Here is a 126,335-nt window from a genome sequence, read left to right as displayed (position 1 = left end):
TACCCACAAAGGATGGAAGTTGATCCTCACAATCATTGTAGTATCCCTAAAGGATGCCTTACAGGTGACTTTTCCCACTTTATATGTAAACCGATACTCCTGAATTTATAATACAGGTAGTATAAGGATGGATTCAGCAAAATTGGGTCCACAAGCAACACATGAGCGATCTTCAGGTAGAAGCCTGTTCTGCACGGTCATCCATGACTCTTGCACTAATTGAATTTTTCTAGAATACCTAAAGGAAGATGAAAGTAGAAAACAAGCTGGTAATGGACAAGCATATTTTTAATAAGCCCACTAATATGGCACAGTAAGGTTCTTAATGATTGTTATGAATTACATTTGCCTGAATAATTCTAATTCTATACTACAGAAGAACTTTCACAGTTGTGCAAAGATAGAAATACAAGAATATTCATTCATTGTAGTGTGGCTTCCAGTAGTGAAAAATTGGAAACAGCTTAAATATTCGTCATCAAGGGAAAGGTGAAATTTATTACAATATAGTCAAACAATAGAAAAGTGTGTTACTATTACCTGAATATGTCAGATGTCCAAGAACATTTGATGAAGTTGGAAAATATGCATAGTAAAATCCCACTTAAAATAGTTAAGAGTGTGTAGGGTGCCTGGCTGGTGCAATCGGCACGTGACGCTTGATCTTGAGGTTGTGAGTTGGAGCTCATGTTGGGTGTAGAGATGACTTAAAAAATAAAATATTTTTTAAAAATTGTGTGTGTGTATACATGCATAGACTAAAAGGTTCTGAAAGAATGCACAGCAACTCAAAAATAGTTACATCTGTAAAATGGGATTGCATCGGGGAGAGAGTTTCTACTTTTTCCTTTATGCATTTCTGCCTTTTTTATGTTTGGGTTTTGAAATAAGTATGTGTTTTTAAGCATGCATTATCTTAAAAGATTTTTTTAAAGACAGAAGTAGTATCTAAAAATATGTTTTGTTCTCCTACTGCTATTTACACACAGATAACCATTCTTCTTGGAAACCTCTGATCTTCCTTCTGTAAAATCTTTCCCTCACTCCTCACTGCTTTCCATTTGCTCTATCCAGTGATCTAGTCAGGACACAGAGCCTTATTAGGCATTATTTCTAATTTAAAAAACTGATTTATAAGGCATATGTGGAACGTACTACCAGAATATCCATTTAGTAACCCATTTTTTCCCCACAATTTATTCCCTCACTAGTTCCAGAGAGGACATTGACTATTTATAATAAAAATAAATTTAGACAGATAGGTACAGATATCTCATAGACAGAATACAATTAAGCAATTAGAGACTGATCAAGAGGCTCTGTTGGTGTGATGAACAGAAACAAATGGGATGAAATCACAGAGAGGTAAAATAGAAAATGAAAATCAGGACCAAGGAAAGAGGAATAAAAATATGCTGGACATCATTCAACAACTATTTGCTGATGGTAATTATAGGGATGGAAAACCCATCAGGCCTATGGAGCTAAAATTAATCAGCAAGTATTCACAGAGAGCCTCCTGCTTCTATTACTGGTTCTGGCTTCCTGCCTGCCCAGTGCCCAGGCTGGAGACATTTGCATGACATTCAGCTTGTCAAGACAGAAGTAGCAAAATAAGCAGGCAGAGGCTCACAACAGCCTTCTCTACCCCATCATGTTCCTTAGAATCATAGTCATGCAAGACAGTTCCTTCTGTGAAAGACAATGAAACTAGTTTAAAAGTTGTAGACATCACTGTATCATCTGAAAAGGGCCCAATTAAGTAGAAGTACTATTTCTGCAAAGCAGCAGTCAATCCATGTGTGTACTATTTAAAAATTTTAAAGTATAAATCCACGTTCTTTTTCTATTAAAGTCAGGAAGGGAAATCGGTAAGACCTCTAACAGCTATGCTTAATTTTCAGGGATCTTTCCATTGCTGACAAACATTTTAGGTCACGACTAATTCTCTCTCTTTTTTTTTTTTTTTTAATTTTTATTTATTTATGATAGTCACACAGAGAGAGAGAGAGAGAGAGAGGCAGAGACACAGGCAGAGGGAGAAGCAGGCTCCATGCACCGGGAGCCCGACGTGGGATTCGATCCTGGGTTCCCAGGATCGCGCCCTGGGCCAAAGGCAGGCACTAAATAACTGCACCACCCAGGGATCCCTGACTAATTCTCTTAAAATGTAAAATACAATGTTTATACATCAGTGGTAATATTTTGATAATAGCTATGGTAGTGAGCCTGTCATTCTCTCTCACTCTCTCTCCCTCCCTCTCTCTCTCTCTCTCTCTCTCTCTCATTTTACTCCACTCTTAGATGTCAATGGTGAGAACTACACCTAGGCTTTGCCTATCACACTATACACCCCTTACATCTTTGGCCATAGTCATCAGTTCGGGCTGGAGCATGTGGCCTAACTACAGCAATGAAGCCCCTCCCAGGGTCATGCACTAAAATTAGTAGAAAAGAAGAACTCTGCTGAAGTTACTAAGCCAATAGGATGTTTTAAATCCAGGTGCTGTAGGCCACAAAGTGGAGATAGCCTTCTCAGGAGAAAAGCCAAAACAAAGGAGAGTAAAGCTAAGAGATAGTCCAAACTCTTTAGACATCATTGAGCCTCTGAATCCAGACATGCCTGAAACTAACATCCTCTGGATTTTAAGTAAATCATAAACTTTCTTTTTGCATTAACAGTGGGCTTTCTTTTAAATGCATCAGAAACTCATCCTGCTAGAATATGAATTACAAGCTTTCTTTTTAAGTATTGCTTCCATTAGAAATAACCAAAAAACCTGGAGGTGGCCCTTTATAATTCAAATCAATCATGCTAAAAGCACTCCCTGATTATTATCATCTCCACATCCACACCTACCTTGCTACCTTTAAACATCCAGATGACTTCTTTTTTTAAAAAAATTTTTTATAAATTCAATTTGCCAACATCAGTATAACACCCAGTGCTCATCCCATCAAGTGCCCTCCTCAGTGCCCGTCACCCAGTTACCCCATTCCCCCACACACCTCCCCTTCAGCAACCCTTTGTTTCCCAGAGTTAGGAGTCTCTCGTGGTTTGCTTTCCTTTCTAATTTTTCCCCACTCAGTTTCATTCCTTTCCCTTAGAACCCCTTTCACTATTTCTTATATTCCATGTATGACTGAAATCACATGATGATTGTGCTTCTCTGATTGACTTATTTCACTCAGCATAATACCCTCCAATTCTATCCACGTTGAAGCAAATGGTGGGTATTCATCCTTTCTGATGGCTGAGTAATATTCCATTGTATATAGAGACCACATCTTCTTTATCGATTCATCTGTCCAAGGACATTGTGGCTCCTTCCACAGTTTGGCTATTGTGGACATTGCTGCTATGAACTTTGGGGTGCAAGTATACCGGTGTTTCACTACATCACTATCTTTGGGCACCCAGATGATTTCTTGATGCATATGTAGTATCCTATGCATCTATCACGTAGTTCCACATTGTTCACACGAGTCTGCATTGTTCGATAATGACTTATTACTGTATCTGTCTCTATTGCCTCCAAAGTAGGTATTGTATCTTAATCATTTTTATATCCCTACTGCCTTATAGGGGGGCCTACCATGTATTAGTTGCTATTTTGTAGAAGGAATTGCATTTTGCTGAAGAAATGAATGAATAGGAGAGAAAATTATTTCAGAAAGTCTCTTCTATTAGTAATGATTCCATGATTAGTTGAAACCATCAATAAAATAGCTAATATCAGAAGAGCCAAAGTAAACCAAACTGCTGTACCCAAAACAAATCCTCAAAGTATCAATCATTGATAGCTGTTTCTTTGGGAATGTTTTATTTTTCCAGTCAGTAGAGTTGATGAATGGAGAGACGTGGTCCTTTCTTTTGCAAAACATTTACTATTTTAAAAATTCCATAAAATGTAATAACCTCTATTGTAAAAACTTACAGATATGTGATATGACATAAAACCCAAACGGTATGTAATATGATGTAAAACCAAAACATACAACCTTGTCATGTGGAGTATAGGTCGTAGGTTGCAAGGGAGGAAGCAGGGAGAGCAGTGGTACACCAGAAACTTATATGTGTTGCCTCATAGGCTATACAGTTGGGTAGTTTATGGTGTTGTCCTTGTTTATGACCTAGCAAAGAAAAACTGGGAACAGGTCATGAGAAGCATAAGAAAGGCAGCACTATCTGTGTAGCATAGGAAAAGTGCTTGAGAGTTCTGTCATTAAAATGGACAAACGCTAAAAATATCCACCAGACATGGCAATAGATCAAGGCATTGATCTATTGATGACCAAATAATCCTTCTATATAGACAAAAATCTTAATTTCTAGATGAGTAAGAAAACTTCTGACTATGTGAGTTCCAGTTATGACACATTACTGGTAATTGGGGTTTCCCCCTCCCCACTCCCACTGTAAGGCAATCAAGCCTAACTTTCTCTGTGTGCTTCAGAGATATTGACTTAAACTCTACAACTGCCTCTCTTTCCTTTCCTCTTCTACGTGCGGCTCCTGACTCCTTTTCTCAGGTCCAGCTTCCCATGCCCTCACTTTCTGCAACCACTGAGCCTTCTTAGTTTTTCCCGCATGGTCTTCCTTTAGCATAGAGTTTCATGGCTTCCCTAGAGCCATTGAATGGCTGGTTTGCCTGCCTTCGGCCTCCAAAATGCTCCCCCTGTCCAATCATAGCTCCCCACCACCACTGCCACTACCCAGTACAAATATCCATCTTTTTCTGGACTTATGTGCCTGCCTCCTCACTCTCTCCCGTCTTCCTCTCTTAGTTCCTACCACCTAGGTTTCACATTACAGGTGGAATGATCTTTTCAAATTGTAAATTCAGCTATGTCCATTAGCATGTTGATAAATGTTTAACAACCGCTGTCCAGGGAAGGAGGGAGGGAGTATCCATGTGTCTATAACATATTTTGCTGATATAAAAGATGTGTAGCACACGTAAAAAAAAGTAACACTCTAAAGTAAATTTTGTACAGCCCATTGATTTTCACAGACTGGTTCCAGCAAACTTGTAGCCATTGTCAACCTACAGTTGGAATTTAACCATAAGTGGCAAAAGCAGACTCTGACAAAATATTTTATCAGAATTCAGTTCAGAAAAAAAAACCCGGTTCAGCAAAGAAGTCGCTCATGCCATTGAAATTTAGACATGAATGCTGGTTGATGTTTTTTACATTAACAAGCAAGACGAAAGTGAAACAACAAAGATGTATATTAGGACAATATTCATTTGTCAGTGATGCGAGCAACTTCTTTGCTGATCAGATAATAGTTTTCAACGATGAGAAAAAATTTCAATTTTTTGCATTATTCATGAACTACACAGCTTTAGATTTAAACTTCATTATTTAAGTATAGACAATCAACAAAATAAACCATGCTCTGATTTGTAGTTTTCCAGTTTCTGTAGTGTAAATACTCTACCACGGTTGATTTCATACTACCAAAATAGCATTTCTGAATACAGAGTTGGAAGAGATATGCTGTATCATATTACTATATAGTACATGCATTATAAAGAACAGATGGACAGAACTTTAAATCATAGTTAGCAGTAAAATGTAGTAAAATAATTATGAAGTGAAGTTTTGAGCATTTATTACCTTCATTTTTAGAATATTTAATTGTAATTTCGTAAATAGTTGTTTTTAGTATTGGCTGTGATTAACAAGTGACAGACAAAATTCCTGAAAATTTACCGGTCATCTCTTGCAAGCTGTACAGCTGGCTCCAACTCTCTACTGAATTGTCACTCCTCTACTTAAACTTTAAAGCTGCTCATTGTACAGATTATCTGGGGGAAGGAGCAAAGAGAGGCCATGCCAATTTTCAATGAAATTAGTAATCACTTTTGCTCTGGTGAATTGATGATGCAAAAATTCTATGAGTCCATCCCTGTTTTCTTAACTCCTTTTGCATGGATCATCCCATTTGAACCTTACAGATTTCCTAGGAGATGACAGGTTGGGTAGATATCATTATCCTTCCTTTACAAATAGAAAAACAAGCTATGAAAGGGTGAATAACTGGCCTCAGCTCATTCAGTTAGATGGCACAACAGTATTTCAAAACCAGGGCTTATATTGAAAAGTAAACAGGAGGTTAGAGAAAATTTAACTAATACTGATACCAAATTGTTTTAAATGTGACAAATATCTTTTATAACACTCCAGGGTCTGATATCAAGAATATTCATATCTTGTGAAGGGATCCTTATACAAAGGATGTTTTGATCTTTTAAACTCCACTGTTTCTGACTGAGCTTAAAAATGAAATACAACCCAGTGTGACCTAATAAATAAAGTGTAAGCACCAAAATGGAAACGTAGGTTTTCAAAAATTCGCTGACGGATTCCACCTAGAAATGGAGCAGATTGAAACAATCTCTACCAAAGGAACATGGGACAGAAAAAAAGGAGATTAAATCAGAAGAGGAAGAAAGCTAATGACATAATGGCCAGCCACAAATGCCACAAATGCAAAACAAAGTACATAATATTTGTTACAATTATTCAGTGTACTTGCTCTAATGTCTCCTAACTCTAAAAACATGAAGTTCCTGCTTATTTCAACATCTCCCTCATTTATTTGTTTATATTTACTTTATCCTTGAATCGGTACTGCTTAAACTAAGTTCTGCTAGCGTAAAGAATATAGATTTAACGGGATACCCGTAGAGCATTTCATGCCTATGAGCTCAAATTGTGATATTTTAGGTTGCATATGATGAAATCATTGAAAGCACTATGAGAAGCAACAAAACACCAGGGATGCTGGTAACAATTTAGCATTTCCCAGTTCATGTGGGAACGTTAATTCCAATTACAAAGAGAGGTACCAAAGTGGAATTCATTATAATTAAGAACTTGCTGTACTAAGTGTGAATTGTTTATAACAGGCATGTCTGCTGTCAAATGCAAATATTGAGGCAGAAAAAGATGGGACATTTAAAGCTTAGCTGGGTTCTCTTGAAACTTTTACCTTACAAAGTTAAACAAGAATAGTACTGTTTCCCAAAGTCAAGTTATTATTGTGAAGAGGCATCTAATAGCTATGATAACTGCAGAAATAATTTTTAAGTAAGTTCTGATGAACCACAGAAGCTGTTTGAGTTGGCTTACTATATCATTAGCATATGCAATGAACCATAATATTCAAAATTATTATTATGTATATGTATATATACATGGTATTTATTTGATTCCAATTTACATTTACTGTCATAGATTTAAAGTGTGTGTGTTCGGGATAGGGGTGAGGTAATAGAACACCTGTAAGATAGAGCTGTGACAATTATGGGCTATAGGAAACTAAGTCACAAAGAGGTATTCTTTTGTAATAGGAAATATATGTGATAAACAATGGTAGAGGGGGGAATGGATGTTATATCTACTGTGCTCTTTCTTCAGCAGGACGGATTCCTCTTAAATGACACTACTCAATGCATTTACCTCAACTATTTCAAGTTTTCCATCCTCCCTGGAAAACGAAACCGACTGATGCTTAGGGAATGCTGAACACTGGGGCCAAGATTAATTCTTGTACTCCACATATTTCTGCTCCCACCAATTGAGCTATATGTTTACCAAAGTTCCTTAGATTTTTCTCATCAAGAAACATGTTCATTCCATTTGTGCTTGTTATTGTAATTACTTAAATAATTAAACGATGAAATAGGATTTATTATTTATTTAAGATTATTTATTTATTCATGATAGTCACAGAGAGAGGAGAGAGAGGCAGAGACACAGGCAGAGGGAGAAGCAGGCTCCACGCCGGGAGCCGAACGTGGGACTCGATCCCGTGACTCCGGGATCATGCCCTGGGCCAAAGGCAGGCGCTAAACCGCTGAGCCACCCAGGGATCCCTGAAATAGGATTTAAAAAAAGGAATAGCTTTTCTATAAAATCTAAATGGAAAGATGCCATATAAACAATCACTGTCAAATCAGGTGGATGCAGGACAATTTTAACAGATGGGGGCAAGGTCAGTAGGTATAAATCAAACAAATTTAGAAACTTACACTCCTATGTAAGTGCTTTTAATTTTTTGCTCCAATTAAAAAACGGGGGAAGCACCAATACTACACATTAATAATAATTGGTGCTGCTGACTAAACACTTAATATGTCCCAGAAATTAGTCTAACCACTTCACATATATGGAACTCACTTAATCTTTCTAGTAACTTGGGTTAATACAGATATTATCCCCATTATACAGATGATGGAAACTGGGGCACAAAGAATTAGGTCACTCAAGGTTGTAGTCTTCAGAGTGGTAGAAGTCAGCCAGCCAGTCTGGCTCTTAACTGCTGTGATGTACTGATGCAATACGGGTACAATTTGTACACAAATGAAGACATGAATTCATCAGTGGGCTCACAAAAACTTTCTCCAAAGAAGCAGGACATAAATGTTTGGTTTTAGGTTTAAAGCTTCACATTTCTAAGTGTGATTAAAAAAAAAAAAATTATTCATGAAAGACACACACAGAGAGGCAGAGGCAGAGGCATAGGCAGAGGGACAAGCAGGCTCCCCACATAGAGCCTGATTGGGACTTGATCCCTGGACCTAGGATCATGCCTTGAACTAAAGGCAGACGCCCAACCGCTGAGCCATTCAGCCGTCCAGTCCAAGTGTGATTTTTTTTTTTTTTAATTCTTTGCTTTAACTGACTTTTTAGTTTAATGAAATACTAGTCCGATTGCATCAGTAAAAAGGCTTTGCCTTCAAGAAATGGGCAAGTGAGAGATGATGGTCTTAAATGACAGAATGGGAGTTGGGATCTCTCTACAATGGAAGGGAATTATTGTAGGTACTTGAGTACAACACAATTTAATTGATGTTTTGGAGGAATCATCTGGCAATGAGCTTTGGATTATCGGAATAGGAATGATAAAACGGACCAACAGAATGGTCAATAAATGTTGGCCATGGGATGTAACAATTCTCTGAAAAAGACACTGGGTTAATCTGCAGTCTATTCATGCTTTCAGATGAACGTGACAGACTGAAGAGATTTTTTTTTTCCTATCAAATTAAAAAATGAACAGGCATATGTAAACCACTGAAAATTTCACACATTTGCCCAATTGAAAATGTTTTCCTTTATTTATTTATTTTTTTTTTTTTTGCGTGTTTTCAATAGCGATTTTTAATTGAAAACAATGGGAGTCTTTTTGCACCAGGCGATCTGCTGGACTTGCAGACAAAATGAGCGGCAAGAAAGCTACGCGGAACTCCTGTAAAATCCGGTATTACTTTAAAACGCAATAGGCAACCCAAATTTAAAGAAGTAATTGATGAGGTGGGTCCTTTCCTTATGGCCGAGGTTCAATTAAGGGACTAGGTTTATGGTATGAGGAGCAGGATTCTATTTGGTGACTGTTACTGTCCCTTTACATCTTACACAAATTTTACGTTTTTATAAGGTATTCCTACGTATAGTGATTCCTAGGATAACTTTTGAGCAGACATGGAAGGATGACCACACTGGCTTGCGTTATTTAAGGCACTTTTCGAAGATGCACACCATATTAAATTTGGGTCTTGATTCTTTTCCCCCCCTCCCCATGAGCGACCCAACGGAGCGAGGCATCTGGTTTTAGCGACTGAGGCGTCTACGCGGGAAAAACTGGCGGGGGCGAAGCAGCGTTCCTGAGGCGGGTCCTACGGCAAGGGCCTCCGTCCAGTTGGCTTGGGCCAAGGGAGAGAGGAAGGGGTCGTCTTAACAACTGGGCTGCCCAGCGCCCTTCGTGAAAATTCCACGGGCCGAGGGTTCGACGCTGGCAACGGTTTGGGTTCCCTTTTCTTTCCCGAGGCCGAGAGCGGGTCTTCCTTTGCCAAGATGGCGGCCCTCGACCCGTCTGGAGGCGGCCCGAGTAGATCGTCCCCGAGCAGGTCGGTAACTAACTAAGACGCTTAGTTCCCTCCTCCCACATCCGACGGCGCGCGGGGGCAGCGTCCACCCGCCAGCTCCCGGCGAGGGCTCCTCCGCGGGCCGCCACGGAGAACCTCTGGCAAGATGGTGGCCGCGAGGCTGGGCCGGCGTCAGCGTCCTTTACCAAGATGGCGGCGGGCGACTTCCGGCACGCGCCTCCCCAATCCTCTTGGAGATGTCAGAGCAGGGGCGGCCGCCGCCAGCGTCCGAACGCCGCCCGAGGAGCGAGTGGCTGAGGCGCAGCGCCGGGCGAGGACTAGGGTGGAGCTGCGGCAGCCTCCGCCCCCGTCCCCGTCCCCGTCCCCGTCAGGAGCTGGCAAGCGCTGTCACCTGTGGGGGCGCAAAAGTTACCGCCCCAAACCCTAAAGCAACACAGCACCACCTTTCCCCGAGTCACAAAAATCATACTAAGTGTCGCACAAGGTAGGAGGCTCGGTCCCGGCAAAGCCCCCAGCGCCCCCGGACGCGGCCGGCTGGGGACGGGGGCTGGGGCGGGCGTCTCCCGCGCGGACTCCCCTCGCCCCACGCCCCTCTCCTTGGGGACCGGCCACGTGTTTCCCTCGGACTGAGGGGGAGGCGCGTAACGGGAACAGCTGGAGGGAGTTAAATGCTGACATTTTAAAGCTGCGCGTGTTTTGTTTCGTCTGGAGGGGCAGGGGTCCGGTGCACGCCGAGGGGTGGGCGACGCGCTGCGCCGGGTGCGGCAAATGTCACGATCCGGGTGCGGGGCCCCCGCGGGAACTTGGACGCGGGCCCTGGAGGGGGCGGGGGAGAGGTCAGGAGTTTGCGGGGGAGGCAGGGCGGACTTTGCAGGCGACTTACTGTTTCGCCTGCAACTTGCTTGTAGGCCTGCCACCACCCCCACCCCGCCGCTTTCCTTGAAAATTAATAATAAAAAAGTGCAAAGAGATTCAGCTCGCCGGAGGTTTTTGCATTTGGCGTGCAACTTCCTTCAAGTGTGAGCGCCCTAGCAGGGAGGGAGGGAGGGAGGGAGGGTGGGGGTTGAACTTGGCAGGCGGCGCCTCCTTCTGCCGCCGCCGCCGCCGCCTCGCAGACTCGGGGAAAGGGTGGGGGCCGGTCGCAGCGCGGGGGGGCGGGGGGCTCTGCTCTGTAACTTCTCTCCCGGTGGGAGAGCGCGGCGGCGGCGGCCGTGGGGACCCGCCCCCCGGCGACTGCCCCCCGGGCCTAGAGTCTGTGTGCGCCGACCCCCTTCGCTGCCCCCCAGAGGGCGTGTCTGGCGGGCCGGCCCCGCAAGCGGCCGACACGCTGCGGCACCGTTTCCGTGCAACCCCAGTAGCCCCGCGCTAAGTGACACTTCGTGCAACTCGGGCCCGGGGCGGCGGCGCGGACCCCCTCGCGGCGCTGCCGCGGCTGCGGGCCGCGCCCCGGCCCCCGGCCCCCGCCCCCGCCCCGCACCCCGCCCCGCACCCCGGGCGGCGCGCTGTCACCGCAGGGGCGCCGCCGGCCGTGGCCGCCCAAGGACCGGGCCGGCTCCGGAGTGGGTCGGGAGTCGCGGAGCTGGGCGGGGGCGGGAACGAGGCAGCGAGAAGACAAACTAGAGAAACTCGGCTTCCCTCCCAAGCCCGCCCCGGAGAGACCAGGTCGGCCCCCGCCGCCGCTGCCTCTCCTGCTCGCGGGGGGTGGCGGGGCGGGCGCGCAGAAGCCCCGCGCGCTCTGGGGCGGCGGCCGGCAGCCCAGTCCCGGGCGATGCCGGGGGCGTGCGGGCGCCGTCGGGGCCGGGGTGGCGGGGCCCCCGCGGAGGGCGTGGGGCGGGGGCGGGGGCTGGGCCGCCCCTGCAGTTGCCGAGCGTCGCCAACAGGTTGCACCGTTCCCCGCCGCCGCGCGGCCCCTCGGGCGGGGAGCGGCCGGGGGTGGAGTGGGAGCGCGTGTGAGCGAGTGTGTGCGCGCCGTGGCGCCGCCTCCGCCCGCCCCCCGGTCGGTCCCGCTCGCTCGCCGCGGCCGGGCGGCCCTTTCGCGTGTCCGCGCTCCCTCCCCTCCTCCTCCTCCTCCTCCTCCTCCTCCTCCTCTTCCTCCTCCTCCATTTTGCGAGCTCGAGTCTGTGACTGGAGCCCGAGGCACCACCCGCCCGTCGGGGACGGATTCTAGTGGGTGGAAGGAGACGCCGCACCCGGAGCGGCCGAAGCGGCGGGCGCCGGGACGGAGGACGCGCGCCGGAGAGCCCGGGCTCGCGGGGATCGGCGCGGGGCAAGGGGCGCGGGGCGCGGGGCGGGGGGCTGGCTTGTCAGCCGGGAAATGGAAGACTTTCTCAAATAGGGGCTCTCCCCTCCTCCCCCCCCCTCCATGGAGAAGGGGGCGGCTGTTTACTTCCTTTTTTTAGAAGAAAAAAAAAATCTCTCCCTCCTGCTCCTCCTGCTTTCACACGTTAAGTTGTTTATCTCGGCTGCGGTGGGAGCTGCGGACGGTGGCGGGTGAGCGGCGCCCCTGCCCGAGGTAAGACGTGGGGAGGGCCGGGGCCGCGCGGGTGCTCGCTGCCCCGAGGTGCGGGCCGGGGCCGCCAGGCCGGCTCGGGGGCCGCGGCGGGAGCCTGCAAACTTTTATTAGCCTCGGGGACTGGGGGTGGGGGCTGGCGAGGGGCCGGGTGATGGTGACGAAAGGGCCGCGCGCGGGTGACAGCGCTGGTCGGCCGGCGTCCCCGGGTCGGGCCGAGGGGGAGGAACCCGAGCTCCCTGCGAGTGGAGCCTCCTGGAGCTGCCCCGGGGCTTTGGCTCCTCTGGCTCCCTGGCGAGGCACTCTGGCCTCTGCGCCCCCAGGCCCCCCGTCCCTGTGCTCGCAGGGGGCCGCCCAGACACCCGTTTTACGGTGAACGCCGAGCCGCGTTTGAATTCTAGCCGGCCGAGTATTTCCACTCCGCCCTAGTGCGCCCGGGCGCGAGCAGGGTTCCTGTCGGGGCTCCAGCGCGTCTCCTTTCTGGCGGGCGCGCGGGGTGCGCGTGTGCGTGCGTGCGTGTGTGTGTGTGTGTGTGTGTACACACGCAGGGGGCTGACAGCCTGCAACTTGGAGACCTCGGCCAGGGCTGGCGTTATCTGGTAGAAGTGGGCGTGTCGGAGAAAGAACTCAACAGGTCTGGACACGTTTCTCTTTTTACCCCTGCACTTTTTTCCTCCCCGGGGAGAGGGTTTGTTCTTGAGCGCTTGGCACCATTGCGCGCCTGACGCGCAGAAGTGGCCCCTCGTAGAAAGAGACCTTCCCCCGCCGGAATAGTTTCCTGGTGCGATTTTTGCCCGGCGCTGGTTTTGACGTGTGGGTCTGCGGGCCGGGCCACCGCCGCCTTGGGGAAAAAAAAAAAAAAAAAAAAAAAAAAAAAACGCTTCTGACCCCCTGGCGTGGTCCCTGGAGGCTCATTAATGTGACAGCTATTTGCAGTTTAAACTGGGGGCTAAAGTCGTTGCAGGGCTCCTTCGGGGGAAGTATTGTTTTGGTTTCGGGTTTGAGGGCAGCTGTCAAAGCGGCGTGGAAATTCATTTGGGCTCCATTTGATACCTTGTGTTTAGAGATCGTTATCAGATCAACGCCGCGGAGGGGCGGGGCGGGGAGGTGAGCGGTCTCCCCTCCCGAGGTGCAGAAGCAGGCCCCCCAGCCCTCCCTCCACCTGGATCCCACGCCGCTCCCCGGGAGGGCAGGTGAAGTTTATGTCCGGGATGGTCTCCGTAGAGCAAAAGTTTCTTTTCATTAGGTAGGATCGGACTATGATGTCCTGGATGTGCTTCTCCGAGTCTTCACCTGTCCTCTTAGAACATCCTGATGATAAACAATATACTACGGACCTAATACTCCTGAGCACAGCCTCCGAATGGGGATTGGTGAAGGTTTAGAATACAGAGAAAAGGATTCTGAGCATTTTATTGGCTGTCGTTTTACCTGGGGTTATATGAACGTGATTTTACAGTTGTGGGTTTTTTCTTTTTAACGCTTCGTTATTTGGAAACGGGGAGAAAAAAAAAAAAAAAACAATTTAGAGGTAGAATACCGTCACATCCTGAGGGTCTTAAGCGACTTAAAAAATAAATGTCGCTTTAGATTCTATTATGTTGTAAGGGTTGAGAGAGCTGTGTATTTGTTGTATTTACGCTAAAATTGTAGGGAGAAGCTACTGCACGTTGTATATTCCTTTATAAAATCCAAATTATAGTCGGCCTATATACAACATAATCCATTTGTTCTGTTCAAAATTTGAAGGCAGGCATTTGAAACAGACCCGTTCAATAAGAAATATGGGTTAAAAATAAGAGCGTTTCTTAGTGTATTGGAAGATCATCATTGTTTATTTTTCAAATAAAATGTGCATGGTTTACCAGTAGATTGTACCAAAGGTTTGGATGTGTGACTAGCAGGTAGGAGGGCAGTTTGTGAGCAGTTTGAAAGAGAATTCTATCATAGTATTTATCAAATTTTATGTGTTTTGGTTCTCAGAAAAGCAAACAGCCTTGACTGATTGAAAGGAAGTAGGAATTTTAATGATAATACTCTTTTTTTATGAAATACTTTGACATCAATTTGAACCTTTAGAATAATCAGATGTAATGAATTATAATGTCTGTGATTAACAAAGTTACAGTTCTGTGAGTGGCAGGATGAATAGCCAAGCTTAGTTTGATACAATTTTGCCCTCAGCTGTGCAATTGAACTGCATTGTTCTTTTAAATGTGGCACGCTGAATAGGAGAAGGGGACGTGGCTTTTTTTTTATTCCGGAAGACAGAAACTACTCTTTTGATAACAAGGAATTAGATTCAGAGTTAACTAAAAGGTTCATTTAACAGGCTGTTACTAATCAGATCACTGAGATAATGTGACTTTATAGCTTATTCTGTTCCCCCTCTTTTCTTTCCCTTTTTTTTTTTTTTTTTTTTTTTTTTTGCCTGGTAGCTGATGATAATCACTGATGGACTCCAAGGAATCATTAAGTCCCCCCAGTAAAGAAGAAATCTCTAGCAGTGTGCTTGGTCGGGAGAGGGGAAATGTGATGGACTTCTATAAAACCCTGAGGGGAGGAGCTACTGTGAAGGTTTCTGCGTCTTCACCCTCACTGGCTGCTGCTTCTCAGTCAGACTCCAAGCAGCAAAGACTTTTGGTTGATTTTCCAAAAGGCTCAGGAAGCCATGCACAGCAGCCAGATCTGTCCAAGGCAGTTTCACTCTCAATGGGATTGTATATGGGCGAGACAGAAACCAAAGTGATGGGAAATGACCTGGGATTCCCACAACAGGGCCAAATCAGCCTTTCCTCTGGGGAAACAGACTTTCGGCTTCTGGAAGAAAGCATCGCAAACCTCAATAGGTCAACCAGTGTTCCAGAGAACCCCAAGAGCTCAGTGTCTGCTGTTTCTGCTGCCCCCACAGAGAAGGAGTTTGCACAAACTCTTTCTGATGTGTCTTCAGAACAGCAACATTTAAAAGGCCAGACGGGCACCAATGGGGGCAACGTGAAGTTGTATACCACAGACCAAAGCACCTTTGACGTTTGGAGGAAAAAACTCCAGGATTTGGACTTTACTTCTGGGTCCCCAGAGAAAGAGGCGAGTGAGAGCCCTTGGAGATCAGACCTCTTGATAGATGAAAACTGTTTGCTCTCTCCTTTGGCAGGAGAGGACGATCCATTCCTTCTGGAAGGAAACTCGAACGAGGACTGTAAACCTCTCGTTTTGCCGGACACAAAACCTAAAATTAAGGATAATGGAGACCTGATCTTAGCCAGCCCCAACAGTGTGCCACTGCCCCAAGTGAAAACAGAAAAAGAAGATTTCATTGAACTCTGCACCCCTGGGGTAATTAAGCAGGAGAAACTGGGCCCAGTTTACTGTCAGGCAAGCTTTTCTGGGGCAAATATAATTGGTAATAAAATGTCTGCCATTTCTGTTCATGGTGTGAGTACCTCTGGGGGACAGATGTACCACTATGACATGAATACAGCATCCCTTTCTCAACAGCAGGATCAGAAGCCTATTTTTAATGTCATTCCACCAATTCCTGTTGGTTCAGAAAATTGGAATAGGTGCCAAGGATCTGGCGATGATAACTTGGCTTCCTTGGGGACTTTGAACTTCCCTGGTCGGTCGGTGTTTTCTAATGGCTATTCAAGGTAAGATGAATGCTTTCTATTTCTTAAGAATGGATTTAAAATGGATTGATAGACTTAAATATTGAGTGATTTGTGTGTTTTCCAAAGACTCCTTTGATTTCTCATGTGACTGAGTTTAAGTGGTCCTTTGAAAGTAGGTACGGCTGAAAGACAGCCTAAGTGGTTTATCTGTACGTTAAGCATTTCTCTGAAATAACGACATTTGGTAGTTGAACACTTTATTTAAAAATTCAAAATAATGTTGCTCATTAAGTTATCTTGAGTAAAAAATTACATAAATTCAAGGGGGGTTGATACCTAATATTTTGATTGTGTTCATTGATGTGTTCTTAAAATACGCTTTTACTTTAGAGTGAAAAGTAAAAAGCTGTGTGCTCTATTCATTCACTTGTAAAATATTAGCTTGAGGAGGTCAAAGGGTTAAAAATCAGAAGGTCTAACAATGAGCCTTTTCTTCAAACTGAACCTTCTGTGGAAGAATTTGAATTTTGAGATTGCTAAAGCAACGCAGTGAGCAGTGTACCTGACCGTAGGCTTAGACGTGGGACTTGCCCAGTGGCGACTATGCTAAACTGACCTAAAAGTACACAGTTGTGTCTGCTGTTCAGTCTTGTTAAGAAAGGAATTGGTGACAACATGGTACAAAACAAAATCTGATTTTGAAAAGTTCCTACAAGTTCTCAGATAGATATGTGTTGGCCAACATTGTGAAGCTTCAATTCTCAGCTGTCATTTATTTGATTTGTTTCTCTGTATTCTTTTTTTCTCGGTCATTTCCGTTTGACCTCAAAAAGGTCTGTTAAAATGGAATTACCAGGAAAAGGTGCTAAATTTAGATAAATCTTTTGATTGGGGTTAAGTTCTCTACCCTGTACACCTGTTCCTAATTCAGATAAAATACTGAGTTGTGTATCACATTTTAGGTGTGAAGGAAATACAAAAATGTGATTGTAGAGACACAGGATTGATTAATAAGTGGGGTTTGTTTTTTGGGGTTTTTTTTTTTTTTTTTTTGAAAGGCATAGTAGTAGACAGTGATTTAATCTGTAGGTGAGCTTCTCAAGGTTTTTTTGTTGTTGTTGTTAGTGTTATTCATTGTTTCAGCAATTAGTCAATGAAGATTTTCTTTAAAACTCTCTAAGATGCTTTTTCTTTTAAACATATCGGAACACTCACTTGTTTCTTATATTGTCTTTAAGGAGGAAGGTTTTCTTGTTGGGAGAAAAACTTTGAACTTAGATTTAGGCTATGTTCTATTCCTTTTAAAAGGCCTGTTTCTTATCAAAAGACTTTGGTTCTTGTGTAACTAGTAATCTATTATTTAATAATAATCTTTTATTTAGAATACTACAACTTTTTATTGTTGACATTCTGAATGAAATGTTTTCAGTAAGGAGAGTTGAGATGTTATTTTATAAATTGCTGTGTTTAAATGTTAAAAGACATGCTGTGTTTTAAATTTTTCAATCTCAAAATTTTGTTAGTGGAATTAATGATTCAGTTGCTTGGTTTTCTTAATGAGTATAGTTGAGGACATTCCGGGTGGCTCAGTGGTTTAGCGCCGCCTTCAGCCCAGGGCGTGATCCTGGAGACCCTGGATCGAGTCCCACATCCGGCTCCCTGCATGGAACCTGCTTCTCCCTCTGCCTGTGTTTCTGACACTCTCTCTCTCTCTCTCTGTCTCTCATGAATAAATAAATAAAATCTTAAAAAAAAGTGTAGTTGACTCGCCTAAGCTATCTGTAGGAAACTCACACTAATTTATAAAACATGCAATGGTACAAAGAAACATACCTCCTAGGAAACTTTTAGGAGATTATTAATGCATTTTCTTCTAATAATCACTATGGTACTGTTTTTATTTTTATTTTTTTTACTGTAAAAAAAGTATAGAACAGGACTTAACCATTTTTCATTCACAGTGAACTTTCATTAAGCCTTGTAAAATCTGGAATCTGGAGCATGAGTCTTAGATGAACATAATACCTTTAAATCATTAAAGATGATTTTAATGCTTTCCATAGGAACTTAAGGCATATAAAGTGTCTTCACTTTTAATTTGAGCCTCATAACAACCACATGGTGATAGGCAAAGCAGTGATGTGGCTCTTTCGAGAGTATTTAATATCCAATGAAATGATGATTTTAATACTGATGTGTGATTTGTAATTATAATCAGTTTGTGTCCTAATGAAAAGGTGTAATATCTTACACAGGATAATTTGCTCATGTTTGAAAATTTCATACCTTATGGCATTAACTTAACATGGAGAACTGTGATTACCCAGAACAAAGCTTCTTCCAAGTAAATTGAAACAATGTTCCTTTTCTAACCAGCATTGAATTAGTCTATTGTTTCCACACAACAGCCCTGATATAACTAAAATTGGTTGCTTTCTCTTCTGTATATGTTACATGGTTGTAGCTGAACAATAGCTGTTAGCAGTGACCCAAATGATCAACATGTTGAGACCACAACTATGGTGAATACTGACTTTCTGATTTTACATGTAAAAATATTATATACCATAATAACTTAACTTGCATTCCTTTTTTAATTAAAAAATAAATTGTAATTTGATTTTTTAAGCTGCCACCTAAAGTTGCTTTTTCTCAAAATGCTTAAAAAACAACACTTTGTTTTGATAGGAAAGGCACCTCCTACTGCTGTGTCAACATAGGTTAACATTCAGTTCATTTTTATTTGTAAAATTATGACTGTCATAATTGAGTATAGTCAAAAACCTTGTTTTTAAGGATTAGGTTAATTGACAGTAAAAGAAGAGAAAAATTAGTGATATCATACATTTTTTAAATAAAGCAAACTAGCCATACTAACTTTTTAAGTTATGCTTTTTAAGTACTGAAATTCAACAAATTTGACATAAACTTATAACATTGATGAAAACACATTTTTGCACTTAAGCATTAATGGTGAAGCTGCTGAAAAGAGGCAGAGGAGTAAGTGGTTTTAGGTAGAATTAGAGCTTTTATTGGGATTATGTTGAAACTTGAGTGTTAAAAGGTTGACCATTTTGTGAAGGGTAAGGTTATTGAAGAAAAGGAATGATGCAAGATGACTTTGTAAACTCAATCTTAGGAGAGTTTAGGGCTTTGATGTATAAAGCCCTGAAAATTTATGTACATTTTAAACATCTCTCAGTATTAATTGCATCCATGTCCAATTTTATTAACATAATGAAATTGAAGACCTGTGTGGTACAAACACAGGGTGAGGGAAGCAAATTCTTTTTCTTTCTTTTCTTTTCTTTCTTTTCTTCTTTTTTTTTCCTGTTAACACTGTGCTGAATGTTTTCTCTGAAAAAGAGGCATAAGGAAGAGATTTTGTTTTGGTCATGTTTACCCTCGTTTTTTAAAGGATACTATGGTTTATTTCCTACCTTTTGTTTTTCATCTCCTCCCAAAGATTCTGAGAGTGAGTGTTTCATTGTCTTTTTTGGGTTTAATATTTCTGATACTTAAAGAATTTATGTTAAAGGAGATTTGCTTTAGGTTATTTACATATTTTTAGCTTTATGATGTCTTTTTCATTTTTAACACTTGTATTTTATTAAGGCTGTCTTAGTAAAAGAAAAAAAGATAAAATACACTGTGTATTCAGGTGTGTCAATTTAGTGTGGAATGACTCCAATATAGAAATATGTGATTAGCATGGGTCCTATTTTATTAAAATTACTTCTTGAAATGTTTCTTTGGCTGTTCCATGATATTTGTATAATTGTGATGCTGTTTTGGTTTTGTCTCTTGGTGTTCCAGATACTTTAGTTGGATCATTTTAAATATATCATTGTATGTTTATAAATTTTATGAGTTAGTCTGAAACATACCTTATATAAATGTAGGTTAAGTGCAAATTGTATTAATAATGAAATTCATATGTGGGTGGAGATCACTGTAGGGGCCTTTTGAGATTTTAGTGAAGGAGAGATTGGATCAAAAGGGTTTATTTTAGTGTGAGTACCTAATGTGAAAGAGCATCTGTATTAATTGGTTGGTTATATAAGTCCTAATCCACTCTGGCCTGCAGGTGATTGAAATAGCCTAGTTGTTAGGAAATCTTAATTTACATTACATTTAAAGTAAGTCTGGGGCATGTTTCTTAAAACATTTTTCTCTTTAAAAGATCACACCTAGTTTTAATTAGCAGTAAATTCTCTTTATGTACTATGTACTGCTCATGTGAACAAATTAAATAAGCATTCTGATAATTGTATCAGGTAGTATTTACAGGTATTTGCCGTATTAACAGGCACCTGCTTCCACATTTCTGAATCATGGAGAGTACATATTGGTGAATTGTGTTGCACAAGAGTTCAATAAAATTTTTTTTTAGATTTTATTTATTTATTCATGAGAGACAGAGAGAGGCAGAGACACAGGCAGAGGGAGGAAGCGGCTCCATGCAGGGAGCCCGATGCAGGACTCGATCCCAGGCCTCCAGGATCATGCCCTGGACTGAAGGCGGCACTAAATCGCTGAGCCACCGGGGCTGCTTGAATTTTTTTTTTTAATTAAGCTATTAGCTGGGGAAAAAAATCAATTCCGGATTATTGGTCCTTCAGAAAGGTTTTAAAAGCCCATGCTCTTCTTATTTCTGTAGTTTCAGAGAGCCAACCACTCTCATTTTCTTCTGGCTTATTCTGCTTATGTTTTGTATTTCTCAAGTAAATAAAAATATTCCTAAGAATTTCCACTTAAAGGAAAGATCCATTAAGACTTATTTTCCTTTTCAGTTGATCATTTCTATGCTGAACTGGATTAGAATGTGACTTACTGGAGATTTATATCTTCATTTTATTCATTACAGTATACATTTTAGAAAATATGCAATTTTATAGCAGTTCAAAATGAGTTGTAGACAGTGATTTTCAACCTCCAAACACCTAATTTTGACAGGCTGTCATCTTGATCTTACTGTCATCCCTATGACCCTTAAATTCAGGATTTCCCATGGAGTTTGTGAATTAATGGGTGGTGGGGGCAGGGGAGTGAGAGAGGGAGGAGTGCTAGAAATGTGGAATGGTGAGGGATAAATTTGGAAATATGAAGAATGATTCCAAAAAACAGCAATTTGGATCAACAGTTAAGAAATTCAGAGAACTTTGAGAACTTTGGGATTGTGTTTATGTATGAGGGAGTGCACTAACCACGATTACAATTCAGCTGCTTTTATTTGAGGTGGAAACTTAAAGCTAATGGGTGGCAGTACAGCCCTAACTGTTATAGGGGGGTTATGTTATTGTCTTTTGCTATGCTTCATTCCCTCCAAAAAGGATGATTTTAATGCCATTTACATGATTCCAGCTAAGTTCAGGTTCATATTCGTTCCTTTTAACTTAATCTGCTCTTTAATCAATGAAAGTTGAGTTACTGCAATGAATTTGAAATAATGATCATCTTACATTGATAGAAGCACTTTATATTCACTATTACACTTTATATACACTCTCATCTGACTGTAGAATGCAGCCTTTTTCTTCAGTAATGTATTTCCAGAGGCTGTGTGTTTCTCTGCTGTAATATTGAAGAAATTAAATTCTTATTCAATGGTACATAGATGGAATAAATGAGGGGGTTCTGCAGTTGCTAGACAGTATTTAAACTATTTGTATTGCAATGTTGGTCTTCAAGCCGGTTATTTTGAATGAAAGTGCGTGTTTCCCTAATTTTATATCTGGCCCAATTTATTTTTTTTACTTTTATTTTTTTATATCTGGGCCAATTTAAATATTAATTGGTTATCTTGGTAGAGCTGTATGCTTAAACATACTTTTTCGGAGTATTCAAATATGAATTTTGAGTGCTTTAAAATACTTTTTGAGCCAGTTTCAAGATATTATAAGATTTGACAGTACCTAATAACGCAGTAAATTTAGTGGAAGTACTTCTTATTTTAAAATTTTTAAGATTTTATTTATTTATTCATGAGAGACAGAGAGAGGCAGAGACACAGGCAGAGGGAGAAGCAGGCTCCATGCAGGGAGCCCGATGTGGGACTCTATCCCAGGACCAGGATCATGCCCTGAGCCGAAGGCAGACGTTCAACTGCTGAGCCACACAGGCGTCCCTAGAATTTTTAAAATTCATTCTATGAGGCACCAAATACATACATGCATATGTACATGTATATATACAGGGAGAGAAAGGGTTAATGATTAATTGCAGCTGTTTAGCCCATGATCTTAGATGAATTTTTATTTTTTTGACTAATACTATGAGCATTCAACTTGAGTATGCTGTATGACATATAGTTTGCTGCAATAAATGTTAACTCTTACTCCTTTTTATAATAAAAAGAGCTTTTCTTCTAGTTGTTTTCGTAATCATCCATAATATTTAATGGTGGCTATTATGAAAGTGTGTTTGATAGCCAATTTTTTTAAAGCTATTTTGAAATGATATCTAATTTAGTTCCTGATTTATTATTTCATGCTGTTGGGGCAACACAGTGACTTGTGACCTTATGATTGTCACATGTCGAACATTAAAGCTTTACCAGTTTGTTATGGACAGATTTTGTTGTTGTTTTAATGTTGTTTTATAATTATTGAGGGAAAGGTCTTCTTTAATTTTATGATTTAAATTGCAATTTAGTTACCTAAAAAAAAAACCCTCAAATTCCTTCCAATTTGATTTAGTTACTCAGTAATAGAAATAGCAGAAAAGAACTGTTTAAAAAGATTTTATTTATTCATGAGAGACAGAGAGAGAGAGAGAGAGAGAGAGAAAACCAGAGACACAGGCAGAGGGAGAAGCAGGCTCCATGCAGGAAGCGTGATGCTGAACTTGATCCTGGGACTCCAGGATCATGACCTAAGCTGAAAGCAGATGCTCAACTGCTCAGCCACCCAGGTGTCGCAGTAGAAAAGAACTAGACTCAAAATCAGAAAGTTCTAAAGCTGAGCAGAGCCAGTCTTTAACCTTGAATGATTAGAGATTATGGAATGAAAGTACTTTCTTGACAATTATAGATGTATTATTTTCTTAACACGTGTGTGTGTTTCTCTTTCTAAAATTTTACCGTCCTCTTAACCTGTCCTTAGTGAAGGAGGCAGTGGGGTGTAGGGAATGACACAGTTAGGTTGGCTATTTGACTTCTTTTGTTTATTATGAAGTACAAGACCAAAAACAAACTGGGATTTGGTATTTTTATAAGAATTAGTGTAGTTGGTGGCAGAAAAGGATAGGTAAACACCATTGTTGGTAGAGCTGGAAAGGTGGAGCACTTGGGTTCTCGGAACTTGTTTTATATGCTAGGTACAATGATTTTAGATTAGAGCACAAAGGCTCTTGAGAGCTCATCTCCCACATTCTCATTTTTCCAGATGAGGAAGTGAGACCCATACAAAATGCCTAGAGGAACACTGCAGAATTAGTTTGTGGTGTTGCTGAGTGTTGTAATTCTTTGTTGTCTAAATTTCTCTATCAGGTTTCTCTTAACTAATATGCTCTCTAGTTCTAGAGACTTGAAAGGTAATACAGATTACCAGGTATTTTTATAAAAGTTGCTATAAAATCAACAACTTTGGATTTTGAAAATGTACCATATCCATATTCTTTCTTATATTTTTTTTAACCCTTTCCTCCTCCACTAATGTTGAGTGTGCATTAAGTGGCAGCACCATGCTAAGGGCTTTCTTTGTATGCATTCATCTCATTTAAACTCCTTTGTAACCTGTGAAGGTTTGTAATTCTAGTTTCTGTATTAAGTTATTGATTCTGCTATTATCTATGTGGAAGAGGAGACAGCTGTTATTAACTTTACAGGTGGAAAAACAAGACATTTTTTCCATTTCAAGGAAAAAGAATAGTCAGAAAAACTGAATACTGATCTGAAGGGGAGTATTTATATAAATACTGTGTTAGAAATTTCCAATGGGTCTTTACAAGTTTTTATTTGTCATCCGTGAATCTTTAAACAATATATATAGGAGAAATGGGATCAAGCCTATGCTGTCCTGTGTATGTTGGTAGAGTCACAGCTTTCTATGACATTTTCAGATTCTGTAAAACAGCGTGCCTAGCATTTTTGCCTCACAGGATTTGTGCATGTATGTTTACTTTGAAAATTAAAAACTGGGATCCCTGGGTGGCGCAGCGGTTTAGCGCCTGCCTTTGGCCCAGGGCATGATCCTGGAGACCTGGGATCGAATCCCACGTCGGGCTCCCGGTGCACGGAGCCTGCTTCTCCCTCTGCCTATGTCTCTGCCTCTCTCTCTCTCTCTCTCTCTCTCTGTGTGACTATCATAAATAGAAAAAAAGAAAAGAAAAAGAAAATTAAAAATATAAAAAAATTTAAGGTGGAAGTTTTCAAGCTCTGCCAAGTTCTCCTGAGTTCAAACCAGCATGACTCTCATTGGCCAAATACATTAGGACATCTGTGCCTGTGTTAGGTGTATCCTGTTCCTCGGTCACTAAGACTTTTGCAGCAACTACTGTGTGCAATCTTCGAAGGGTCATGGATGCCAGTGCCATAAGGAAAGTTATATTGAAAGTTTTCAGGCACCAAGGTAATTGTATTTAGGTTAATTTTGTTTCACTTTTGTTTTTTTGTTAGTTTTTCAGTGCATTCTGTTTATTAGGTCTGTCATCTTAAATTTAATAGCATATCGATAACGTCAGCTACATTCTTAGGTTTTTATTAATAAATGCTAGAAGGTCCCCTTGATGTTTTACTGTCAGTGTTCTTAAATGACGTATGCAAAGATTCATTAAAGTTTCATTAAAAAACTTTAATTTGTCTGAAAATGAGAATTAAATTCTTTAAATTTTTTTCATGTTTATTTAGCAAAGCTGGGCGAAAGGAGTTTCTGACTCTATTGAATACCAAAATTTATCTTAAGTGTATAAATTTTGGGAGGATTATGTAACCTTTTTCTTTATTGATCAAATGGTAAAAACAAAAAAACAAACATTTGACAGATTAAACCAAAGTTATAAATATTTTTTATATCACAAAGAACCAAGTACAGAAACAAGTTAAATGGCAGTTTAAAATGGTAAACATGCCAATGTCAAATATAACTTAAGTTTGTAAGCAGCTTTTTAAAAAGGGAAACAATAAAAAATTTAATTAGAACTTTATGTGAAATTTGTCATCTGGAATCCAGCTGAGTTTATTAAGGAGAAAGTGTGACTATAAAATAGATTGATTTTTTTAAAACAGAAACCCAAAACGAATGTTGTATTTCTAAGCCTCCACCTTGAAATGGTATATATATTATCCCTCTTTTGAAATTGCCTTCAGACCCACCATGTAAGCCATAAAAGAAACTGGACTCATTACACTATAGTTAACACTTGAATGTTCTTGCTTAATCAGAAAATTTATTTATTCCTTAGCTTCATGGTTTATCTTTCACCTTTTTTATGTGATTCCAGGTGATTTCAACATTTCCAAAAATTTAGAAATTTAATCCTCTCACACATTATAACATTTGTTTTCATTGAAGTTATTTAAAAGAACCCATGTAGGTATTTCTTTAGATGTTTAAAACTGTTAAATTTCCCTGGAATAAAAGCCTAGCTTCCCAGGGTGACCAGTCTGAAATAGATGGTGCTCAGTGGTTAAGGTGTGATCTGTTTGCTTTAGGCTACCCAGGAGCTTTATGTTAACAGCTTATATATTCCCTTTTGACATAGTACAGAACAAATAGTATTTGCCTGAGGCCTGATTTTTTTCATGTTTATGTTCAAATAAAGTGCCTATTTTTCCCTTAGATTTGAAGGAAATTTGACTATAGGTAATATAAAGTAAAGGTAAATACCTACGTGTAATTCCTCACCTCCCAGAATTTAATTTCTCATTTTAATCCTCAATATTTGGAGGAATTAACGAAGTGACAATCGATGTGTCAAGAACTCAAAGTACACTTAAACTATTATTTTTTTTACTTAAATTATTTATGCCCATAAAATAGTTTGAGTTAAAGCTACAATATAAAATTCACATATTCACACATTTTCTTTTATTCTTTATAGCCTGAAATGTCCTGCTCATAGTGAAAGTACTTTAAAAGAAAAAAAAAACACCAAAAAAATTAAGCAAATTTTGGTTGTCACTATTTTCTAAATTTAGTCATGTTTATTATTTACAAAATGCTAAAGTTGAAGTAGATCCCAGATTTTGAAGTCATAAAGATGCATGCAGTGGCATTTGTAATAGGATATTCCTTTTGTAACCATTCTGTTACATTCTGTTTTCCTATTAGGTAGAAAATGTTCCTTATCAGTAAGCACTTACAGTGGTCTGGTGTTGGTGCAGTCTACTAGATTTTAAATATAAGAAGAAATGTTCTTTAAAAACATAGGTGAAGCAGTTTCTAATTCAGTGTATTAGGGACGAGTGACCCTTTGATTCATAATGTCATTTAATAGAACTGCACAGTGCTTTGGAGCTACCACAGACCTATTTGAAAGAGAAAACAGTAAATGAAGCTGGAGGGAAAAGCTAGAACTCAGAGGCCCATGGAAAAGGAAAATGAAAGTTCTAAATTCCAATTCCAGCATCCGGTTAAATTTGATATTTCTGTGCCTAACTGCTTCTGTATGAGCACTGGGAAATATATAAGCAGCCTAGCTACACGGTGTTAATAGGAGGAAGAGCTACAAAGGCATATTCTGAGAAAGGAATTCTTGAAATGGGTGGAGTGGGAGGTTAACTTACATGGTCTCTAAGAGCCTTCCGACTGCAGTAGCGGCAGCAGACGTTTATGGAGCTAGGCACTGGGCATACAGAGACGAAGAAGACAAAAATCTCCAGCCTCACACAGCAGTCTGGTGATGTTCTGTCCATTACCAGATCCCTGTACCTCTTTCATTGTCCCTTTCCCCAACCCCTGTGCAATTGGCTTTTCGAAATGTACACTTGGAGGAGGTTAAATTTTGCCCCAGAGAGGCATGACTGAGACTTCATAGAGGAAAGTGTGGATGAATGGGAAACAGTTGATTCTGTTGTTTAGGGGGGAAAAAGGGTGGGTGGGTGAGTGGGGGTGATAACAAGGAGTCTGAGACAGAAGAAGGAAAAGATAGAACAAATGAGCTCATCAGATGAGGACTGTGTAGTTAGGAATGAGCCAGCAGATTTCAGTCACTTGTGGAGGAAACTGGTATGTACAGTCTGTCGTTCTGTGATACAAGATAGGGAGAAAACAGGATTTTCACCCTTAACACATGGCCTATGGTTATGCACCCTTGGTGTTAGACACCTTTTTTCTAGTCACTTCAGAATATTGCCTTATGCTCTAGAAGCATAGTCCTCTTTGGGGATCTCCCATGAGCCCACACTTGAGGAATTTTTGCCTGGAATCTTCTTTCCCCAGATACCCACACTAATTCTCTCTCTTTATTTAGGTCTCCACTTAAATGTCAACTCCCTAAGAGAGACCTATTCAGATGGCTCTGTGTAAAATAGTAGCATCTTTCATATGCTGTTCCCTTGCCTTCCACGTTTGAGTGATTGTGTGTGTCTTGGCTGTTCACCTGCTAGACTGTAAGCTCCATGAGAGCAGTGATACTGTCTTCCAGTATCCTGTACTCCTGTACCCCAGCAAGTAGAAGAATGTCTAGCACATAGCAAGACCCCTGCAGATACATGTCGAATATATGAATAAAGAAAATTGATACAAATACCAAGAAGATGAGTAGGGATGGACCACACTTCTGTCTTCCCTGAGGAAGAGAAATTGTCAGTATCACTAACAGGAATTACAGCACAGATTATCTCCTCCACAGTTTTGGTTTCAAGATGCACAAGCGCTTCTGTATACATAGACTACATAAAGCAAATGTGTTTTTTAATTGTTGTCATTCTTTAACTTTGCTTTATGACTTTGAAATGGACTACTTTTCATAGTTTCTTACGACATCTCTGGTACATTCACCATTGAACAAATCAGGGTAACCAAACTTGTAAATGAAGTTTGAGGTTTAGTTTTTTTTTTCTTTATCTTGTTCAAGATAGTAACCTTTCATAGCAGAAGCTGTCTCATCTTTCTGTTTTCTGTTTAAGATTTGGGATGATTCTAGCAGATACCTACCATATGTGTTTGTGTTGACTTGAAAGTCCAGCAAGAATTTGATTTGCCCATTTTTCATGTAAGTGTGTGAATAATTATACCGAATACTCTGAGAGGTAGATTATTTTTGCCTGAATTCTAAATTACCTTTCTCTAACTTCGTTACATTTTAGATTTACCTTCTTCTGTGTATGGTTTTGACTTGTTGCACCTGTAGTATATAACTGCAATCAAAAAGGTCAGTAAGAGAAGTTATCTCTCCTACTAAGAGTTGTAGGAGAGTTAAGCTTCATTTGGTCAGGACAGTCACAGAAAAGAGAAAATGCAGGGTAAGTAGGTAATAGCTAAAGCAAGAGAAGTGGATGAGGTCATTTAAGAATGAACTACTTTAGTGTTTAGGGGAAAAAAGAAGGGAGGACCAAGGACAGGGCCTCTGGAAGGCATCCAAAGAAAACAGCCACAAAAGATACTGAACGAATAGCTGGAGAATTAGAAGGCAGCAGGTTTAAATCAGGGTGGAGACAGAGTAGTTCATGCTATCATGGCAGTGGAGGTAGGAGAGACAGAACAGAGTTTTCTAAGAAGAAATCCTTGCTGAAGCCGGTCCTTCAAATGTGTAAACATTCTCAGAAGTCAAAGTAAGAGAAGTCAGTAAAACCCTCAATGGAACAACATACTAGTGATTAGTGTATACTTTTCCTTTTTTAAAAGAGCTTAATCAGTCTCTGAAATTTAGATTAAACTATTAAAGTGTATAATAAGAAACACACTCCTGAGACCACAGAGACCCTGATCCTGGGTTAAGAGTAAGGGGCAAAGGCTGGAAATCGGGAGGAAATAAGTGTCTGTTACCTAAGAAGTCAGTGCAACAGGAAAAAAAAAAATCTGGCCATCCCTTAGTTTGAACTCTTAGAACCTCAGTAGTTTCTTAATCATTTTCTTAGTTTCCCCCATCTCCTTTCTCAATCCATTCCATGCAGTACTGCCAAATTGATCTTCTACAACACTGCTTTCAATATAATTGGCCTAATCAAAAAACGTCTGTGGTTCTGTTGCTCCTGGCCTAGTGGTTCTCCAGTGTTCTTTCCACTACAACCCATGTGCCAAATGTGGCACATGGCAAGGAGCCATGTGCCAGAACCCTTGGAGGATTTGGTTTTTACACAATTTCCTACAACTCTGTGCTCTTCTGTCTTATCCAGGAAAGAATATCTGCATGTGAGTGAATGTATAGGGATAGTCTGGGAACTGGTTCTATTCAAATGGTTTTTACTCATTATTATTTTTCCAAATGCCTTTTCAAAATTGGCAAAAATGTCTGTCTTCCCTTCAGTAACATTATACCAAGAAAACACTAATAAACTTACATTGCCTGTCTTTTCCTTCTTTATTCCACCCATTCCTGCCTGTCTTCCCCTTATCACCTGCCTGCCTGTTCCAGCATGTAAGTGTATACACACACATAGAAGGCATTCTGGGTTATTTGCTTGGAAATAAGAATAGCACCATCACATACCAGTTTCTCTGCAGCTTGCTTTTCTCACCCAACAGGACATCCTGAACATCCTTCCAGATCAACAGATGTGTTTCCCATTCTTTTTAATAGTTGTATTCTGTTCAGTTGTTGAATTTTTTTTTTTTTTTTTTTTTTTTTGCCACTACAAACAGGGCTTCAGTAAATACCCTTTTCTGTGAATACTTAACATGTAGTACCTTTGTTTCTAAGGATAGATTCCTCCCAAAGTAGGGTTGCTGAGTCATCGGTATGTGTATTTACATCTTTAATGTGTATTTCCAAATGATTTTTCACAGGGATTACAGCAAACCACAGTCTGATCTTGCAGTGTTTATATTCTTTTTTACAATGAAAATAAAAAATGATTATTGACATTTTTTCCGCAAATCCTAAAATTGATCACAGCACACCAGCATATACCATATGATGGAACTGAGGTTTGTTGTGGTCTGGAATTCAGGCTCCTCCTCTGCTTTTCACATTGTGTAGCCTTCTTTACACTTGAATGCCCACTTAGTTTCTGCAGTTTCCTTTATGTGTCCCTGCCAGTCCCTCTCAGTCTTGGTATCCTCTCTGATGGTATCTGTAGCAGCTGCTCACCATACAGTTCTTTATACCTAACTCCATGATTATCACATGGTAGATATCCAATACATATTTGTTGAATTAATACTGATTTCTTTATATATTTCCTTTCCCCCTCCCTTTTGCCTTATATGTTTCTGACTTATCTTTTCTGCTAGATCCATTCTTAAGGATGAGGACTGTTTTCACTACAGAACCTCGCACTTGAGAAGCCCGATTCAGGCTGGCTATTTGAACAAAGAATCATATAGGAGAGGAAGCAAATAGCATGGCCTGGCCTTTAATCATAGTTTTTACCCATTTTAGGGCGGTTAGGAACTATAAAAATCCAGTTACAACAGTAAGAACACTTGTATTAAGCTGTTAGAATATCTGAGGCACAACACAAGTTACAAAGGATGGAGCAGGGAGCGAGGCCACATTGTCTCTGTCCTTGTGGAGCTTATGGTCTATGGATGTTACATTTAAAAGATTTGTAGGAAATCTTAAAGCAGTGGTAACCAATTTCAGGTTCTTTCCAACAGAGGCTGTGGAGTATTAATCCATTCATTCAATGCTTACCCTGCTAGGCACTTAATGGAAGGCCCAGGGGTAGCCAGGCCTTTGCTGAGAGGTAGCCAGTAGACCAGAGTGACTGCTTGTGGACTTGTTTCCCAAACCAGCTTCACCATTTCTGTATCTGTGTGTAGAAGCAAAAGTGTAGATAGGGTGGTTAATGTTAGCATATACCGCAAGGAGAAGGTTCCAAGCCCACTCACTATTCAAAGCATGGACCGCAAAGAGTATGCTCCTGTTGCTGTCCCAGAATCCTAGAATTCCAACTGGAGGCAGTCCTGATACCTAGTTTTTTTTTCACATGAGGAAACTAAGGCCTAGTACGATTAGTAGTATTGTGGGTCAGAATTAGGACTGTATCACACTCTGTGGATGTGAGTCTATTTAACAGTTCTGTGACCTTGAGCAAGTTTATAACCCTATAAACCCTCCTACCCTTCACCTTTAAAATGAACACAATGAGATAATGCACATATACTGCACAGCATAGTGTCTGGCATTTACAAAGCACTCATGAAATGTCACTATTATTTCTGGTGAGGTGGCTAAGAGGAGACGGCTCCTTAATGCCAAAGGTTCATGCTTGGCAGCACTGTCCATTGTACCATACCACCCTCTTCTTAAGCTTCCACCCTACCCCCATAAATTGATAGTTTTTAAACTGGCTTCATTGTGATCTTAACTTTCTTACTAAGTATTTATAGTTATGTAATGGAGACTTGAACCTCTGGGATCATTTATCAGATTTTTTTTTTTTTTTTTGGACCATAAGTTTGAAGAGGAACTGAAAAATGCATATGTGATAGATGTTTCGTTAAGATGAGTGCTGAGTGCTTCCTGTCTGGCTTTCTCCCATTCCTGCCTGCCCCCCATCCCCACCACTGTTCCTCTAGAGTTGCTCTCTTACTACTTTTAGAAACTTGACTAAGGTAAATCAGAATAACTGAGGAAGAGCAATCTTCTCATTTCTTGACAGATTCTTGGGGTATGATAATTCCATTGCTCCTGTTTGATTTCTTAGTATGTCTTTGGCTTTTTTTAAATTTTATTTTAAAGATTTTATTTATTCATGAGAGACACAGAGGAGAGGGGCAGAGACACAGGTAGAGGGAGAAGCAGACTCCACGTAGGGAGCCTGACGTGGGACTTGATCCCGGAACTCCAGGATTACACCCTGGCCTGAAGGCAGGTGCCAAATCACTGAGCCACCCAGGGATCCCCATCTTTGGCTTTTTTTTTTTTTAAAAGAGAATATTAACTGTCCAAGAGTCACATTATAATGCAAAGGTTCTGCCTCTTTAGAGAAAAACTTAAAAATTAGTTTTTATGATTCAGTATGAATTAAATCCTTCAATGAAAAGGACTTCACTTTCTGGATGTCAGTTTTCAAATATACCATTGTTCGTGTCCATGTCTAAAGTTATTAATTACCTGGGGCATCTAGGTGGCTCAGTTGGTTAAGCATCTGCCTTTTTGGCTGAGGTCATGATCTTGGGGTCCTGGGATCAGCCTCACATTGGGCTCCCTGCTCAGTGTGAGGTCTGCTCCCCTCCTGCCCTTCCCCCCACTCATGCTCACTTGCTCATTCTCTGAAATAAAATCTTAAAAAAAAGTTATTACCTATACTGAAGCACCTTGCAAGTTCCTGAATTAATCAAGTCACATGCTTCAACCTTATTTTGTAAATAAAAGAAATTGCTTTCATTCCTATTTCCCACACTCCAGTCACTTCCTTGGAATAAAAAGAAAGGGAAAGTATGTTAGGAAAGAGGAATAATTGACTGGTTGTGGCCTCAAAATGAAGTGACTACTCATTAGGGTATTTTCCTATAAGAAAAGAGTAGCTGAGACCCATAGTTAAGTAAAAAGCCAAGGGGGTCCTTGGGTAGGATTCACTATGATTCATGGGATGAGATGCAAATCTGGATTTTATTCATTTTTTAAGAATTCTGGCTCCTTTTAGACATGTTGGGTACCTTAACACTAGATAGATTTGTCACATCTAGAAATCACTTTATTTTCTCCATCCTACTAATAGGAAATGGGAAAGGTCACATATACAGAATTCACAAAAAGAGCCAGATAGTTCAGAATCCAGATATTCAGAAATATTAACTGGAGTTTTCATTGTGTCTCTCAGGAGAGGTCCAGAACTGAAAACTGACCGAACCACCTCTGGCATTTGCTAATCACATGAATGCAAGCAAGTCTGTTGCTATTTGTATCATAACTATGTTTCATGTTTCTGATGACCTTTATTCTAAGAAAGGTTGGCTATACTTTTTTGATGAATGATGGATTAAATATTTTAGTATGGACAGTGAAAGTCCTTGGCTTAGAAGCCCTGGTTGGTTGGTTGGTTGGTTGGTTGGTTGGTTTTTAAGACTACTGGTCTTTATGGACTTTAGACATTACTTTTTTTTATTTTGCATGAGTAAAAGTCATTACTTAAGTACCTAGCAAATACCTAGCCCTTTCTTTTTAATAAATTACATATGAAGAATCTGAAGTTCAGGTGCATCAATCATTACTGAGTGCCTACCAGGGCGATTAAGTGGCTAGTGCAGGATTTCAGAAATAAGTGCAAGAGCTGGAATTTGAATCCCAGTTAGTGTCTAAACTCCATACTTGTATCCTTTTGGTCACACTGACTCTGCTTTTCCACCCTGGGCAAGTTTCATAAGCAATTAGAGTATCACCAACTGAAGGACCAGAAACTTCAAATGTACTCAATTCCTTTAACTACTACCGTTCAGCGTGGCACTCTGTGCTCTGGAGAAGGAAGAGAGCTCAGAACTTCTGATCTCAGAGGAGCCTGCATCTGGCTGGGAGGACATGGTGCCAAATACAAATTGTGAGAAACAATTCGCTGTAACAGGTGCTGAAGCGTGTTGAGGTCAGAGGATGGTCACGTGAGTGTGGGAGAAGGGACCACCTAATTCATCCTCAGGTGCTTCTTTTTTAAGCAGATGCACACTTCCTGTGGGTAGAGTCTTGTCCCAGACAGGCAGCTGCTGCCAGCCCTGAGGCTGGCCTGAGGCAGTGGCCAGATCACTCACCTCCCCGGGCTCCCAGGACACGTTCCTCCCTACCAACCTCCTTTGTGTTTAGGGGCTTATGAAAAAGAAGTGAATGAATTTTAGCTACCTCAGTGAAAATAACAATTTAATACCGAGGGCTGTTTTTGTTTTAATGAGTGACACAACTTTAAGGAAGGAGTGAAATCCTAATGGTGGAATTTCAGACATTTCCCCTTTTCTAGTGAAAAACTAGTGAGGTACCAGAGCCTTCCCAGTGTACCCCAGTCACGGTGCCTACCTGACATGTATGTGAAGCCAGCACCGCCGCCCCTTGCCCACGGAGCAGACTGCCACGTTGTTGGCTCTCCTTTGTCCCTGGTCATTTTTCGTGTCTAGTGTCTCACCAGAGCCCCTCCAGACCCTGGTATCCTCGAGTTGGAGAACGTGAATCCATCAGTACTGCTGTTAAGAGCTGGTGGTACCAAGCTCTTCCAAGAGCTTCCAAGCTTCCTGCCATACTATAAGAAAAATACTGATTTCTATACAGGGCCTCTCTCCTTCCTGCCTTCACTCTATTTTAAGAGTTCTGGCAGGCGGGGCGGAGCACCGGGATTCCGAATGTTTTCAGATACTCCACAAAACCCCAGGGGGATGACTCACGTTTGAAGTCCCTGCTCCAAGAAGGACAACAGAGGTGCCAGTAAACTCCCTTGGCAAGGAGCAGAGGGTAGGATTTGGACCCCCGCTGAGATGAGGGGAAGCCCATGACAGCCTGGGAGTCAGCGCCCCCAGTTACACCCCCAGGAGGAATGCCACTGGCTCCCTGTGCCTGCTCATCTGACCTGACCTTTCTCCCGGGATGTCACCACCATCTGTGGGGGGCGGCGGCACAGCCCCAGGAGTAGCTGTAGATGGATGAGGTGCGGTAGCCCCGTGAGGACCTCCCCATCCCAATGTGAGAACTTCTCTGTGCTCCTGGACACTCTCTAACCATCCGCTGCTCCTGCGGTGCTCTAACTCTCCCCTGGTTCCTAACCTTTCAGTTTATTTTCTCCCGTGGCCCTTGTGTGTCAAATAGGAGAACGTTTTCAGCTTCCTGTAATTATCCACATCTACTCTGGCTTTGTCCCCCCCCCCCCCCCCCCCCCCCCACACACACACCTTTCAAACAGGTAATGATTTTTTCCCATTTTGCCTTAGAAAACTTCTAATGGGCACAGACCTAATTTCAGGGAGCCTCCCATGAAAGCCAAATAACAGTGAGGGTTTATGAAAATAGAGTAGAGCACTGTGCCCACTTTAACAGGGAAGAAATAGCAAAAAGTTGCAAAATACCAAACCATCCCCTGTGTTTCACATTGTCCCAAATATTCATCCAGAGACGATTAAGAAATTACCATGATGATTTTGAAATAAAGACTTTTTTCTTAGTTTTTTTTAAGCCCTTTATACTTTCCTCTTTCATTAATCAATTCAGCACGTAGTGCAAACTGATACAGTAGTCAGTTCTCAGAGACGTAGATTCCCGTCAGAATTGTCGAGTGGCAGCATGTTGTGTATTTTTTATAGTCTCCAGAAGTTGGACAATCTACTTGTAAATAAAAGTGCCCATTTTTTAATACTTTAAAATATTTAAAAATTTTGAGTAATTTATAAAATATGTATGTTTGTATATAAATTCTCTTAAAAGTGTATCCTATTTCCTTGTCAAATATACTTCATTTTTTTTATAACTAAGTAGATATGCTGTTATATGTCTAACTAGACATCCACTGAAGGGAATTTAGAATAACAAATTTTTTTTGTTATTACAATGTTGTAGTGTATGTGTGTGTACATATTTTCCCCCCTTTTGAGGTATTTCTTTAGGTTAAAGTTCTTAACAAAGGTAAAGTTTGAAATTTGCTTTAAGGTAACATCAGAAGTGTTAAATAGCTTTCTTATAGGTTTCTTTTAAAATTATGTGTCATCCACAGGACTGGCTTTCACTGCTTTGTTTTGTGCAAAATTCCTGAAATCTTCCATGTAAGCATAGGTGGGATGGCTAGACTTTCTTACATTGAAAGAGTGAGGGCCTGGGAAGGATTTTGGAGAAGGTGTGCAAATATAGCTGCTGACGTGATGATGTTGGCCTGCAGTCTGGCATGGCGGTGTGTTCAATCTAGCAACTGTCTGCATGCCAGCATCCCATGGCTGAGATTTGTGGTTTTCCTCACTTCATGCTGACTGCCCCAAGTTATAAGATGGCACTTCTGAAAATAGGTAGAATATGAAGGCCCAAGGGACTTGGGAGAAGAGGCATAATGTAGATACTCAATAAAACATGACTCAAGAATTCAAGTCTCAGGCCCTAAATTCAGCTCTTTTCTTTCTTTGTGGTTCATCCTAAGTGTTTAATCTTTTGGTTCCATTTACTGCTCTGCAAAATAATCCCCAAGTTGGTGAGACTCAGGCCAATTACAAACAATTTAGAATATGGGAAGTTAATATAAACAGTGAATAGGGAACATCTTCTAAAGGCAGTCGCACATTTTATATGTTAATAGAGTGGCAAAAAGAGACCTTTGCAGGAGCTGAAAGACCAGAAAGAGAAACTAAATTTATGAACTCTCTTGAAAACACATTTTCTAATTTTACCATAGGCAGCATGTTTTTTTGGCAAGTTATTTCATACCTATAGAAAACATCTATAACGTATAGGTATGATTTACAGAATAGTAGAGCAAGTACTCCTTTGTACTCGCCACCTAAAGTAATGAAGATATTGTTACCATTATGTTAGCAGCTCACCGTCAGCCTCCTCTCGGTCGCATCTCCTCCCTTCCCACCTGTGGGAACTGTACTACTGAATTTTTTATTTTTATTCTGTTTTATGACTTGACTACCTATTTACATATTCCTAAATAATGCATCACTTAGTTTTAGATGTTTTATAAATTCACATAACGGTTCATGTTGAATGTAGTCTTTTACAGCCTGTTCTTTTTTCTCTTTAACTTGACATCATAGGATTCATCTGTGTAACCTGACTTTTATTAATAGCGATGTATGTAATGCCTCTGAATGAATAGAGAAGTACACATTTATCTGTTCTCCTGTTAATGGACATTTGGGTTGTTTCTAGGGTTTTTTTTTTTTTTTTCTCTTTTGAACAGTGCTTCTCTGAAACTGTATGTATTGTAAGAGTGTTTTCCTAGGGAATTCTATCTAGAAGTGATTCCAGGTCATAAGGTATATGCAGCTACAATTTGTTAGGAGCGTTCTTTTTGCCCCACATCCTCACCAACATGTGGTAGTGCTCTTAGTTTTGTGCCAGAGTAGTGGGTGTAAAGTATTTACATTTTGGTTTTTCACAGTACCTTCTAAGTAGATTTTTAAAAAATACTTAAAAATGAAAGCAAGGTTGTTTTCCCTTTTTTTTTTTTTGGTTTTATTTGAATGCAGAAATTGAGATTAGGATTTAGAGTAAACATTGGTTACAAAAGTGCCTAGAAGAAAAACTTTCTGTATATTCTGGAGCTGCTCTGCTTCAGCAAATGAAACTAGTATGTTAAATTACGCATGTGTGGTTTAAAAGTCAGACCAGTAGTCATGCTTGCTTGTTGAACAGAATAGTAGTAAGCTGTTGCTGCAAGGTTGCATGGAGGATACTTTGGGTCAGTTTCAGTCTCCCCAACTTTTGTATGCCAACAGTTGTACCAAAGTTTAAAGATTCATGTTAGGTGAGCATGATGCTGAATCAGGAAAGAATAGAAAAGAATATCCAGCTGTGATAGAACATAAATTGTGTAAGAAATTTTGAGATTTACTACCAAGTGCTAAGTAAAGGCTGAGGAAGAGAGGTGGGTTGATCAGTTCAGCACTTTGTGGGTAGGCAAAAAATTATTTGGGAAAGGACAAAGAACTAGGGTTGATATTTCACCCTTGGAACAGTGGCATGGGTAATAGTAAGTTATAGTCACCTAGAACTCTTAACATTTGCAGAATGTTCCCATTTGTGATCTTGTTTAATGATAATGCTAAAAGAAGAGTATCACTTATCACTGCTTTATTGATAAAGAGACAAAAGGTAGGAGAGGTGAAGCAAGTTGACCAAAGACACGCATCTGGTAAGTGACACATGGAGTGTGTCCTCAGCACTCTTCTTGCCAAGCCGACAGTTCTGTTGCTTCACTTCTCTGCCTCCTGAGCGCCACAGCCGCAGTCTGCCCTGACTCATGTCCGTCAACAAGCACTGATCCTTTGCCTTCGGAGCGCTTGAAGGTCTTGCTAAGGACTAAAAAGAGAAAGCCACAGTTCTGCCCACGAGCGTACAGTCTTATGGAACAATGGAAAAGACTGATGGGAAATAAGAAAGATCAAAGTGGTTTCTAATGGAATGCTAGACGATGTAGTAAAAACCTGCTTTAGTTGTCAGCTGAAAGCAAGGGCACTTTTCATAGTGGAATAAAAATGTGAGAACTGAAATTACAAGTTATTTTCAAAATTATAATTGAGTTTTCTTTAAAAAAAATTTGCCTTTTCATTCTGGTATGTAAGGTATTACTAATTTGTCTGGTTACTTAAGGTATATCTGCTTACATTTGCCTTTCCGTGTAATGGAGGATGTCCACGTAATGAAAAAAAAAAAAAAAAACAACCAACCATTCTATTTTTAAAGACTACTACAGAATCTAAAGATTTTCTTCTTTTTTGGCCTTCGGTCAATTAGAGACTCATTTAGTGATCAGAGTAGGACTCTTAGAAAAATTTAGAATCTTCTGTTTCTCTATTTTTATTAATAGCCTACCATGCCTTGCACTTGACTTTTGGTTCAGCTGTGCTCTATAGAATCCGTGGACAAACTCTAATAGCTTTATTCTGAATGGTTACTCCTCTAGCATCATATGGCCTTCACTATCACATACTAAGCTTCCGAGCGTTTATAGATTCCTATTGATTTGCTTTTGTATAGACCTAATTTCACTTTCTTTAAACTTTAGATTTCCTTTCCTTCCTACTCTTTTATTGAATCATTCTTGAGAGTCAGTAAGAACTTCCAATTGGGAATTTTTGAGCTTCTGCATTGTCATGAAACTGTTGAGATAATTAGGTGTTTGAGTAGGGGTGCGTCCAGTAACAGCCTAAAGCCAGACCAGTACAGCCTCAGCTAAATGCCAGTCATTGCTAAAGCCTGGGAGAACTCCTGTGTTATAATACACGGATCTGTAGCCAGTGTTCTTCATATATTGGCTTCATGTCTCAAGACTCCCTTCCCTAAATATACAGCTGAGGAAATTCAAGTTATCATCCTGCCCCAGAACAGAGACTCTCAAAAATAATTTATCCTCTCACGTTAAGTAAAGTTGGCCAAATAATAATGGCATATTTATAATTAGTGGATTTTGAGAAGAAAGATGATAGTGCACATTTTTCCTGAGTTAACATTTTCAGGCCTTTAAGAGACAAAAATTCAGTAGGCTCCTGCCAGTGGCTGTGCAAGGGGTACCATCTTTGGCACCTGGCTGCCAGCCCAAGGTGACAACAAGTCAGCTAAAAAGAGTAAGCTTAGTAAGTTGACAACATTCTTCTTTTTTTTAAATTTTATTTAATTTTATTCATGACACACACACACACACACACACACAGAAGCAGGCTCCATGCAGGGGGGAGCCCAATGTGGAACTCCATCCCGAGACCGCAGGATTACAACCCGAGCCAATGGCAGATGCTCAACCACTGAGCCACCCAGGCGTCCCAAGTTGACAGCATTATCAACGTGTTTCAGAGCTACTTGGGAATCTTACTTTTAAATAGATACCAGAAACGATCTTTTTAGGGGTTGGGGAAAGAAGGATTTGAGGGACTACTGTTAGGAAGATCCATTGAACTGCTTCAGTATTGTAATAAACTGTAGAGCCAGGTTCCATCTCCGTGTTATCTTCCATGAATTTTTAATTTTGATCATTAAAAAAAATTAAAATGCATCCTTTATTAGGTAAATATAAATTGTATTACAAATTATTTTTTGATCCTCTAATCTGGTGAAATACTTACAGCAAATATAAAATTATCCCTATTTTTGGGATGAGAAAACAAGTCCAGAGAGATTAAGTGACTTGGATGTTAATTCAGTAGAAACAGGATTTGAAACTAGGTCATGACTTCTGAGTCTGCTTTTTCCCCTACTAAGGTGCTTTTCTGCTTTACAGAATTATACACATGAATATTCTCCTGTTTTTCAGAAGTGCATCTGTTCTGTAAATTAACGCATTTCTGCCCATGTTCATGGTTTACAAACACCTTCATCCATGAACAGCTGCCTTAGAAAGCTTTTGTGAACACATTTTAATCACATCTTTCAAAGAAGAATAAAAGAACTAGTAATTAGTCAGGTTCCAGTTCTAGGGAAAAGATTAGAAAAGACGCACAAGTACCAGTATGCTCACAGCTTTCTTACTGTTACACATACATTGTGTAGAGCATCTCCAGCAAGCAACACACATGACCTTATATTTCCAAGCCACTTCTGAAGTCTTTTATCTCCAGTGACTGGATGTAAAGGTACAACAGGAAGGAGATCTCTACAAAAGAAACATCCTTAAAACAGGTTCTGAAAACACTGTGATGACATTTGAATTTCCCGAAACCCTCATCTCCAATATGGCTAAGTCTTTTCAGAAAAGAAATTTATTTGAATTGCAAGGTCTTAAAGATGTCTTAAAATTGGCGACGTTAAAGGTACACTCTAAACTTGAGACTGATTCTTGAAACACACCTTCATCATCTTATTTCATATTGTCAAAATGCAGGAGGAATTACAGCTTTAATAAGTTTAGAGTATTTATGATTTTATATGATGGGTTATTTTTTCCCATTTAATAGATAAACTTCACCTTAGAACAGGATTTTTCAACCTCAGCACTATTGACATTTTGAACAGAGCAGTTCTGGGATGTTCTGTTCATCGTGGGATTGTTTAGCAACATCCTTGGCAATCATTAATCTTTCTGTCTCTATGGATTTGTTTATTCTGGATATTTCATATAAATGGTATACAGTTTGTGGCCTTTGTGTCTGGCTCCTTTCAGTTTACACGTCTTCAAGGTTCTTCTATGTTGTTGCATTTATCAGTGCCTTATTCCTTTTTTGACTCAATGATATTCCATTGTATGAATATACCACATTTTTTTAAGCCACTCATCAGTTGATGAACAATTAGATCGTTTCCCCTTCCTGGCTATTGTGAGTAATGCTGTTATGAACGTTCGTGTACCATCTTTTATGCAGGTATACCTAGGAGGGAAACTGCTGGGTCAGACGGTAAACCCTCTGCTTAACCTTTTGAGAAACTGCCAAACTGTTTTACATAGTGGTTGAACCATTTGTCAGTCCCATCAACAATGTGTGAGAATTTCAGTTTTTCCATGTCCTTGCCCATACTTGATATTGTCTGTCTTTTTTTATAACAGCCATGTGAGTGTGGATATCTCATGGTTTTGATTTGCATTTCCCAAATGACTGCTAATATTGAGCATCTTTTCATGGGCTTCCTGGCCATTGGTATATCTTTGAAGAAATGTCTTTTCAAACCCTTTGCTCATTTTTTAATTGGGCTTCTCTTTTTCATTATTGTTTGTAGGAGTTCTTTATATGTCCTGGATACTAGACCCTTACCAGAGAAGATTTACAGATGCTTTGTCCCATCCTGAGGGTTGTATTCTCACTTTCTAGTGTCATGTGACTCACAAAGGTTTTTAATTTTAATGAAGTCCCATTTATCTTCTTTGATTGCTTATGGTTTTGGTGTCATAGCCCTAGCAATATCTAAAAAGCTGCCTAATCCCTTGTCACAGATTTTTACCTATTTTTCCATATAAGAATTTTTTTAAAAGATTTATTTTTTAGAGAGTAAGAACACAAGCAGGGGGAAGGGCAGAAGGAGAGAGAGACAAACCAACTCTGCCCTGAGCACAGAGCCCAATACAGGGCTCCATCCCAGGACCCTGGGATCATGACCTTAGCCAAAGTCAAGAGTTGGACTCTTAACCAACAAAGCCATCCCAGCGCCCCTTCTGTCTGAGAATTTTCAAGTTTAAGTTCTTATGTTTCAGTTGTTGATCCATTTTGAGTTAATTTTTGTATGCAGTGAGAGGCAAAGGTCAAACTTTATTCTTTTGCTTGTATATAGCTGGTTGTCCTAGCCCCATTTGCTAAAAAGATAATTCTGTTGAATGATTTCAGTACCGTCATTGAAATCAATTGCTCATAATGGATGAGTTTGTTTCTGGGCTTTCACTTTTGTTCCATTGGTATATATGTCTAATCTTAGGCCATTAACCACACTGTTTTGATTACTGTATTTTTGTACTATATTTTGAAATTGGGAAGTGTCAGTCTTTCCAACTTTGTTGTTTTTTTCCCAATTATTTCAGCTATTCTGTGTTCCTTGCAAATCCATATGAATGTTAGGTTCGGCTTGTCTTTTTCTGGAAAATGGCAGTTGGAGTTTTGTTATGGATTGGATCAAATCTGTAGATCATTTTGGGAAGTATTGCAGTCTTAACACTAAGTCTTCCAGTTTATAGAAACAGGATTTTTTTCCATTTGTGTACATCTTTGATTTCATTCAACAATGTTTTGTAGTTTCCAGTATACAAGTTTTGTACTTCTTTGGTTAAATTTATTCCTAAATAGTTATTTTAATAAATTTTATTGTGTTCTTTTTGAAGCTATTAAGAATTTTTCTTAATTTCATTTTCAGTTTGTTCACTACAACTGCACAATAGTACAACTTTTTTTTTTTTGAAACTGGTTTTTGTGTTTTTATTTTGTATTCTTCAACTGCTGAACTCATTTGTTAGCCTAAATAAAGGTTTTTGTTTGTTTGTTTTGGTAGATGCCTCAGAATTTTCCATTTATAAGATCTTTTCATCTGCAAATACAGTTTTGCTTTTTTGTTTTTAATCTGGATTTTTTTTTACTTCTATTTCCTGTCTGATTGTCCTAGCTAGAACCCCCCAGTATAATGTTGAATAGAAGTGATAAGAGTGAGCATCCTTGTATTGGTCCTGATCTTAGGGGAAAAGCTTTGAGTTTAAGTATGTTGTTAGCCGTGGGTTTTTATAGACGTCCATATTTTTCACAGATGTCCTTATTAGATTGAAAATGTTCCCTTGTTGGTTAGTGTTTTTATTGTGAAAATATATTGGATTTTGTCAAATGCTTTTTCTTCATCACTGACATGGTCATGTCATTTTTTACTTTCATTCTATTGATATAGTTTATTACATTAATTGATTTTCATGCCTCGAACAAACCTTATATTCCTGGGATTAGTCTCACTTGCTCAGGGTTTATAATCATTTGTGTATACTTTCAAGATTGTTTGCCAGTATTTTGTTGAGGATTTTTGCATTTATCCTCCTAAGGGATATTGGCCAGTAGTTTTGTGATACTTTTGTCTGGCTTTGATATCAGAATAATCCTGGCTTCAGACTGAGTTAGAAAGTGTTAAAAGTGTTGCCTCCTCTCCTGGTTTTTTTTGGAAGAGTTTGTAAAGGATTATTGTTAATTCTTCTTAAATATTTGGTAGAATTCACCAGCTAAGCCATCTGGGTTTTGTTGGAACGTTTTTGGTCATTAAATTAATGTCTTTACTTTTTATAGGTCTCTTAAATTTTTTAATTTTTTTGAGACTGTTTTGGTAGTTTGTGTATTTTCTAGTAATGTATCCATTTCATCAGTGTTATCTAATTGGTTTGTTCATTATTTTTCTTTGTAATATTTTTTATTCCTATAGGATTAGTAATGATGTTCAGACTTTCATTTCTGATTTTGTTAATTTAAGTCTGCTTTCTGTTTTTTTACCAATGTAGCTAAAGTTGTGTTGATTTCTAATGAAGCATGTTTGGACTTTCTCAATCTTCTCTATTTTTCTCTTATCTATTTTATTTATTTCTACTCTAGTCTTTATTATTTCCTTCCTTACTCTTGTTTTGGATTTGGCTTGCTCTTCTTCTGGTTTTTTAAGGTGCAAGATAAAGTTACTGATTTGAATTAGACATCTACAACTATAAATCTTCCTCTATAAATGCCCTGCTTTCACTGCATCCTATAATGTTTGGTATGTGGTAATTTTATTTTCATTTGTCTCATGGCATTTGCTAATTTACCTGTGATAATTTTTCTTTAATCCATTGGTTATTTTGTAGTGTTAATTTTGGTTTGTTGGTAAATTTTCCAAATATCCTTCTGTTATTAATTTCTAACTTTATTCCATTGTGTCACAGAACATACTTTATATGATTTAAGCCTTTAAAATTCTTTCTGATCTGTTTTATGGCCTACTATATTGTCCTATGACATGTTCAATGTGCACTTGAGAAGAATGAATATTCATATTTTGTTAGGCAGAGTGTTTGATAGATGTGTCTTAGATCTATTTGGTATATGGTGGTGGTCATGTTTTTCTGTGTCCTTGCTGATTATCTAGTTATATTATTGAAAATGGAGTATTAAAATCTCCAACTAATATTATTGGGTTATTTCTCTTTAATTCTCTTAGTTTTTGCTTCATATATTTTGGGGTTTTATTGTTAGGTGCATATATGTTTATATCTGTTATTCACATCTTTATTGTTATATGGTGTCTTTTTTTTCCTCTGGGAACAATTTTTATGTAGCCTATTTTATCTGTTATTAATATGGCTACTCTAGCCCTCTTTTGTGTACTGTTCTTTTCCCATCATTTAACTTTCAATCTATTTGTGTCTCAATCTAAGATAAGTCTCTATAGATTGCATGTGGTTGGATCATGTTTTCTTTAATCTGTTCTGCCAATCTCTGCCTTTTTTTTTTTTTAAAGATTTATTTATCTTTTAGAGCATGTATGTAAATGAGCTGGGGAAGGGACAGAAGGAAGAGAGAAAATCTCAAGCAGATCCCCACTAAGCACAGAGTCTGACTGGCCTCAGTACCACAACTGTGAGCTGAAACCAAGATGGTCAACTGAGTGAGCCACCCAGGCACCCCTAATCTCTGCCTTTTTTAATTGGAGAGTTTAATCCATTGATATGTAATTATTGATAAGGTGGACTTGTGACATTTTGCTGTTTGTTTTCTTTATGTTGTATCTTTTTTGTTGTTAAATTCCTCCATTACTACCTTCTTTTGTGTTAAGTAGATGTTATCTGTGTAACAATTATAATTCCCTTGTCATTTCTTTTAACATATTTCTTGAATTATTTTTTTACTGTTTGCCCTGAAGATTACATTACCATATTAACTAATAAGGATACTCTAGTTTGCATTAATACCAACTTAATTTCAGTAGTTTACAGAAACATCCCTCTACATCTCCTTTTCCTCCCTTTTATGCTATTATTGTTTCAGATTTCCTTTATATACGTTGTACCCTAGCCATCTAGATTTATAATTATTGCTCACAAATTGTTTTATGAATCACATGGGGAAAAAGCTGAAAACAAAGGATACATTTATACTGTCTCACAAGTTTACTTAAGTAGTAACCTCTCCTGGTGTTATTTTTTCATGTGAAGTTGTTACCATCTAGTATAATTTCATTTCAGCCTGGAAGACTCCCATTAGCATCTGTTGGAGGGTGGGTTTGATAGAAATGAACTGCCTCAGTTGTTTTTTTTTTTTTTTTTTTTTAAAGTGGTAATGTTCGCTACTTACTATAGAGCTTGAACTCACAACCCTGAGATAAGATACGAGCTGAGTTCAGCTGTTGGCTGCTTAACCAGCTGAGCCACCCAGGCACTCCCGGCCTCAGTTTTTGTCATCTGGAAATGCATTACTTTTTCCTTCATCTTTAAAGGATTGTGTTGCCAGGTATAGAATTCTTGGTTGACATTTAGTTCTTTAGGCACTCTGAATATGTCATTCTAGTTTGATTATGGTATATCTAGGCTTGGAATTTTTTGAGTCTCTCCCATTGAGGTTTGTGGGTTTCCTGGATTTTTTTAAATTAAATTGGGCATATTTTTGGCCATTATTTGTTGACATATTTTTGCTGCCTCCTTCTCTCCTTCTCCTGTGACTACCATTATGCGCATGTTGGTATATTTGATGGTATTCCATAGGTATCTGTTACTCTGTTTGGCTTTTTGTTCCTGGTCGTTTTTCTTTCAGGTCTTTCAACTAAATAATTGACTTCTCTTAAGATTTGCTGCCTGCTTACCTCTCATGTTGAGCCTCTTGAGTGAGTTTTTCATTTACAAAGTTTTTGTACTTTTCCATCTTTGTGGTTCAATTTTAGACTATCTTTATTAATCTCAACCTGATGAGACTTTATTTTTGACTTTGCTTTAATTGTTTAGATGTAGTTTACTATATGTCACTGTGAACAACACATTTATAATACCTGATTTTAAGTCTGTCAAGAAAGTCCAACATCTAGGCTTCCTCTAGGAGTTCCTATTCTTTTTTCCTGTGGATATGCCGTACTTTTTTTAAAAAATTTCTTTGCGTATCTTATACATTCTTTGTTGAAAACTGAACATTTGAAATACTAAGACTGAAGCAACTCTGGGAATCAGATTTTCTCCTATGAAGTGTGTGTTGTTGGGTGTTACAGAATGTTGTTTGTTTTGTGACTTTTCTGAACTGATTCTATAAAGCTTGTATTCTTTGTCCATGTGGACTGTGAAGCTCTGTTGTATTGGCTTAGTGGTCAGCTAAGGATTACACAGAGATTTTTATTAAATAGCTGGAAGCAAAAAAAATCATCCCACCTTTGCTCGGGCTCCGTGTGCAGGTCTTCAGCTCTCATCCCTGCAGTTGGCAGCTTTGCCTAAGGCTTTACTTTTCAACTTAGTAGAACTTTAGTGTCAATAGGAGGTGAAAACCTCATGCCTTATCAGATCTTTCCAGAGCGTATGTGCAGCTCTAGTCAGGCCTGTGGCCTTCCAAGTTCCCAGGAATATGTGAGACTTTTTCAAACCTCCAGCCTTTCTTCCTAACCATTTTGATTAGTCTGCTGTTTGCCCCCAACTGTACTAATATCCATCACCTCAGGCTGCAACACACTAAGGTATTATCATGAATGTTTTCAACAAATTACTTCCTCCCCCTCAATCCCCTAACTCCAAAAGTATAACATTTTTAGCACTAGGCCAGTTTTGAGTTAGGCAGAGGAAAGGCAGTCTTTCTGAGGTAGTCTTCCAGGGACCCGTAGTTAATTATGGTTGTTTGTAAGTGAGTTTCATTCTGCTAGCTCTGGTATTAGGAATGGGGGCAATTATTTTCATAGCCACTGCAGAGCCTGGAGAGCAGGGGTTGGGACTGGGTAAGTTAAAACACTACAAAGTTCACTATTCTTACCAAGAATCAATGTATGTGTGGGGGGTGAAGGATGGAATAACACTCTGGGTTGCTGCAAGCCTTTGGTTAATTTTTAGAGTTCAGAAAAAGTTGGTTCTGACAGTTTTTACCTTTCTCTTTGCTCTTATGGAGGCATGGAGTCTAGAGTTGCTTACTCCACCATTTTTGCTGACTTTACTCTCTTATGTTAAAAGCATTTTTGTAAAATCCAAATGTTTTCTTTTTAAAGTCTCTCCAGCTCTGAATAATGAAAAAGACTACTATGGCCCTTTAGTTTGGAAAATGAATTCATATTGGCCAAAATCCAGCACTAGAGCTCTGGCAAACTATCTGAACTTCAGAATTCATTCAGTCTTATGTATTGTCTAATTACAGGTGGTCTTGAATTGTCATACATTCAACTTTGGAACAAAGGAGGGTTTTTCTTTAGAGAAGTTGTGCTTGTTTGAGAAGTGTATATTGATGCCCTAGCCACAAAAAAAAATTTTTTAATGGGAAATCTAGAACTTTCTTACAGCAGCTGACAGACATTTCAAGTCACTGCGTGGTGGTACTTAACTGCCAGCCAACATTTTGAGTCATAGTAGTACATCATTATCTGGATGCTGGCATTTGAGCAGCTCATTATTTTATTACAGTGTATTTCAGACAACTCTGAAGAGCCGTTAGGAACTTCAGTGGTTAACGTAGGGAGGTGGAGTCAAGCATAGAGAAATCTTCCCAGCTCTTAGTATATACCTGATTTCCCATGATGTTTTTCTATGAAGAAAGAGTTCTATGGTTGAAAAAATACTTCAAATGCTACTTATTATATTGGTTGCATTTTTATGTTTTTCTTTTGGGAAATGGATTGAAAGTAAAAAAATTATGGTACTGATAGAGGGATAACAATCTTGGGTTTCTATATTTAATAAGATTAGGACATCAATAGAAATGTGAGTATGCACCAATCAATTTTGGCCTCACCTTTATGCTCCCATACACTTAGGTGGAATGTTTGTTCATTAATAAAGGGGAAAAAAATCAGAGAATCTCTGTGAAGTACAGAAATATATCGCTAAATATTGAGTCTTGAGAATTAAATACAAATAGGGATTCTGTAATATATTTTAACTTTCTTAGGATAGAACATTCCACCATTCCCCTTGTAAAATGTAAGTCTTCTCACTCACCAAAGATGATTTTTAAGAATATGTCTTGTATAGCAGTAGGGAATGCCTATATTTATCACTAAATCAAGAACTCTCCATCGTCTAGGAAATAATTTATAGAAAAGTTCTGCTAATTAACCTATCTTTCATTTCCTTTCCTTTTATTATGCTATTAAAATTTAACACCTTTTAGTTATGCTGTAATCCAGAGCAAGGTTTTAATCCAGCGAAGTTAATTCCTGTATTGCTGCTCCCTGTTTGGTCTTCTGTCATTCAGCAATGCTTCCTAATTAGATTTATTAAAACTAGCTTAATCTAACAATCAAAAAGGAAATTGCTTAAGTTTAGAAAAACAGCCTTGAATTATTTTCAAACTAATATCTAGTAGACGCTCCGGTTGCTGTAATTCTGCTCAGTGCAGAAGTGTCCTGTAACATGATTATTTTTCCTCATCCCTGTTCTTTCTTCTGTGGGACATTTTTATTCATTTTAAATTGTACTCAGCATGCAGTAAGTCTTGTGTGCTCTACTTGTTTTTTTTTCCACTGGATAGAATCAAAACAAAACTTTTAAGGTTTCCTTACAACAGTAGCTGTCAATTTATAGTGGAGACAACAGAACAGAGCTAGGCTTACGTGTATTTAACTGGGAAGTCATTCTGCTTACTATTTATCAGTTGCTTTACAGGAGTCCCTTAATGAGAGAACAAACCATAGTAACGTCAGTAGGTGGAGCAATGTCATTAATGTTTCATTAAATGATGTAGGTGAGACAAAGCCTCATTATCAGTTTTGGCATCTGTGTGATAAAACATCCATATTCCTTTTTCTTATATTGATGTTCCTTTTATGTGGCAGTAGAAAATTATAAATTAGGCTTATGTTAACTAGTAAAGATAAAAATCTTTGGATATCCCAAATATTTTGTGTTTTTAAATAATTTAACAGTTGTCTAGTAATGTATTCCTTTAGTAATGTAATTGATAAGCTTGAAAATTTCTTTCTCTTCTAAATTACCATCTCAAATTTTATAGGTCTTTTAAAGCTGATTCAAGTCCTTCCTGAAACATAACAGGCATCGCTTATGAATTTGTTTATAGATATATTTATTTGAGACAGAGAAAGAGCGTGCTTGTGCACCTGGGGGGAGGGGCAGAGGGAGAGAGAAACCTAAGCTGACTCTGCACTGAGCTCTGAGCTTGAGGTCAGGCTCAATCTCACCACCCTGAGATTCCGACCTGAGCCGAAACCAAGAGTCAGATGCTTAACCAACTGTGCCACTCAGTCACCCCATGAACTTTTTTTTTTTTAAAAGCTTAATAGTACATAAACTTTCAGAGAATATCTCTTAAATATCTCTCAAAACTGAATCATATACAAGAAACTAGAAGTAGTTTTACTAAATTTATAGATCGTGGTAGAGATTAGAAGTCATGCATTTAGTGTATCTTAAAATTTTGATCAAATATTATGATGTGAAAAACAGTTTAGATGATTATTTTTTAATCATGTCTATGGATAGATGTGCTTTTTCCCCCTCAATGTAGGAACTTTTCTTTATGCCAAAGTATGGCTTTTAAATTTTTAATTATCATACAGGGTAAGGTGAAAACACAAAATGTAAATCAAACTATACATTCATTTATGCTTTTTCTATAGAATATTTAGGACTCAAATCTTTAGTTTTGAAAGTTAGAAATGGGTTTGTTTTCTTCAAAAGAAATAAAAGCTTGATTTTTTAAAAAGATTATATTTATTATTTGAGAGAGAGAGAGAGAAGCAGACTCTCCACTGAACAAGGAGCCTGACACAGGGCTCAATCCCAGGCCTATGGGATCATGACCTGAGCTGAAGGCAGCCACTTAACTGACTGAGCCACTCAGGTGCCCCAAAAGCTTGATTTTTTAAAAATCCAAATGGAGGAAGCAATTGTGTATTTTAGAACATTTCTCCTTTAGCAGTCTTGACTCTGTACCCTGTGGCATATTCCTTATGAAAGACACTCAATTCAGGATTTCTAAGTGGCAAGAATCATTGAATACTTTGGGAAGTAAAAGGAGAAAGCTATTGTTGAGGAAGGTGAAGAAAATTCTCAGGCAGTAATGGACAGAATAAGCAAAAATCTAGATAGAGGCCCACTGTAGGTAGGTACAGAGAACATACTTGTTAATGAATGAATGAACTTGGCATATTGAGGGACACTAGGAAAACATACTTTTACAAGAAAGCCAGTTGCTGTAAGAAATTGGTGAGAGCTAATGTTAGGGTCCAGATTTCAATGGGCCTTATTAAAGTTTGGGCTTTATTTTTAGGAGAAGATTTGACAGAAGTTTGGAAATGAAGCTTGGGACTGATAATGGGGATGAAGTGAGGGTTTAGGGCAGTGGTTCCAATTTCAGTTTTACTGATTTCATCAAAACTTTACTGATTTCACTGATTGCTTCCTATACAGATTAATATTGTAAATATGAATTTATAAGATACACTTTCTTAGTATAATATCACTTCTACCTGTTTTATAGAAGGCCAGGTGGTTCTCCATAAGCCCTAATCCTTCACAAGAAAAGATTTTGCTGGTAAGGGCTTAAAAACACCTGGAAGAAATGGAATAGAGTAGACTAAAACTTGAGGTGAAGAGAACTGTTAGGCGACCCTTGTGGTCAGAATTCTTTGCCAACATTTACACAATAGAATTCCTTCCATAAACATTTAATGGTATCAGATATTAGAGGATTGTAATGGCTGAAGTGTTCACAGGATGGCATCATATTCATGACTCATGATCAAAATGACATTAAGGCTCTTCCTCTTCAGAATTAAATGATTTACTTATATGGAATGCTTGATGTTAAAGTCAATGTCCCCAAACCTTTGTTTCTTTCTCTTTTCTTTTACTTAAAATTCAATTAGCCAACATAAAGTACATTAGTTTCAGATGTAGAGTTCAGTGATTCATCATTCACCCAGGGCTCATCACATCACCCAGTTACCCCATCCCCCCACCCACTACCCCTCCAGCAACCCTCAGTTTGTTTCCTATAGTTAAGAGTCTCTTACGGTTTGTTTCCTTCTCTGATTTCTTCCCATTCAGTTTTCCCTCCCTTTCCCTCTGGTCTTCTGTGCTGTTTCTTATATTCCACATATGAGTGAAACCATATGATAATTGTCTTTCTCTGATTTATTTCTCTCAGCATAATACTCTCCAGTTCCAGTCATGTCGATGCAAATGGTAGGTATTCATTCTTTCTGATGGCTGAATTGTGTATCTATCTATCTATCTATATAGATAGATACACAGTGGAATATTTTATACATATATCACATCTTCTTTATCCATTCATAGTCAGTGTTAAATAATGATGACTTTTGGAAAATGGCAGCAAAAGTTTTGAAAGGATGTGTAAATATGAAAGAACAAAACAACGCTTATAAATATGTTTTGTTTATTGGGGTAGGGAATGGAAAGAGTTGCTGGTAAAAGAGGATATCACAGAGAAGAGATGACTACCTTGTAGCCCCATGTAGCCAAATCCCAACATCCTTTACTGAAAATAAATATCCTATTCAGTAGTATGCAATAACCTAAAGATCAAGACATCTTAACTGTTTTCAGATGAAATAACTGTTCATTTTGCTTGAGCAAATATTTTTTCAGGAAAATAATCTGCTTGGGGCACTTGGGTGGCTTGGTTGGTTAAGCATCCCACTCTTGATTTGGGCTCAGATAATAGTCTTGAGGTCATGAGAGGGAGCTCAGTGTGGAGTCTACTTAAGATTCTCTTTCTTTCGCCCTCTTCCCCTTACCCACCGGCTTGCATGCTCTCTCTTAAAAAAGAAAGAAAAGAAAAGAAAAGAAAGTATCTGCTTTTTTCTTGTTTACCTCAGGTTTTTTGGTTAACTATTAACCAAAATTTCAGAGCTAGTTTGAGTTCTAGAAGTCTAACAACTATATAAGGGATGGTCAGGAATGGGAGAAAGATGAGAGGATTTCTTTAGGAATAGAAATACCAAATTAAAGTGAGACAGTGAAATTATAAAGATGTATATTTTTCAGTGAGAGCAACTGACATATTACCATAGAATTTTCTTTTTTATTGAGTGCTCAAAATGCCATTTTGAAGTTATTTCTCAGAAAACTTAAAATACTTGAGGTGAAAAAAGAGGGGAAAAGAGTGCATGGCATTCCCTTATTTGTAGTTCATGATATCTGCTTACATTGCCTTTCCTCAGTTCACCTACAAGCTGAAGATTACAGAATGCTTAAATTTTTTCTTTCTTTCTTTTTTTTCTTGGAGGTATAGTTGACATACAATATGCAGTTAGTTTCAGGTGTATATCATACTAATTCAGTATTTTTAGGCATTATAAAATGATCCCCATAATAAGTCTAGTTACTGTCACTACATAACATTACAATATTATTGACTATATTCCCTCTGCCGTACCTTTCATCCCTGTGATTTATTTATGAAGCCTGTATTTCCCATTCCCCTTCATGCATTCTGCCCATCTCCTGTCCCATGCCTCTGCCAGACATCAGTTGTCTGTATTTATGCATATTTTCCTACTTTTTGTTTGTTTTGTTTTTTAGATTCCCCATATTAGTGAAATCATACAGTATATTTTTGCTTCCTTTTTCATAAATTAATTTACCATATTTGTGTGAGTTTATTTCTGGGCTCTCTATTCTGCTTTATAGATTTATGTCTGTTTTTTGTGCTATTACCATACTATTTGAATTACTACAGCTGTGTAGTATAGTTTGAAATCAAGAGCATTATTCTTCCACATTGTTTTGTTATTGTTGAAGTTTCAGAGACAAAGAGAGTGTGTGGGGGCAAAAGGGGCAGGGGCAGAGAACATCTCAAGCAGACACCCCAGTGAGTATGGAGCCTGTTGCAGGGCTCAATCTCATAACCCTGAGATCATGACCTGAGCCAAAATCAAGAGTGGGATGCTTAACCTCCTGAGCCACCTAGGTGCCCCTTCACCTTGTTCTTCCTAAAATTGTTTACACTATTTAGGGTCTTTGTGGTTCCATATAAGTTTTAGGATTCTTTGTTGCAGTTAATGTGAAACATGCCATTGGTATTTTGATGGTGATTGTATTGAATCTGTAGGTTGCTTTGACTGTATGGACATTTTAATAGTATTCTTCCGATCCATGAGTACAGTAAATTATTTATTTGTGTTGTCTTCAATTTTTTCATCACTCTCTTATTAGAGTTTTCAGTGTACAGGTCTTTCACCTTCTTGGTTAAGTTTATTCCTATGTATTTTATTCTTTTTAACGTAATTATAAATAGGGTTTTCTTAATCTCTTTTTCCAAAAGCTTCTTTTTGGTGTTTAGAAACACAACCAATTCCTCTTTGTTAATTTTGTATGCTGGGACTTTATTGAATTCATTTATTAGTTCTGATGGTTCTTTAGAGTTATCTCTATATAGTATCATGTTATCTGCAAATATTGACAGTTTTACTTCTTCCTTTTCAATTTGGATGCCTTTTCTTTTTATTGCCTACTTGCTATAACTAGGACTTCCATTAGTATACTGAATAAAATTGGAGAGAGTGGGCATCTTTGCCTTTTCTTGATCTTAGAGGGAAAACTTTCCGCTTTTCATTAAGATGTTAGCTGATAGACAAATACCTTTATTATGGTGAGGTATGTTGTTTCTATACTCACCTTCATGAGCTTTTAATCTAAATGGATGTTGAATTTTTTCAGGTGCATTTTGTCCATCTATTGAGATGACCATATGATTTTTCTTAGTTTTATTAATGTGGTGGATCACACTGTTTGATTTGCAGATGTTGAATCTGTATCCCTGGAATAAATCCCACTTTATTATCTTGTATGATCCTTTTAATGTATTGTTGAATTTGGTTTATAATATTGTGCTGACCATTTAAATATTTTAATTGAAGAATTTTCATTTAATAAGTAGAATGAGCATCTTTTGATTTTCTTCAGGTTCAGACTTCTCATGCTTTGATGCTCTATTTTGTATAGAATAGTTTTATTAAACTAATGAAATGGTGTTTTTCATTTTTGTATTTTTCATTGGTTAAAATCAAAATAAATTAGAAAAAGTTAGAAATTTGAGAAATGGAACTATTCCTATAATAATTATTAAAGAGTAATAGTTAAAATTTGACAATAATTATTATGAACCTGTTAAATTTGAATATCCTTTGTCAGTGGTATGCATAATCTTACTCTCAAGCTGTCATTGTGTTCACGAATCAACCTACTTTCCCATAGCAAATGCTCTAGGAATCCATTACACATATAAAATAAAACTTTCAACTTATTTCATGCATAGTTGATTATTTTTTCCCTTTGGATTCAGAAGTGACTGAGAAAGTGAGGAAGTACTACTGCTGCTTCAGCATTATTTTGAAATCCTGTTTACAAACCATATAATTGCCAAGGCCATGAGTCTGGCACCTCTCCAGCTATTAACTATTGTAACAAAGATATAATTTTACTTTTGTTGCTTACTGAATGAAGTCTAAACCTCAGACCCTAGTATGATCTTAGAAACAACATGCCCTTTGACCTGTGCCTACTCCCAGTACTTTCTGTGTATATTCTTTTTTGTTTGAGCCTCCTATAAAAGAAGACTAAGTATGTCATACTGAACTTGTTACCTGCCCCCCCAACCAGAAAATATTTGGAATGTAGTATATGATAATTTATTATTTTATTTTGATAGAATTTGCACATGATCTTTTTTGAAGAAATAGGAATTATGAGAAATACACAAAAGTAAAATACATAGCAGTAGTAGTATTATAGGACCAAACATTGCAGCCACTGGACACAGTATACTTAAAACGGGGGTTGGGGGTGAGGGAAACAATCCAGATGTGTGGCTTAAAAAGTAGTTCTCATTTGTAGGGCCCTTTGAGCTGAGGTCTGTTGAAAATTCATGTTAGCAAAGGAAGACAGATTCTGTTTTAAAAGTAAAAAATAGGGCTGATTTCATTTTGGGGACTTGTCACCAGGTGGTTTGCAGGCAGGTTCCCCCCCCCTCCCCTCCCCGGCTACAGAGACATGTCATAGCTGTGGGGACTTCGCACAGCCAGGCTAGAACTCAAGGTGTCCACTTCATACTTGAGGATTTCTTTATTAGCTCTTAAGTAATGCCATACAGTTTTATAAGGTTAGATTGCTTGAAATCATCTGTTTGCGTTCCAGATTCCAATAAAATCAGTATTGTTATTGGTAAAATATAATGCTGCTTGTTTTGTTTCTAGGATCAAGCTGATGTTGCTGAGAAAATCTGAGATGATCTCTTTTTATGTCTTTTACTCATTTGAACCCTCCTTGAACACACCGATGGGAGATAGGCTCTGAACTTTCCCAAGCAACTGATGCCAGCAATGGCATGTCACTTAGAAAGACATTTAGGGAACAGCTATAGGAGACAAGTTTGGCCATGAGAAAAAAGTTTCTTACTAGTTTTCCTTGAGCTGGTCCATGTGGGTGGGAAGAGGCTCCCCAAGGGCAAATCAGCAAACGGTGACTTCTGGGGCCAGTCCTGGAATCACTTACTTGAATTGTCATTTCTCATACCTGTTTCTCTCTTGATACTCAGAGTTCACTTTTTCTGTTTTCTATTCCTCTGGACATTCTGTTTCTTTTACCGTTCTCAGTTTTTATGCTAAATATTGTTCTTTTAAAGGTTTCAGTCTAATTTAAAGTTAAAATCCATTTTAAGGCAGACATTGTGGCCTTTAAAAGTTACATTAAGAAGGCACTTAAAATGATCAGAAGACACTACCCATGCCACTGATGAATTATTATTTTTCAGATTGGCTGTTGAAAGATAATTATGTGGAGTTAAAAATGCTGAGGTTATGGAAACTGGATTGGGATATTTGGGAGCAGAATTAAAAATAATACCTCTAAGAATTTAATAAAGCTTATAAACTTCTCTTTCTCTGTTGCTCTGTCTTGAAAAGACCCCCTGACTCTGGCTGAAGGCACTTTTTCTCTGTGGTGTGATTGGTGGACAGGGAGTAAACAACTTACTGTAAATGGGCGTTGTGCCAGCTGGCGTCAAGTAAGTTTAGGCTTGTGATTCGCAGTCAGGGTTCGGAAAATGCCTTTTAACTTGTTCATTTCCGTTTCTTTTAAACATGAAGAAAAGGCACAACTGTACTCACTTATTAAGTGCTGCAGAAGATCTTTTCAGGCTTACAGAATCTTGTCGCTACCCTCAGAAGTTACTAGTACTGTTACATTGGCTCTGCTGTCCCTCTCCTGTAATAATGACAGTTTTTAAAAGACAGTTTTAATAAAAGGAGTCTTTCAAACTGGGCTGCTGTCACCTTGTCTGATTTATTTGGCATTATATTTGGGATTTCCGCTGACATACTTCCACAGTATTTACTCAGTCCGATACTATTTGCAGGGGGAATGTTATATAATATAAAAACTTAATTATTTTTATTTTTTTACTTCTATAAGATAAACAGAAATCTTAGAAAATATCTTGTCTCTAAAAGTGTATTTTGTCCAAAGCATTTGTTTGGAGCTGGTGACTCATTGAACCACCTAACCCAGCTGAATGTCATCCCTGCATGAAAAGTGGACGCTGCCAAACTCTGTACAACTTTTTATTGAAAAACTGGCCAAGACCTAATGGTGGTTTTGAGTATTCTGTTATATTGTATTCACAACTCGAATGCCTGTGCTTATTTTTTTATTAAGATTAGAACAGTTAAGTGGAATCCAGTTGCTAATTGGAAGGTTGCTAAAAGATTTTTGAGGATTTTTTTATTTGTAAATTTTATGAAGAAGGGAATTTTGTTCAAATTAAAATTCATCTGATAAATTAAAACACTAGGGTTTGTCTGAGTGGCTCATTCAGTTAAGTATCCCAGTCTTGAATTCGGCTCAGGTCATAATTTCAGAGTTGTGAGATTGAGCCCCACTTGGGCTCCACGCTGGCCTGGGCATGGAGCCTGCTTAGGATTCTTTCTCTTTCCTTCTGCTCCTCCCCTCCCCCCCATGCATGCACATGCTTGCACACGTTCTCCCTTTAAAAAAACAACACAGAACACTAAAAGGTTAGAAAAATATTTTGTTTTTTAACAGTAAAACTATATACTATCACTTGAGAATACAGTAATATAGTAGTTTATGTCTTTGACCTTTATATGCCTTTTCATATCTGAAAGTCTCTCAGGGCAAGGTTTACCTGCATGATGTAAAAATCTGATTTTTATTAAGACAAAGTAGTAAGTTTTCTTTAGACGAAAAAGACATTTGTTGAGTTGACATATATTTCCCTTTATAAGATGACTTAAATCCTGGTCTGTCCTTTCGGTGAATTTAAAACTAAAACCGCAAGTCCAAAACAGAAAGACGTTTGATTTTCGATAGCCCATGCTTCTTTCATTGTTAAAATATGAAAATAATTTTTGTGTGTACAGTATATTTTAGTGACCCTTTCCATTTTGATCCCTGGATCAGTGTTTTTAAGCTTTCTTGGGCCATGAAAGTAGTTGAATTTCTCCTCAAGAAAAAAACCTCACAAAGCACACATACTTGCAGTATTTTAATGTTATTATTGAGGAACTCCTTGGACCTATTTCAAGTTCATACATCCTATGGTTCTGTCTACATTGCAGACAGAATAAATCCTAGAAAGTTTAGGTTTGAACATCTCTATTTTTGCCAGTGTTGAAGGAACTAAAATAATGCGAAACTCCTTTCTTCTTGAAAGCTAGAAAAGCAAGTCAAACCTGGGATTAGCGTTTGCCATTTCAGACAATGATACTTTACCTAATTTAAAATATAGCAATGGGTTAAAAATTGGGGCAGGTGATGATGTAAACAGTACTAAGAAATTGGCTTTTATCTCCAAAAATCATCCATGGCAGTTTACCAAAAACAAAACAAAACAAAAACATGTATCTTTGAATTAAACTAAACAATTAGCAACAACAGAGGCTCCAAACAGAAATTATGTTATATTCCCCAAGTATGTAACATGTAGATTATATGTTCTGTCCCCTTGGATTGCTGCAAAGACTATGATGAGTGAAAAATGGATCCTATAAGCTAATCAACACATCAGAATATCTGGGAAGTTCTATTAATTGTAAGCACCACTGCACTCGGACCAGCCTATCTGGGAAGTTCTATGGCTTCTTCTAGGCTTACGAATCAGAATTTGGAGAGCTGGAATTGGTTATCTGTATTTTGATAAAGACCTCCAAATACTTCATGTCTTCTGAGAACAATTGGTAATATTATAGCTGTGAACATTATAGAAGTACTCTGTCACATTTAGATATGAATAATATTTTGTGGCTGAAAATTAAACACAGCACATAAAAAAAGATAAATACCTATTATAGGGCCAGGGGTCAGTCACTTTGGCATCTGACCCCTGGTTTCAGTTTGTTCATGATCTCAGGAGTTGTGAGGTCTCCCTGTATTGGGCTCCATGCTCAGTGAGGAGTCTGCTAGAGATTCTCTCCCTCCCCCTCTGCCCCTCCTCCCAACTTGTGCACATGTGCATGTGGGCACTCTCTCTAAAAGTGAATAAATCTTTAAAAAAATACATATTATAGAAGATGTTGAGATTTCAGCAATATGAATGAAAATGGTTTTTTTCTAATTAAGAAAATTCTTTTTTTTTTTTTTTATAATTGAAGTATAGTTGATGCAATGTTACATTAATTTCAGGTAGTTATACTATGCTCACCACAACTGCAGCTACCAGTTGTCACCACTATTACAATATTATCAACTACATTCCCTGTGCTATACTTTTCATCCCCATGGTTTATCCATTTCATAGCTGGAAATCTCTACCTCCTGCTCCCCCTTCACCCATTTTGCCCATCCCCAACTCTTCTGGGAACCATCTGTTGTCTATTCATGGGTCTATCTCTGCTTTTTTGTTTATTGCTCTTGTTTTTTAGATGCCACATGTAAGTGAAATCATATATTTGTCCTCTATCTGATGTATTTCACTTAGCATAATACTCTCTAGGTCTTGCCATGTAGTTGCAAATGGCAAGACCTCATTCTTTTTCAAGGCTGAGTTTTATTCCGGGGTGCATGTTTGTGTATACACATCTTCCCTATTCATCTATTGATGGGTGCATAGGTTACTTCCATATTTAGCTATTGTAAATAATGCTGTAGTAAACATAGAGCTGCATATATCTTATCAAATTAGTGTTTTTGTTTTCTTTGGGTAAATAGCCAGTAGTGGAATTACTGGACCATATGATAATTCTGTTTTTAGTGTTTTGAAGAAAATGGTTGTACCAATTTACATTCCGCCAACAGTGCATAAGGGTTCTCTTTCTCTGCATCCTCACCAGTACTTGTTTCTTTTTGATGCTAGCTAGCCATTCTGACTGGTGTATCCTACCACCTCATTTGGTTTGGATATGTATTTCCCTGATGATTAGTGATGCTGAGCACTTTCGTGTTTCTTTTGGCAATTTGTATGTCATCTTTGGAAGAACGTCTATTCAGGTTCTCTGCCCATTTTTTAAACAAAATTTTAAAAAAATTTTTTTAAGTAGGTTCCATATCCAAAGTGGGGCTTAAACTCCTGACCCTGAGATCAAGAGTCACATGCTCTACCCACTGAGCCAGCTATTTGGTTTTGGGGTGTGTGTGTGTGTGTGTGTGCGCGCGAAGTTGTGGAGGTTATTTATATATTTTGGATATAAACCCCTTACTAGGTATATCATTTGTGAATATCTTCTCCCACTCAATAGGTTGCCTTTTCTTTTTGTTGACTGTTTCTTTCTCTGTGCAAAAGCATTTTATTTTGGTTTAGTCCCAATAGTTTATTTTTTGCTTTTGTTTCCCTTGCGTATGGAGACCTACATAGAAAAATGTTCCTAAGGCCTATGTCAGAGAGATTATTGCCTTGTTTTCTTCTAGGAGTTTTATGGTTTCAGGTCTTACATTAGGTCTTTAATCTGTTTTGAGTTTATTTTTTTATATATGGTGTGAGAAAGTGGTCCAGCTTCATTCTTTTGCATGTAGCTCTCCAGCTTTCCCAGCACCATTAATTGTACACTCTTGCCTCACTCGTCATAGGTTAATTAACCATGTAAATATGGGTTTATTTCTGGTCTCTTTGTACTGTTCCATTGAGCCCACTGATTTTTGAAGTATCCAGAGTTTAAGTCCTAATGATTTTAAAAGCTCCTGAAGTTAAGCCTCACCTCACTGGTTTTGAAAGCCAGATATTATAGGGACTCTTCTTTCAGTGGAAGGTCCCTGGTACTGGGGGTGCCTGGTATGGGGTTTGAACCTCGTGCTTCTCCATGATATGCTATTCCTCCCAGTTGTGGTTAGTCTTGCCAGGGCTTTGGTTCCCAACCATATCCCAGCTCTCCTACTTTTTTCTGCATGGCCTCTTCTCTTAACTGTGGGAGGTCGGTTCTGGCAGTCACAGGTCGTTTTCAGAGTTGGCTGCATATATGTAGCTGTTACCTGGTATGTCTGTGGGATAAGGTGAGCTCAGGAGTCTCTCCTCTGCCATTTTCCTTGAACACACTCTATGTCTTTGGATTGGAGCATTCAGACCTTTTACATTTAAAGTACATATTGATAGCCATGTACTTTACTGCCTGGTTGTTTTTGTAGATGTTCTCTGTTCTTTCCTCTTCTCTTGCTCTCTTATGATTGGTGAGTTTCTTCAATGTTATACTTGGCTTCCTTTCTCCTTATTTTTTGTGTATCTATTATAGGTTTTTGGTTTCTGTTTACCACAAAGTTCATATATAACATCCTAAGTACAGAGCAGTCTATGTTCAGATGATGGTCATTTAGGTTTGAACACATTCTAAAAGAAATTCATTTTTGCTCATACATTTTATGTATATTTTGTCATATTTTATAACTTTTTATTTTGAGTATCCTTGACTACTTTTTTCTAGATACAGTTGATTTTACTATTGTCTTTTAACCCTCGTACTAGCATTATAAGTCATTACTGTACTATCTTTACTGTATGTTCACTTTTACTTAGGAAGTTTCTTCCTTTCATCATTTTTTCCTAATTTTTGTCTTTTGTTTCCCACTTAAAGAAGTACCCTTTGGGGCACCTAGGTGGCTCAGCGGTTGAGCATCTGCCTTTGTCTCAGGTTGTGATCCCGGGGTCCTGGGATCAAGGTTCCCCACAGGAAGCCTGCTTCTCCCTCTATGTCTCTGCCTCTCTTTGTTTCTCAAAGATAAATAAAATCTTTAAAAAAAAAAAAAAAATCCCCTCTGTTACAAGGCATTTGTTTGGGGTCAGTGCTAAATTACAACTACAGAAGAGGAACAAGGACAGCCCAGGTGGCTCAGCGGTTTAGCACCGCCTTCAGCCCAGGGCCTGATTCTGGAGACCCGGGATTGAGTCCTGCATCAGGCTCCCTGCATGGAGCCTGCTTCTCCGTCTGCCTGTGTTTCGCCTCTCTCACTCTCTCTGTCTCTCATGAATAAATAAAGTCTCAAAAAAAAAAAAAAAAAAGGAACAGACTTCATGGCATTCCTCTACAAACAATGAAGATATGTCCAGAATAATCAATTCATGCTACTATAGCTGACCCTTGAACAACCAAGTTTGAACTGGGCAGGTAACTTATATGTAAATTTCTTTTTTTTTTTTTTTTTTTACAAATGCAGTACAGTACTCAAATGTTTTTTCTCATCCTTATGATTTTCTTAATAGTATCTTCTCTCTAGCTTTATTCTACAAATACAGCATATAATACATACAACATACAGAATATGTGTTAATTGACTTTGTTTTTAGTAAGGCTTCTGGTCAACAGTAGGCTATAGGTTTTGGGGGCGTCAGAAGTTAACAAGGATTAACTAATTGAAATTTTAAGTTCACAATGGTAAATTTTTCTTTATCAGTCTCAGTAAGATTCTTCATAAATATTACTTATTTTGGGTGTAGGGTTTATAAAGTGCACTTTAATCTTTTGATGATTGATCCTAGGATAATTGCATTTATACATCATTTATATAGCCTTACATAATAAACATATATATTTATATATATTTAATTTCATTCACCAAGCCAAGCATAGTAAATCATAAAAGGGCAACATCTTTGGTAAGCATATTTTATCATCACTGCACTGCATTAAGCATTTGGGTCTTTGTCCATGTGTATGATTGTGCAAAATCTTAGAATAGTTAAAAAAAAAAAAAAAAAAGATTGTTGTGAGGGATACAGCTCTGCCTAAAATGACATAATCTGCTCGATGTGTTAGGTCATCTTCAACACATTGCTCAGATGTGTCACATTTCTCTTTGATCTGTGTGGATTAAAATTGATCTGAAAGTCTTAAATGGCCTTTGACTCATATAATTATTTCCTAATAAACACATGTATAACTGGAAAGCTCTGACACTTGCTGGTTTAGTGTAGTCCTGTAGTGCCTCCTTATCCCCAGTGTATATGTTCTAGGAGTGGATGCCTGAAACTGGATAGCACCCAACTATAACTAAACTTTTTTCCTATAAAATACTTACCTATAATAAACTCTAATTTATAAGTTAGGCACAGTAAGAAATGAACAACAGCAACTAATAATATAGAACAATTTTTTAAAGATTTTATTTATTTATTCATGAGAAACACAGAGAGAAAGAGGCAGAGGGAGAAGCAGGTTCCCTGCAGGGAGCCCAATGTGTGGGACTCGATCCCAGGACTCCAGCCAGGATCACGCCCTGAGCCAATGGCAGACACTGAGCCACCCAGGCGTCCCAATATAGAACAATTATAACATTAAATTGTAATAAAAGTTATGTGAATGTGGTTTCTTTCTCTCCCCAAACAACTTAACTGTATTGTACTCACCCTCCTTGTGATCATATGAGATGATAACATGCCTATGAGATGAAGTGAGGTGAATGACACAAGTGTCATGATGTAGCTAGGCTACTGGTGACCTGAAGATGATACCTCAGAAGGAGGATCATCTGCTTATGGACTGTGGTTGGACCATAGGTAACTGAATAGTGGATATGAGCAGCAGGGGGGGAGTTGCATGTACAAACTGCCCTTTCCAGTTAGATGTCACTGGACAGCTTCTTCAGGGTTGGTAAGGGGAATCCTTTTTTTTTTTAAAGCCATTATCTCTTTTGTTCTTTTTCTTATCATTTTACTTAGCTGAGAATCTAATTGAAGAAGTGAGCTGATAATAGGGTGGCGTGTTTTCTGTAACAGATTAGTATTTATAAAGTGCATTATTGAATGTTAAAAACTCCAGTTTTGGGGCGCCTGGTTGGCTCAGTGATTGAAAATCTGCCTTCGGCTCAGGTTGTGATCCCGAGGACCTGAGATCCCCGCATCAGTCTCCCTGTAGGGAGCCTGCTTCTCCTCTGCCTATGTCTCTGCCCCTTTCTGTGTGTGTCTCATGAATAAATAAACAAAAATCTTTAAAATAAATAAATAAAAATGAAAACTCCATTTTTGCCTTCTTAAGCCACGTGTTTCACACTGTAGCACATAAGGGAGTTTCTGTGTTATGTGACAATTCTTTATCAAGTGTTACTTGTTTTGCTGTGGTGGAATAAAGAAAGTTAGAGCCCTGGACCTTCTTTTTTTAATAGAAAAATAATAATTACTCTCACCTGCATGCCCATAATTAAAATGTTGACTTTTTAAGTGTTTTTTTTTTTTTAAGATTTTATTTATTTATTCATGAGAGACACAGGGAGAGAGAGAGAAGCAGAGACACAGGCAGAAGGAGAAGCAGGCTCTGTGCAGAGAGCCAGATGCGGGACTTGATCCCGGGTCTCCAGGATCACGCCCTGGGCTGAAGGCGTCACCAAACCGCTGAGCCACCCGGGCTGCCCTTAGTGTTTAAAAAAAAAAATAGAGGGCAGCCCGGATGGCTCAACAGTTTAGCGCCGCCTTCAGCCCAGGGCGATTTCCTGGAGTCCCAGGATTGAGGCCCAGTTCAGGCTCCCTGCACGGAGCCTGCTTCCCCCTCTGCCTGTGTCTCTGCCCCCCCCCCCTCTCCCCCTCTCTGTCTCTCATGAATAAATAAAATCTTAAAAAAAAAAAAACAACTTTTTTTAATATTAGCTTTTTTTTTTTTAATATTTTTTATTTATTTATTTATGATAGTCACACAGAGAGAGAGAGAGAGAGAGGCAGAGGGAGAAGCAGGCTCCATGCACCGGGAGCCCGACGTGGGATTCGATCCCGGGTCTCCAGGATCGCGCCCTGGGCCAAAGGCAGGCGCCAAACCGCTGCGCCACCCAGGTGTGGAGTGTGGGCCATTAGGAGTGGGAGCAAAATGGCTAGACACACAGATTAGGACAAAGTAATAAGACTTTGTCATGCTAAGGAGTTCAGATTTTCTCTTAAAGGCAGTAGAGAACCATTATGTTTCTGAGCCAGGATTGCTTTGCTCTAAGCTATATCTTAGAAAAACTACTCGGCATCATGTGTAGGACAGGTTAAATATTGCTTTGCTTTATTTAAGGGAGAAGAGTTGCAGAAAAAGATTACGTGGAAAGGTAGTCAAATAAGCCATTGACAAAGGTGAAGGCAAGTAGTAGCACAAGCATGGACTGGAATGGTGGCAGTGGAGAAGGAAGTACAGAGATAGGTGTGAGAGCCATTTAGAAGATATGATGAGGCAACTCTTGGACCTTGGAGAATCCCTGGTTTCTTACTACACTCCACTGACATCTTTTCAAGGTTACCAATTACCTTCTTGTTAAATTAAGTGGACACTTCTGGTGAGTGACCTGTACAGAGCCCTGTGCTGGATACCACGATCCTGTTTGTAACAGCATCTACCTACGGTTTTCATAACACAGTACAATTTTTTTTTTTAAGATTTATTTAGAGAAAGGAAAGCATGTGCAGGAATTGGGGGAAGGGCAGAGAGAGCATCTTAAGCAGACTGTATGCTGAGCAGGGAGCCTGATGTGGGGCTTGATCCCAGGACCCCGAGATCATAACCTGAGCTGATGCCAAGAGTCAGAAGCATAGCCGACTGTGCCACCCAGGTGCCTGTAACATAGTACTCTTGAGATTTCTTCCAGCAAGTTCTCTGGCCTCTCATTTGCACGTTCTTCCTTTTAGAGTTTTGGGAACTCTAGCCTCCGCCCTCTTTTCACTTTCCCCCTTTTCCTGAGTAATCTTGTCCTTCTCTGCTGCTCTAATTACAGCCTGTCCATATGCAGCAGACACTCATATTTTCTGTATCTCCAGGTCAGACACATTCCTTTGGCCTCCTGACCCTTACTTCCAACGAGCTACTGAGTATCTTCCAAAATCTTCCATGTCCAGAATGATTCATCAGCTTATTCCAAGTCATGCTTCCTGGGTACAGTACTTCATAAGTCCTATTCCCCAGGGTAGAAGTCTTGACATGAACACTCACTTACCCCTTTTTTGCTCTAACCCCATATTTCAGTTGTCAAGCCTCAGAGACTTGATTGAGCAGTACTTCACAAACCCATCTACTTCCTTCCTTCCCTTCTCTTACCTTAGCTCAGGCTGTGGTAACCTTATAGTTGGCTAAGTGCAGCATCATCTTGACTGCCTCTCTCGTTGTCCCCTTCTATCTATACGCTCTCATGCAGCTAGAGCTTTCAGACACACAGATAATGATCACAAGAGTCTGTGTATAACACCGCAGATTCCTCACTGCCTCTGGACAGTCTCATGGCTTACTGTGTGGCTTTTATGATGACCTGGTAAGCTCTTTATTGTGTTACCTTTCCAAACTGCTTTTCCTTCCCTCTTTCTTGCCTCTGTGTCTTTGCATGATGCTATTCCCTATATTTCACCCCACCTCTAACCCCCATAACTTTTCCACTTGTAGAGCCAGCTCCTCTGCCTAGGTAGCCAAAACTCTGCTAAAACATCATATCCCCAAGCAGGCCCATCCTGGACACCCCCCACCCCCGCATCTGGGTTAGAGGCCCTTCCTTGGCACCAGGCATTTCCCCTATCCTAGCATTTATCTCCTTATATTGCAACTCTCTGTTTATTTGTGTCTGTCCCCCTCTAGTCTCAAAGTTCTGTGAGAGTAGAGGACCATGGCTACCTTTCTCACTGAGGTAAACCCAGAACCTCGTACATGATAGACACTCTGTAAATATTTGTTAAATGTAGGAAGAGACAAAATGGTGAGGGATGACGTTTGAAGACAAGGAAACAAGACAAAGACAAGGAAACAAGACTGTGCAGGAAGGGAACAGGTTACGAGATGGAAAAGACATTTAGTCTGTTTTAGGAAATATTGTGTTTTTAGACCATGATATCTGAAGCAAAAAACTGAGGCCTTGGGTGTAAACAGAATCATCAAAGAATGGAGAGTCATGGGTGACTGGAGGGGAGTAGGAGACAGCCAGGCTCCAGAGTTCTTTAAAGTGATGGCAGCTGGAAGGATTCGGGGATAGAAAGATGAACCTACTGCACATGTAGACCCCATATCTACAGGGTGATGGAGCCAATGGGAAGAGCGTAACAGCAATGGTAGCATGCAGGACGAGATATCTGCTTCCTCTTCCTGGCTTTGAATCTCTCAGACTGAAACAGAGGAGGAGCAGCCATCATCAGATAGGGTTGCAAGGAAAATGGTATCAGTGGGGAAATGGGTTTTTGTAAAGTGAAGCAGCTAAAGAAAACTACCATTTTTGAACCACCACCACAAAAGGATAGTATGACCATCCTCTCCCCAACATTTCTCAACTAGGAGAGCTAAGAAGAGTAAACCTTTACATAAAAGGCTTCTCACCCCCACCCCTACCCCCACTTACTCAGCAATAATTAAGAATTTGTATAAAATTTCACTAGGATGGCATGTATGGAGAGAAAAGTAATTATCTGTATTTTTTCCAAGGACCATTTGTGGGAAAATATTTACAAATCTAGGAAAACCCATTCTCTTTCTATATTTATATAAAAATTTTAAATTGAGCCCTTAGATTTTTTTAAAAGGAAAAGTGATTAATATTCTGACAAAAATATATGCATGTAATATTTATGAATAGAGGCACTATATACATAATGGATATGGATAATGGATGGACATGGATAGTGCATCTAAATAGACATCAGGGTTTGGCGAGCTATAGCCCACAAGCCAGATCTAGCCCTTCAAAAGCCATGAGCTAAGTAATGGCTTTTACATTTTTAAAGGGTGGTAAAAACAAACAAATATGTAACACATAGTCTACAAAGCCTTAAATATTACCTAACCCTTTACAGAAAAAATTTACTGGCCCCCAATTTATACCATTGTTTTTAATGGATGTGTACTATTTGTCATATGGGTATATAGTCAGTTCTCATATTCACTCTAGTTACGTTCTGAAATCATCTCAGCAAATGTTGAATTAGTAAACACCGAGCTATTGTTCCTAAAGGAAATAGGAAGTCGGGTTCCTTTAAGCTTTTGGTCACAATATTTTTGCCAACCCATCATTAAATAATCTTATGTGTTTCTGTTTAATGACACCTTATTTAATAAATAGCCTTGATTCATTAACATTGAACGCACAGCCAACAGCACTATAAATCATGCCTGATCAAACCTTCTCTGATACACATCCCCTCCCTAAAGACCTCCTCACATAGAAGTTCAGAGAATGTGGTTGGAGGACAGAGACATTGGAGTGTGTCCTTAGAGGAGAAAGAGCTCAATGAGGAAAGGCATATTGGGCACAGCCCGTGGGGAGCCGTATTTCCCAAGAGAAGAAATTCAGACTTTATCCTTTACAAAATAAAGCTCTTGGTTTTTCAAGGGTTGCAAAACTCCATTTTTGTACCATATGTTTGATAGAGCAGTGACCTGTCCAAATGTATCAGTGTCATTTCACCAAATGGTATTCCTCTGTGTCTAGTTTGGCTTGAGTCTCAACACTGGGAATGTTTTACACATTCTTTGTTTTTTGTTTTGTTTTGTCTTTTAAGATTTCAGAGAGAGAGGGCACATAAGCAAGAGGGGGAGAGGGGAGAAAATCTCAGGCAGACTCATGCTGAGCACAGAGCCCTCCACAGGCAGGCTTCAGTTTCAGGACCCTAAGATCACTACCTGAGCCAAAGCCAAGAGTCAGGCGCTCAAACAACTGTGCCACCCAGGAGGCCCTTACCTATTCTTGATTAGAGGAAGTAGGTGGCCTTTTTAGGCCAAAATTCTTAGCAAAAAATTCGTGTCTAATAAAGCTAGTGAAACGGATTTCCCAAAAAGTCAGTGTCTGTGCCTTCTGATGTCTATAACAGATACAAGAAATATCATGTAATCTAAATGAGGTTTACAAGTGAAGAAGAGGCCTTTAGTTCTTTAAAAAAGTGATAAATGTTAAAAAAATAATTGATAATAGACTTGAGGCCTAGAAGTAGTGACAATGGCTTAAGATAGAAGTTTTCAGGTGTAAGTTTTTGCTCTGTTTTGTAATAGGAATGAGGGGGGTGCCAGTAATAGTTTCAGTTTTTACAAATGGTAATAGCTCAAATTCATAAACATTGTATCCCCTTTTGTAACAAATGAGAAAATTTTGAACATTAGTCTCTACATTCTTACTACTCCAATAAAAGACAATCAGAATAAATTGCAGTAAGGAACGCTGAAAAAAGATTTTTGGCTATTTATGGATAGGTGGACATTTGACATTTTCTTTAGCTAATGACCTAATATACTGGTATGTTTAAGTATCAAGAAAGGAGTGAAGGAAGACACTTCTCATTAAGAAGAGCTCCTTCTTCTCCTAAAAGGGACTTTTCTTTTTCAGACTTTTCTATTTCTTAAAGCCTATATTATTGTAAAGCAGACATAAGGTCACCCTCTTAATTGCTTCTTGAGTAGTATTAGAAGTCATTTTCAATAACCTTGTAACATTTATTGTTTCTGCCAGTCTTTAAGAGTTACTTATTTTAGAGAGAGAGCGGGCGTGCACACATGTACACAGTGGGGACAGGCAGAGGGAGAGAGAATGTTAAGCAAACTCCACACTGAGCGCAGAGCCTGATGCAGGGACTCTATCTCATGACCCTGAGGTCATGACCTGAGCCAAAACCAAGAGTCAGGGCAGCCCCGGGTGGCTCAGTGGTTTAACGCCACCTTCGGCCCAGGGTGTGGTCCTGGAGACCCGGGATCGAGTCCCACGTTGGGCTCCCGGCATGGAGCCTGCTTCTCCCTCTGCCTGTGTCTCTGCCTCTCTCTCTCTCTCTCTCTCTCTCTCTCTCTCTCTCTCTCTCTCCCCCCCCCCCCATCTGTCTCTCTCTCATGAATAAATAAATACAATTAAAAAAAAAAAGTCAGTCACTTAACCAACTGTGCCACCTAGGTGCCCCAATCTTGAATTATGAAAGAATTTTGTTTGATTTTCTTATTGCCCCAATAGTTTTCTGCCTAAATTGAAAAACTGCTTGCTATGTTTTTAGTTTTTAAAGGTATAGTTAAGTTTTGAAGTCTCTGGTCCTTTCCATTTTGCTGCTCCAGTTTCTTAACATAAGGATGTTTCATTTTAGCTTCACATTGGATCTGAAAATTATTTTGGTGGTGATCTTTTCCTTGTAATCCAGAGATTGTTCAAATTTGGGAAATTTTAATTTCCTAGGTTTGTAACTTTCTTACAAAAGCACAAAACTTTTTCCTGTATATTCTTCAGGGCCCTAGGCCTCTTATCAAATTATCTATGAGTACTGATGGCATGACAAATGGGAAAATCATGAACTACGATAAGGTGAAAACTATGACTTTCACTAAGTAGCTGGGTAGAGGCCTCTTTTCCACTCCTGTCTCATCTTTTCTTCTGTACAGGTCTGTGGGACCTAGGCAGGAATGCATTAGAAGGCTGTGTCATGTCTGAAACCACAGATGCCGTGGAATTGTAAGCCTGCTGTAAGGGAGGCTAAAGGAGAGAGCGAAGCAATGACCCTGACCCAGCCCCTTGGTTGAGCACAGCGTATAAGTCATCTAACCAAGTGGATATAGCTCAGTCACTTACCAATTCTCTGTAGCTTTGCAGTAACTTAGTTTGATAATGTAGACTCCGGATTCTGACAGCATGCAGTGCATGCATCTTAATCCAGCTTTCATTAGAGGCCTCATTGTGGCATAGCAGTTAAGAGTTTGGCATCCAGAGTGATCTACCCTGTCTGGGATCCAGATACAGCTGTTTCCTACTTGTGTGACTTCCTTTCATAAGATTACCTGACCTTTCTGAGCCTAAATTTCTTTATCCATAAAATGGAGCCTAATATATAGGAGAATAAGAATGCAAACTCTAGGTGTGCCTGGGTGGCTCAGTAAAAGTTAAGGGTCTGCCTTTGGCTCAGGTCATGATCCCAGCATCCTTGGATGGAGCCCCACATCGGGTACCCTGCTCAGTGGGGAGCCTGCTTCTCCTTCTCCCTCTGCCCCTCCCCTCCGCTCATTCTCTTGCTCTCTCAAATAAATAATTTTTTTTTAAAGAATGCTAACTCTGCTAATTGTTAGTTATAGGATCTTGAGTAGGTAATTTCTCTGAGTTTGCAGTTTCCTTTATTATTTAGGGAAAATAATATCTATTTCAAATGGTTGTGGTGAAAATTGAATAAGACAGGGTTTTTAAGGATTAGAATGAACTAATATTTATAAAATACTTATACCAGTGTATAACACATAGTGCGTACTTAGTATTCATTGTCGTTTCTATTATTTAATGTGGTTCTTGTTTGGTTTGCTTGTGCATTAACAGGATATACTGTAATGAAGTTTGAAACTGACTTCATCTTAGAGAAAAGCAAACTTTTATACAAGTATAGAAGACTGTGTCAGGAAGTCTGTTTTTCACTTCCATATCTAATTTATCTTTGTTTAAAGCCTAGATTCCTCAAATGAAAAGTAGCAAAATGTACTTAAATGGTAAGTTTTATACCAGAGTAAAGTAACATAAAGTTTGCTCAGAAAAAATGCTAGCCTAAAATTACTGATTGATTAAAGCCAAATAAAATATTTTATTAGTCACCCTTTATAAAGTAATACAAAACTGGGAGTGAAAACATTTGCAACTTCTCTCTATGATGTTAACATTTTTAAACCTGTGTGTAATGTGCTATATTTGAAAGAGTATGGAAAAAAAAAAAAAAGAAAGAAAGAGTATGGAAACGGAAGTCACGAAACCTGGATTCTAGTCCTAGCACCATTCCTAATTCCCTGCAGGACCTTTGAGAACTTCAGCTATTTCATCTCCAAGTTGGAATAATAATAGTCTACCTTCCAAGAATATTATGAAAATAAGATAAATTGCTAACTGTGAAAATACTTTGAAAAAGCTAAGTATTATCCCTGCACACAAACTAGCAGTACTACTGTTGGCTCCTAACAGTGCACAAAATAGAGGCTGCATAGGGCACACATTGCTAGTTAAGGGCTTGGACTCTGTAGCTGGAACACCTGAGAGAGAAATGGCTCCATTAATTGCTAGTCACATGACCCGGGAGTCTGCATTTTCCTTGTCTGTGTAGGAGTAATAATATACCTACCTCATATGGTTGTGGTGAAGATTAAGGTAAGGGATGTTAGTGATAGCACACTGCTCAGTCTTGAAAGTACATTTGGCCCTTGAACAACGCAGGGATTAGGGGTGCTGACCTTCCATATATGTTTTGACACCTCAATAACTGAACTATGTACTAATTAATTAGCCTACTACTGACTTCAGGCCTTCCCAATAACTTCAGTTATTTTGTTTATGTGTTATATTCTGTATTCTTATAATAAAGTAAGCCAGAGAAAAGTAGTATTAAGAAAACCGTAAGAGAAAATATATTTAGGGGTGCTGGGCTGGCTCACTGGTACAGTGTATGAGTCTTGATCTTGGGGTTGTAGGTTCAAGCCCCACATTGTGTGTAGAGATGACTTAAAAATAAATAAAAATGTTTTTATAATTCTGTACTGTATTTATCAGTACCGTAAGTGTACATCATCTGTTTACAAGATGAATCATTTACTACCTGTATCAATAGTCTTATATATGAAACAATGTAGATGTTTTATGAATTAGTAACGCTATACATCAAAAATGAAAATATGATATGAAAAAGAAATTCATACTTTATAAGGATTCATGCATTGATAATGAAGAAGCAACAGTCCAGTTGCTTTAGGGTAGCCTAGTGTAATTGATAATATTGCTTCATGGTAGCCTAGCCTACACATTAATGAATGACTTGTTAAACAATTTTAATGGCATTCAGTATTATAGTCATATTCATAACATAGTATTGGAAACATGGTTACATCTTTAAAACATGATGATGGGCTCATGTGCTGTTTCTCTAATGATGAGACAAACTATATGGTAATGTTAGTAATGTTCTTTGAAAGCAAAGTTATAAAACAGTAATGAAATTAACACATTATTAATTTTATATTGAATATTGCTCACCTTATGCCTATGTAAGGGTAGGCTATCTGCTTCCATATACGTGTCTTGCACATGATGTTCTAGACACTGAGTACTTAGGTGGTGGTGTCCTACAGTTGTTGCTGTAGAGTTAGATTTCCACACGAAGACACACAGAGACACAGCAGGTAAGTTTATTAACTGTACAGCACCATGATTATTTACTATTCATTAAGTGGAATGAAATGGGTCATCATAAGAGTCTTCGTCCTTGTCGTTGTTACGTTCAGAAGGCTGAGGAGGAGGAAGAGGAGAAAGAAGACGGGTTGGGGTTGGTGACTCAGGGTGGCAGAGGTGAAAGATGTGGAAGGGGAGCCGGGAGGTGCAGCACACTCAGGGTCACTTCATAGAAATAACCTCGTCACTTCTGCCTTTTTTGCTTTTTCCTTGCTCCAAAGGTGCTTCTGTGTGATACCAATCCATCTTCCATTGTTTACTTTAGTGTCTGTGATTATATCATAGAAAGGTCCTTGTTGTAAAAGAGGTTAAAAGCAGCCCTGAATAATCAGAACCTTACTGCCAGATTGTCTCTGTCAGTTTGTTTTCTGGCACTGCTGCTTCTGTGTCGTCTTCTTGATTGTCTGGCATCATCTCCCCCAAGTCACCATCTATTAATTCCTCTGGTGTGGTTGGTATCTATTATCTCTTGAACCTCTATATGAGCCATATCTTGAAACCCTTCATCGCTACCTTTTTCTTTTTAATTTTGTTTTGGGGGGGTGCATATCTACCATCTCTTGCATGAATTTGTCTTTGATGGGCTCTTTTGTAAATACTGTGGGATCCTGCACAGCAACATCTGGACACAGTTGTCTCCAGCAGGAATTTATTGTTTCAAGCTTTTGATGGCTTTCACAGCTTTTTCTGGCAGGATGATGCTAGAAAAACGCTACCCCCATTCAGTGGGGTAATGTGGATGTTCATGGTGCTCTGTCAGCGTTCTCTTCCATAGCGTTGATGATTCTTCCCACAGAGTACCTTGTGTAACCAGTTGCAGAAGTCCTTATGAATAACCCCCTGGTCTGGAGTCTGAATTAGAGACACTGTGTCTGCGGTAGGTGCACTACTTTGGCATCCTTGGGGTTGTCCGTGAGCAGGGGCATTGTCCATTATCGAAAGAACTTTAGAAGGCTGTTGCTTACTGGCCAGGGACAAAGCAGCAATGGAACCAATCCAGAAAAAGGGCTGTTGTTGTTCAGGCTGCCTTAATGTACAACCAAAAGACTGGTAGCTGATGTTTATCTTCTCCCTTCAAAGGCTGGGGGCTTAGCAGTTTTACAGATAAGGGCAGCTCTGATCATAAACCCCACTGCATTTGTACCCAATGGCCGAGTTGGCCTATCCCTTCCTGCCTTTAAATCCTGTGTTCACTTCTCTTCCTAATAAATTTCCTTTTTAGCATTCTTTTATCCAGAATAGGCCACTTTTGTCTGCAATAAAAACATGTTTAGGCACATACCCTTTCTTCTCATTGATTTTCTTAATTATTGGTGTCTGGGAACATGTGTGCTGCCTCTTGAATGGCAGAAGCTGCTTCTCCTGTTATCTTGATAATTTTAGAAAGAGGTTTGGCTTAAAAAATATCAAACCATCCTTTGCTGGTATTAAATTCCCTAGTTTTAAATCCTTCACTTTTGTTGTGAAGTTGTCTTATAATGACTTTGCTTTTTTGGAACCATATTTAGGTTTATAGGTATGCCTTTCTCATAGCAATCCTGCATCCACATAAAAGCTGCATTTCGACACAAAATAAAAAGGTACTTCACAAAAAGCATAAGGTTTTTGTGCCTGCTGAAGTAGTTGCAGTGATACTAACATGAATTTCCTTTCCTTTATTTCTAAATTTTTTAAATTATTTTTTACTGTGTTCCTTGCACTGAACTCCTGTGTATTGAAAATGGTGGGCAACCACAGCTGCTGACCTCAATCTACGCTACCCATCAAGCATTCAACTTTTTCCTATAGTGTCATGACTTCTGATTCCTAGGAGCACTTCCAGCATTGCTAGTGGCACTCTGTATGTCTTCCATGATGTTAAGGTGTAGGGGGTATTGCACAACACACCATGATATCATGTTCTACCGTGATACGCAGTTTACCAGAGAGACGAACTACTTGCACCTGGAAGGTTACTGTCACATGGTGTTTAGGCGAGTAATAATAGGACGTGGCTGTGAGATCATTACAGTAATACAGTGTGTACTACAGTTAATTGTATGCAGTTATGATTTAATACTGTATCTTTACATTTGTTTACTTTTCTCTTGACTGTTAATGGCACCACGTAAGGTCTGTGAGTGCATAAATTTTGATAAGTTTGAACTTTTTACAATTTGTATATTTTATTGTAGCAAACGATAAAACAGACTAATATCTATGTATATTTTCTGCATTCAGGACATGCATTTTTCTTAATTGTTTTGATATTTCTAAGATAAGCAGTCCATCTCCAAGTTTCTCCAAATTGTCTCAAATCTCTAGAAACTTTTCCACACACTTACTGAAAAAAATAGGCATCTCAATAACCCTGTGCAGTTCAAGCCCATATTCATGTTGTATTTGCTGCTATTCCTGGTTCTCATTAAGATTATGTTGTTGTTGCCATCCTCCCTGGTTCTTTGCCATCATGTATCTGAGAGAATCATGGATGTTAGAACTGAAAGAATCCTGAAGAAATTACCAGGTTGAACATCCTGCTCCCTGCAGTGTGAGTGTCTTTATCTGTGAGTAACAGAAGAGGGAGCTTGAAGTCCAGGGACATTAAATGGCTTTTTTATGGCTACCCAGGGAGTTGGTGGTAGGACGTCTGAAATCTCTGGTTGCCCATTTCTAGTTGGGGCGGGGTATGGTCTGCTTGGCACTAGAATGCTGTGCTATTCTATTTTTTTTTTTTTTTTTTTTTTTTTTTGCTGTGCTATTCTAAATAGCACTAGGACCACCATGTTATTAAAATTTCTATCTTACCCTCTTCCCTAGATGCTATCTTGCATTTGCACCTTATGAAAGGTAATGTATGACTTAGAGGTCACTTTGGAATCTTGGTTGGGCATAATTTTCTAATGTTCTTTAATATTTTTGTCAGTCATCTTCTATTGCCTTTGAGTTTCCCAGAAGAGCTTACTCTGTGCTATGTACCGAAAGACCTCTGTATCTTGTCTCCTTCAGTCTCCATCTCATGCTTACCTTTCCAGGTCTTAGCATTGATGCCATCTCCTCCAGGTAGACTCCCTGATTCCCCCACCTCTAGGCCCTTCCATTCTATATTCTCCCATGGTAGCATGAATCACACAGAGTGTATGGTAATTGCCCATTTCATTTTATGTCTCCTACAACGGACCGCAGAAGCCTTATGAAAACATAATTTGTGTCTGTCTTACAATCCTAAGTACACAATGCATTTCCTAGGTCCTGGCTAAGAACTCCATCTTCCCTTCTTAATCAGGATTTTCAGATTCTACCTGCAAACATTTTGGAGCATCTCCTTCTCATGGTTTTTGCTAACATTTTCTCTTCCTGCCATGAAGCCTTTTGATGGCTTTTCCAGCTTTTGAAAGTTGGTTCTTCAAATGTGTATCCATTGGAAATATTACTCGTATGTCATCAAAGTGAAAAGCAGCAGTAGAATCGAGTGAAGAAAGTCCTCAGCAAGAGGTCATTCTCACAGAGCTGCCACCCAAGTGGCCTTGGACACCTGACCATCTGAGCCTGTTTTCTTATCCTTAAAGCAGGTATAATAACAGAACCCATTATCCAAGATGTCACAAAGATGAAAATCACCAAAATAATTCCTATACAGTATTTGGTTCAGTGTCTGACACATAGCAAGTGAAAGTCAGCAACAATTAATTGTAAATTCAATTAGGTACATTAATTAACAGATTAAGTGAGGCAATGAAAAGGAAAGAAATTGTGTTATTCTTGAAACATTATGTTTCAGGACTTCTTCCCCCTGCCCCCCTTGAAACACCTGCATGGCACCTTTTTGTTATTCATATTCTTCTTGACTGTGGCTGTTCTGGATTCCTGTTGAGGGCCTGAGAGACCAGTTTGTCACTTTGAACACAGCGTCAGTGGAACAGTCTATGACTCAACAATCGCGTCATCCTGGACAGGCATCAGATGGGTGTGAGCCAGGACACGATGTGATGAAAGGCATTCGTTTCTCCCCTTTTCCTGCTCTGTATTTTCTTTGCCACAAACTATTCACGTCAAGCCCACAGAAGTAACATTTTAGTTCAATTCATAATAAAAATTGAAGGCATTTGCATATACTATCTGTTGTACACACTGAACAATTCTGTATTCAGTCACAGTGTATTTGAAATGGATCTGTTTTTTCTACTTTAATAATGAAAGAATAATTGTCTAAGAATATTTAAGAATGGGCTTTATACTAAGTATTTAATGTCCTTTTACTATGAACATTCTGATGGCACAACAAAACAAAGAGAGGCAAAAACTAAGGGATGAGAGGACTGTGTTCTGTTAAGAGAGTTTTGGCAGTTAGAAGACTTATCTGCTCACACCTGGAAGGCATGATCCTTAGGGCAGTTGTGAGCCGTGTATACAGAGGACTCGGAAAGGACCCACGGTGCATGCAGTTCTTTTGACTTTGGTCTTTTTTTCCTGCCATTCTCATTGGTCAGTGATTGACTTCTCTTTTCACCTGAGACTCACTGTTGTTGTAATGACTTTTGCTTAAGTAAAGCATCTCCTTTTGCTGTAAGCTATCAGAACATTTACCTTTAATTTTTAAAAGTACTCAAAAGAGAACCTCGTAAATCAAAGAACACCTGTAATCCTGAGTTAACACATCCCACCAAGCCTTGCTAAAAGAAGTTTCCTTTAAGTTGGTTGGCTTTCCTTTAACATTCCATTATTCACTTGCTGATACTCTGGAACAGTGACTTGTTTAATATAGGCTTTTGGGGCACCTGGGTGGCTCAGTCAATTAAGCATCCAACTCTTAGTTTCAGCCCAGGTCATGATCTCCGGGTCCTGGGATTGAGCCTGCATCGGCCTCTGTGCTCAGCATGGAGTCTGCTGGAGATTGTCTCTCTCTCTCTCAAATAACTAAGTAAAATCTTCAAAATACATGTTTTTTAGGCTTTTAATTAAACCAAGTAATACACGTTATTATTTTGAAACTGCAGGAACTTATAAAAACATTCAGAAGAGTTTGTGTATGCCCACAGATTGAAGAATTTTTTCCATTTTAATGGATGAGCTGCATTCATTATATATTCAGTGCCTGGTACTCAAAAATATTTGGTAACAGAATGATAGCATCTTTCAAGATATTTAGCCCTCTGCCACAGGGCAGAGCCAAAGTCTAGGATATTCTCTGTCTTTGCAATTTCGTGTGAATTTTAGACTCAGCTTGACAGTTTCTGTACACAGAAAAAAGCCTGGTGAGATTATGATTGGTCATGCATAGAATTTGCAAATAGGCCAATCAGACTGTCGGTCTCTTCATTTAGTTAGATCTTCTGTACTTACTTTCAATAATGTCTTCTGATTTTCCCTTTGAGCTCTTACATAGCTTCTCCCATGTCTCACACCATTTATTCCTGTTTTATTTGTTGTTTGGTGGTGTTTTTTTTTTTTTTTTAAGATTTTACTTATTTATTCGAGAGAGAGAGTCAGAGAGATCATGAGCAGACCAGAGAGGGGCAGAGGGAGAGGGAGAAGCAGACTCCCCACTGAGCAGGGAGCCAGACTCAGGATTGGATCCCAGGACCCTGGGATCCTGATCTGAGCCAAAGGCAGATGCTTAACAGATAGACTGAGCCACCCAGGTGCCCCTATTCTTGTTTTATTTGTAAATGTGTTGTTGGTGTTTTGCTGCTATCATGAATGACATTAAATTTCATTTTTGAATTGTTTGTGGCAGTATATAGAAAGAAGGCAGATTTTTGAATATTGTGCCCTGTGACCATGCTAAATTAATTGATTTTTTTTTTTTTTTTTTTTTTTTTTTTTTGGTAATATTTGTCTGCTCCTTTCTCATGGTCTTCTCCTTTTGGGACTTCATTTATGTGTATCTTAGGCCATTTGATACTGTCTCTTAAGTCCCTGAGGCACTCTTAATTTTCCTTTAATCTTTTCTTCCTCTCTGTTCTTCAGACCACGGGAATTCCACTGATAAATGATATATAACAGCTTACTTCATCTTTCTGTTTTTTTTAAGATACCTCTACCTTCAACTGTGTCTGGAATCCTTGTCCAGAGCCTTTCTGTTTTGCTCTTCACAGAGAAAAGTCTCCAATCTTCTGCCTAGAAGGAGGGGACAGAGGGTGAAAGGAAGGACAGCTTTTACTTTTAAAAAACAGAGATCAAAACAAACAACAGAAGAATCCACCTTGGAAGAAGTAGAAAATAGAAAGGAACTTCCCAAAACCTAGTGTTTTTATATGCTTGGAGAAAAAAAAAATACTGCGTTCATCAAATAAGAGTAAGGTGTTAAAAAAAGGGAATTTTCAGAGAACAAAACCAAACTTTAAAAGGTCACAGCATAAATGAAAAACTCAGTAGAAGGGTTGGAAGATAAAAGGAAGAAAAAAAAAACAGAAATCAGAGCAGAAAGACAGAGCTGGAAAATAAGAGAGAAAATAAGAAAGAGGACCAGTCTAGGAGTTTGAGGAAAAAATGTCACAAGAAACCATCAGTGACTGGAGGAGAGGAGGTAACAGAGTGCTTATTAAGTTACCTGCTTTTCCTATTGGTTTCTTCGGAATTAAGAAATTTTTTTTTTTTTTTACTGTGAAACGAAGCATGCATAAGAAGAAACACAAACACAATTGAATGAATAACTGCAAAGCTAGCACTCAGATAAGCAGAAGAGGGCCCTTGCCCCTTGGGCGCCTCCAGGGTGACCTTCCAAGATGACGGGTGCATTTCGCTCCCACTCCTCAGAGGTGAGCACTATCTTGACAGAATAATTATGTTCTTGCTTTCCTCACCACCTCAATACATGTCCGTCAGCATCGCAGCTTACTTCACATGTTCGAGGTTTAATAAATAGAATGGAAATAGATAAGATAGTATTTATTATTTTGAGTCTGTGTTGCTTCCACTGCACCAGGTTTATAATACGTAACTGAATACTGTGCTGTATCCAGTTGTACCGCTGTGATGATACATCCTTCCGTTGCATTGAGCCCCTGACCAGTTTCTCGCTGGGGTCCACTACAAAAGCTGCTGTCCTCTTACACGCTTCGCTGTATACATACTACACACACGAGGTTCCTAAGAGTATAAATTTCTGGAAGCCTATGTACTGCGGTGGAGTGGCCGGATCACAAGGGTTCTTGCCTTTCCTCCTACTGCCATGCTGTCTTCCAAGCCATGTGCGCTTCAAACACAGGCCCTACTTAGTATGATATGTTTAATTTTTGCCAGTCTGGTGGGTGGGTGTGATGGTTTTAATTTGCATATCCCTGAAATACTGATGAAGCTGAAAAACTTGTCATATGTTTATTGGCTGTGTGGAGTTCCTAGTTGGTAAAGTATCTGTATAATTTGTTGTCCATTGTGCTTGTGGGTTTTCTGTCCTTTTGTTTGAAACCTACATTTGCCTAAAGGTGTAAAAATTGTCAGATGCACAGTTGGCTAGGCTGCTTTCCCTTCAATTTTAACCTAAATCCTGATCATTTTGTCAGCGCATTGGTGCTTTTAAGAAGGTTTTCCGGTTCCATTTTTGAGCTAACATTTAAATTTTGACAGTCACGTTGGCCCCCATAACCTGGCCTGTCATATCCCTTAAAAGAAACCTGTATATGTTCTGAAACAGACTTCAAACCAGTCTACCTGATTCTGACCCCTGCCTTTGTCCCCAGTTTCTGAGCCTTTTGAAAATTGTCATATTAGGTTGCTTCGTAGCTTTCCCCCTGTAATTTAACAGAACCTGGAATGCCCATTCTGGTGTAAAATGTTGCTGCTGTCATCCCCCCCCCCATTATTGTGGTATAATTGACAAAAAAATATCAGTTTTCTGGTTGCCTTTAGTCTTAGAGGTTTGAACCTTTTAGAAAAACCTTTACTCTCATTTTCCCGGGTCCCAGAAGAAGCTGAAATTAAAGCATGTCATAGGGATAGCACCTTTAACCAAAACTACATGTGGCCGGTCGATTTATTTTCAAGCTCACGTAACACTGGAAGCGGTAACATGGCTAAAAGAAGTATCATGTGAGCAACAACAAAGACTCTGAACTAGCTATTCCATTAGACTTTGAATTACTGTAAAATTTTATTTAAAATTTAGGATTTTGTAGGTATGTCCTCAGTGGATTAAGTGTTAAAATACTTACTGTCCAAAATGTTCTTATAAATCAAGAGAAGACCAACACCCCAGCAGGGAAATAGGGAGTGTTCATTAATGGCTAGTTGACCAGATAGGTTTTCTATTAGGAGCAAATGTAGGGAAATGCATGTGTCTGCTTTCCTGAAACAAGAGAGGGTGGGCAGTTTAATAGCATGTATGAAAATGCATGTATGTAAAACTCTCCATTGGCTTTTCTTGCCCTTCTGGGATTTTAACTAAAGTACATAGTCAAAGATGTTTACAAAAGTTTATGCATTGGTGTTTATTTTAATGGAAAAACAGAAACAAAGAAGGACCAGTAATGAGAGAAGAGCTAAGTTATGCTGAGTACCTTGCAACCATCAAAGAGTCCTGTAATAAGAAATAATCTATTGACATTTTCTCAAAATGTTAAGTAATGAACAATGAATGAACAGTGCCTCAAATAGAAAAAGGTAGATACAAAGCAGTCATCTATAGTACTATCCCCAAAATAAATGCGTACAAATTTTTTTAAGGATAAAAAATAGGACACCTGGGTGGCCCAGAGGTTTAAGCGTCTGCCTTTGGCTTAGGTCATGATCGCAGGGTCCTGGGATTGAGCCTCACAGTGGGCTCCCTGTGCCTTTGGGAGCCTGCTTCTCCCTCTCCTTCGGACTGCAACTCCTCCTACTTGTGCACACACTGTCAAATAAATAAAATCTTTAAAAAAAAAAAAAGATAAAATATGTATAAAAGTGTTTGCTGGTTTTCTCTGACAAAAGTAGGATAGCTTTATTTTCTCATTTAAACTAATGGTGCTTTCTAAATTTTCTAACTAAATATTTACTTAATAATTTAAAAAACACCTTGTAATTCAGTTTTATTTGCCAAATTATTATATCTAGTGGTGTATTTCTAAATGACTGTAAAGCAATAATCTTGGAGTTGATGGTGGATCCTATGTAAAGAAGTAAACTATGACAAAACGAGGTGGGGTTTTATGGACATGTAATGAGCTTTCCTCAGTGTGGTGGTAAGAGTTAGAGTTTCTTTAGGTTTCTTTTCCCTGTGATTGAAAAACAGGGCGGCCCACACCTAGAGCTGCTGTAGCGTGGAACATTCTAGCAGGGAGAGAAGCACATAGCATCCTATCCAACTGAGAGCCTCAGGCCCACACACAGAGCCAGCAAGGAGTGTCGGCTACCTGGTCCAGTGGCAGCAAAGTGTGAACCCATGGTCTCTGTCTCGGAAGTTCCCCTTAGTCACTGTTTCTCATTCTTTTCAGGTTTAGGGTTTCAACAACATTTTAGAAATCACAGAAGATTTTACTCTTTTATTTCGTTCTTTTGAAGCATTGTGAGAAAAATTAAAATTTTAAATGGGGAGGGGGCACCTGGGGGCTCAGTGGGTTAAGTGGATGACTCTTGATTTCAGCTCAGGTCATGACCTTGGGGTCCTGGGATCTAGCGCCATGTAGGGCTCTGTGCTCAGGGGAGAGTCTGCTTTAGGATTCTGTCTCTCCCTCTGCTCTTTCTCTCTCTGTTCCTCCAATAAATCTTTGGAAAATTTTTTTCAACAGCGATGTTTTCAGCTGCTATTTGTGTGCGGCCATTTGTCTCCCTTTTTTGGGAGGAGCACACATTTCCTTCTCTCTCTAACTAGGCAGACTCTGGCCAACCACCTCTATTTAATTTTTAAGTGATTGGCTCTACCATCTTGCTCTCAGTACTGTTAATTCTTATGGCTTGGGTGTTATGGTTCAGTCTGTGGTTCTTCTAGAAAGTACAGAAACCAAAATGAACAGTCAGGGTGCCCAAGCTGTCTTAAAATAAGCCTGGTACAGCCCAGCACATGCATTGATTATCCACTTAGCAGTCCACATTGTGATGTGTTGTTTACTGCTCTAAAACACATGGTCAGCTTTCAGTATTCAGGTGAGAGAATCATTTATCACCAATGAAACACTCAGTCCAGAGTTGTCAGATATTCACGCTATAAATTAATGACTTGTCCTTACAGTATCAATGTTGTAATTAATGTTTTGGCAGATGAATGTTTCATGTTTTAAACTATGGGTGAAAATTTTGTCCAATTTATTGTTGCATTGGTTCCCTTCCTCCTTTACTGTGCTCAACACCCTACAATTTCTTTGTTGCTTTATTTGTTTAACTGTGTTGAATGGGGAAGTTGGAGTGATGATTTTGTTGAAAGTAACAAGTCTGAAAACTCCTTTGATATTTTAAATTGAAGACTTTAATTTCAAAAGCCTAATTTCTCTTAGACTTTGGAGCTGTCCTTTGACAGAATGTCAGATCTGCGCTGGTCTTAGGCAGGTCCTATTTCCTGCATACACAACCAATCGCTTACATTAGAATTAAACTTTAAAATGCTTTCTTAATGAATGACTATTCACATTCTTATTCTTTTAAGTAAGAGATCTGGTTTAGTTAAAATAACAATTTTTGTTAACACTTCTGTGAAAATAGAAACTTTGGGAGCATTTAAGACAAGTTAGAAAGTACAGTATTGGTTTTATTTTTCAGTCTGCAATTTATTTTATAAATTGATTTAGTATTATTTGATCATAAACACTGTTTTCAATTTCAGAGCTTCCAGCTTGCAGATTCTCCACTGCAGCAATAGTTACCATTTATCTGATCTCCAAAAAGTGCTGCTTAGGCCCTTGAAATTTTTACATTCCAACTATCCCCAAAACTTTAAAACAAAAATCACATCATGACTTGCTTTCAGAGTTTCTTCTCCATTCCCATATAGTTTCTAAAATGTTAGCAGATACTACTTTAGAAAAAATAGAAGTACTTTTGTAATGAATATTCTAGAATGAACTACAGTTATCTACACTTAGATGGACTATGAAAAACAAACCAAAGCTAAATTTAGCAGATGTAGAACTACATGATAGCTTATGTTTGTTGCCTATCATTGTTTTTATAAAACTTTGTTGAGCAAATGTATGCGGACAAATATGTTTAAGTCAGTGTACATATATATTACATATGACACCACAGTAATTATATTTTCTAGTATGTTTTCACTGATTTGATTATGTAATTTACTAAGAGATCTTCCCAAAGGAAGGAAAATAACCAATTTAAACAATTTACATATATTTTTAAAAAATGTAGTCAGCTTTTCTATCTATCTGTAGATTGCAAGATAAATAGATAACAAAATATTGGTGAAAAGTACTAATTGTAGATCTAGGATGACTGTTATTTTGGGCCTCACTGGACCTTACATTCTGTGAAATTGGAGCTCTAACATACTCCTATTCTAATTTAATCTACTATGTAATGAGATAGCCAAAACTTTAAAAAGTCGTAGAACTTGCAAACTTGATTGAAACTTAGACTTTGCCCTTCAGTAATATTTTATAGGACCCTGGGACTTGTTCTCTACATTTCTGAGTCTTAATTTCTGCATCTGTAAAATAAGGATTAATGAGATCTTTCAGGATAGTGATGAAGATAATAGACCATGTATATCAAAAGTATCTAGCACCTAAGAATGTTAAATAAGAGGTAGCTATTAACTCTAGTTGAACTTATAATTACAGTACCTTAATGCTCTTCAATTGAATATGTACGTTTTTTTCCCCTTTATCAGTGTTTTCAATACCAGATGACATGGTAATTTACACCTATAATTTTTTTTCTAGTCAACAGGTATAAACCTTCCATCTGTAAAACTAGTAGTGTGGCTAGATAGCACCTTTCTAGTTAAGGCTGTGTAATATAAAGTGTTATGCATTTGTCAAAAAAGTAGAATAATTACTATTCATATCATGTATCTCCAGCAGGATACTAACATGGAGCAATGTATTCTGACAAATGTATCTCAAGAAAGTCTAAGGTCTACTATGTTAGTAAAACATAATTTCCTCAAAACTCCTCTAAGGGCAAGAATGGTATTATAAATATACAACACATTCATGTTTGTTTTTTGATATTTTTGATCCATGGTTGCCATGTATTTTACTATTTAATGGCTACTTAATGGCCATTGAATGACATCATCTTAATGATTTAGAATATGAATATACTAATTTAAGTCAATGCAACTAGAATTTTAAAAAATGGAGGTGATGTGGATACTCTGGTACCTTTTTTAAAAAATTGAATTATAGTTAGAATACAATATTTTAGTTTCAAGTATACAAATAGTGATATAATGTTTATATACATTACAAACTGATGACCCAGATAAATCTAGCTACCATCTGGCACCACACAGTTATTACAATAATATTAAATATACTGCCTATGCTGTACATTGCATTCCCCTATCTTATTTATAACTTGACTCTTGTATCTTTTAGTCTCCTTTCCATATTTTGTTCATCTGCCCAACTTCCTTCCCTTGGCAGGCATCAGATTGTTCTCTGTATATATGAGTCTGTTTCTGTTTGTTCACTCTGGTTTTTAGATTTCCATATATGAGTAAAATCATATAGTATTTATCTTTGTTTTTTCTTTTTTCACTTAGCATAATATCCTGTAGGTTCATAAGTGCTGTCACCAATGGCAAGATTCCATTTTTATAGCTGAGTAATACTCCATCATTTATACATAAGCTACAGCTTCTTATCCATTCATCTATCAGTGGACACTTGGGTTGCTCCTATATCTTAGCTATTAAGAATAATACTGCAGTGGATGTGGGGGTATATATGTATCTTTTTGAATTAGTGTTTTCATTTTTTTGTAGAAAAATACTCAGAAGGGAAATTGCTTGATCGTATAGTAGTTCTAGTTTTAAATCTTTTTATTAATATCCATGCTGTTTTCCACAGTGGCTGCACCATTTTGCATTCCTGCCAATAGTGCACAGTGGTTCTCTCTTCTCCACATTCTTGCCAAAATTTATTTTTTGTCTTTTTAATAACAGCCAAACTGACAGGTATAAGGCAATATCTTGTGGTTATGACCTGTTTCCCTGATGACGAGTGATATTGAGCATCTTTTCATGTGTCTATGGGACATCTAGTTGTGTTCTTTGGAAAAATGCCTATTTGCATCCTCTGAATCCATTTTATTTTTTTTTTATTTTTTTTTTTTAATTTTTTTGATTTTTATTTATTTATGATAGTCACAGAGAGAGGGGCAGAGACACAGGCAGAGGGAGAAGCAGGCTCCATGCACCGGGAGCCCGACGTGGGATTCGATCCCGGGTCTCCAGGACCGCGCCCTGGGCCAAAGGCAGGCGCTAAACCGCTGCGCCACCCAGGGATCCCCTGAATCCATTTTAAATTGAATTGTTTGGTTTTTGTGGAGTGATGTCAGTTCTTTATATATTTTGAATATTAACCCCTTATTAGGGGTATCGTTTACAGATACTTTCTCTTAGTCAATTGTCCTTTTGTTTTGCCTTTTTGTTTCCTTCACTGTGCAAAAGCTTTTTAATTTCACGTATTCTCATTTGTTTATATTTGCTTTGGTTTGCATATCAAGGAGACAAATCCAAAGATATATTGCCCAGACCAATGCCCAAGAGCTTACTGCTTATGTTTTCTTCTATGATTTTTATGGTTTCTGGTCTTACATTTAAGTCTTTAATTCATTTGAGTTTATTTTGTGTATAATTTAAGAAAATGATCCAGTTTCATTGTTTTGCCTGTTGTTCAGTATTCCCAGTACCATTTATTGAAGAGATTGTCTTTTTCCCTTGCCTTTGTCATGAATGCATTGACTGTATAAGCATGGGCTTATTTCTGGGCGCTCTTTTCTGTTCCATTAATCTGTGTGTCGGGTTTTTTGGCAGGATCATACTGTTTTCATCGCTCCAGCCTGGTAGTGTACTTTGAAATCAGGCAGCAGGACACCTCCTGCTCTGTTCTTTCTCAGGGTTGCTTTAGCTATTTGGGGTCTTTTGTGGTTCTATACAAATTTTAGGACTATTTATTTCTAGTTCTGTGAAAAATGCTATTGGTATTTTGATAGGGATTGCACTGCATCTGTCAATTCCTTGGGGTTGTATGGACATTTTAACAATATTAATTTTTCCAATCCATAAGCATGATACATTTTCCCATTTGTGTCATTGTCAGTTTCTTACATTAATATCTTAAGTTTTTGGCACAGAGGTACTTCACCTCTTTGGTTAAATGTATTCCTAGATAATCTCATATTGATGTAATTATCAGTGGGATTATTTTCTTAATTTCTCCTCTGAGAAGTGTATTAGAAATGCAACAAGTGTGTATTCTGTATCCTGCAGCTTTACTGAATTCATTTTTTATAAGTTCTCATTAGCTTTTTTGGTGTACCCTTTAGGGTTTTCTATATATAGTATGTTGTCTGCAAATAGTTTTACAGTTTTATTTCTTTTCCATTTTGGATCCCTTTTATTTTCTTCTTTTTCATCTGACTTCTGTGCTAGAATCTGCAATACTACATTGAGTAACAGTGGCAAGTGGGCACCCTTATCTTGTTCTGATCTTAGAGGAAAAGCTTTTAGCCTTTCATCATTAAGTATGATGTTAGCTGTAGGTTTGTCATGCGTGGCCTTCTATGTCAAGGTATGTTTTCTCTCTGCCCACTTTCTTGAATGTTTTTATCAGAAATGGATGTTGAATTTTATCAAATGCTTTTTCTGTACCTATTGAGATTATCAAATAATTTTTATCCTTTTGTTGTTGATGGGGTGTATTATATTGATTGATTGGCAGATACTGAAACCATCCTTGCTTCTCAGAGTAAATAAATCCCACTTGGTCATGGTGTAAGATCCTCTTGGTGTGAGATCCTTTTAATGTTTTCTTGAATTTGGTTTGTTAAAATTTCGGGGATTTTTGCATCAGTATTCATCTGGGATACTTTTTTTGGTGGTTTCTCTGGTTTTGATATTAGCATAATGCTAGGCCTCAGAGAATGAGTATGGAAGCATTTCTTCCTTTCAATTTTGTGTATGAGTTTGAGAATAGGTATGAACTCTATCTAGTAGAACTCACCTGGGTCACCATCTGTTCCTGGACTTTTTTGACTACTGATTCAGACAAAACTCCCAACAATTTTGTTGCTAATAATTGGTCCATTCAGGTTTTTTATTTCTTCTTGATTCAGCCTTGGAAGATTGTTGGTTTCTAGGAAGTTACCATTTCTTCTAGGTTGTCCCATTTGTTGGCAAGTAATTGTAGAAGTCTCATATGATCCTTTGCATTTTTGTGGTATTGGTTGTAACTTCTTTCATTTCTAATTTTTGTTTACTTGGGCCTTTCTCTCTCTCTCTCTCTCTTTGTTTTTTTTAATGACTGGCTATTTTGTTCATCTTTTCAAACAACCAACAGTTTCACTGATCTTTTCAGTTGCTTTTTTTTTGTTCCTATTTTATGGATTTCCACTCTGATCTTTATTATTTTCTTCCTTCTACTAATGTGGACTTCATTTTTTTTTTAAGTTCTTTTATGTGTAAAGTTAGATTGTTTATTTCTTGAGGTGGGCTTATCTTGCTATAAACTTTTTAGATCTGCCTTTGCTGTGACCATAGATTTTGCACTCTTCTGTTTCCATTTTCATGTGTCTCAAGTTATTTTTCTATGCTTATTTTTTTAATTTAAATTCAATTTGCCAACAGTATAACACCCAGTGCTCATTCCATCTCTCAAGGTAGTTTTTATTCCTCTTTGATTTCTTCACTGACCCATTGGTTGTTGAATAGCATGTTGTTCAGCCTTCATGGGTTTGGCTGAACAACAATTTTCTTATAATTCTAGTTTCATACAACTATGATCACCTAGACAGAAATGATCCACTACCTTTACCAGAGGGTTTTTTTTTCCATAATTGCCTTATTTCTAAATAAAGACTTTTTTTCCATTTAAGGAAGGCCCTTTAACATTTCTTGTAAGGCCGGTTTTGTGTTGATGAATATGTCTTCAGCTTTTGTTTGTCTGGGAAACTCCTTATTTCCCTTTCAATTTGGAAGGAAAGTCTTGCCAGGTAGAAAGAGTATCCTTGGTTGTGTGTTTTTTCCTTTTAGTACTTTGAATATATCAATACCACTCCCTTCCAGCCTGTAAAGTTTCTGCTGAAAAATCTGTTAGTCTTATACGGGTTCCTTTGTGTGGAACAAGTTTTCTCTTGCTGCTTTGAAGATCCTCTATCATGTATGTGGATGTGTCTCTTTGGGCCCACCTTACCTGGGATTCTCTGTTTCCTGGACTTCTATATTTCTTTCACCAGGTTAAGGAAGTTTTCAGCCATTATTTCCTCAAATGGGTTTCCTGTCTCTCTCTTCTCCTTCTAGGACCCCCTACAATGCAAATGTTAGCATGCTTGACATTGTCCCAGAGGATAGTCTTAAACTTTGCTCGGGTTTTAATTTTTTTTTTTCTCTGCTGTTTCGATTGGGTGATTTCCACTAACCTTTCTTCCAGGTTCACTGATCCCTTCTTGTGCATCATTTCATCTGCTGTTGATTCCTTCTAGTATATTTTTCACCCCTCGTATTCTTCAGCTCTGGTTTTTCGTATTTCTTTGTTGAAATTCTCACTGTGTTTATCCATTTTTCTCCTGAGTTCAGTTAACATTTTCATAAGCATACTTAGAATTCCTTATCTGGTAGGTTGCCTATCTTTGTTTCACTTAGGTGGGTTTTCCCCCCCCTGAGTTTCTGTCTTATTCTTTCATCTGCATCATACTTTTGCCTCCTCATTTTGCCTAGCTCTCTGTTTCTATGTGGTAGTAGATCAGGTACATCTATTAGTCTTGAAGGAGTGGCTTTATGCAGGAGGTGTCATATGGGGTGCAGTAATGTAAAATGCCCTCATCACCCCATCAGGTGCCCAAGGAGTGACCCCTGGGTGGGCTGTACACACACACACCCCCCCCCCCCCCCGTTGTGGTAGGTCTTGATTCATATGGACTCCCACTAATGTGTGTAGGGCTGGCTGCAGGAGCTGACTTCAATGCCCAATTGCAACTGTATGGCCCATCTGGGGTGGGGGGGAGGGAGCAGGGCGGGCCTCCTGCATAACTGGCTGCATCTGTTGTAGGTGTTTTAGTTTGCTGGGCTGGCATCCCATGGCAGGGTGCTTAGCAGGGGCTGTGGTACCTGTGGGACAGATGAGGTGGTAAGCCACTCGGGAGGGGCTCCAGGTTGGTTGGTTGGGGCGAATTCATGGGGAAACACTTGGGCCAGATACAGCGCTAACACAAGAGAGAGAAAACGTTAGAAATGGTGCCCACCAGTGCTAGTGCAGCTAGCTAGAAGCGGCAAGTACAGAATGCTGCCGCCGGGGCCGCTGTCCCCGGGGAATGCCCCAAGTGATCCCTGCCCCTCTGGCACACACCCCTACAGCAGTGAGTGTACTTCCTTCACGTTTAGCCCAGGTGCTTTTCAAACTGCTGCCTCTGCACCAGGCCTCCACAGGAGGGAGAGGACATGCATGCCCTGGAAGAGTACAGTCCCCACTTCCTGCTGCCTCTGGCTCTCTTGGCTATAAGCCCCTGTTGCTTTTTAAAACCTGTCATTATTGGTGCCATTGACCTGGGCAGTGGAGCCCAATGTGAGGTTCAGAGCCTTCCTTCCTTCCTCAGTGAGGGCCTCTGGGGTTATGATATTGTATACCTCCCACTTGTGGGCCTCCCTCTCCAGGCGTGTGGGTTGTGACCAGACTGTCTCTGCCCTTCCTGCACAGCTCAGTTGGGCTCTCTAATATCCTTCAGAGTATATGAGTTTTACTGCTAGTCCTTGGTTCATTGTGAGATGATTGCTCCACTTGTAGTTGCAGATCTTGGTGTGTCCATGGGAGGGAGTAAGCCCGGGATCCCCCTATTCCTCCCACCTCTCAAGGCTCTTAATTATGGGCAGTTTCCATTCTATTGTGATACTAATGATAGAAGAGAGAAAAGCAGAAATTATTTTTAATGTCTAACTTTACCTCAAGACTGCCTACTTAGTGACTCACACAAGATTTTAAAAACCACTCTCCAGCTTGAATGGATATTACCCTGCAGGTCCCTGCCAGCCAACACAGTTTGGAAGGTGAGGAGCATAGATTTTGGAATAAGGCAGTCCTGAATTCAGATCCAAGCTGTGCTCATGCTCTGGGCAAACAGGTGGCTTAACTGCCATCAGTAAACTGGACTAGTAGGAGCGATTATTTGAGGAAATATATTTATTAAAGTACCTTGATATCCATCAACTAGTTTATAATAGGATTATGACTATGATGGGAGTGTTTTGTCTCACTTCCTAAAAACCTTGGTCTTCCAGTTCTTCATCTGCCTGCCTGGATTGCAGATGTCCACTAAGTAACTTTTACATCTTAAAGGCTTCTTTCTTCTTCCTTTCATCCTCGAGGGACAGGTTTCCCATTCTTTTCACTATTGATTCAGTCCTTAAAATTCTTCCTTTAAATTGTTCCAGGGGATATTTAAAAACTAGGGCGTGTGGCTCAGTGGTTAAGCATTTGCCTTCAGCTCAGGGCATGATCCCAGGGTCCTGGGATCAAGTCTCACATCAGGCTCCCCACAGGGAGCCTGCTTCTCCCTCTGCCTGTGTCTCTCTTTCTCTGTGTCTCTCATGAATAAATAAAATCTCTTAAAAAGAGAAACCAGGATGTGAAATAAAATATCCCTCATCACAAGAACCTGAGGGGTAGTGGGGCAGCCCGGTGGCTCCACGATTTAGTGCTGCCTTCAGCCCAGGGCGTGATTCTGGAGACCCAGGATCGAGTACCATGTCGAGCTCCCTGCATGGAGCCTGCCTCTCCCTCTGCCTGTGTCTCTGCCTGTGTCTCACGAATAAATAAATAAAAATTTTAAAAAAAAGAACCTGAGGGGTATGTATATAGCAAAAATCAGAAACAAACGAACCACACAACAAAACAAAACAAAAAAAAATCCTCTCATCTGGTAGATTGGCATGATAGAGAAACCAGGAAGTTTTCACACTAATTTAAAGATCTGAGAAATGAAGAATCTATCCTTGCCTTTGGACTACGGTAAGGGAGGAAGCATGTGGCCATAGATCAAGCTGGGGGTGGTTCTGAGGGTTTTGTTCCTTCCTTTATACTAATATAAATATGAATAAGAACACAGCTGCTCTGAATTTGTTTGATTTTACAAACACGTCTTTGTAGGGATTCAGGAATTGTGGTAATTGTGTAGGATGAGATGAGCATTAGTTAGTGTGGGTCATTTGAAAATTTAGCCCAACGTACAGACTGTTGCGCAATTTTAAGGCAACGGTTTCTACCCGTCTGACCTGTTTGGGCAACTGTTACTTGGGCAGAAATGTTGATTTGCAGACCCTGGCTGGAAGCACGCACAGGGAATTTGCTACCTTGTGTTGGGTATCAGGGAGCTGTCAGACCTCAGCCTCCAAAGTAGGCAGCCTTGGTACCTCACAGAGAAGACCGAGATCTACCGCAGCTTCTCAGTTTTGCTGTTTTATCTTTGTGAGAGAAGTGGAATATCAGATAAGAACACTGTTTTTGTTGGCAAGAAAGACCTGGGTTTGAAACCTGCCTTTGCTACTTACGATGTTACCTTAGGCAAGCCACCTTCTCTAAATCTCAAAAACAGCACAGGATTCTCCTCATAGGTTCATGGAATAGATTACAGGGGATGATGTATATAAAGAAAGAGCTTCCACAGTAGCTCCTAGTAGTACTCAGGTGATTGATACCTCCAGCCCGGGTATAATCTCAAACATCTACCATGTTTGAGATTACCATGAATGTAGCTGCCTTACATTCTTTTGCAGAATGGATAAGGATGTAATGTATAAATAAACTAAATACAGTAACATCTGTTGGACACCGTACGAGCTGCTGCAAATAAAAACAGGCCTAAGCCATGGACCTTATGTAAAAGGAATTACTGACAGAAACCTCCATCTGAAGGTATCCTAGGATCACCTATGTAAAGTGCTACATGACAATACTTAATGGGGTCTAGAGGTGGTCATGGAACCAAAAAGCCATGGTGGACACTCCAGGCTGGGAGAACAGATCTTAGCATAATACTCCTGGAAACATGTAGCACACAGTAGTCACTTCATAAATATTTATAGAAAGCAGGATCCCTAAGTGATGAACTACACGGTTTGTGTAGAGAAGTAGGGAAGAACTACAATTGGAGAAAGAAACAAGAGCCAGAATGTGGACCCTCGTGGGCTTGAACTATATATAGTGAATTATATATAGTGGAGGATTCCCAGAGAGTTTATTAAAAGACTCGTGCTGGACAGAAGCAGTTTTAGCAGTGTGTGGGGAGGAATGGAAGGAGCAGCCAGGAGAGTCAGGAGGCCTACTAAGTACATACACCACCATCGTGGTGAAGGCAAGAGTGAAGGCATGCATTAGGATGGTTGCAGTCACAGTGGACAAGAAGGAAAAGGTAACGTGACCAAGTTCCAGGAAGTGGAAAAAGGGTCGAAATTGGCATAATGTCTGCCTTTAAGCACAAGTTACTAAGCACAGAGCCAGGAGTTCATGTCCTTCTAAGTATGGAATATTTAGAAATGCATTCCTTTTGTAGATGGGAAGTGAGCAGTATTTGGTTTTCTTAGCGTCTCTATTCAAGTATTTCACAGCAGTTCTATTACAAATTATAGTAAATGTTCAAAATTCTGGAATTCAAAAATAGTTCACTTCAGACTAATGTAAAATGAAGTCCAATACAAACCACTGATTTAACACAATTCTAAATTAAACTACAAACCCAACTTAAACCATAGCTGATAAAGTCTACTTAATCTTGCAAACTGGACATATGTGACTGAAACCCAGAATGACTCCCAAAGATGCTGGTACGGGCCTAAACTCAAGCTTACAGTTCGACCACAGATAATTATAAAAACAGTGGCCTTCAGTTGTGGACCTGACAATGAAGGTCCCTACTGAATACCACTGTAGCTTAACCAACCTGAGTGGCACCCAACTCCCAAAAAATAAAATCCAAACTGCATATACATTGGTATGTTAGAAAACCCAAATCATGAAAAGATGGAAAACATGACAAGTGAGATTCGAGCTCAAAAACACAGGTCCACAGCCATCAGCTTCAACCTTGGATATACAGTATGATATGCACAGCATACCACTGTGTCACACCTGTTCATCATTCTTTGAAGATGTCACAGTCCTAATTCCATATGTACCAGACCATCATTATCCCTGTGTGCTCTTTAAGAAGTGAGAAACACATATCCTTACTCCATCACATCATTAGTAGTTAAAATTCATGTACTCCCATTGCAGGGAACAGAGTCGAGAACATGCAGCCTATGGTTTCAAGTTACCTAACACAGTGACCAGACAGAGGACTGATCCTTCCAAAGAGAAATACATTTCTTCTGTGAAACATGTTAGATCAGACTTAAAGAAGCAGCATAGATAAGGTGACCATATTCTCTCTTCATTTAAATAAATACACAGGGCCAAAGAAACTTTTTGCAGACCCACTGTATTCTTCCCTATACACCCACAGCCCCCCTGGGGAAATCTGGGCAAGCTCTTGGAGTTTACTGATGGAAGACCTTCATTTTACAGACTGCAGCTAAGCCCAGAAACACTAAGTGACAGGCCATTGGTGTCTCAAAGGTGTGAAAAAGGCATTTTCTCCTTCAAGCATCCTTTACTGAAAATGGTCCTGCCTTATTACAGTATAATTTTGTTGCTCTAACCTTCTCTCCAGCATGAGTGTGCATAAATGATGTTTGGAGGAACTGTCTTAGTACACACCTGAAGTTAAAACCAGTAGAACCCTCTCAGCAAACGCAAAGGGAATCATCAGTGTTTCTTCAGATCATAAGAAAACAAAATGTGTCGCTCAAAACTGTTTCACAGAAAGATCATGAAAGCCTTCCTGCAGACAGTTTTTCTTTTTGATTTGAAAACTATTCCATAGCTCATTATTAGACAAATCAGTAATCCTTTAGCTAATGCAGGGATAAATGGGCAGTCAGAAAATGTCATCACCTGGTGTGTGTTCAGTGGAGTATTTACATTCTTCCTAATGAAAAAAGATAAGAAAAATGCAGGAGACTTTGGTGTGTAAAAACCACCTTTTAGGACTAGCGCTAGAGGGACAAATAAACTAATCACTAGGCCTGTATAGTCTCTGGTGTTAGCTCTGTTTTGAATACCTTTTCGGACTTGTTTTGAATCAAAGAATAAGGCTGCTTCTGTAGGGCATTTGTTCCACTTAAAGATGATTAAAATGTTTTAAAATGTTTCTGGTCCTTGGTGAAAATTTCTTTTCTCTATGTTGCTGAAAGCTTTATGGCAGAGGATTCTTAACCTCAGCATTATTGACATTTGAAGTTGGGTAATTCTTTGTTGTGAAGGATTGTCCTGCACACTGTGGGATGCTGAGCAGCACTCTGATCTCTTCTCACTAGATGTCAGTAGCATTTCCCCAGTAGTGACAATCAAAAATGTCTCCACCCATTGCCAAGTGTCTCCCCTCCCCCCTGCCTTCCTTTCCCTTCCCCAGGGAGCAAAACTGCTCCCAAACGAGAACCACTGGTTTATAGTATTTTGACAAAAACTGGTAAGCCCATGAGAAGACACCTGTTCCGTGTGTAGTTGGTAAAAATCCAGTTGGAATAGCTTTATTTTCGGGATTTTTTTCCCATGGTAATTGGGGAAAAAATGTTTTCTGAGGTCATACTATTTTTGCTTTTTTTTTTTTCTCTAAATAAAAAAAATGTTGATTTAATTCACTTAAATTGAAGGCTAAACCAACCAACACCACCATTTGGGTTTGTAATGTTTATCATTCCTGTTCCGTTGTCTTTGGGGAGAAAGGCACTAAGTCAGTAAGCAAGACTGGATCATTCTGCCAGGTGCATTACAGTCCCCATTTAGAAGTTGGGCAGTTGAGATTGTCAGAGATGAAAAGGTCACCAAGCTACTACATTGCAGTTAGGATATGAATTCTAGCCTGCCTTGGAGTCCTCACTATTCTCTGTGACAGCAGTTCTCCCTGTGTAGTCCACAGACCCCTGGGAGTCCCCAAGATCTTTTCAGAAATACATTCATGATAATACACAGTCTTTATTTGCCTTTTTCACTGTGTTGACACTTGTATTGGTGGTACAAAAGCAACGATGAGTAATACTACTGGCATCCTAGGGTACCGTGGTCACTGTATTCACTGCCATGTGCTCACAGTTAAAGCCAATTCCACTTAAGAATATCCTTGAGGAAGCAAAATATTACTAAATCTCTTAAATCTCCATTTTGGACAATGTCCCTTTATGATCTATTTGTGACAAAGCAGAAATATTACCACGCACGTAGGCTGCACAGAGCACGTAGGCTTGTGTCAGAGGAGGAGGTGTAAGATTGTTTATGTTGTACAATGAACAGTCACCTTTTTCATGACATACCATGAATAAACTATGGTTTTTAGCCTTGAGTGTTTGCAGAGGTTTTCTAAAAGATGACTGAAGTGAGGCTATCACTTCAAGAAAGACAACTGATAGGAATTGTTGCCAGTCTAAAACTGAGCTTTCAAACAAAATTTAGGACTTTGAAAGATTTCTATCTGCCACTGTGAGCTTGACAGATGTGACTCTTATATTGTTTAATGAACTGTGTCAACATTTGGAAAATCTGCCTAACTCAGTGAACCAATATTTTCCAAATGACTAACGCATGACAGTACAAAATCATGCATGGGGAAAAGATCCGTTCAAAGTGCAAGACAGACCAGTGGATTATTTAATGTAACCATGTTACAAAAAGTTCATAGATAGGGTTTCAGATTCCACACGGCAGCACTAACCTTTAAAAAACCAAAATGTCGGGCAGCCCGGGTGGCTCAGCGGTTTAGCGCCACCTTCAGCCAGGGGCGTGATCCTGGAGACCCAGGATCGAGTCCCACGTCGGGCTCCCCACATGGAGCCTGCTCCTCCCTCTGCCTGTGTCTCTGCCTCTTTCTCTCTCTGTCTCTGTCTCTCATCAATCAATAAATAAAATCTTTAAAAATAAATAAATAAAAAATAAAAAGCAAAATGTTGTATTTTGGGGTAGAATCACATCGTATTTTGGGGTTAAATCACAAAGAATATCTACCATTCCCTGAACTTACTAAGCTCCTGGAGGACCATTAACCGTCCCCTGGCTCACAGGGAAAGGCGTTTATAGTATTTGCCCTTACCTGAGGTCCTCCAGGTAGTCCCATGACAGAGGGGGCAGATTAAAAAAAAACATTTACCAAGTTTCAAGGTTCATAATTTCAGGGACATGTTTCACCCACAGCACCACTTACGTGTGTGACGTGACCTCTGTATGGTCACAGTGCCTGCTGGTCAGGTTTTGTGAGCATGGGCTAAATGAAAGGTGCACCTTAAGATGTGATTAGTTCTCACCATCCGTCCATGCACCTCCTCTCATCACTTGTTTTTCCTGCAGGAGAACACAAGAGGAAAAATCCGGCTTTGTGTGTGTGTGCTCGCTCTCTCTCTCTCTCTCTCTCTCTCCCAAGTCTAATGTACACCCTGGGGCCTCAGGACTGAGCTGGTGTTGAGCATACTCTCCACCGTAAATGGGCAACAGCACTCGAGTATCCACTTGGAATAAGGCATTTTGTTCCTAGGAGTTTTCACCCAAACGGAAGCCCCGTGGACATAGTCTATCAGAGAACCCGTCAGGATCTGCAGGATGTCTGGCATAGCTGTCAGCGCAAAGAGTCACCCATCAAAGACCCAGGATGTGTTCGCTTTCCTGTTCAGAAGGGAGTCATGCACACTCGAGTTCTTATATGCATTTTCATTTTCGTGTCATGTATTTGCCACGTACCCTTATCCAAAGATGGTGATTCCAAGAGGTTTGTTTGTAGTCCTAGACTCTTAGGTGGGCCCCAGCCCTGGAGCAGTATCATCGGGTCACACCTGGAGTTGCATCCCATGGAGGCCTCGTCCATGTTTCCTAGTGGTGTTCATCACGGGCCATGCCCGTCCTCCTGTCTGTGTGACAGAAACACATTTCTTCCACTAATATCTGTGCTGTACGTGGCAGTTTTCCACATACTCTGCCCTTAAATGCTGTAGCGGAACAGGACTGAGGGGACGCCAAGGCTGGCCAGAATGACCCATTCCTAGCTCCACTTGCATCAGGGCCTTTGTTATCTCATTTTCCCTTTCCCCGGTGCCGTCGGAAGCTCGGGGCTCAGTGGCCCATTGTGCACGTGCTCTAATTTATAAGCTAGAATTTGAGAACAGCATCCTGGGGTTTAAGCTTAATGCTGTTTTCCACTACATAATACTTACATAATGCTTTTTCATAAAATCTCCAGTTTTCATGAAACAGCAAAGAAGGAACATCTGTGGTGTGCTTGCTTAGTGCAGAAATGATGTGCCAGGGCAGCCCGGGTGGCTCAGTGGTTTAGTGCTGCCTTCAGCCCAGGGAGTAATGCTGGAGACTCAGGATCAAGTCCCACGTCGGGCTCCCTGCATGCAGCCTGCTTCTCCCTCTGCCTGTGTCTCTGCCTCTCTCTCTCGTGAATAAATAAAATCTTAAAAAAGAAAAAGAAGAAGAAGAAATGATGTGCCAGATTTTCTGTGTATTCACATGGGCTTTTCAGTAGGTAGGGCACGGATATGAAGCATGTCGGTATGACTGCAAATAGGCCCTGTAACCCCCCTCCTTCTAGCTTGTGGCCTCTTAAGGTGATGCATCCTTCCACAGGGCTCGCGAGAGGCTAGACGAGATTTTTTTCATGAGAGTGTTTCACAGCTACAAAGTACAGGTATACCTTGTTCTATGGTGCTCTGCTTTATTGCACCTAGGTTTGGGACAAATGTATGGTTTGTGTAAAAAAAAAAAAAAAAAAAAAAAAAGAAAGAAACCATGAAGTCAAGCAAGCCTATCAGTGCCATTTTTCCAACAGCATCTGCTCATTATGTAACTCTTTGTCACACTTTGGTAATTCTCAGTATTTCAGATTTTTTTCTTTATTATGGTTGTTATGGTGAGCTGTGATTATGATGCGCTGAAAAAACTCAGATGATTAGCATTTTTTTAGCAATGAAGTATTTTTAAATTAAGGTATACACAGTACATTTTTAGACATAAAGCTCTTGCACACTTTAATAGACTAGAGGATAGTACACATATGACTTTAATATGCCCTAGGAAGCCAACTAAGTCATTTGACTTGCTGCTGTATTGCAATACATTTTTGCTGTCTGATGGTCTGGATTTGAACCTGCTTGTTCACTCTGGTATGTCTCTATTACAAAGCACTATTGTAAAAAAATTTAATTGTATAATATACATATACAGTTTGTGTGTAAGGTATACAAATGTATACAATGGGTTGAGGAAACAGTACAGAAGCAACCATTCAGATCTTTAAATATTACATTCCTTTTCCATAAACAACTCGTTGGTCCCTAAAAATAGATGTCAGATGACAGAGATGGGCTGAGCAGGAATAGGAGCATCTTCAGGACTTAAGCCAAGGAAGTTTTGCTTCCCTGACACATTGCTCTCTTCACTCGTTCTGAGACCTTCCTCCTTCTCTGTGAAAGCCTGGCCCGAGCAGCTCCTCTACATTAGTCACGAGTTTCCATTCATCACAGGCCGCTTACGCCAGGCCTAGAACAGTCATTTCGGGTTACTCTCTCCCCTTGTGGGCTGTCAGTGGGTGCTCCATCCGCTCCCCCAGACCAGCAGGGAGACGACAGCTTGTGATAGAGAAGTCTCTAGAAGTTGTGGACAGTGTCCAGAGGCCTGTGTGGAACCCTGAGGCCTATCCCCAGAAGGGGAGTGGTGGGAACCCCGTCCGTTTGACAGAAGCCTCTTAGACCAACAGAACAGGACTGGCAGTGGCTTCTTTTGAGGATAGAATTGAGGGGTGCTTTGGGGCTTGTTGCAGATCTCCAGAACAAATTAGGAACAGAGGATCTTTCAACACCAGGACAGCAGTCAGTGTGCTGAGCAGTCCTCAAAAGGGGAAACGAGAACTGGGAGAAGCAGATGCCCCCTTTGGCTCCTTTTTCTTGAGGCTGTGCCTTCCACGAGTGGGGAGGGCAGAAACACAGTCCTCCCCGCCCAGAGCCTGGCTGAGGGTGGGAGGTGGTAATGTCTCCCGTCAGCCCTCCGTAGGCCTCAAGGCCCGGCCCAGACCCAGACCTGCACCGTGGAAGAGGCCAGGACTTGAGGGGAGCCCGCAGGTACAGCTGTCCTGACTCCACTAGATTTAGGAAGATGCCTGCACGAGATCTGAAAAACCAAAAATTAATGTCCTAAGCAGTGGCAGCGGTAGGGGGTGTCCTTCTGAGCAGATGGGTGCACACTGCATCTTGGTCGCAGCGGTAGATGTGGGGCTGACGGGGAGCCGGACTTGCCAGCTGCACGCCTACAAGGGGCGAAGGATCCTGCACATACAGGACACTTTCCTGAAGGGCATTAGGGACACGAACCCGCCCTTAGCCACTGAAAATTAGCATTTCTAGGTGAAGCTCATTTTTGCCCTTCTTTTTAGGGAATACTTAGGAGTGAGGTCATTTCTTTTTCATGTTGTCTTAAAGAATAACACATTATTTGAATGTATTCAGGCTGGCGGTTGTGGGCCTGCTAGGACGCCAAGCCCATGCTCACTGGCCAGTGGGAAGGTAAGAGAAGAGTATTTTGCTCTTTTCGGCGGACAGTCACAACAGTTAAATCCTAATCCTGCTTGTCTTCCTCCTCCAGCCCTGGAATGAGACCAGATGTCAGCTCTCCTCCATCCAGCTCCTCAGCGGCAACGGGACCACCTCCCAAACTCTGCCTCGTGTGTTCTGACGAGGCCTCGGGGTGTCATTACGGGGTCTTGACTTGTGGAAGCTGCAAAGTGTTCTTCAAGAGAGCGGTGGAAGGTAGTGTGTGTTTTGAAGAGTTTTATTTTTGAAGTTTCTGTTATATGCAAACCCCCTTAATGGGTGCACAGCCAGAAAGGCAGGTGGCTTGGGGGGTGGCTCCTAGGCCTTCCAGCGGGAAGGAGGTTTTAAAAAGCATCACCAGTAGAACTAGAATAAATTATGAAAGTATACATTCAGGGGAGGGAGTTTGATCAGAGAACAGAAGGTAGAACGTAAGAGACGGCTGTCCTGTGAAACGGTGGTGTTAGGTTCGGGGGGTGGGGGTGGGGGTGGGGGTAACATCATGTTCATTGTCCCAGAATCATGAACTTTAACTCCCATCAAGTAATTGGAGGTGGGTGGGGTAGCTGGGTGATGGGCACTGAGGAGGGCACTTGATGGGATGATCACTGGGTGTTATACTAGATGTTGGCAAATTGAATTTAAATTTTAAAAAGTAAAAAACAAAACCCCCAACTCTTCCAGTGTGACGGAAATGAGTGATAGAACTATCCAGAACTATCTGGATGGGTTTTTTTTGTTTTTTGGTTTTTTTTTTCCCCTATTGAGCCAGGCATCTTATTCAGCATTAAGAGCTGGTCCCTGCCCTCTGGGTGGTCACGGTCTACTTGAAGTGAAGGATGAGTTAACAGTTTACAGGTACGGAGGTTAAAATACGGAGAACTGCCTCAGGAGGTCAAGAAGGTATTTCAGAGGAGCTGATTTCACTATATGAATATTATATTAAAATGAACTTTACCCTTGTTACAGATTCAGCCCGCTGACAAGGGCAGTAACATCAACTCCTTCAAGAAAGAGAAATTCATTCCATAGCAAACTATTATTGGAAGTTACTCTAAAATTTTCCTCATCTTACCAGCAAATCGTCTTGGGAGAAAAAATCATGTGCTTTATTTAGTTCTTTGTAAAGCAGGTTGAAGGCAGTGTGGCCTGAATGCATTACCTAAAGCTCTGATTAGATTAATTTTTAAAGAAGTGCAATTATCTATCCATTCACAGTATGAGAAGGATTATTATTTACCTAGAGTTCTGTTTGCATATCCTTAAGAATTAGATGAGTCATTTTCTTTTGTCTGGATTAGTTTGTAATACATGAGCAAACTATAAAATTACTCCTGTTTACCCCACATGGAGCGCAGGGATGCAGGCTCTGATCAGTCAGGAGCTGCCTGGTCCTATGGAGGAGTCACAGGGAAAGCCCACCCCTCCCTGGTACAATGTCTCTGACAAAAGCAGACATTATCCACCACAGACCCAAGACAGTGAAGCCTGTTTTTCTCCTCACTTTATTTACTTCAGCACTTTATTAACTCAGGAGTTATTTCCATGATACAAATGCAGTGATAGCAGTAATACAGTATTACAGTAAAATTGACAAATTGATGTCAGAAATTCAGAATAAGACCATGGATAGAAGAAAGAATGAATATTTCAAAAAAAATATTAGTTAAAATGGAGGAGAATGAAAAATTCTTTAAAACAGGACTAAAAATTCAAATGCTTACAGGGACCAAGTCTGTGTCATTCTGGCAAAGAGAAGACATTTGGGGCAAGGCAGGCACGCATTGATGTCACTGCAAGCTTACCTAAAAGCATCCAGTGCCCTTTAAAAATTAGGGGGAAAAAAAGTTAAACATAACTCCCCAGTAAAATACCACAGCAGGCCATATGGCCCTCTGGGCTTAACCCCTGTTTTAGAATTAAATTCTTATACTTGCTTTTCGGTAAAAAAAATTTCCTAGAATATTAGCTGTACCATTTCAAAATGTTTATTTGGCGTTTAAGTCTGATGGCTCCATTACATAATTAGTAGGAAAAGGTTTAACTGCGGACTCTGTTAACTAAATCCTATTTGGATTTTCATTTTCTCCAATGTCCTTTCCAGCTCTAAAAATCTGTAATCTTTCAATGACCTAACCCACAGCAGTTTTACTTTTCCTTTGTAGACATGATGGAAATGTTCTAAAGTCCAGGTACATATTTTGGAGCACTGTCTGAGCTAATTACAGAGATGTGGTTTGCAAGATCTGTATTACATTTGGCACTCCCATTTTTAGCACCTGCTGGAAATAATAGTTACCCGCCCCCCTCAAATTTGCATAGTATAAATCCCTAAACATTCAACTGTTCTTGCACCAGTTTTACTTATGTATTACTTACCCTACAACCCAGATCAAGGATAGGTATTTTGAGGTTTTAAACTCAATATTCTAGGAGTCGGTTTTCCAGCATCCTTTAGGTCTCCTTTGCACAGAAGTACACGTAATCTCTGCTGGTAGATCACAATGGCGACAGGCATCCACTTACCCTCAATTTACCATGAACCTAGTACTATGTTTTATGTCCATCCTACCACTGAATTAAGGGCTATGTGAGCTCTTAGAGGCTGTTGTGCTCTTAGTTGATAGACTAGGAAACTGAGGCCGAGGCTGTACGTGGCAGCTGGGATTCCAGCACAGCTAGCTGTCTGCAAACAGGCTTTTCACCTCAGAGCTACACTGACCCCCTGAGAGTAGACGACAAAAGTTTTGTCATCTGGGAGTTCCTATAATCGAGTTAAGATACAGACATGAAAGCCTTCTCACAGGAGTTACCAGTGAGCATTTGTTGAGTGCTCACGTGTGGCGCTGTGTGTAGCCTTCTACCCAACTGCCTTCAACCCTTGCAGCTCTGCAGATGGGGAAATATTTAAGGGCTCAGAAGGGGTAATAAACATTACTGAGACCACACAGCTGGGAAACAGAGCTGCGATTCCCATCAAGGGCTTCTTGGTGCTCACGAGTGCTCTCTCTACCACACCACACGGTTTCTGAGAACAGGTAAAGAAGGCAGCTCAGGCTCAGAGTTCATGTTTAGAACTTAGGTATTTCAAATAGGATAGACAAAGTGCAGAAACCCCCAGAACATGCCCTCTTCTTGGACCACTGTTGTTTTTTAGAAGATCTTATTTATTTATTTGAGAGAGAGAAAAAACAAGTGGGGGGGCAAGGAGCAGAGGGAGCAGCAGACTCCCCACTGACCAGGTGCCTGATGTAGGGCTCGATCCCACGATCCTGAGATAATGACCTGAGCAAAGGCAGACACTTAGTGAATTGAGCCACCCAGGTGCCCCTGGACCACGGTTTCTTTCTTTTTTTTTTTTTTTTTTTTCAATAGATTTTATTTATTTATTCATTAGGGACACAGAGAGAGAGAGGCAGAGACACAGGCAGAGGGAGAAGCAGGCTCCATGCAGGGAGCCTGACGTGGGACTCGATCCCGGGTCTCCAGGATCACGCTCTGGGCCAGAGGCAGGCGCTAAACCGCTGAGCCACCCAGGGATCCCCCCCAGTTTCTTTAAACTTAAAAACAACTACTTTACTGAGCCTACTGTTAGTTATTTATTGCTGTGGAACAAATTAGGCCAAAATTAGTGGCTTATAACAGCAGGCACTGATTATGTCCTGCAGTTTCTGAGTCAGGAATTTGGAAGGAGCTCATGAGCAGGGCCATCCTGGGCCCCTCATCTTCAGACTGTAGGTTTGGGGGTGCAGACATCCAGCCTGGAGCTGGAGGATCCACTTCCAAACTTGTTAACACTGCTTTTGGCAGGGAGCTTCAGTTCCTCACTGTGTGGGACTCTACTAGGGCTGCTCTCAACATAGCAGCTGGCCTCCCCCAGAACAAATGATCCACAGAACAGAGTTAGAAATATGGAAGCAATCATGTCCCTATGACTTCATCTCAGAGATGACATACTGTGACTTCTGCCACATTTTATTGGTCACACAGATTTGGCTGAGGGTGTGGCAAGGGACTACACAAGAGGGTGAATACAAGGAGGCAGGGACCATTGGGGGCCATCTTGGAGGCTGGCTACCACACCAACCACAAATAGAAAACAGACTCTCTTGCCAAAAATAGGTTTAAACCATAAAAATAAATACAATGCAAACAAAACAATGTTAAAAAGTTCCACCTGTCTCCAAGTCTTTTCTCAGCCATCTCCTATTAGGTAGAAGACACAGGAACTCCCAACTAAGATGATTCACTGTTATCAAAAGGGACTGACCAGGAGTGACGGTTAATGGTCCAGGTCCATGTCTTGTAAGATAGTGACCACTAGTCAAAACTTCTCACTTTATAGATATGACACAAACAGATTTGCCCAACTTCACATGCCCCCCCAGATCCAATAGCTCAGATTCTGTAGAACAATGATTTGGGGAGATGCTTACGGAGCAGAACTTCTTTATATTTTTAACTGCTCCAACTATGGATGCATCCACTGTTCCTACTTTTGCTTTAAAGAGTTGTTAGAATGCTGGGTTAGTGCTTCCATTTTAGGCCACACAGAAAAGCTACAAAACCTATACAACATAGAAAGGAATTAAAACAGCTGGCACAGACGTTTGGCATTGGAGAGCAGCGCTAGAAGAAAGCTCAACTGTAGGCCATTAGTCAACTCAGTGGCCTACTCCTCACAAAGAATGGAACTTGATAGTTAGCCGTGTACCCAAAACACATGCTTAACAGCACTGTGATTTATCTTGTTCTAAAGAAGTGAACAGAGTATGTTTCCATCCAAGTCTGAGAGTGTCCTGTGCAGAAAGAATCCTTACCCAGAATCAGAATGATTCTGATTCATGAGAATGAGACTCTTCAATCTCATAAATTGATACTGGTGATTTTTCTCTTTCCCCTGAAGGAGATGTCTTTTTGAGAAGAGAGATGTCCTATAGTCCTGTAAATACTATCCCCTCTGGGGTAAGGTTCATAGACTCTGAGTTATCTACCCGGTGTCCATTTAGCTGTACTGATCCTTTGCAGGAGGATCGTTTCAGAGTTTTTGCCAGGCCAACAGATCCTCAGAGTTTTCTTCAACATTCAATAACCAGATTAAAAGAAAATTACCAGAATGTGCATTTTGGGGTGGGTTAGGGTACAGAGACTTTGAGTCTTTTTCCTGTTAAATTTTTTTGCCTGGTGAAAACTGCACTTCTGCCTCTTACACCACATTATTATATCCAAGGTGCCAGAAGATTTTAGACAGCAACAGTTGTAAATATTTGGGGTCAATGGTGAATTCAGACATTCTTACATCCTAGAAGCATGTGGAATAATGAACAAGTAACCGTCGGATCCATGTATGGTAGTGAGTTTACCAGGTGTGTGGTTCCCCTCGCTAGTAGCTGGCAGCCTTCATGTTCAGGAGGAGTAAGTGCGCTGTCACCTGGAATTGAAGACGGGGCACACTGGATTTGCATATGGTGGCATGATGTTGAATCAAAGTCCTTTTCTGGGTGGGACTCTGGGAGCATTTCAAAAGCCATTTCCTCTTTGTTTTAACCCTCCTTAGCATTAAATGAGAACTCCTAATGAGGGAGTGGAGTGATGATAGGCCTCCTCCATCGCTGTGAAACTCTGCTTGATGGAATGAGGTGGCTGTGGAGGGTGGTATCTGGAAAGGGGCAGGGGGACAATGGGTGGGGAAGTGTTCTGCTTCTCCATCAGGAGGTGTTCAGTTTAGGAAAGTGTCTCTGATGCTACACTTACCATTTGTGTGCTTTTCTCTACATATACCTACATTTATTTGTTGAACAGAACAAGAAAGAGACTTTTTTGTAAGCTGAGCTCGCAGCTCTGTAAGGGCCATGTCAGCAAGGGCACTATACCTTCCTTCATTGGTGCCTGTGGTCTGAGGCTGTGCAAATGCAGCAAGTCTCCACGTTAAAAATATCCTTAAAAACCTGGGAAATTTTGATAGCACCTTTGTTTTCCATCTAGGACAACACAATTATCTTTGTGCTGGAAGAAATGATTGTATCATTGATAAGATTCGAAGAAAAAACTGTCCAGCATGCCGCTATCGGAAATGTCTTCAAGCTGGGATGAACTTGGAAGGTAATGTAAATGCCTGAAAGGAATGGTCTTGGCATTCATTTAAAAATGCATTCTTTTCCTTTCTAAAATATAAGTAAGCCAAAGTAATAATTTAGTCATTACAATATATATGCTTAACTAACATAATTTTATATGACTGCTTTGTTAACTAGGAATTTTTTATGAGTATTTCCTATTCTGCTTAAGTCTTTTCACCAGCTCGTATAGCACACACAGCCTTCATTAGGGCCAGACTACATACTAAGAAAGTCAACAAGATAATAATGACTTGAAGCAACATTACTCGTAGCTTTTTCTCCTCCCTTTCTGCAGCCTCCAAACTCTTCCATAGAGTTGAAAATGTTTATCTGTCAAAAGTGTTTACCTGTCCATGTTCCTATCATTTACCTTTTCCCTGGCTCTGTAGCTGGAGAGATGCAGATGGATAATCAGTTTGCCTGGGGAAGTAACTCCTCAAGGAGGTACTGGCTGGGTTTGATTTTCTTTCTCAAGTGAAGAAGAAACTTGAAATTAGTTAGAAATTTTAAGTTTTATATCCCTGTTTATGTAACAAGTTGTATAATTAACATTGATCTCATTATTTAAAAACTTTGCTATGAAAAGAGTTTGGAATTCTGCTTTCATTGAAAATACAAGGTCCATGAAGTTAGTGGTGGTGCTGGAGTAACCCCCACGCTTAGTACTTGTGACGCTAGCACTTTGCTTCTCCAGAAGCCACCAAGGAGGCAGGCCAGAGATGTGCACCGAGTGAAATAGTGCCTGCATTTAAAGTTGCAGAGTCCCTCACAAAATGGCATGGCACAGGACAGAAGAGACTAGAGCCTCAGGAGCACAAGCAGGGTCACCTAGTTCTGTCCTGGAAAGCTGGCAAAGCTCCCTTGGCAGAAGGAACACTGAATTGGAAGTCTAGAAAAGCTGAGTAGGAGGAGTTAGGTAAAAAAAAAAAAAAAAAGGCAGGGGTATTACCAGATATATACGTCAAAAAAGCTCATTTCGCATGGAGAGACCAATGGAACGACTATAGAAGTAATCCAGAGGACACAGCATGATGTTAGAGGGAGAAGAGTGAGTGTGTGGTTCTTCCAGTAGAAGAGACACTGACGCTGTGCCCTCTAGAACACATTGTATGTGTGTACCTGTTATTAAATAGATTTATGGTTCTGACTGTGAAGAGTCTAATTCCCCAACCCATGTTCATAGTTATCTTCACTCCTTCACAGCACTGCAGTAACAGATGAAATGCACCGTGTTAAAGACAGTCATGGGACACCTGGGTGGCTCAGCGGTTGGGCGTCTGCCTTTGGCTCAGGGCATGATCCCTGGGTCCCGGGATGGAGTCCCCACATCGGACTCCCTGCATGGAACCTGCTTCTCCCTCTGCCCCTCTCTCTCTCTGTCTCTCATGAGTAAATAAATAAAATCTTAAAAAAAAAAAAAAGTCGTGGCACACCAGTCACTTAACCCAATATTTTCTAAGTGTGACTAGGTTGCTTCAACTTTACTGCAAAGTGCCAGCATATTTAAGCACTGATTTAAAGAAAGTGCTAGCAGCCCATCTTCTTGTAGGTGTTCCAGAAGCTCAGAGATGAATCACGTGTTCCTATAGTTCATTTTCACGTGCCACAAGGATGGGGTTTTTTTGTTATCTTTATTTCATTCCCAATTTTACTCAGTTTCTTTTTGCTGCTCTCTATTTTCTTTATATATATAAACTCTATGACCACTTTGCTGACCACTATTTATATATATATATAATATAAAACTTCTCTCTCCAGTAACAACTGCACTGCCTTCCCTCACTAGAAGACAACCAGGGCAGCTAGAGACATCGGAGTTTCTGTGTTCGCAAAATACCATCACTGCCCTTTCCAATCAGATCTTGAAATTTAAGCATACAGTTTAGATGGAGCTGCAGTTTTCCAAAACACTATTTAAAAAAAAATACATTGTATGCTTTTATAAAATGTCAATATAAGCTATGAGAATAGTGGAGAAACTAGCATTTGTTAAGAGCCACTACATGCTTGTCTCTCTATATAATATATATACTTTCTCTTCTGCTCAGAGAGGTTGAGATCCTTATATTATGAAAAACACTTTGGGACTTAGCCAGATTCAGCTGTGTCCACTTCTGTACTACCCAGTTCTGGTTTGTCCCTTAAGAATGTATTAGAGGGATCCCTGGGTGGCGCAGCGGTTTGGCGCCTGCCTTTGGCCCAGGGCGCGATCCTGAAGACCCAGGATCGAATCCCACGTCGGGCTCCCAGTGCATGGAGCCTGCTTCTCCCTCTGCCTGTGTCTCTGCCTCTCTCTCTCTCTCTGTGACTATCATAAATAAATAAAAATTAAAAAAAAAGAATGTATTAGATACTAGGTAGCACATATCATACATGATAACTGAATTTTAATTGTAGAAAAACTGAAAGGCTTTTTAAAAATCGAATAAGTTTATAGAGATTTTCTTGTGAAGTTTTAATGGGAAAGCCCCATTTTTGTTCTTAATTATTTCTGTATAGATAAAAACCTTTATTTGGAGTAGATATGTGTCTGTCCATAGAGTTGACTCTCCCCTTTCAGGACTGCCCCAAAATGAAGTCGCAAAACAACTCAGCTCTTCTCAAAGCCTGATTCTCTCCATAAATGTAGCTTAGGATCAGAAGTGGTCTATTTCCACCATACTGTTGCCCCCATACCAGTGATTCTCCAGAGTCATTTTAAGAGAGCCTTTTTCAGTGCTTCGAAAGCCTGGCATTTGAGTACACATCAGTTTTTTAAGGGTAATCCTCAAAGTTTTACTTCATTTTAAGGTGTATTTTAATCATTCCAAATTATAGCTTTATTTTTGGTGTAAAGAGTCAAATGGAACTTAACAAGGAGGTTTTTGACATTATCAGATTTCATACCTAATACTTTTAAGCTAAGTTTTAAATTAAGACTTTTTTTTTTTTTTTAAGAAAGGAAGGGAACTATTGCAGACTCAGGAACACTTCTATAGAATTCAGATACTATAATCTCTGTGCTCCAAGGAGTCAGGAACTTTCTATCAAGTAAAAATCTTAAAGTGCTTACAAACAGTGATTGCTTAACTAATTCAGTTAACAACTTCTTAAGTTATATGAAAGCATATTAGTACACATTCTTACATTCTTGCTCTAGTCAGTATTTTGAGCTTTATTCAAAATCATTCACTGTCTCACTTCACACCATAGAAAAAATAGTAAGAAATTACTTATTTACCAAGTATAGAAGATTCTTGTAAATCCACCAGCTCATCACCGTCCTTTCCCCTGTTTTCATATGGAGCGTTAAGTCATGGTTAGCTGAGGTCCTTACTATTCCAGGATATTGATTTGGGTCATGCATGTTCTCGTCTACCTTCTCCATAAAGTACTTGCCATCATGTTGAAATCTGGGTTTCCGTGCAGTACCTCTGGTGTCTCAAGTGTTCCCTTATGTTACGTGCAGTAGCGTTTCCTTTTTTAAAGTTGATCACACCTCTATCTACCTGTACCATCTACATTCAAAATATTCTAATGCTGTAGTCTGCCACCAGTGGAGGTAATGATAGCTCTGTAGCACTTAGTATTTGCCACCAACTGTTTTAAGCCTTTTACATATTCTAAATGGTTTCATTCCCAACCACCCTCTGAGTGAGGTACGAATATTATCATCATTTTACAGAAGAGGGCAACTAAGTCCCAGGGAATAACGGGGAGATCCCACCGACTGTGTGACAGAGCCAGGGTTTAAATTCAAACATGCTGGCTTCAGATTTATGCTCATTACTGCTACACCATACTGTGTTTTCAGTAGAGCATGGTACAATATAAATAGCTCTGCCATGATCCTTTTTCTGTGTTTTGAAATGTTACATGACAATTCTTCAACTTCTCACTACCATATTCAACACAGAGTACAATAATGGGACCATTCCATCATTTGAAGGACAAAGAATCTATTAATTATTTTAAAAGGTGATTAGTATTTACTTTCTTAGCAAAATGGGTTGTATCATAAGTGAGGCAGGTGCAGGTCTTCTTTCGTATAAATTTTAGTATAAATTCTACTCACTGTACTTCCTTGGATCTCTCAGAACTTTCTCTTTAATAATACTCTGTTCCTTTTAGCAGCACATAGAGTACAAAAGAAACATTCCCATTTGTTACTAAAACATGTAACTTCAAGAGTGTGAATCCCTATTGTAATCTGATTACACCATTCCAGCCTAAATCAGAGTTAGAAGATAGCTTTACTTTGTATATGAGAAAGGATGCTTTTGGTTTGTGGAGTCATCAATATAAATCCCTTTAGAAAAGGAAATTCCCCACTGCTAATTTATGTCAAGAAATGCAAAGTTTTCCATCTCCTCAAATGTTTTTAGAACCAAGTAATATCCCCTCATATAAATGTAAAAATTGGACTTTTCTGCTGTCGGAGTTAATATTGCTTCTAGCAGGTGATCTGCAATGTCATGTTAATATTTTCCTGAGAAGGGGACTTTGTGTGAGGTTATCACTAGTATAGCTCTCTTCCTTACATACCATAATTAAGATTAACCCTAAACCCCATTTCTAGTCTGCTGTTACAACCTTAGATTCTTTCTCTCAAATGCTAGTAAAAGTATTACCTTATTTAACCAATGAAAATTTCAACTTTGGCGTGAAATGTAAATTAATTTATGCAAGAATCTATGTAAGTGCTTTGTTTAGATTGCTTTAGCATAATATTGAAAGACAATTTTATGTACAGTGTAACTGATGAAGAATTACCTGGCTTCGTATACAAATGGATTCCTCTTGACTCTGCTTTCTCTTCTTCTGTGTCACTTTATAATTGCTAAGTAGTTTCAGAAATTAAAGTACTTCCTGAATAAACTGCCACCCAGACCTTCCCATTAAATCTCACTTCTGTGTATTTTTTAACACCCACAGCTCGAAAAACAAAGAAAAAGATAAAAGGAATTCAGCAGGCCACTCCAGGAGCATCACAAGAAACTTCTGAAAATCCTGCTAACAAAACAATAGTTCCTGCAACATTACCACAGCTCACCCCTACCCTGGTGTCCCTGCTGGAGGTCATTGAACCCGAGGTGTTATACGCAGGGTATGACAGCTCTGTCCCAGATTCGACTTGGCGGATCATGACCACACTCAACATGTTAGGTGGGCGGCAAGTGATCGCAGCAGTGAAATGGGCCAAGGCAATACCAGGTAAGATGCGGAAGACGACACTGCGAAAGCACAAAGCTTCGTATTGTCTTAAACAGAGGCTCTCTCATCCAAGTCTCACGACCTGTCCTGTTTTCTCTTCCTCATTGCTAGGGCCTAGCCAGGGGCGAGGCCAGAAAGCATAGGAGTGGAGGGTTTATAATAAAACTGGTACACTGCTCCCTGTTTTCAGATTGTTGCTCAGAGCAGAGTGATTTCAGGTAGGACGAGGTCCTGTCAGAAGTAGAGTCACGGGACTTAAAATTCCTTTCACACCCAAAGCCAGGGCAAGGATACGGATAATACTTCTCAGAATTCCACTAGATTTCCATCAGCGTATTGCTTTTAAGACTCAGGAGTACAATTGGTAAAATATCAGGTATAGTGACACTTGGTCAGGATGTACTAAAACAGAATGACTTTAACTCTTAAGTAGATAAAATGATACATTGTGAATGTAAGTCTTAGTTAATATCATTTTTAAGATGATATAAAAGTCCCCCTATTGGAAAGAACTTGATGTGAAACAGCAGAGGTTACCATTCATGTCAACCCAGACTTTACAGCTGCAGAGATGTGACAACCTCATGTTCTCACTGATAGAGAAGGGACAGAGCAAGATGGAAGTAACCTGACCTCCTGTCATTCCTACTCTGTCAAGAGGGACAGAGGTGTAACTGTCAGAGGACACTTTTAAAACTAAATTCAGTGACTGAGTAAACAGGAAAAAAGTAACAATAACTTTTATTACATTGGATGCCATTAGAAAGCACTTGAGGGCTTTGATCTTAACATGTCAGATGACAAAGGAGAACCATGCCCCCTGGTGCTTCACTTACTCTGTCATGGGTCCATCCCCCAACCCTCCCCAACCAGGCTAAAGTCATCACTGGTCTGTGGCAGTTCCCAGAGAGATGATCTTCTCTTGGACGAGTAGAGTGTTGTTTCCTCATAGCTTTACTTCTTCTTAATTCAGGATTCAGGAACTTACACCTGGATGACCAAATGACCCTACTGCAGTATTCATGGATGTTCCTCATGGCATTTGCCCTGGGGTGGAGATCATATAGACAATCAAGTGGAAGCATGCTGTGTTTTGCTCCTGATCTGATTATTAATGAGTAAGTTATTTATGAGTCATTTTCCCTGTATTCATAGGGTATTTTTAACCAGCTGATGTCTTCCTGATGGATTGCTATTGTGATTATTCAGGACTCAATCAATTCTATCAGGTTTCTTAAAACTGGGCAGACTTGAAAAAACTTGAAATAAAGTTGTCTATCAATGCTTAATGGCTGGCCAAACGTACATGGAACATTATTATTACTGTCCCAGGACACACTGAAGGGTACTTTTTTTTTTTTTTTTTTAAGATTTATTTATCCATTTTAGAGAGTTAAGAGAGTAAGAGGGGAAGCATCTCAAGCAGACTCCCCGCCTAGTGCGGAACCCATGTTGGGGCTTGGTCCCATGACCTGAGATCATGACCTGAGCCCAAATCAAGAGTTGAAGCTTAACCTACTGAGCCACCAGACACCTCGAAGGGTACTTTAGTTTTTTTGTTTGTTTAAAGATTTTATTTATTCATTCATGAGAGACAGAAAGAGAGAGGGAGAAGCAGGCTCCATGTAGGGAGCCTGACACAGGACTCAGTCCCGGGTCTCCAGGATCACATCCCTGGCCAAAAGCAGCACTAAACTGCTGAGCCACCTGTGCTGCCCTCAAAGGGTACTTTGTAATACAGTGAGCATCTCTGGGGTCAATTGATCTCACTTTCAATAGAGACAACTATAGATGAGGACATCTTGGCCTACCCTAGGAGGGACAGGCCCAGAGACAGAAGGACCCTCATAGCATGACAAGGCCCACTCAGTGTTTATGACTTGCAAAGTTTTTTTTTTTTTTTTAAGGAGAGAGAACCAATCCAATTTTCAGATTTTGTAGAGGAGCTATTCTTGTGTCTTCTAGACCTTTGCTTTCATCTCTGAAATATTTGAGGCATCCCTTCCCCTGACTTCATTGCACTTGTTTTCTGAGTAGTTTTCTGCCTCCAGTGTGTCCTTCATCATATTGACAATTTTTTCCTTCCAAATACAGTCTGATCCCATCACGTACCTCCCCAACATACAGATGTCCTCATTCTCTCCGCCCTGCTTATTCAGTGCATCCTCAGCATGGCTTCTGGCTTCCAGAACCTGGCCTCTTTTTCTTTCTCACTGTTATCTTTTATAGATGGAGCATTCTCACTCTGATGATCTGTTATTCCTCAAGTATTTTGACTCATGATGTTTTTAGCACCTTGTAGGACCTCTCTGTTGTATATCCCTAGCTCTTATCACTTTTCTACCCTATATTGCAATTTTTGGTGCCTACAACTTATCTCCTTTATGAGAGTAAAAACAAGGAGTTCTCACTCTCACACAGACATACCCAAGATCAGAATAAGAAACGATTTCTTTATGAGCTCTGGGGTTAAATCCATTAGAATAGTCCCACTGCACCCTATATGAGTCAATCCATCATCAGTAGTTTGTTATTAAAATTAAGAGTGACAACTTTAGTTATGTCCAGAATGGCACAGAGTATGGAAACATACATCAGCTGACAAACAGGATGTTTGGAGGAAAGAGAAAGGTAGAGTTGGGAGCGAGGAGGACAGCCCACAGAGACACTCATATCTGTTGGGTGTGCCAGGCCCAAAGCAATGGGTAGAAGTTCCAGAAAAACATCTATTTGAGCAGTGTTAAAGGGAAGGGCCTGCCTTACCATGTGATAAGCTCGCATTATTTTAAGTGTTTTATAGTAGAAACTGGATGATACTAGCTCCAGATATTTTTAAAGACATTCTTAGGCATTGTGAAAGAAACTGCAAGGACTAGGGTAATTCTAGATTTAGAACACAACTTTATACTGCTCCTAGGTTATTCCAAGGCCACTTATCTGGCAGGATAAATAGGAACTACCTAAAGTAGACGTTTCTCCTTTCTGCTGTCAGGCTAGCTAGCTGCATAAAAAACTAGTCCAAAGGCCATGGCTAAGCCCAATCCTGAGTTAAGGTTGGTATCCTTTCTCTATTGGTGATATTTATTTTCTGGCACAGTATTCTCTTGGTGATACAGGAGTCCTTACCAAGTGCTAGCCACTATTTTAGGAGCTTGAGCTGTAATCGTGAGCATGAAAGATGAGGCCCCTTCTAACATTCCACTGGGGAAATTAAATAAATAACCGAAATTCTTGTGGAGAGCCATGATACAAGAGTGTGACTGGGGGGTCGGGGGGCGGGGAGAAGGGGAAGAAGGAGTATATGCTATTTAGATTTGGGGACCACAGAAGACCTATCTAGGGAGCTGAACACCAAACAGTACAGAAGAACAAGCCATGCGAAAGGTGGGGGCCCTGCAAGCAGAAGAAACTAGGGCAAAGGCTGGAATTCCCATACCAGCTCAGAGAAGGGGACAGGGGCCACGTCAAGCAGAAGCTTGGAGGTCAGGGAATAGAGTTCAGTTGTATTCTAGGAGCAAGAAGAAGCCATTGGAGGCTTTCAAACAGCATAACATGCTGGAGAATGGATCAGAGGGCACACCACATACTCCTCACATTCCTAGTCAGCCTGGTACAGAGTAGCAGAGAACAAGCCAGACAAGCTTCCTGGCCCGGATGGCTTCCGGTCTACCCCATCACTACCAGATTCAAATGCTGCCAGGAAACCTTGGTTTAAATGCTTCCAACCAATCCCTGCAGAAAGTAAGTGAATAAAACGATCTACAGCATGCACAACAGAACACTTCTGCAGTGTACACTCAGTTTATTCAGTAGTCTCTGTAGATGCTGTGAACCCAGGAACAAGTTTAGTCTTCCATAGTTCTCACCTATAGGGGATTAGCATTAATAGCAATATAGTTCCATTTTCCTTTGTAAGTTCAGAGTTCTATAAAATAAAACCAAGGAGTATACTTTTGGGGGGAAACTAACTCAAATGCCGGTGTTTGTCTTTTACAGGCAGAGAATGACCCTCCCCTGCATGTATGACCAATGTAAACACATGCTGTTTGTTTCCTCCGAGTTACAGAGGCTTCAGGTCTCTTATGAAGAGTATCTCTGTATGAAAACCTTACTGCTTCTCTCTTCAGGTTGGTAGAGCAACACTCTTTGCTTCTAAAATTCACTTCTAAGTACATCAAGAGCATGAAATGTAAATGTGCAGAAACAAAGGTTTTTTTTTTTTTTTATACGTGGCCCCAAGTCTACCATTATTATTTCCTTCTAGTCAGATATTTAGATTTTTCGTGAATGTCAAGTGTTATAAAGGCACAGCTAGTGGTACCAAGATTAGTAAGACAGGTGCCATAGAAGAAGAGAGGAACATGAGCTCTGCAGGAGCCTCTGACGATCTGGAGTGAAAACATGCTTCTTCCTCCCTGGGACCTTTGGTAATAGCACCAGGGGAAAACTGGAGAAATAGGGCCAACCAGAATGGCCTCTGTTTCTCTACTACATTGTAACTTGGTCAAAAATTAGTTCCCCAAGTATTATTACCATGTCCAGAAATGATGTGAGAAAAATAGGTCGTACGGAAGATCTACGTGATTACTACTAGAGACTTGGCTGATGCAGCATTGCTGCTGCCATGGTGGATAGAGGTGTTTACCTAAAAAACAGCAACAATCTTAAAAGTTTAGATAAAGCTACGGGTATATCAACTCCAGGGAGGTACGTTGTGGCTAGCAAAGGCATTCCTTACTAAACCTAGAAAGCTTTTTGAAAAATACAAAGTCTCTTGGCAGTAAAAAGGAGGCACCTTCAACAACCAGTACAAGAAGGTCTGTGAACAGTTGTTATACACATATAGGCTATTCCAATAAAAATGACGTATCAGGTTAATGTTCATAAAATACTAAGCTGATGACTGAATATTTCTTTCATATGCAAATCAATAAATTTGCAGTGTTTTAAAGTCTTCTTTCCCTGAATAACTCTGGTTTCAGAACTGCTAGATAACTTTAAGCAACTGGATCTATTTCAGCTTTCCTAAGGCACACGTATCATTAAGCTTTCATATTACCTTTGTTCTACAGAAACCCTAAAGGAAAAGATCACTGCTAGAGACTTTAAGGTTACCTAAGGCAGCACACTTGGTAAAGAAGCGAGCTCAATGTGATTTAACAGTTAAAATTCTGATAATGCCCAGATACAGATCAGTGCAAAATACTAACCTATCTTACTTGTCAAAAATGGTAATTTAAGTTGTATACATACCAGACTCACTAGCTATATGTACTTTTTTCATTGCATAGGATATAAAAAAGTAAACTGAACTACTATGTATCACTGGGTCCTTTACAAAAAAAAAAAAAAGGATAGAATTAACAAGAAATAAATATATACCATAAGATATAATCAGACTTCTACTCTGATGGAATATTAGAATAGATACCCTAACCTCCCACTAAAAATGCTAGAGGAAGCAGGCAAAAAAACCAAAGAGGTTAGCTATACTAAGAGGGTATATTTAATAAGTTCAAAGACAGGAAACATACATGAAATTTTTAGTCAGAATGCAGTTTTTTTAAATGCATATATAGGTACATGTGTGTACCATGTACATAAATGAACAGAATAAGAGATACGAGTGAGGGAAGAGGGCTGAAACCGTGCTTTAAAAAAGTGATCCCATTTGTGACCACCATCACAAATGATTATCCTAACCCATTAGTTAGGATAACTATTAGTAACTACATTCATACATACTAACTGCTATTAGTAACTACATTCACAGTATACCAGTTGAAAAAAAAGGCTTTGGTCTAACGTGATCATCAGAGATCCACAATGAAAGGTGGACAAGAATAGGGAAAGGAATTATACAAAGAGTGGCTGAGAATTTTCTGGAATTGTGTAAAGACACCAACCCCCCCTACCTTACTAGGCAGGCTCAGTGAGTTCCATATAACAACACAAGTAAAATCCAAATGACTGAAAAAAAAATCTTCAAAGGAGAAGCAATTTAATAACCACAATAGCAAAGAAGAAAATGGAATGCTATATAACGCTAAGGAAAAATATACTGGAAAATAAAGGTGGACTTCCAGTTTTAGCTCTGACAAACTGCTTGGACAGTGCCATTCCCATTCTCCACAAGCAGCAGCTCAAATGAAAATCTGTAACTTTCCTCAGATCTATCAGAGAATTGAGGTCACGAGGCAAATGACCACATCAGAATCTGGAGAAATAGGCAAACACAGAGACACACAGCCATGATCAGTTTATTAGGGACAGAAGAATCTGGAGCCAGGAACTACTAGAAATGCTTACCGTAATTTTGATTAACTACTGAACAGGGAGGAAGAGCTTGAAAATTCAAAACTAAGAGGGTTGTCTCCTCACAATTTCTTGGGGTTTACTCCAAGGCATAAGCCACAACAGGTTCTCACCAGGAAGATCAGAGAAAAAGCCCCTGTTTTTTGCTCTCTGAGGGAAGCTGCTGTGAGAGCTTCATCTGACCTGAGGGCAAGGGCAAAAAGATCATTGTGGCCACCTCTCCCCTCCTCTCTCATGTAAGGGAAGCAGGAGTGTGAGGTGGGGGAGGAGGTTCAGAAACACTTCTGAAGGTCATGACAAAACAGGTTTTATCATAAAAGGTAAGACACCCCACATCCCCAGCACCTTACCACTGTATCAGTAGGGCTCCAGGATAGGAACTGGATTACACCTGCCAGAACTACAGAGCATGGCCTTTTGAGAAGTTCTCAGGGAAACCCAAAAACAACAGGGGAAAAACAAAACAGGGAAACAGGTTTCAGTTATGAAACACAGCCCAGCTCTAGCCAGTTTAACATAAGACCTTATACCAAAAGCATCATTATCTCAGCTCTGCTCTAGCACTATGCAGCTTTCAGGGAGAAAAAAAAAAAAAAAGTAACGTATGCAGTAAGAATCTGAAGAGACAGTCAAGCATCGGACCCAGCTCATCTATGACACAGATGTTTATCAGATAGGGAAGTGAACACAACCATGATGACTATGTTAAGGGCCCTAATGGAAAAAGTAAACAACATGCAAGAACACATGAGTAATGTAAGCAGAGAGGTGGAAACTCTTAAGAATCAAAAGGAAATGCTAGAGACTAAAAATACTGTAATGAAAATGGAGGATGGCCATCAGTAGACCAGACCTGGTGGAAACCCAAACTCAAGTGCAAAGAGAAGGATAAAAACAACATGGAACCGAGCATTCAAGAATGGTGAGGGCTATTATACAATGTGTCCCGTGCAAGTAACGGGGACAGAAGTGGAAAAAAAAAAAAAAAAAAAAAGAATGGAAGAAATATATGAAGTAATAATGGCTGAGGGTTTTCCAAAATTAATGACGGATGCCAAAACATAGACCTAAACAGCTCAAAAAACTCCAAGAAAGATAAAAATATCTACATCTAGGCATATTTTACTCAAACTGCAGAAAACCAAAGACAAGCAATCCTCAAAGAAACCAGATGGAAAAAGAATCCGCTTTCTCATAGAGGAACAAAGATAAAAATGACATCAGAATGTTCTCCACATGTAGGAAGGGAGTCAGGTGAAGCATTTAACGTTAAAAAAATATATATATCAATCTACAATTGGGTATTCAGTGAAATTGTCCTTCAAAAGTGAGGGTAAAATAAACAGTCTCAAACAAAAACAGAATTAGTCACTAGAAGACCTGTCTTGCATGAAATGTTTAAGGAAGTTCAGAGGAAATGAAAATGATGCAGTTCAGAAATTTGGATCTACATAAAGGAGAACATGAGAGGAGGAAGCGATGAAAATGAAAATTGACTTTTCTTCTTACTTGATCTACCACACAACTGTGGAAGGTGATTACAGCACCAGTACATCATAACAACAGGAGAGTGGACCCGGGCATACTGTTAGCGGGTACCTGCACTATATGGATCAAGTAGAATGGTCATATTTAAAGGAGCTGTAGATCCAGTGTCTATGTATATGTGGAACTCCAGGGCAAGCACTGAAACCACTTTAAATACACGTAATAATTGATATCCTGAGAACAGAGAATATAGAATCATATGAAATGCTCATCAAAAACTGGAGAAGTAGAAAAGAGGGAAGGATTACAAAAGGAAGCATCAGTGCAAAGAGTGCAAAACGGTTACAAACATAGTACCTATTAACCCAAATATATCGAATGGTCACCTGACATGTGTATAGTCAAAAAGTCTTTATTTTTATTTTTATTTTTATTTTTATTTTTTTTTAATGAAGGTGAAAGGAAAAGTTTGCCACCACCGATCCTCAATATAATACAAGACTAAAGGGTCTACTTAGGCTAAGGGTAAGGAATCCCATGTCTAAGAAGTAAAGAGGAACAGAGAGAATGGTAATATGTAAATATGTTTAAGCTGACATCTATTATATAAAGTAACAGCAGTAGCGTTTTGGAAGATCTAAAACCAGAACGCTAGAAGGATAGTTCAATAAGGAAGGTTCAAATTTCAATGACAATGGCTAAAGATAGGAAAGGTACGCAGAGTACCAAAGCACCGAGGTGGGGGGGTGGAGCCCTTACGGAAAACACTGTAAGGAAAAGGTGGGGGGGTGGAGCCCTTAAGGAAAACACTGTAAGGAAAAGCAACCCAAACACATGAAATGAAGGGAAGGGGGTAAACAAGCACACAGGAAGGGAAAAAAACAAATGGTGAACAAATAAATTTATCTGCAATTTCATTAAATAGAGAGGAGATAAAAGTTTCAACGTCAAAAGATACACAAAGAAATCCAAGACTGGATAAAAAAATAAAAAAAAAAAAAGCTCCTTCCATGATACTGAATGATTGACATTAAAGGCCCTCCAGTAACCCAGTGGCGGTGGACTTGTGCTGTAGAGCAGCATGTGGTAAATGTTCTCAGTGTTGCAAGCAAGACTGTCACAGCTGCTCAACTCTGCTCCTTGCAGCATGAACACAGTCATCACCTAAAGAAAGAACAGGCATGGTTATGTTCCAATAAAACTTTATTTACAAACACAGGCTGCTGGTGTGACCAGGCCACCAGTCGTGTTTTGCTGAGTGTTCTTTGAAACCAGAAGAAAGCTGTGGCAGCTTTCTTCAGTTATGATCAGCACAGATGTTAAAGAGCTGGGGTTTTTTTTTTCTCACTTTATTTAAAGTTACTCCTTACATAAAGCATTCTACTTACCAGAAAAGTAATTCTAAGTATGTCGCTTAAACGCATAGAGCAAAAATTAATGAAGCTCCAAAGATAATTAGGGGTAATTTGGGATAGATGGAATTCTTTTAAATATAAGCACTGATAGGACTTTGCCAATCATTATTTTTAGAGTTCAGGTAATAAGCAGGAAAAAAATACAGCTCAACAATCGATGAAAGTATTAAATTTTAGTATTTAAGAAATTAGCAATAATTAGGTTATCTGTAACATATTAATGTACTTTTAACATGGTAAGCTCTTAGCACTTCTGATGAAGTAGACTTCATTTTCACAGTTAATACTGACATCTTAGAAGTGCCAAGTGTTGCTTTATAGAATCTGAACGTTTTCATGTGTGTTCCTTGGTCTAACCCTATTCAAAATCCAGGGAGAGTGGTACACCACATTAACAAAATGAAAGGTAAAAGTCATACAATCATCTCAACAACAGGTGCAGAAAAAGCATCTAACAAAATTCAGTGTCTGTTCATGATGAAAACATTCAACAAAATGAGTACAGAGGGACATACCTCAGCATAATAGCCATATATGACAACCCACAGCTAACATCATACTTCATGGTGAAAAGCTGAAAGCTTTCTGTCTACAATCAGGAATAAAACAAGGCTATCCACTGTCATCACTTTTATTCACCACAGTATTAAGGTTCTAGCCAGAGCAATTAGACAAGAAATATAAAAGGCATTCAAATCTAAAAGTACTAAATAAAACTCTCTCGGCAGATGCCATGATATTATATATAGAAAAATTTAAAGACTCCACAAAGAGACCGTTAAAAACAAGTAAGTTCATAAGGATGCAGGATACAATATCGATATGCAAAAATCTGCGGCAGTTCGAGACACTAATAATAAGAACTATCAGAGAAACTAAAAAATATAACTCCATTTACATTTGCCTCAAAAATAATATCTAGGAATAAAATGTTTTTAAGGAGGTGAAAGACCCATGCACTGAAAACAGTAAGACACTAATGAGAGAAATTGAAGATGACAGAAATAAACGCAAAGATGTTCCATACTCATGGATTAGAAGAATATTCTTAAAATGTTGACATTTCCAAAAGCAACCCACAAATTAAGTGCAATCCCTGTTACAATTCCAGTGGCATTTTTCACAAAAGAAATCCTAAATTCTGTATAGAACTCTAAAAGACCCAGAATAGCCTAAGATACCGCAACATTACAGTACCACGTCTAACTATAAAGCTTTCTCACCGCAAAGAAAATGATCAGCAAAATGAAAAAGCAGCCTACAGCATGGGAGAAAATCCTTGCAAATCCTAATTGGCCAAAGGGCACATGAAAAGATGCTCATCATTACTAGTCATTAACAAGGAAATGCAAATCAAAACCACATGAGATCCCACCTGACCTCTATTAGAATGTCTGTTACCAAAAGACAAGGAATAAGTGCTGGCGAAGGTGTGGAGAAGAGGGAAGCTGTACTCACTGCAGGTGGGAATACAAATTGATGCAGCCACCGTGGAAACAATATGGGTGTTCCTCAACAAAGTGAAACAGGACTACTGCACGACCCTGCAGTTCCACTTCTGGGTATGTGTCCACAGAAAATGAAAATACTCGAAAAATATATGTAGCCTCATACTCATGGCATAATTACTGATAGTAGCTAAGATACGGAAGCAGCTGAAGAGTCCACCTATGCAAGAGTCCACCTATGGTTTGTTTAGTAAATATATCCAATAGACCATTATTCCACCATAGAAAGGAGTGGAATCTTGCCACTTGCAGCAGTTTGGATGGACCTTGAAGGCACTGCGCTAAGTGAAATAAGCCAGTCAGAGAAAACTGAGCACAAACGAATATATATAGGGACGCCTGGGTGGCTCAGTGGTTGAGCATCAGCCTTTGGCTTAGATTGTGATCCCGGGGTCCTGGGATCGAGTCTCACATCTGGCTCCCTGTGAGGAACCTGCTTCTCCCTCTGCCTCTCTCTCGGTGTCTCTCATGAATAAATAAAATCTTAAAAAAAAAAAAAATATATAATCTCACTTATACGTGGACTCTAAAAATAAATAGGGACACGGGCTCTTGTATGCAGAGAACAGACTGGCAGTCTCCAGCGGAGGGTGTTTTGGAGGGTGGGAGAAATGAGGGAAGGAGAGGGTTAAAAAGTGCAAACTTCCCGGTATAAAATAAGTCACATGGATGTCATGTGCAGCTTGGTGACTATAGTTATTAATAATATATATTATATATATGAAAGTTGCTCAGTAAATATTAAATGTCATCATGAGAAAAAAATGTATACTATCTGATGATGGATGTTAACTATAGATGTATTGTGATCGTTTTGCAATATATACAAATATTTGGTCATTCTGTTGTACAACCTGAAACTAATGTCAATTTTATCTAAATTTTTAGAACTTAAAACTCCATGAGAAAGATTAGGACATGCAGCTAAGGCAGGTTATACTCAAATCCACTGGACAAGTAAGAATTAAATCTTCCTGCTCCTAAAACCACTGCTTTTCCTTACCTTAATTCCAGCATTTTCTAAGATGTCATCAACAATGAACTTAAGTTTGGGGAAACATCATGTTCCCTTCCCTAATTCTGGCTCTGATAAATCCTGAAAACCAATAGTCTACCTAACTTTGTATTAACCTTTAATTTTGCTTACATTTTGACCAAATCCTTTTTTCCCTAACCATTAACACAGAACCAAAGTTCTGAGGAGTACACTTGGAGAAATTTGGCCATGTACAAAAATCAGTCAGTCTTTGCAGGATTCATGAACATGATTAACCTTCTGTTCACAGTCCTTCTTACTGGTATCAGTTTTTGAAGAGTAATAAATGATTCATTTTTATACCGATTTTACAATCTGGAATCCATAAGTTTTTTTCTAAGTGCGTAAGGGAAGGCTGATACATGCTCCCCAGCAAGGCAAGACTCCAGGTTAAATCCTCTGATTTTCTATTATCCCCTCATCTCTCTTGCCTGTACTTTCAGGATCCTGTGAGATGCTTGTATTTTCATGGAATGTATCTAGAGTGTATATACAATACATGTCATGAAGCATGCTATTGTTAATAAATGCCCTACAGGCACATAGGCAGAGTTACCTTAAGAAAATTCTTTCCTTGACCACATCTTAACCTTTTAGTTCCTAAGGAAGGTTTGAAGAGCCAAGAACTGTTTGATGAAATTAGAATGACCTACATCAAAGAGCTAGGAAAAGCCATTGTCAAGAGGGAAGGGAACTCCAGCCAGAACTGGCAACGCTTTTATCAACTGACAAAACTCTTGGACTCCATGCATGATGTAAGTGTCACACATGAATCCAGGTGTCCGCAGTGTTGTTTGGGACGTTTGATTTGTGTATATGATGATATACCAATAGTTTTGGCTTGGTTTGGTTTTCTTCCTTTTGATCGATTTTGGTGGTGGTTGAGGCTCAGGTTGTCAGCCTCGGTTTGGTACACATTTCTCCTAAGGCCAGTTATGAAATATCTAGTTACATGCTTAGAACATCATGGTGCCAGGACAAAATTTAATAGCACTATTAAAAACAAAAATGCCAAATTCCCTATTTTTATGTGACTAATTAAATTAGCATATGGCCTTCACATATTGTCGTACTATGTACTACAGTTCATCATGATACACTTAAGGCCGTATAATTCTCTACAATTCTACGGAATCCAAAATGTGCCTGGTACCTGAATGCCCACTTTAACTTCTTTTTTAGCTGGTGGATTCCAGCCAAGATTGGTATATTCTAGGTCAGATATATTTTTAAAAATTAAAGGCCAAAAAGCATGAGATGTTTCTACTAGTAAGTTTTCAACAATCGTTTGTATTATTTTCTCTTGCAGGTGGTTGAAAATCTCCTTAACTTTTGCTTCCAAACATTTTTGGATAAGACCATGAGTATTGAATTCCCAGAGATGTTAGCTGAAATCATCACCAATCAGATACCAAAATATTCAAGTGGAAATATCAAAAAACTTCTGTTTCATCAAAAGTGACTGCCTTAATAAGAAAGGTTGCCTTAAAGAAAGTTGAATTTATAGCTTTTATTGTACAAACTATCAATCTGTCCTGTAGCGGTTTTGCTGTTTTATTTTTTCCTTTTTGTTTTTGTCTGGTCTTTTTGTTTTGTTTTGTTTTAAATACGCACTACATGTGGTTTATAGAGGGCCAAGACTTGGCAACAGAAGCAGGTGAGCCATCACTTCTCTGTGGTGGGCAGAGTAGAGAGTGCTAGTTGGTGGAGCCCAGAAATTAGCAGCAGTCATGGGGGTGATCTCCACTGCCAGGGAAGGATGGCACCTAAGCCACCAGTGCCCAAACTCTGCGTGTAAACTTTCCGCTCATACTTTTCACAGTTGGCTGGACAAAATTTTCTAGACTTTATGTGGGTGTATTTTCCCCTGTATAGTTAGGATAGCATTTTTTGATTTTTTGCATGGAAACCCGAAAAAAAGTTTACAAGTGTATATCAGAAAAGGGAAGTTGTGCCTTTTATAGCTCTTACTGTCCGGTTTTAACAATTTCCTTTATATTCGGTGAACTACGCTTGCTCATTTTTTCTTACATAATTTTTGTATTCAAGTCATTGTACAGCTGTTTGAGATGGGCAGCTAGTTCATAGCTTTCCTAAATAAACTCTAAACATTAATCTTCTGTGTGAAAATGGGTTGGTGCTTCTAACCTGATGGCATTTAGCTATCAGAAGACCACAAAAATTGACTCCTATCTCCAGTATTCTCATCAAAAAAGCTCATATTTTGTATATATCTGCTTCAGTGGAGAATTCTCTAGGTTGTGCAAATTAACCGTCCTAACTGGTATAGAGCACCTAGTCCAGTGACCTGCTGGGTAAACTGTGGATGATGGTTGCAAACAACTAATTTAAAAACAAACATACAAAACACAAAAAAACTACCAAGAGGCCCTGTTTGTACTTAATGCCCTATTGTTGCTATGACTGGATGGCAAGAAAGTTGGTCAACCGTCTTTCAGGACCTTTTGTTGTAGTTTGTATAACTTCTTGAAAGTCAGGATTCCAGATAACCAGCTGAGACACAGCTGAGAGATTTGAATCAGACCAAGTATCTCCTCTCACTCAACTTCACCCCCCAAATCAATCTTCAATATGGCAAATGTAGCCAGACACCCATTTTCACATTCCCATCTGTCACCAATTGGTCTACCTTTCCTGGCGATGCAGGAAAGCTCAGCTACTGATTTT

The 126,335-nt window shown here is 39.4% G+C and overlaps 1 protein-coding gene across 1 annotated transcript; it reads left to right on the top strand.

Annotated features, from left to right (window-relative positions):
• Positions 1-14,856: 14,856 nt before the first annotated feature.
• Positions 14,857-125,121, top strand: NR3C1 (nuclear receptor subfamily 3 group C member 1). The gene is given in 8 exon segments (NM_001302828.1): positions 14,857-16,061; positions 100,626-100,789; positions 106,559-106,675; positions 111,607-111,885; positions 112,859-113,003; positions 115,882-116,012; positions 124,245-124,402; positions 124,957-125,121. Coding segments are annotated over 8 exon segments (2,343 nt in total). The 5' UTR covers positions 14,857-14,865; the 3' UTR covers positions 125,110-125,121.
• The last annotated feature ends 1,214 nt before the right edge of the window (positions 125,122-126,335 follow it).

The sequence above is a fragment of the Canis lupus genome, chromosome 2, assembly GCF_011100685.1.
Source record: "Canis lupus familiaris isolate Mischka breed German Shepherd chromosome 2, alternate assembly UU_Cfam_GSD_1.0, whole genome shotgun sequence".
NCBI classification, from domain to species: Eukaryota; Metazoa; Chordata; class Mammalia; order Carnivora; family Canidae; genus Canis; species Canis lupus.
The sequence above is the reverse complement of the archived record's forward strand: the minus strand, read 5'-3'. Positions and strand labels throughout refer to the sequence as shown.